This window comes from Sinohyriopsis cumingii, chromosome 7, assembly GCF_028554795.1.
Source record: "Sinohyriopsis cumingii isolate HCF-2022 chromosome 7, ASM2855479v2, whole genome shotgun sequence".
In the NCBI taxonomy this organism is placed as follows: Eukaryota; Metazoa; Mollusca; class Bivalvia; order Unionida; family Unionidae; genus Sinohyriopsis; species Sinohyriopsis cumingii.
The window spans coordinates 8677632-8796397 of NC_142967.1; the positions used below are offsets into that span (position 1 = coordinate 8677632).

At 36.0% G+C, this 118766-nt stretch overlaps 1 protein-coding gene and 2 long non-coding RNA genes across 3 annotated transcripts; 2 read left to right on the forward strand and 1 right to left on the reverse strand.

The window, feature by feature from the left end:
- Positions 1-12394: 12394 nt before the first annotated feature.
- Positions 12395-14110, forward strand: LOC149794710 (uncharacterized). The gene is made up of 3 exons (XR_016422182.1): positions 12395-12712; positions 12998-13226; positions 13486-14110. It is a non-coding gene; the product is annotated as an uncharacterized LOC149794710 (long non-coding RNA).
- On the reverse strand, positions 13965-16253 carry LOC149794711 (uncharacterized). The gene is made up of 2 exons (XR_016422183.1): positions 15939-16253; positions 13965-15703 (listed from the first exon to the last, which is right to left on the reverse strand). It is a non-coding gene; the product is annotated as an uncharacterized LOC149794711 (long non-coding RNA).
- Positions 16254-16486: 233 nt separating this feature from the next.
- Positions 16487-98107, forward strand: LOC149794712 (antiviral innate immune response receptor RIG-I-like). Its single transcript, XM_089964330.1, has 18 exons — positions 16487-16585; positions 21204-21990; positions 22517-22810; positions 25706-25954; positions 27265-27582; positions 27869-28219; positions 30827-31207; positions 31511-31618; positions 54735-54892; positions 55445-55626; positions 60161-60359; positions 61149-61311; positions 66962-67057; positions 68037-68206; positions 76489-76627; positions 80633-80878; positions 84831-84998; positions 94201-98107. The coding sequence occupies exons 2-18, from the start codon at positions 21396-21398 to the stop codon at positions 94836-94838; spliced, it is 4455 nt and encodes a 1484-aa protein (XP_089820456.1). The 5' UTR covers positions 16487-16585; positions 21204-21395; the 3' UTR covers positions 94839-98107.
- The last annotated feature ends 20659 nt before the right edge of the window (positions 98108-118766 follow it).

Sequence of the window (118766 nt, forward strand, 5' to 3'; positions counted from 1 at the left end):
TGATACCATAGATAAATTCTTCGGTACTCCACGCGCCATTGACATGAAACTCGTTGATATCAAAAGTAACCTAGACACGATCAAACAAACACAGCAAGACGTCGTAGCGGGAATTCCTGAGATTATCAATAAAACCAGTCTGATTAAAATTCCAGCTGAAATAACTCCCGGGCATATCACAAACATCGTATGCACGGTATCATCGGGATTTGCAACATGGTCGCAGAAAAATAATACTATCAAATATACCGCAACAGTCACTGGCGTGTACAGGTTGTCCGTGTTCAATGCTGCAAAATTTGAAATATTTACAACGTTTCCATGGCGTCATTCCACCGACAGGTTTTCCGGGGTTGTATCTGTTGTATTAAATAGCGGAACCGAAGAAATATTTATTCTGGAAGCAGATGATAAGAAATTAACCGCAACATCCTTCTGGTGGTGTTTGGAATTTGTAGCTGAAACACCTCAATTGGTTACTGCATAAAAATATATATGGACGGTGCACAATACAGATACAATCAAGCGCGTGAATGGCAGGCGGCGCTAAAAGATCAAGTTGATCAATATACAGTAAAAGTAAAAAAATATCGACGACGATTGGTTATCGTTGATGTGATTGTTTATTCAGTATCCGCTGTTGTTGCTGGAACCGGTGTAATATTATCAGCGTTGACAACGATGGCACCAGTAGCTGTAACTATTTGTATTTCAGCAGCAACAACGATTGCAGGTGTGCTTAATATCATCACAAAAAAAATATGTACTTGTACGAACGAAAAATTATCCGATTACAAAATAAAATTACATACAGCGACGGTAGCATACTCGAAATTATCCTCGTTGTTATCAGCGAGTCTCAGTGATGGAATTATATCTGATTTCGAATTTTCAATGATAACCAAAATATACGACGAAGGTATTAAAGATACAAGTATCAATAATGACAGAATTACTCCAGCAGATCGTGACCAACACAACTCCGCCAAAGATAACGATGATCTCGGTAAGTTCAATTAATCCTGAATTTAGTGTTAATTTTCCCACTGCAATTCCAGTAAAAGAAATAGCACTAGCACAATTACGAGTATATTACAGCTGGCCAAATATCAGATCAAAATCATTTAATGGTACACCAGCAAATAATTCGCTCGTATTTGCTAACAACAACAAACCCGATGAAACACCTGACTGGGTTGTTGTTGGAATACCAACCGGCAGTTACGAGATTGAAGAGATCAGTGAGGAATTTGCGCGTAGAATAAAATCAATAACGGGAAAAGAATCAAAAATATCAATTAATGTTCATGAACCCACCCTGTCCTCGACGATTGAAATAAACTCGCCTGATTATGCTGTTGATATTTATCAATCCACGATAAGATCCGTACTAGGTTGGCCTGAAATATCACCACCGATAACACCGATACCACCAGAACCGAAAAAGTCTGATTATGTCACGGATAGACAATCATATCATGAAATTAATCCATCATACGGGGAAAAACTACGTATTATAAAAAATAAATCAATGCTTCACATTTTTTCCTTCTTCGGTGAAATTGAGGCATGGATTTTTAAAAATCCGGGGGAAACAGGACGTTTTAAGGGTTTTTATCGAGATGAGATTATTAAATATTTTCAGGAAATCAATCAAGAGTGTAAAAAACAACTAGATCAACTAAATCAATATTTTAACGAACATATTTTTGACGTATCAGCGTCATCGCGTGAAAAAGTCATCACGCGTGTGGAAATATTAAATCAGCTTATATCAGATATGGAATATATTAATAACCGAATAGTTCAGGCGATGCTTAGTCTTTTAGAATCACCTAAAAATCCTGATGCATATAAATGGTTAGAAAAATATAAATTAACAGAAGCCGATGTACCAAATTATAAATTTCCCGGGTATAGTGTAACCGAGTTAAGAAAATCTATCAATGATGTCATTGATGAGTTTTTTCCTAAAATACTCGATGCATGGAGAAAATTAATTCTACCAGCAGCTGTTCTTAGACATGATAATGATCCACACGGCGGCGGAAGACACGTATCTCCGGGGATCGTTAATATAACACCGACGGTCGCGGTCAATCTGGTTTGTGACGTAATCGATGGCAGCTATCAAATAGATCTCGGAAGATCAAATCAGGCTCAACAAGGATACATCCTGTACACGTTCACACCACAAGTTCCCCCTGGAAGTTTAATCGTGCAAGAACCAACTAATCCCGTGTATTTGCGGTGTCACAATAATATGTTAACACGAATCAATTTTAAACTCACAGACCACCTTAATCGCTTAATTGACATACGTGAAGAAGAGCTTGTAATAAATCTGTATGTAAAGTCGTAAGACTTTTGTCGTAAGACTTTTATCGTAAGACTTTTATCGTAGATCTTTATGTAATGGAGGGTTTACCAACTCACCCATCAGAGTTATAAATAAATAAATAATAATTCAGAAATAAAATAATAATTCAGAAATAAATAATTTGTAAAATTAAGAAATTTGTACAATTTTATGTTTTTCATGGGGTAAATGGTACTCAAATTAAGAAATTTGTACAATTTTGTAAATTTGATGGGGTAAATGGTAGTCAAAATTAAGAAATTTGTACAATTTTATGCTTTTGATGGGGTAAATGGTAGTCAAAATTAAGAAATTTGTACAATTTTGTTAAATTTCAGTAAAAATAAATAAATTAATTCAGAAATAAATAAATAATAATTCAGAAATAAAATAATAATTCAGAAATAAATAATTTGTAAAATTAAGAAATTTGTACAATTTTATGTTTTTGATGGGGTAAATGGTAGTCAAAATTAAGAAATTTGTACAATTTTATGCTTTGATGGGGTAAATGGTAGTCAAAATTAAGAAATTTGTACAATTTTATGCTTTTGATGGGGTAAATGGTAGTCAAAATTAAGAAATTTGTACAATTTTGTTAAATTTCAGTAAAAAAAAAACAAATTAATGCAGTAAATAAATAAAATTAATTTATAATAAATAAAATTTATTAGGAACAATTTGACAAAGTTAGAATTTTCTTGATTTTGACTACCAATACACGTGGTCAGCGTTGACATGGACCCCAGTTACCAAAACTTTCATTTTCATTATCACCAGTAACGAAGTTACCCTGGATCGTTTCACCAGTAACGAAGTTACCCTGGATCGTTTCACCAGTAACGAAGTTACTCTGGATCGTTTCACGATCTAACATAATTTTTCTTAATAGTCTTATGCGAGTACTAATCGTTTTCTTTGCCTCATACTCGTGGGATAATAACGATTTAATTCTTTCTATGGCGGTAGAGAGAGGAACGAACTCCTTTTACATGATCATCTTCTACGGTAGCTAGCGACTGAAACATTGCCGCCTGAATCCGTTTCATGAGCCTGTATTCAGATGATAGTGTGTGTGTCCCCTTGGTTTTACGTTCTTGTAAAATCTCAAAATCAGAAACTATTTTTTCAGGATTTAGTTCATCAGATATATTAATTCCATCTTTTTTCAATTTTTTAATAGCAACAATTACATCATTGATATTTTCATGGTTCATTATATAATATATACATCTTTAAAATAAAAAAAATATCCCTAGAACACATATCGAGTGTTTAGCGAGTTCGTCGTGATGTTTCAGGGACAGCACAACCAAGAACTCGTAGCTTGCCACCGCAATCTACCAAGTTCATTAGGCAAATATTCCCTCTACGAGAGCCCCTAACCCGCCAAACAACGGTCTAGAGGCCCAAGAGGGAGGACGGCACAATCCTCATTAAACTCATAGCTTGCCACCGCAATCTACCAAGTTTAGAGGATATACACGTAACATATAACTAACTAAGGACGGCACAAGGACAGCACAATCCTCATTAAACTCGTAGCTTGCCACCGCAATCTACCAAGTTTAGAGGATATACACATAACATATAACTAACTAAGGACGGCACAATCCTCATTAAACTCGTAGCTTGCCACCGCAATCTACCAAGTTTAGAGGATATACACATAACATATATACAATGAAATGGATATATACAATGAATGAAGAGCCCCTATCGAGTGTATTAGCGAGTTCAGATTATGCATGGACAGTACAAACATATAACTAACTAAGGACAGTACAAACATATACGCTCAGCAAAAACCCACCCACAATAATTAATCCAGTGGATGATACGAAAATATGTATCACCCACAAGTCAATATTGTGGGTGGGAATTTTGCTGAGCGGGGGGGGGGGTTTGCGGTTCCCCCCCCCACTATTATAAAAATCGCAATTATGCGTACACCACCGACAAATTGTCAGCCATGGGGGTTTGATCCTGGACCGCGAGCGTCACAGTCCAATACCATACTGATTGAGCTATCAAACCTTGTTACGAACATATGTTTTGGAAGTTAATATATAGTTAGCTATATAGCTAAGGAACCAATATTTACACTAAACAGCGGTTTCTGAATAATAACAGTTTCTGTATTTATAACAGTTTCTGAATAATAACAGTTTCTGTATTTATAACAGCGTTTTTCCTAAGCAGACTGAGAATCAATAATAACAGTTTCTGAATATAAAACAGAGGTTTTCCTAAGCAGACTGAGAATCAATAATAACAGTGGCATGAACACACACCTGCAGATCGATTACCATGACAACGGTTTCTGTTCTACACACAGCTTCCTACGGATCAATAACATTGTCATGATCTCTCGTAATGTTGTATGATGGGGAAATATTTAAAAACCATAAATAATACTTCTACGAGTAATTAATTACGGTGTAATTAATTACGATGTAATTAGTTAAACTGACTAATTACGATCATAAAAAATCAAAAATCTACGAAGAAAACTATATATTACAAAGTAATCTCCCTTTTATATAATCAAAAATTCAGTAGTGTATGGAGGACCTACTGTGACATAAATTAAAAAAATTAATTCAATGTGGTGATGATAGTTAATAATGTGGTGATGATAGTTATTGATACTGAAATGTAATTTTCTGCTTATATTTTTTCGAGAAAGTAGATCTGGTTATATTTTCTGCGACGTATTTTACCACACGCGAGTTAATATCAAAATATGTCGCAGCCGCGTTCATAGACTGAAATATAATTTCTTTGCCAGTTTCTATGTTTGTAGAAATTACCGCCCTCTTTCCGATTGTCTTACATCTTCCTGTATTACCACGTGTATTATTCTCGCTGTATGTGACAACACGAAGGTTGGATAAATTATTGTTTTGAGTATCCCCGTCAATATGATCAATAACAAGACCGTCATTGATCATCCCATTATGACATTCATACGTAAATCTATGACATAGATAATGTTTCTTTCCCCCCTCGCATGTGAACCTTAGATAACCATGATTATTAATACAACCAACTGGTTTTTTTAACCTACAGTGTCTGATGATACCATTAATATTTGATTCATAGTTTGTTATGACAGGATGTGGGACAAATATATTTTGCTCCATTATAATAATATTATACGTTTAAATCATTGTTTGTCTGAAATCTTGATATATAATCCCTCACGGATTTTATAGCGTTTTCACCGCTATTATTTTTTTTGTCATAATATCTTTTAAGTTCTCTGAACCGTTTTCCGCCGCACTTTCCACATAATTCTGTTTTTCCTCGCACTCCAATACCACACCGTAGACATGGTATTGGTCCTAGACTTCCTCGTCGTTTGTTTTGTGAGTGTATCCAACAAAATTCCTTTCTACAGGATTTGTTGCATCGATTTACTGAGCCGATCATCAACCATCTACATTGAGACATTGTATACATATATATATATAATTTTCTTTATTTAAATATTTGTTTTAATTATATGAACGAGTTTGAGAGATTATCCCAAACTAGGCCTGTTAAATATAAATTCAACCTTGACAGATTATCTTCTGACTTGCCAGTGCGAGATTTGGTTGATCCGAAAAATAAAAGTTTGATCTCGAAAATTCACGACGCCAAGAAAGAATTTTACACGGATGGTGCATCTCATACATGGTCAACGTTCAAGATTATACGCACTGACGGAGTCAAGGACGCTGTCACGGACGCCACAATGAACGACAAGCGAGCGGCAACTATCATTAACTACATCGCTGAATACGAGGGCAATCAAAAATATTTCTTCAGAGTAAAATTTATTGTATTAACAGAAACAGGTAGTTGGATTATCCGTGATAAATATGATCCTGTCCTTGGCAATAATAAAACTATCATATTAAGTAAAAATTCCAGACCGGGTCTACTGACGGGTATTGACAAACCGTATTATGAACGAGCGTATCCTGTAACAGCGGTTATTTATGGAATCTATGAGATAAATAAAAAACCCAACGTTGATAAACTAGCGCCGATGAAATTTTCAAGGTTAAATTGTGTAGCCGAACGAGTAATAGAACACTTTACAAACGCGATGCGTGGAAATGGATCAACTGATTTAAGGCGTGAAAAAATAAACTCGTGGGCTGATTCAGTTAAGGATACCGGTGCTACAATAAAAGATGTTGCTGAGTTAGGAAAAATATTAAAATTTCCAATAACTGTGGCGACAATAACGGGAGAAGTAATGTACCAGTCGAAATATAAATCGAAAGGAGCTCCAATAAATATTATCGATCACAACGCGCACGCATGGACTAACGCAGTAACAATATTTCCACGTGATCGAACTGTTAGATTTTATCCCACAGATATGGGGGCAGATATGTTTGATTTTATCAACGAAATAAGTAAAACCGATCCTGTATCGGTATGGTTATTTAAAAGTAATGAAGAAGGTGAATTTGATCAGTTTGTCAAACCGAACGGTGAAATATATCGCACAGAATCCCTCCATGACGAGATGAAAAATCTTGCGACGTTTTTACAGTGCAAGCACGCGGAAAATACTGACAAATTACTAACTAATTGTTTTACCGTTCCATCTGTTGTGGCTCATTTCGCCAGAGAACGAAATTCATGGAAACCAACACGATTTGATTTACTCGAGGACGTACGCGCAAGTTGCGTCGAATATGGACATGGCGGATTATGGAATACCAAATATAATTACAATGATGTTATTTCGGTTGATATGGTTGCATGTTATCCAGGAAGTTTTCTGGGATACGGAGATTGTTCTGTGTACTTTGAAAGATTTGGTCACCCAACAAACGAGATGACGCGAGTGGCAATTAATGGACCATTACCTGATTTTGATCTGACTGGATTCGCCTGTATTGAGTCATTCGAGCTTAACGAAAATCTTCACAAGATTTGTTATGTTTGGTTTGGTAGACATTTTTGTGAAAAACGTTGGGCACCTATAGTTTTGTTACGATATATGCTAGATTGTATGATACTGACATCGTTGGTGGTCAGTGAGGCAATTATATCATATCATGCACAGACCAAAGTTTGGTTGCCCATGTCAGATTCTGAAGTTATTAGCGAGTTTAAGGATGATATTCCTAATACACTCAAAACCGCAAAAGATCTCGGTAGAAAAATTATAGTTAAATTTACTCAAGGTGGTGCATATGATTATAAAAGACATCACGCACGATTAATTCTGGATGATGCCGAGTACGATTTTATAATCGCTGATACAACAGCGAAAAATATATTTGTAAATCGAGAAAGTGTTTATTTATCCGACGGAACAAAATTAGGTACGATCGTTAGTTACATAAATGACGTCTCCCCGCAATATACTCATCTAAGATCTTCCATGTTGGCTTATGTTTCTATAAATTTATTATCGATGATTAATAGATTTCCTGAGACCGCAGTCAGAGTCGCAACAGATTCGTTTTATATTTCAAGTAAATATTTAGAACCTGTTATGAAATTTACAAGTAATGATGAACGATGGGGTTCGTGGAGAATAAAAAAGGAACTATTACACAATTACACAGAATCAGCAGATGTTCCAATGAGAGATTTTTATCGTAGGGGTAATAAAATATCAGAAATGTCGAAAGCACCATCGTTGAGTGATCCAATAACCAGATATAAGACAGTATATCTCAATGGACCTGGTGGATGCGGCAAAACAACTCGAACGATTAATGTTTTTAGAAATTCAGATATAATCGTGCTGACACCCACACATAGACTTGCACGTGAGATGAAACAGCGGCAAGTACAATCGTGTACTTATCATAGTTTCTTTCGGTGACGCGGAGATACATGGACTCCTGAACGGATGGGAGAAAAATATATAACTAAAATAATTATTTGGGATGAGATATGCACGGTGTCATTGGATACATTAAAAACGTTTCTTGATTGGTTGTTGACGAAAAATACCGCTATAATAATGTGTGGCGATCATGGTCAACCGCCGCCTTTTGTTGGACCATCTCCATATGATTGGTTAAAAAATTTCGTTGATTATTACGAAGAAATAGATGATGATCATAGAGCTCTTGATGCAAATTTGAAGGAGTTTAAAAAATTAATCAGATTACAATCAAACAAAATTCAGTGTGAAATAATACGTGGAGTGATCTCAGAGACCTCAATGAGTGATTTTTTGAATTTATGGAGACCCACCGATTTGATCGTAGCAAGTAGAAAAATAATCAGAGACGCTTTACAACAGCAGTTATTTCAGCTGCATAAAGAAAAACACTCAGAACTACCCGTACCGTTGTGTTATAGACCATCAGATACACGAAAACAGAATATTAATGTTGATATTCCAGGACCCTTGACAGAGTCAAGGAAACAGAATCTCGTATTAAATGATATTGTCGCCGTTGATATCAGTGTGGTTGAAGATGCAATACACGCTGACAAATCTCCATGGGTGTTGGGATACGCTATGACAATCCACTCGTCTCAGGGATTAACTATTTCTGACACACGAGTCTGGATTGTAGACGATCGCATCGAGTGGTCAAATTTAGTTTATTTGGCGGTATCGAGGGTCAGAAATATATCTCAATTACGTAGAATTATAATTCCTGAAATCGTTGATAAATTTAACATCATCGATGATGATATAATAAGAAAAAAATTAATCGGATACAAACAATCTGATAAAAAAAATAAACGTGACTTTGATCTTGATGTTGAATTTATTATTGAGTTAAAACAGCAGCAGAATAATCATTGCACCAGTTGTAATTGTATAATGTTATGGCGATATTCGAGTAATGATTCAAGACAATTTACCGTAGATAGAAAAGATAATAGTCGCGGTCATACACGAGAAAATACCATGTTAACCTGTCTTGAGTGTAATCGACGTCGGGGTGCTGGCACCCTTAGCGCTAGTGCTAGTTAAGTGATCGAAATCACTGAAGTGATCGCGGTGGTAGTTGTGTATCCGCGGGAATTATTTGTAGTTGTTCACGTGTAAATCCACGTTGAGGAGCGGCCGAATCTAATCTGTAGATTGCAGGTCTGGAAACGCCTACATTTCTTCCAGTGGATCTTGTCACGGTAGATATTTTGTGTGTGGTAACACTCCAAATAGGATCAGTCGCTCTCGCTTTACCACCTTCAAGTTCACCAGGCTCATATAAATATCTGACTGTGACATCACCTAATATTTTTTGTTTTCCAGCATCTTTTCGTTGTGTTGGTATATTTTTTTTTGTGACCGCGCTAATGGGTTTCATGTTGGTTGTTCGTGTGATCTCATTATTTAATGCAGCTATCACGCCTGGTAATCTTGCAACCCATTCGCGAGATCTTTTATCTTGAATAAATTCCCTCGCGTATTGATATCCAAATAACCGCTCAGCAAGTGTTCGATTAAATCGCTCAACAATTGCTTGATCACGATGAATCGCAGTATGTCCTCGTCGTATTTTGGTATTATGTTGTTTCATCAGCCATGATACTGGACCAAGAAATTCCTTACCAGGATCAACCTGTAGTAGCTGTGGCCATCGTAGACCACCTCGTGGTCCACCACCTCGTTGATAAATTCGTTCAAACGCATCGGCTACTTCAGATGATGTTTTCGCTGATAGCGGCTCTGCTTCTTTATATCTACTTGCAACATCAACTACGGTTAGCGCGTACTTGTACGTTTTTCCACGCACAGTATCATGCGGTAAAAACAGAATATCAGCTTGATGAACATCATTAGGAACACTGACATCAAAATACGCGTACTGAATTTGTTTAGGACGTGGTAGATAAATTTGCCATATTGCTTGTTTGGATAACCACGTTTTAGCAGTAGAATGTTTAACCGCCGCTGCATCAGCGAGTTTACCAATTGCTGCTTTGCCTCTCCAGTATCCTCTCGGTGAATAATAAATTGATTCCATTATTAATTACCAGCCCCAATCGCTAATTTACCTTTCATCGAGGATCTTACTAACCAATCAGCTAATGATTCTCTAATATTTTTATTTTTTATAGAATTTAATGAATGAATTAATTTTACATCTGCAATATGCCTATCTTGTAGATTTTGACTTTTATAAGCTACATCATGAGCATGACAAGCTCGATCAATAGCGTTTATTGGTTCCTCGCCTGGTTTTGGTTGATCTTGATTATCGAGCCTGATATCGAGTCGAGTACCAGGACCGCAATAATTATATCCTGGTAGATGTTTTTCCCCACTGTATTTAGCCCATGGAGTACCTGGAAACTTTGACATCAAATTAGCAATATCACCACCGCGCCTATTAGGTAAAAACGAAAATTTCTTTCTACCGCATATAGAACATTTTCCACCGTACGCTATTTTTTTTATTTTTTGTTATAACTGTGGCTAAATCAGTAGTTGGAGTTTTAACTCTACAGCGTAAACAATATAAATTCATGTTATAATATATATGGATATAATTGATTTCTCAGCAACTCGGCAGCGAGAACCTGTTAAGCATCATCCTGCGCTACCGAACTCCATCAGAATGATTATCATAGGACCATCTGGATCGGGTAAGACGCAATTATTACTTAATCTGATAATGAGATGGTTGAAATGGGATAAATTATATTTAGTAGCACCATCCGTTGATGATCAACGATGTTATGATGTACTTAAAGATTTCAATGAAAACGCACGATTACTGGATGAAGATAATGATGTTATAGAGTTTATAACCGATATTGATGAAGCACCATCCGTAGATTCCATAGACGGATTTATTAATAATTTAGTTGTATACGACGATGTGATGCTAGATAAACAATCAAATCCAGCCAGAATATTTTCCCGAGGTAGACACAAAAATACAGACGTGATCTATGTTACTCAACGATATACACAAATTCCGAAGGTGATCAGAGACAACTGCAACATTTTAGTTGTGTTTAATGGCGTAGACACACACACGTTGCGAAATATTCATCAAACTTGGTGTGGTGGTGACATGGATATAATTAAATTCAAAAATTTCTTCTCACGAGCGCAAGCTACTCCGCATGGATTTATAACAATAAATTTACATGATCCAAGAACAAGATATCGTGTGGGTATTGATAAAATATTTGGGTAACAGGGGTGATGATAAAATTAAATTGAATTAAACAGATATCATTAATATAATGAACAACTCTGCGTGGTTACGTCAAGGAACCACTAACAATTGTAATAAAAAATGCCGTGGAGAATATTGCAAGAAACATAATTATCTTATAAAGAAAAATCCTCATGCTGGTCCACGAAGTTGTGTTGGATGTAACAACGGCGTTAGAGGATTATATCAGATTTGTAAAAATTGCGGTGGAGATCGATACAGAAGTTTGATGATATATTATAAACACAGAAAGAACATAAATCCAAAAATAGAAAAACCACCATCAGAACTTGAATATTACTTGAAACATAGAACAAATTCCGAAGATTCAGATGAAGATGAAACAGATGAGGAAAAACGACAGCGAGAACGCGTTGAAAAATATTCATCAAACTTGGTATGATGGTAAATTAATAGCAGCAGAGAGGGTACCTACCAACGTTGGTCGTCAAAAAAATAAACAAGAATAAATAAACACGTAGAGTACTTTATTTTTTCAGATACTATTTCGAACTGAGGTTTTATTAGTACAATCGTCCATTACAGAAATAAAACATCTCAAGGAAAAGTTCATTTGTAAAATCTTGACCTTTCTACGAGATGATTTATTTGTTTGTTTTATTTGTTTTGTCGGAATTCTATGGTCTGTTCACCCTCTCTGCTGCTCATTTTTATGCAACTATTATACCTTAAACCTTTTGTTTTTCTTTTTGGTACGTAAATAAAGCAAAGTAGATAAAAATATAATGCACATAAAATGGTCATTCCTAACACAAACACGATATAGCATGATTAAAACAATATAGCATACACATATGATACACACATTAGGTTAATCCTTGGTCAAGATCACTGGAATTTAGGGACCATTCGCAGTCGGACTGACGTCATCGAGTCACGTGCTCAACATAGCAACTCGTCCGCCATATTTGTTTGGGGGACACGTTTGTGAAAGATCGAAATTCGAAGAATTCAGTTATTATATTAGATTAATTGTTAAATTTAATTGAAATGTCTTACCAATATCAAGACAATTTGGCTTTGGACACACAACAGAGGTACTTGGTAAAACTGAAGTTGATTGCAATGGATATTTGTCCTTATAAGGTGCCCGCTGATACCTGGATCAATGACCCGAAACAATGGCCAGCTACTGAATACCACGATGTTTATAACTACCTGATTAAACATCCACGTAAGTATTTATTTTATTTGACGGGTGAATTAACGTATTTCTTTGAATGTAAATAATAATATTACTAAATGTTGCAAATAACGGTAAACTACAATAAACTGATGCTTGTAAATAGTGAATAGTGGTGCTTGTAAATACCATGTTGACAAAGCTAGTAGTGTATTAATTTGTAGAATAGAAAGAAGGTATTGTCTATGTATCTTTTACATTTTCATTTAATAGATTCAACTAATTGTTTTTACATAATTATTCAAATTTAAAACAACTTATCATTTTCATTTACAGGTATTTATTCTGCTGAGGCAATGGAGAACTAGAGGTCTCTAGAGGCACACATTTTTTTTGTGTCAGGGTGGGTTCAGACTGTTTTCCACATGAAGACTGACAGTGGACATTATGTTTTGAAAGCTGATGTGAAGCCTTCTTGGAGAGTGACTGAAGAACCCCACCACCCATGGGTTGCATTAAAAAAATCAGGACCTGTTATTGCAGCACATTGTAACTGTATGGCTGGGTAAGTACATGTAACTTAGTTACCATGACATAAATTTAGACAATAAGGACACTGTCACCTACTCAAACCATTTCTTTTCATTGTATACTGGAAAATCTGGGATAAACGCTGAACTCTGTAAACAGCCCAATAAATTTAAAGAAAGAATCTAAATCTGTAACCTTATAGTTATACATATGCATATTTTAAGACTATAGTTGCACCAAATTAAGTATATTATATCATAATGTTAACAAAACATTTTATTGCTTTATTATAGGTTAGGAGAGACTTGTTCCCACATTGGTGCATTACTGTTTAAAATAGAAACTGCAGTGCGACTGGGATATACATCGAGCACCTGCACAGACCGCCCATGTGAATGGAATGCATGTTTTGTGAAGAAAGTAGAACCAAAAAAAACATAGCCGAGATACAATTTTATAAGACTGCTGCCAAAGAGGCGCTAAAAAGATCTAAGAAAAAGATGAGAAAGATGTCAGAACCAGCAACCGCTGAAGAGCAGAATCGATTTCTGAAAGCACTGGCTAGTTTGGATGAACCTTGTGTTGGTTTGAGTGCCTTTAAAGAGTACAGTGGTCGGTTTGTTTCTCTTGGACCTGAGCCAACATCTAGTAAGTTGTCACCATCCTTCCGAAGCTTTTATTTGGCAAAAAATGAGAAAATTGAAGGCGTCGATTTAAACAAGATGTGTGATTCAATTTATGGAAATTGGCAAAAAAATGAAACAGACAACAATTTACTATTAAGTTTGTTTAATAACAATGAACAAATTTATGATGCATGTAAATACGGTCAGCTGTGTACAAAAATAACAACTCATGAGGCATTTCTTTTCATTTTGTCAATGAATTTCAATGTATTCAATGTGATTAATGTATTGACATAATAAAACAGCTTAATGTAGTAATTTACATATATGAGTGTGTTTATTGATAAAAATATTGCATTAAAATACATTTCTGTAATATTTGTGTCACAGTATACATGTACATGTAAATAATTATTGTCATGGATTATGTTTAAATTTCTTTTATAATGTATTTGACATGTCATCATGAAATGCAACAATTGAAATAAAAATCTCAAACATATATTCTGTGATCCGGTTTACTCTTTAAACACAATCCCAGTCCACAAATTAGTTAGGGCATCACACACCTTTATTATTTTGTCACAACTCTATAACACCGATTCAACGCTTTCATCTTTAATGCTTTTGACACATCTGATTGGTAAAGTCCCTTTCAATACAGTAAATCTATTTTTCATCAATCCGATCACACGTTCTCTGCCTCCCCATGCATTAGATATGTAACTGATGGACCCAAGAGGTGTACAATAAATAAAACTTTTAACTGTGCAGTGTTTCTTGTATGAACTATAACATTGTGCCCTTGCCAATAAATTTTTGGGTGCTTCAATGAATATTTCAAAACAATCTATTATTGAAGTCAGACGAGGAAATCTGGATTTGAACACTGGCGGTATTGTGCTGAATATTGTCTCTCTATCAGTCCCCTTGATCATGAATCCAATTTTTGCATGCATGAGATCAATCCATTTCCAGAAGCAGTCAATTGTTGTTGATTTGAGACACATTATGATGTAGTTTCACAAGTGTTAAAAACAGTTGTTCCTTTAGTGGCAGGCTGGCTTTATTTGACCATTTACTGGTAATACATGTACTTAAAAAAGTAAACAGCTGTAAAATTATACCCCAGCTAATGCCAGTCATCATCTGGCAGGCATCATTGTTTCCCTCTACAGAAGCTGATGAAAGAGAGGTAGCACTAATCATATGTTCCAGACTTGATGTTTTCTGTAAGGCATCATTTCTTTCTTTTCTGAGAGTTTCGATTTCCATATACAGCATTTATCTCTCAGATTTTTCCAATGGTTGTTTCATTGGCATCAATTGTGGTGCAGTTGAAATTGACTCAACTTCAGGTGACTTTGTTTCCAGGTGTTGTGATTCCTGTGTCACTGTCATCTGAAGTAACAAGATGGTATATCCATTTGTTTGTTAACATCCATTAACTTCAACTTCTTCGTTGCCTGACATGGTTCAGCCAATTTCACTGTTAAAAGAAGCATATATATATATATTACTTATGGGAACGTTATGAACTTTCACAAATCTCAATATTTATTGATCAAATTGTTCATCTTGATTAATTTAAAGTTATACAATATACAAACTTGTACCAATGTTTTGTAAATTTGTGTGCACATTTTATACAAATCTCTCTCTCTCTCTCTCTCTCTCTCTCTCTCTCTCTCTCTATATATATATATATATATATATATATATATATATATATGAGAGAGAGAGAGAGAGAGATACCTGCACCACTTGATATCTTTGCAGCCCGTTTAAAGCGGTCAACCTTTACTTTTGACATTTCTGTCTCACCATCTTGTCTACTTGTGGTGCTTGGAAATATGGAGGGCACATAATCTGGATGTGTTGAGACCTGAAAAATTAGAACGGAAAACTTATTTCAGATGTAGAATGTTCTTCTGCACTATCAAGACATTTATTGCTGAAACTCCACTTTAGTGTTGTGAACGGGTACTTAGTGAAACGAAATTGACATCAGGGTGCGGTAGAACACGTTATATTATAAAAAATTTAATTCCATTTCTCATCATTTACAGTAAATCAGATAACGGTTTAAATGAAGGGATATAAATTAGCATAATACTTACCAGGAATGAAATGTGCTGAACAAACGTAACAGTGTCCGCATCTTGGAGACCAGCGTTTATTTTTATTAATATTGCCGTCAGGATTTAGCTTTGCTCTGCTGATTGCATGTAACCATCTTCTCTTCGTGAGGATTGATTGGGTATGATATAAAACTTTTGAGCCTGATTTTTCCTCTTGTTGGAATGACAACCTGGTGCACAACAGCTCTTAGGAATTTTACAATGGATTGTGATTACTTGTTTTCCCCCAAACAAATATGGCGGCCGCGTTGTGATGAATGTCACGTGACAATTCCCCGGATGTCCTACTGCAAGAATAAAAACCAGCCACAATACCTAGTCTTTGAGGAAGGAAGTATATGTCAAGGAAATATACCGGGAAGGAATACAAAGGGACCCGCTCCAGGGACCTTGTGAGTACGACCCACCATAAAATAATAAAATGCAAATAACAAAGAGAAACTCCTGAACAAGAATATTAAAACTATTTGCGCTAGCGCAAGGATGTTTGTGATGAGGGGTGAATGGGTCTTGTTATGCACTGTAAACGAAGCAATATGGACCATCGGGGGCCATCACAAATGTCTGCGAGCAGAATGAGAAAGGCATGGTTGATGCGGGCCACGGTCCATTTTGGGGCTGCACAAGTGGGTGACTTGCTTGGTTCTAGTCCTACATATAAGACATAGCACATGTTGATTTTGTTTACGTGCCAAAACATAAATATCAGCGTCAGGTCTTACATGTAGGACTAGCATGGTTACTGTGCACAGGCACTTGATTCTGTGGAAACTAACGTGCACACTCACCATATAACAACAACTCGATTCTGTGGAAACTAATGCGTATACTCACCATATAACACCATATGTTACAGAGGCGTAGCTTGGGGGGGCAGGGGGGTACATATGTCCCCGGGCGCCAAGGTACAGGGGCGCCAAAATGAGGCTTACAACGTTACATTATAATAAGTAAACAAGGGTAATATTCAAAAATGTGATTAAACGGGGAGGGGGCTGGGGCGCCAATTTTATAGTTCGTCCCGGGCGCAAAATATCATAGCTACGCCTCTGATATGTTATATGGTGAGTGTGCACATTAGTTTCCACAGAATCAAGTGCCTGTGTTCCTGTGTTATGGCGGTCTCAGCTCCCAAATGGATTGTTTTTTGGTTTGATGGTGACAAGGAACAAATCAACACCACTTCCAACTACCTTCTCTCCAGTCGACCTTCCAGACATGTTTGAAAATTTCTTCCGTGACAAAGTACAAAGCATTAGAGATAATCTTGACACCACAATTTCAATTGACTCGTCATCACCATACAGTTGGGATACAGAATTTGAGCGACAACCATTAGCAGCATTTGAACCTGTCTCTATGGATTTCGTATGTACGATCCTGATGAAGAGATGTGAACTTGATCCAATTCCAACATCACTGCTGCTTGAGTGCTTGGATCCAGTATTGCCTTCACTAACTGATGTTATTAATACCTCTCTCTCATCCGGGGAATTGCCATCATTTTTCAAAACTGCCATTGTAAAGCCTCTGCTGAAGAAACCAACACTAGACCATAACGATTTAAAGAACTACCGCCCAGTTTCTAATCTCCCATTCATATATAAAATCTTAGAAAAGGTTGTTCTATTCCAGCTTGTATATCATCTAAATTCAAACAGTCTTTTTAGCAATGTACAATCTGCATATTGCACTTGCCACAGTACTGAAACTACTCTTCTAAAAGTAGTTAATGACATTCTTTCTGCATTGGATAGCGGAAAGATTAGAGTCCTCACCCTCCTTGATTTGTCTGCAGCATTTGACATAATAGACCATGATATATTACTTCACTGTCTCCAGCATGTATCTGACATTCATGATACAGCCTTACTGCGGTTCAAGTCCTACTTGGTCAACAGGACACAAATTGTATCTGCAAATGGAATACACTCCAGTCCAGTTGATCTATGTTGTGGTGTTCCACATGGGTCTGTTCTTGGACCTGTTCTCTTCATTCTGTACACTCAGTCGCTCTCAAGTGTCATAGATCATCATCCATTGCCTCACCAATTAATTGCCCCTAGTGGCTGAGTGTTCTAAAGTGCTCTCCATTACGGATCACTGCCATCTCACCTCTGTCTGCGTGGGTTCAAGCATAGGATTTGGCCAATGTGGGTATGTGAGAAAGCTTGCCAGTAGCTTCTTGTGGGTCGGTGGTTCTTTCCAGGGTTTTCCCGGGTTCTTCCTCCGCCATTAATACTGGCCGCCATGCATAGCCTATCGTGTGCTGAGAAATGGCGTTAAACCCCACAACAACAACAACAACTCACCAATTGTACGCTGATGACACCCAAATATACAAATCTAGCCACCCAACTGAAGTTGATGCTACCATCCAAGGTGCAGAGAGGTGCATTTCTGATGTGAAATCATGAATGACATGTAACAAGCTGCAGATGAATGATGATAAAACTGAGGCCATTCTGATCACAACACAAAGACTTTCTCATTCACATCCTTTACCTCAAACAATAAATGTCAGCAACACCAACATTAAATTCACACAATCAGTATGAAACCTAGGTGTTACTCTGGACAGTACTCTCACATTGCACCAACATGTCATGAACATATGCAAGGCTGCATATCTTGAGCTGAGACACATCAGCTCCATTCGCAGATATCTTTCAGTAGATGCCACTAAAACACTTGTGTGTTCATTAGTACTTTCAAGACTAGACTATTGTAACTCAGTTCTGTCTGGTTCATCTCAATATCTACTCCAGAAACTTAAAAAAGTTGAAAACACAGCTGCTCGGATCATACTTAGAGTACCACGATCAGAGCACACCTCCCTGCTGCTCTGTACCCTACACTGGCTATCCATTCGATCCAGAATCAAACACAAAATTTGTTCTCTGTGCTACGTTTCACTGTTGGACTCTAGTCCAACATACCTATCCGATCTCACCCATGTGTACACACCAGCCAGATACTTATGCTCCTCTTCTGACAATCGTATACTCATTATTCCCACTATGAAAACAAAGTCATATGGACAGCATTCTTTTGCATACCAGGGCCCAGCAAGATGGAATGAATTGCCCACTGAACTTGGACACAAAGACACAGTGATCACATTCAAGAGGGCTCTCAAAACTCACTTATTTCGACTGCAAGAACAAACTTAAAGACCTAATAATGTTTCCTACCTAAAATACTCTCAGCATGTTTTTTATTTTTTAATGTTTTTCTAATTTCATGGTGTTTGTTTTTGTAATAATATTATTATGTTTTTTATCTTATAGGTGTTGTCTAATGTTGTAAAACGCTTAGAGCTTCTAAATATTAGGTGCTATACAAAGTCCTCATTATTATTATTACAAATTTACATTCAGGTCTGAATTTAAACTATGTAGTTTATCATATACTGTGTTAAAGTATTTTTGTAAATAACCTTATGCATGTTAGATCATATGAACATATTATTTTCAATGCAGTTGTCACTTATGTGGCCTGCATCAACAAATCGTTTTTCAGTGTTATTCGTTATGCTCAAATTCTTACTTTCCCCCTTAGTATTGTTATCCTCTCACACATGCTTCATCACAAATACTTTATTTCTTCAAAATTCTTTTTGAGTTGTTACAGAAAAACAAACACCTACACTATGGGGGATACAGAAACTCGTTAAGCCTTTACAACTTTCTGATGGCTGGGGGAGGGGGGACTTGAAAGGCTGATAGCTTAACATAGCTAAGGGACGGAGAATTGCCCACAAATAAAACAGTATACCCCTCACATGCTAGCACATATTTGTTTTCATAACTTTACATCTGGACTCGCTGGCTTGAAATCCAATCCTAGTTTGATTTAGAAATAATTTGTTTTAAATAAATTCTACTATCGACTTGTTTTTATAAATTTACAAGTTGGCCATAAATCCCACACATATGCCACTAATGTATTAAGTGTGAATGGTCCTCAATATCAGACAATGAAAACTTTTTTCTACAATTTAATGATTTATAACAGCTCTCTCAAGTTTCCATTTTGTTTCAAATGAAGACTACATTTATTGCGAAGATGCAAGGTAAAATGGCAAATAACAGGTAATTTTCATGTGCGCTGAATTTGGTGAGTTTTACTATAAAATGGTAAATTTTCAATTTATACTCGAACAATTGTGGATCATATGAGGTCACACTGAGCAGGTAGGTGTTTGCTCTGTGATGGATTAAATGCAGTAAATTTCTAAAGAATGAAGAATGATGGTCTTTATTGGTAAGTGTTAGAGAAAATCCATTTAAGTCATGATGAGCCATCCATATGTAGCAGTCAATCACATCTTGTTCGATACACCAAGTGACAAGTTTGTGGTAATTCAAAGAAAGTTTTGAACTATTGCAGTATGAGGCATACATTTGAACCAGACCATAACATTCTTGAAATGTGATAAATATGTCAAAGAATTATTTGAATATTGAGTAGTCTAATAATCTTTTGGAAATGTAAACAGTGAAGCGAAATGCAGCCAAGAGAATTCAATTATAACAGTGGAATGTAAACTGACTAAAATAGTATTATGTGTAATTGCTAAGTAAGATTAAGTATCATGTTCAATAAAAAAATATACCATAGGAATTTGGAAGTAAATAACACATTCCTATCATCAATACATGATGGTGGTTAGCTTATTATTATCGTTTCTGATTTGATTCTGGTTAGGACATTTCCATTGTTCTGATATTATCTGATCATTTTCCAACACAAGCTTATTGTAGCTATTGGGCTTATTTTTAGAGCATAACTAAAATGCTTATAGTTGTTGAACAGGGGATTGATATAACAATATATTTAACATAATTTTGTGTTGTGGATATAAATTAAACCCCATCAGCTTACGGATGAGGTCATAAGGAGACCTTCATTAACATCTCCTCCTTCGTCTACAAAATTTACCAAAATATGATACTTAAGTGAAAGATAGGGATTAATTCCCTCATACCTTTTCTTATTTCCATATATCTTTTTATTTTAAATGACATCGGTGTAAAAATCACAGAAAAAATAGCTTCTTTGGTTTACTTATGGGTACATTTATTTTAGTTAAGTTTATTCAATAACTCTGCCATTTTCTATAACATGAATTGATACACTTGTCAAAAGGAAAAAAAAAACCAACCAACAAACCCTCTCCCAAAAGACACTGAAAATGCAGTCTTCTCTAAAATTAAAACGAATTTTCTTTTCTTCTTTCAGGCGGATGGTTCATTCTCTAAGGATTCCAATCAATGTTACATCAGAAATGATCCATAAAGTATTGTCGATGACAAAGTGAATGAATAAATGATTTAATTTCAATATGGGAAGTGACAAAGCACTGTGGAAACTATGCAACAGACAACCTCAGTAAGATTGTTTATGTGCTACATAAAAAACTGAGCATTTCAAATGGAAGCACCAACTATCTTGCATGAAGAAACTAATTATGCGCGACTAAACCTTGCCATTAGAACAACATGTGCTATTTGTTTAGGGGATGTGCTTTTAAAGAATGTACCCAGAGGATTTACAGATATCTATCATGCTGTCTCAGGCAAGAGAAATCAGTTAAAAAAACAAATGACTATCCAACAATTTTCTCAGCTCTTTCCGTCCAATTCACCATGCTCTGCCTTCAAGGTCATGGACTGTGACATACCTTTGCTTTACAGCCTTATTCGGAATGTAAGTTCTGTTACACCTCCCATTACAGGATGGGGAAAGCCAGTGACAGATCAGCCACGAGATAGTTCTGTTGGAGCCAATGTGGAAAGACTGCGTGATCGTAGAAACCACATAATCCATTTACAAGAGCCCAAAGTTTCAAATCATGATTTCAGTAAATTATGGGAAGAGGTAAGGCACTCCATAGTTGATATTGAAGTTGTCTTAGGAGGATATGAACATCAAAAGAAGTTAGAAAGTTTGAAGACAGCCGATATGGATCCAGGCTTTGTCAACAGAGAAATAAGCAATGTCAAGAGAGTGGTACAAGAAATTCAAGGTAAATAAGTTTCTTAAGGAAATGTCCTTGACAAAATTGTTTCCTGCTTTCGATAGGTTCCCAAATGTAATAATCTTTGTTTTGGATTTCATTAAAATATCATTTGATTGAATATATTCAAAATCTTTGTTCCTTTTCTTGGCGGGATTTTTCAGGTTCCACTCTAATACAAGTTGGACCTCTATATGGGATTGAAATCTGGAATGAGTTGATCATATGTGAAAACAAATTTAGTGTAAGGATGCAATACAGAAAGGAAAATAAAGAGATAATTCTTCTACATGTACGTATGTATGTATATCTATATATATATATATATATATATATATATATATATATATATATATATATATATATATGAATACATCAGATATACATGGCCCAATATCTAAATCTGACTTTTACAGATCTATCTAATGGGTTTTTGTGCATTTTAATTGATATTTTGTAGACATTTTAATTAACATTTGTGCATCTAAATTGCTTTATAAATGTATAGTACTTTAATGCCTTTCTTTTACCCTAGAAAAACAGAATCAGAACCAAGACTATATCTTGGAAATTCGACAAGATCAAGTGGCACACGGTTCAAGTCTGAATAACATAGCAAGGATGCAGAATGAGCATGATGACATTCTAGATATGTTAAAAGCAGGACAGGGCAATAATGTTACAGCGCTATGCAATATCCAGGCATTACTTAACGATAATCAAGTTGCTTCGGAAGAAATAAAGAAACAAATTGCCTTTCATTCACAAAGCCTCGAACAAGGTATAGAAAGGCTTGAGATAAAACTCAACCAAGTTCTTGATTGTCAAGGTAAATAAATTACAATTTATTCAATTAAAAGAAAAGAAATGGAAGAAACATTTAAGATTAATGGCCACAAGCTTGAGAATGTGTATCAGGGTTTGAAACTAACATCTCACTGGTTCAGTTGTTTTTATTAAAGAATGCAAAATATTATCTGAGCATTTATTTACTCCATTTCTTAATATTGTGAATATATATATATATATATACAGGGATGGTTCTGGCTTTTAAAAAGCTGTCGCCAAAAAAATCGCCAACCTCAATATTTTGTCGCCAATTTTCAAAAAGTGTCGCCAGAACAAGTAGTGAATATTTTTTGAAGTGTTAATTTAGTCTATTAATGTAACACGCAATGAAAATTACAAAAGATGGGTTAGTTAGTACTGTAATTACAATAAGCATTAACAAAATGTTACAAAGTGTTATATGAAGATCCGTTGCGATTTTAGTGCTGCCAACTTGTTGAATGCAGTTTCAAAGTCTAATTTTTCACATCTGTACATGCTGATTCTCATTAAATTCTCGAGAGATGAAATGCAAAGTTTATTTCTGATGTCAGTTTTTATGAGGTTCATCTTACTGAATCCACGTTCACAGTCTACAGTGCTGACAGGTGACACCAGTAGTCTCTCGGCAGCCCCCCCCCTCCCCCTTATGGCTAGCTTCACAAAGCTTGAAGTGAATTGCTTCCTAAATCCCAAGAATGATCACTGAATGCTGTATAAATTTTCTCGACAAGCAAAGATCTCCATTCCCACAAATGAAACTTACACAAGTCAACACCTGGCAATATTGGACCATATATATAAGCATAAATTCACACCCAATTTAGGGATTCTTTCACTCCTGTATTTTGAGAAATAAATAATTATTATTAATTATGCAAAACTGTTTTTTTCTTGCTATTTCTTGTTGCGGAGTTTAAGTCTCTGCAGCCATAACAAGGATTGATGGCAAAAGGAAAAGATCAATGAGTAAAATGCTGCACTGTCGACAGATATAATTGTGATTGAGATTTTTTCCATATGCTTTGTAATTATACGCAGTAGTCGGTACTTCAAAGGTTATCAGTTTTCTATGAAGGTTCAGCAAAACTATTGTATTGGTATATGTAAAAAAAAACAAAAAAAAAAAACAACAGAAGGACATTCAATTAATTGTATCTGTTCTATTCGCGTCTTCAGAAGTCGGTCAGTTGTAGGTATAGTTTGGTAGCATGATTGACTGTATCACAGCATACAGTACTCAGCCCAGATGTCAGCATAAGCAGATTATGATGTAACAATGCACTCTAAAGATGGGGTTGTCAATACGAACAAAGGATCATTTGTGTAACAGATTGATTCCAATGCATTGCTTAGTCAAGTTTGTGGCTTCCTTTCATTCTCCCTTTTAATTTATCCAGTCCAAATCCATGATTGTATGTACAAATTAAATAACCAAAAAGTCTGTCGCCAAAAAAATCGCCAGATGGGATACTTTTGTCGCCAATAAGGAAAAAAAATCGCAATTTGCGACACTGGCGAAGCCCAGGACGATCCCTGATATATATATATATATATATATATACACACACACACACACACACACAAATAACACAGCTTTTAAAGTGTTGGTTTAAAGCATATTGATATACCAATACTATTGATATATCAAATTGTGATCCGCCCATGGCACAATAATAAGCATACATAAACATTCTTGGAACTGTGTGCTGTTGGGTCAGTTCGTATAGTACAATGATGAATTTCTACTCTTTAGTCAATAGTGACGTATGAAAATAATGACAAAAAGTATAAAAAATCCCTGTTAAAACCATCTTTCATGTATAAATCAAAAGTTTAATTTATATTGATTTAATCAATGTGAATAAAAATAGAAACTCAAAAATGAAAACATTCAACTTATCAATATGAATAGGCACAGCAAGACAGAACTACATTTTGTAGAGGACACACTCTGCAGGGATGCAAGTTCATTCATTCAGTCAATACACATTTGCCTCTTGTGAATATACCTCCATTCAAATAGCAAATATGTGTATTTGTATGTGATATAATTAAAATATATGTATAGTATGTATGCTGTATCAATGATATACCACTCGTATACATTTTTTATTAAAAGGAAACTCTGCAAGCCTTGTGTCCTTTTAATGAAAAATGTATGCATCTCTTGGTATATCATTGATACGGCATATATACTATACATACATACATACGTACATACATACATACATACATACATACAAAGATATATATATATATATATATATATATATATATATATATATATATATATATATATATATATATATATATATATATATAGATATATATATATATATGTACTAAAAGGTGAAGAGAACATTTTTTTTATTGCATTGATATGAAACTTGTCAGAATTGTTTTCTGTCTGGAATTAATACTTTGTCTGCTAAAGATCATGGTATGGTGAATTAATGAAAATGTCAGAAATAAACACTATCATTGTCCTGAATATGTATATTCGATTTATTAAAATATGATAGTATGAAATATTGACAGGTTTATATATATTATTAATCTTAAGCTAATAGTGTTAAAAAAGTATTTGCTCACTCTTAGCTCATTACCATGGCAGTTGAAAATATTAGTCCATATAATTCTCTTATACAGTGGTTACATACATTAAATTACATGATTTCTTGTTCAGTGTATACTTTTATTATGGAAGGACAAAATTATCAACACCTTAATAATTTAACTATATGGTTTTTATATGGTTCCAGGATTAATATACTAAAAAACTTGTACAAATAAAGTAACTACTACGACCTACATATCTGATAATGTATATTTTAATAAGTATAATTTGGTAATTCTGTTTCCATTCATATCTCTAATAACACTTATTATGCAGGTAAAGAACAGCTGAAAGATCGAAAGATTGAGACTCATGATGATCATAAGGAAAAAGAAGTGAGTACTCCTAATAAAGTTTTATATGAACTGCAAAACACAAATGGAAATCAAAGAGAGTGTCTGGAGGAATCAACAATATACCAAGTCTGTAAGGGACAGACCGTGATTATACAAGATTCCATTCAAAGCCAGGATTCAAGTGAAAATACATTAGTCACTGACGATACCCAACCACACAAGACAATTGGTAAGTCTTTGCAAGCTGTGTACTCAGACTGGATAAAGAAAGGTCTCAGACTGCATCTCAATATATAAAGATTTTATTTAGTAACAATGATATTTAGATATATACTTCTATTAGTATGGGCCGGTCTTGGGGGAAATCTAAAGCATGATATAAAGAAATGTCCGTAGATTCAAAATTATAGGCCGGTATAGGGACTAGGGGAATGGTAATGTACCAGTCCTGACAATTACTGATCAACACCCATATGTACAGTTCAGTATCCATAGTTACTGACCAACATAGTCTTACTCATCAACACCCAACCTACTCACCAGCAGCCAACATTTACATTACTAACAGGTAGGGGGGTAAGGAGAAAAGGGGCAGGAATGCTGACACGCAAACATACTATAATGTGTATATACTATGACCTAAGAAATGCAAAGAAGATAGTGTGTGTGACTGTGATTTGGATTTTTAATGCAGCTTTTAACAATTTTTCAGTTATATTGCTACGATGTCTGCAGTGTGGCAGTTTATAGTGATGTCTAGCACTGGGGCATCATGCTGCAGACATGTGGCACAATGCCCCACCCAGTCACATTATCCTGACACCAGGCTGACCAGTCCTAACACTGATCTCTTAATGCTGAGCGCCAGGCGAGGCAGCTGTTAGTGCCATTTTTATAAGTCTTTGGTATGACTCAGCCGGGGATTGAACCCACAGCCTCCCGCATCCGAGGCGGGTACTCTAACCACTAGGCCACCGGAGCGGTGAAAGAAGAGAGAGAGGTCGTGAAGTTTTGTAATGAAAATAAAACAGTCAACAAATGCAAACATAGCCAGGCACATATAACATAAAACTGAGATTTTGCTACTTAAAATTAAACCATATAGGCGGGCAGAATAGAAAGAAGGCTTGTAGTGTATGTAAGAGGTATTTAAAAATATGTACACACATATGGACTTTGTAGTATTATTCTATAGGATGAGATAGAGAGAAGAGAAAATGCATAGGTACAAACATCTACTTTACAATAAACAGCTAAAGAAGGATAGGAAATGGAACAAATAGTTTGCACACTCCAGATCATTCATAGCAGAAATATAGTCATAAAGATGTGCTTATATAAATACTCTAAAGGCCCGAATTACCTTTCATGTTTGCCATGTAAATATTTTAATGAGTACTTCCATGTTCTTTGTCTACTTGTTCATTATATACATATATCTTGCTCAAATAATTTCTTTCTTTTCTTAAGATTGTGCAGAAATGTTCTCAACATATGGTATTTTCATTATAATAAGATTTTGAATTACCTTTCTTGCAGAAAAATCGGCTTTCCCAAATTGTACAGTCGAAGAAATCGTCATGGTTTGGCCATCTGTTGAAGCGTTACTTTTAGATGACCTATGTCCAAAATTAGTGATTAGTTTCTTTGAGAAAGAGAATGTATTTTCTAAGCATGAATGTGACGTGATTCGTCAAATGGCAGGAAGAAGACCTATGACGAAAGAACTCTTAAACAGAATGAAGGACAGACTACCCCAATCATTTGTTGCTCTATTCCATGCTCTGAATGAAACAGATCAACAAGACATAAGTAAAGAATTGAAATATATCATCGAAAGAGGGCCAGTAAAAGAAGGTGAGATATTAGGTTTGTATATTCATCTTCATAATTAATGTATCACTCCAAAAGTTACATCTTGGAGCTTACAGAAGGTTAATACAGTAATAGCGAATAATAAAGACATAAATTATCTACCTTGCACTAAATATCTTATTTTTACAAATATATATATATATTGGTTTTTGTTCAAGAATTTGCCATATAGGTAACTTAATTGATATTATGGTAATAATGTGGTTAAACATTCTTGGAAATTGAAAACGATTTTATTATTTTTAGTTAGAATCATGTACTTTTTCAGCACCCGTGTCCAACAGTCATTGTTTTACTGTGAAGGCAAAGGTGATGCAACATGGACAGACCCTTCAAACAGTAGAGATTGAAGTTAATACACATGTCAACAAAAAAGTGCTGATCTCGTTGCCCTTAACATTTGAACTTGTGGGTTCTGAAATGGGCAGTGTTATAATTCATCTTCGAGCGAGCGGCAGAAATTCATATGACACAATGGTAGCTTTCTGCAAACATGGAGGAATGAACAACTTTATATTGAGTTTGCTAAAGGAAAAAGAAGTTTTCAACTCTCTCCCGGCAGGTGAAATATCTATAGAGATCCAAGTGCGTCAAGATGAAGAGGACTTAAATTACGAAGGTACAGAGGAACAAAGGAAATAATTAAGACATTGGGGTTTTATTTTTTCAAGAGTTATTTATTGTTAGTAAATGATAGTGGATAAGGTGTTATTCTGTTCATGTCATGCATGACGTCGCACAATAAGACAGATTGAGTCTCTACGAAATATGTGAGGACCAGATGATAGTTGTTGTATTTATATAAACGAATTGAATTTCTCACCCATGCAACAGAGAAATCTAGCTGTTTTGCTAACCTTACTTTTCTTATCTCAGTCTAGTCATCTGTTTAATTTGAATCATTGGAATGAATTAGTCTGGATCAGTTATAGTCGTGACCTATGTTAGTCAGAACAAGTGTAAAACTCAAAGAAAACAAAAGGAAACATAGTGTTCATTATACCCTTGAATATTATGGACATTCATATTTACACATATGATATTGAGTAGTCTGGGAATACCTTTATAACTACAATATACAAATTTGTGCTGATGTTATATATACTCATTTATTCAGCTTTACTCCTGCATCATCACAGCATGTCTTACAGCAAGCTGCAATTAACCAATAACTTAAACTACTAACACCACAGCAAATGACAAGGCTTCTGTTTTTGCAATCTGTAATACAGGACTACATTATTTTCCACATCTTCACTATGCATCTTTAAAATGCTGCCATTTCATACAAACTTCATTTTTGAATGATTGTATCCAGAATGTGAATGTGTCATCATGCGTATCACAAGAATTCCAGTGTCTAAACTAAATTATTCAAGATTTCAAATGTGACCTCCCTTTTATAAGTATGTTGCAGTAATGGTGGGTTGAGGCTAGTTTTGCACACAAACCCAACATTCACGTGACTTAACGCTTAGACAAAGTCAATAGACCACAGATGGATTGACTAGTAATGACCACCAGAGGGCAGCACAATATGGGAATTAGAACATTACATTCTAAGAACAGACGTGTTAATTGATCATGATGACTGTAGATACAATAGAGCTTTGGTGAATCTTACATTTTATTTATTTACATAAAAATGAGTTTTGTGGTATAAAGGAAAATTAAAAATACTTTTCCCTTGTTTTGTAAATAAACTTGTTGTTACTTCCTTGGGTTATGGTCTTCATCCTTCGATGTAAAACATGGAATATGATGTTCTTGACTCTGCCCGTCAGATGTTCATTTTCACTCTATGGCTTTCAAGACTTTCATTGTTATGGATAAGCCTCATTATTATACGGTATTTTGTACTTTGTTGGAAGTAAAATCTTCAGGAACAAAGTCGCAGCCAATATTTTAGTTTTCATTCACACTTTCATCTCCATTTGCGATTAAGAGGTGAAACTTTTCATTCTTAAGGTATGTTGGGTATGACAGTGGGAATCCTATTTTCAAAGTCAAGGTCACAGCTCAGTAGTTTGCTACACACTTTCCCTTGTGTTCTATGACTTTAGCGCTATTTGAGATAAGCAATGCAATTTTATATCCTCTTTAGAAGCCTTGTATACTTATACATTATCACTTTAAATTTTGGAGCATGACAAATTAGGGTTCTTATTTTTACATCAAAGGTCACTGCTCATTTTCATCACACTTACCTCTTTGATCTGGAACAATTTTGCAATTTGAGATTAAAGAATATATCCCAGTGTTCTTATACATCATCACTAAAATGTTTGCCAAGTGCCACATTATAGTTCTGTCTTTAAGTTCATTGTCAAGGTCATGCATCATTTTGTTTTAGTTTCCCTTCTATTATGTAATGTTAATTCATTTTGGCATTAAAGGGGAAAATATTTATATACATATTTTATCATCATTCAAACGTGCGTTCTTAACCACACTGGGGTTTCTATCCTCAAAGGCAATGTCACAGTTCAGTACTGTACAATTTACATACTTTCTTGTCCACCTCAAGGTAGATTAGTTCTTAGCTAATTGTGTTGCCATCTTTAAATAAGGTCATTGTTATTATTATTATTATTATTATTATTATAACTTTAGAGTTGTTTCAATTGAAATAATGCATCTTGGTGTAATATGTTGACTTCTCCTTTACTTTGTCATTTCTGCCGTATAATTTTGAGTGCTGTGGGATGAAAAAGCAAAGTGCGATGTAACTATGTATTATCCCAAGAAGGTGTGTTATGTACCACATTGTGGGGCCTATTTTCAAGGTCAGTTTCACATGTAAATACTTATGGTTTCCGTAACATTTTCCATTCTGCTTTGTAATTTACAAGTTGTTTTAGATAAAAAGACTAAAATGTGCTAACTTATTATCACTATGAGATGAGAGCATTTCACATGTGTTTTTGCCTCAGCGTCAATGGTTTTTTTTCTTTACCTCATCAAGCTCTTTGAGGTACTGTGGTTTCGGTTCTCGCATATTGTACTCAAAGTTATTTGCCTTTTTATTTTACATTTAGATTCGCCTTTACTTCTTTTTCCCTTTGCAATTAAAGAGCTATTAAACCTAGATACCGTTACTTTCCATATCAGTGAAATAACTTTACAGCACTATCTTAATGAGAACAGCACGATTTCATTTTTGTGAACTTCACTGCAGCAGGGAACAAATATTCACCGAATTTGCTTGTTTTATTTACCTCTCCAGCTAAAGAGTTTGAAGGGTGGAAGAAAGTAAGGACAACTGAAAATGAATGTTCCCTTTCTTGCCCGGCAATTGATGCTGCAGACAAGTCACATGTCATCAAAGAGAACTTGCTTCTTCAATACGAATGTGTGGCAGATGAGATTGACCCATTGCAATTTGCAGAAACATTTGTAAACAGGGGAATTCTGGATGAAAGTTTCTTCAAGGACCTAAAACAATACAGACGAGGACAACGGGCAGTTTTATTTTTAAATGAAGTGTTAGAGAAAGGAAAGGAAGCCCTTTATGCACTTACAGAGGGCTTGAAAGATATGGGATGTGAGGATCTTGTCGCCAAACTTTGTTTTGCGAACAGAAGGTCAAAACAACAATGGAACAAAGGTAAATATTTTGTCATCAGAGAGGTCATATATTATTACCAATTTTCCAAACATTTTCCAAACACTTTATATCTGATGTTCGCAGATAGCAGATTAGGAAAATCATGTAACTTGCATATTCCAAAAGTCTTTGTATAGCATTGAACTTATTTTTAAGGATGTCATGCATATTAAAACCTTTTTTGTTTACTTACCTAAAGAGTGCTCAGTAATACAGTAATATCTGTGAAAATGCACATTATATATATATATATATATATATATATATATATATATATATATATATATATACTTGTCATTCCAGGTAACTTAGATCTGGTTAAAGTTGAACTTGAAGTTCCTGATAAACACTTTGGGGAGGATTCGATGTGGTCTTGTCGCTTGAAATGTGCAGTTGAAAAGAACATATATGGTATATATGAATTTGATGTTACATCATACAAATTTTACGGAAGTATTCAAATCTCATTACAAGTGAAATACAGAAGAGTGGTATGTCAGTCTAAGTTATATTTCTTCTAATCCGGTTGTGATGTGGTTAACTAGTTGGTAGCTATTGCGCTATCTGCTTGATCTTGAAAAGTAGTGTAACCATAAATTATGTCTTGGATATTTCATTGTTTATGTAATGCGATAAATAAAAATAGCCATAATAACTCTAGAAAGAACTACGAAAGAAATAGTACTAAATGTAGGCGTGTGAGTGAGTAAAGAGCAAAATGAATACAATATTTAACTGAAAATGTGATGGCTGTAACCAGATGATGAATTCATTTGCGTGTTTTTGTACTTTTGGAGTCTTCATGGTTTAAGCAGCATGTTTCAGTGTTCTAAGGCAGTGTATCCAGTAAGTTTTCTTTTCTTTCCTGGTTTAGGAACATGAGTTCAGATTGTGAGCGAATGAAGTTAGAGTTACATGACTTAAAGTGTGGCCTGGAGAAGAGAAATGTTCTTCAACTGAACGTTTGTCCAGGGTCTTTGTGATACAGTCAGATATGCTCATTTAGTGGGGTTTTTTTTCTGACACACTTTACATTAAAAAATAGTTAAATAGTTCCGCCCTTTAGTTTCAGGTCTTAAAATAGTCTTCATTTGTAATATTTTGTGGGTTCTCTTTTCAGACCCATCAAAAGGGTAGTGATTGCTTATGTATGCGATTTTCTTGAAACAAAATCGGGCTTCTTTTTGTCACACATCATATATAATGTTGCTTGATATTGTATTTTCAGTATGTTACTACTGTCCATATGCTGAATATGCCATATAGTACATCATTGACCTACCCACCTTTTGCATGCCAAGGCCTTGACACTTGTTTTCTTCTTCTCTATCCTGCACAACAGTATTTAAATTTACTTTGATTAGTACAGTAAAAACTGCTATGAGCGACCACCTGTCATTTCTGACCACAATCGTAATGCATGGATCGGTTTTATTATATAAATGCTCTGTTATGAGTGACCACCTGCTGAATGCGACCAGCGACCATGATGTCTTGACAAAATGTGCATTTTGACACTGCTATGAATGACCGCATCACAAAAACGAGGATAAACTCCACTTACCTTTATTTAATCCCCGTAAAAACAAATGCTCATACCATTCTAAATTTTAAAAAAATATTGAAAAACATATGATGGCTACCAATATGAGTATTTTTTTTATAGCTATGCCTATATAGTTTTTGTCGTAAACCAGACTAAAGTATCTGTAGAGTGTTTCCTAGTCTGGTTACCTGCTTCGTATACTCCCTGCATTGTTCTCCGCTATTCATATAGGTGTGAGCGATGCAGGGAGCATAAAAAGCAGGAAACCAGACTAATTATTCCTGCACTTAGCCTGCTTCCTGACCTTATTGTAGGACCCGGCATCCCTATAAATGACCATATGGCAAGAACAGACAGACACCACTGACCTATATGTAATCAATTGTTACAACGACCACTTGATTAGTAATGATTGTTCTGATAAAAAAAAACACAACATAAAATTAATATTAATAAAAGGATTGTTGTTATGGTGATAAATGCTACAGTCTGTAAACCAGGCTAATGTACACTGTACTCTTTAAAGGCACTTAAACTAACACAAGTCTCATTCAAACTAGCCAGTGATTGAAGAAATTGATTCTGCTCTTCATCGGTTGCTGGTTCTGGCACCATTTTTTATCTTTTTCTTAGACTTTTTTAGGGTCTCTTTTGCAGCAGTCTTGTAAAATTTTATCTCAGCTATTTATTTTGGTTCTACTTTCTTCACAAAACATGCATTCCACTCACATGGTCGGTCAGTGCAGGTGCTCGATGTATAACCCAGTTGCACTGCAGCTTCTATTTTAAACAGTTATGCACTGATGTGGGAACAAGTCTCTCCTAACCTATAATAAAGCAATAAAATGTTTTGTTAAAATGATGAAATAATGTACCTAATCTGGTGCAACTATAGTCTTAAAATATAAATATGTATTACTTTAAGCTACAGAGTTAGATTCTTTCTTTTAATTTATTGGGCTGTTTAATGATTTCAGCGATTTTCCCAGGTTTTCCAGTATACAATGAAAAGAAATGGTTTGTGTAGGTGACAGTGTGCTTATTGTCTAAATTTATAATGTCATAGTTACCCAGCCATACAGTTACAATGTACTGCAATAATAGGTCCTGATTTTTTTAATGCAACCCATGGGTAGTGGGGTTCTTCAGTCACTCTCCAAGAGTGCTTCACATCAGCTTTCAAAACATAATGTCCACTGTCAGTCTTCATGTGGAAAACAGTCTGAACCCAGCCTGACACAAAAAAAATGTGCCTCTGTAGAGACCTATAGTTCTCCAGCCTCTGCAGAATAAATACCTGTAAAGGAAAATGATAAGTTGTTTTAAATTTCAATATTTATGTAACAACAATTAGTTGAATCTATTAAAAGAAAATGTAAAAGATACATAGACAATATTTTCTTTTTATTCTGCAATTTCTTACACTACTAGCTTTGTCAACATGGGAATTACAAGCATCAGTTTATTGTAATTTACCATTATTTGCAACATTTAAGAATATTGTTATTTACATTCATCTAAACACGTTAATTCACATGTCAAATAAAATAAATACTTACGTGGATGTTTAATCAGGTAGTTATAAAAACATCGTGGTATTCAGTAGCTGGCCATTGTTTCGGGTCATTGATCCAGGTATCAGCAGGCACCTTATAAAAACAAATATCCATTGCAATCAACTTCAGTTTTACTGAGTGCTTCTGTTGTGTGTCCAAAGCCAAATTGTCATGATGTTGGTAAGACATTTCAATTAAATTTCACAATTAATCTAATATAATAACTGTATTCTTCAAATTTCCAATCTTTCACAAGCGCGTCCCCCAAACAAATATGGCAGATGAGTTGTTATGTTGAACACGTGACTCGATGACATCAGCCCGACTGCAAGAATTGCCATTGCAGTGCCAAAGTTGATGTAGTGGTCACGTGTTTGTCTATAGAGATAATCCTTCTTGCCGTGGGTGAATAAGGTCATTGTCTATTAAACCAGCAAGAGAGAATCGTTTGCGGGATTCGATTGATAGTGTTCAAGATGTGTGTTGTATTCTTCCCCCTCCCCCGATATTAAGTGATTACATCCCAATCACAAAGCTGTTGTTTATTCAAGTTGGTGTGACTGGGTTACACACTTTGCTTTTAGAGTTAATCCCTGTATGTCATCTTTGAATGAAGCTGTTGACTTTTATCTCTGAGTAAATGGTTCTGTTTCTGGATGAGATAACTGGTTTTATTTCACTAATTGTTAGATATGCAATGCACATGTATAAATTTTTCATATTTTCCCACAACCCAGTGAAAACCATCTTTACATTAGATATTACGATTGAGCACTAATAATTTTAATACCTAGAACCTTAATAACAATGGATGAACCTCCACCTAAAAAGTGACAAATTTTAAGGCCGGATAAAATAATTATTGTAACTGAAAGAAGTGAAAAAAGCAGACCACTAACAAAAAAGCAGTTTAAAAGTCAGTAAAACAAATTTAGGTTGTTATAAATGAAAACGAGTAATTCAGAAACAATTTCATATGCTAAAATATGTGATCTTCAGATGTAAATGTGATTCTGTGTTTAATGATAGAAGTATATCTTTATTGCTATTTAATTTAGTTTTTAGATGAATGCATACAATAGTTTAGAAATAACTATTAATAAGGAATAGAATATATGTGCAGTGATTGTGGTTATTCTTCTTGAAATTGTTCTGAAAATGGACCTTGAAAACTGGTCTTTTTGTACAAATCTGCTATGAGAGACCACCTGTCTTGGGAGATCACTCTTTGTTGGCAGACGGGGCGGTCTCTCATAACAGGTTTTACTGTATCACTCTAATTTAGCTTCTCCCAGTTTATACATAATATGTACTACATTATCTCTCAGTCATTATTTTATCACTTTTCACTTGCTGTTTTACATTTTTTGTCAAATTTCCTAAATATGTTACTAGAAAATTTATCTGGCACATTACCATAAACGTTATACATAGTGGGACACTGGCAGAAGTTTCTTCAATTTGTGTTGGAAAACTCTTTTAACAGTACCACTGTTATCATGATTACATAAAATGACAAGAACAGCACATTCTGCCAATATTGTGACCCATTCATGAGATTCTCTTATTAAACAGATTATGTTTTAAGTATTGTCATATGTTGTATCAACTTGAAAAGCAAGCCAGCCGAGAAATATTGAGACGAGCTAAGTTTGTTCATGTAACATAGATGCGGTAACTACATTAAAATGATACACTGGCATAAGCTAACAACATACATTAATCCATTCATTAATATTATGTATAAACATCCATTGTCCATGATGTTTTCCTTGACATACACTCGGAATATTTCACTTGCAGTGGGACCTTCATGTAACAGTTATTCTAGCCAAATATACATGAATTTTGTTATACTTAAATGTTGTAGAAAGATATTTATCTGCTGTAACAGTTCCTCTTTTGCACTACCTAATGCCCTTTAATTTGCACTACCTAATGTCCTTTAATTTGCACTACCTACTGCCCTTTAATTTGCACTAATGTCCTTTAATTTGCACTACCTAATGCCCTTTAATTTGCACTACCTAATGTCCTTTAATTTGCACTACCTAATGTCCTTTAATTTGCACTACCTAATGTCCTTTAATTTGTACTACCTAATGCCCTTTAATTTGCACTAATGTCCTTTAATTTGCACTACCTAATGCCCTTTAATTTGCACTAATGCCCTTTAATTTGCACTACCTAATGCCCTTTAATTTGCACTACCTAATGCCCTTTAATTTGCACTAATGTCCTTTAATTTGCACTACCTAATGTCCTTTAATTTGCACTACCTAATGCCCTTTAATTTGCACTAATGTCCTTTAATTTGCACTACCTAATGCCCTTTAATTTGCACTACCTAATGCCCTTTAATTTGCACTAATGTCCTTTAATTTGCACTGCCTAATGTCCTTTAATTTGCACTACCTAATGCCCTTTAATTTGCACTACCTAATGTCCTTTAATTTGCACTACCTAATGCCCTTTAATTTGCACTACCTAATGTCCTTTGATTTGCACTAATGTCCTTTAATTTGCACTACCTAATGCCCTTTAATTTGCACTACCTAATGCCCTTTAATTTGCACTAATGTCCTTTAATTTGCACTACCTAATGCCCTTTAATTTGCACTACCTAATGCCCTTTAATTTGCACTAATGTCCTTTAATTTGCACTACCTAATGCCCTTTAATTTGCACTACCTGATGTCCTTTAATTTGCACTACCTAATGTCCTTTAATTTGCACTACCTAATGCCCTTTAATTCCCTTTAATTTGCACTAATGTCCTTTAATTTGCACTACCTAATGCCCTTTAATTTGCACTACCTAATGTCCTTTAATTTGCACTACCTAATGTCCTTTAATTTGCACTAATGTCCTTTAATTTGCACTACCTAATGTCCTTTAATTTGCACTAATGTCCTTTAATTTGCACTACCTAATCCCCTTTAATTTGCACTACCTAATGCCCTTTAATTTTGTATAATGACTATGCTAAGTAAGATGAATGATATGTTACCTTGTTTATGTTACGAGCTTTGCAACATACACGTTGGTTGATAATATCAACTTTAAGAGTTGATCGTATTGTTGTATCAAAGTGACATTACTCTCCTCTAAATGCTTCGTTTGTTTGAATATAAGTTTATGCAGTGTTACGACGTTAGAACTATGTAAAAAGAAAAAGCAAAAAAGGACACATGATACAAGTTTTGTGTAATTTAAAATATAAATTTATTTTTCCTTAAATACATAATTAAAAAATTAAAAAATAACTTACATTGGATAATGAATACTTAAATATTCTAAAAGATCTATCAATTCCAATTGACCCAATTAACCTAAATATATTCCAAAGGTATTCAGAATGAAAACTCTGATATCTTTAGGTATCAACACCACAAAAGAATCATATTCTTTTTAAATACAAATGTCCTTGAATGTTTCACAGTAAATCCAACATAAATTTCGATCCAGTTGCCCTTGAATGTTTGGCAATAAAACCATACAGCTTTTTAAAAGTATTAATGTCTTTGAACAAACTGTACAGCACTGTAGTTCCAGCGAGTGATATTAAATTAAAAAAATTAAGCTACTCAGTGTATCTCTTCCGAGTCCAGTGGTAATGTCAAGAATGAGAGTTTCTGTGTAAAATTCCTTTTATATATGAAAATAATATCATACAATACAATATGAAGCTTTAAAATGAATCATTATTATTTTGAAATACTACAGTAAACAAATCAGCTGTTCCCATCAAACCAATGAGAAATTAAATCAGGATCCTTTGCAGAAAAACACATGACCTCCATTTTGAGAAAACTTCTTTTCGGATCATGTAATGTTATTTTGACCTGAATACATATGAATTGATGTATGTACTTCAGGACTTATCTTTAAGTGGTAAGTAAAATGTTTAGAATACTAGCATTACAAATCTTATTAACTAAATGACATATATACACATACATATATATATATATATTTCTTTATTTTGGTTGAACAAATCTAAATGCTATAGTTGATATGGAGTTTGTTCTGATTTCAGCTAGAAATTTGCTAACAACTGTGTTATGTAAATTTAAAATCTGAATATCAACTTTTTATATTCTCTTAGTATGTCTGCAGAAACAGTAACAACTACGAAACTAAATAATGTGTGTGATACATGGAAAAAGCCCATCATTTGGGCTGAATCGGCCAGTATTCCTTCCCAATTCCTGTAAAAGAAGTCCAAGAAATATATATTGAATCAACTTAACCAGATGATATCAGAATTGGAATGCCCTTGAATAATGTCCAGTCAGTAAAAACATCTGGTATCAGCCATGAAGATCTACAGCCTATAATTGAAAGTATCAAGTCAATAAGTACATTTGATTATCCACAAATAAAGCTCTGCAGCCCATAAGTGAGAATATTCAGTCAGTGATGGTTGGATTTGATGACATGGAAATAAACATATTAGATCTGGACAAATGAATATGAGAAATAGATCATCTTTTAAAGCCATTAAATAAGCTCATAATACTTGCAATGAAATCTGAATGCTGTATTGTAAAAGTCAAAGTATTGTATAGAACAACAGTATGAATAAGAAGGCCAATTACCGATGGCAGACAACATTGTAAATAAAATCCGGGAAGAAATGGAGTTTGAATAGCCAGCTAACAGTCAGGTTGGTGTACCAATTATATTTTGTGGTGTGTAATGTGTGATAAATAATACTGGCGAGCAATGATTACAATCGTGACAATGGTAAAAATGGCCGCCATGGTATGACTCTTAACCAGCTCCTGAAACATTTGGAAATACAGCTGTACAGAAGAAAATATACTAGTTCTAAGTGCTACCAGCAACTAATTTAGGCAGTGCATAAAGTGTCAGGGTAACTCAGTAAGCTCAGTCTGTGGATATAAGTACAGATTTGCATGTTTGCATATTCAGACAAAAGAACAGTAAAACAAATATGGCCACTTCTTCACTGTCTCAGTGGATCTACTCATATTTCAAATCAGATTCATCAGATTCATTTTCAGGATTTACCCAAGATGATCTCTTAAATGATACAAAGAATATGGACACACTCAATACTGAAGAGAAATATTCACTAGAAATATAAGATTCAACGTACCAAGATTGTGTAACACCAAAATCTAACATGGCTGACTCCTCCTCTTCAGTTCCAAGCTTTCTTAAAATCCAACATAATATACAGAGTATAACAATCACAGCTGACTCCAACAAAATTCCAACAATCAAGAAATTCTTGGATGAGAATCTACACTTCCAGCAGGGACACTCACATAATGGACTGGTATATAAATCCATGGATACAGATTCTGCCACAGTAACTCTATACATAACAAATGGTAAACTTCATGTACAAGGGCCAGGCTACACAGAATGGATAAATTATTTTATCAACACTTGTCAGCAAATGGTAGACAACACAAGATTGAAATCAATTACCTGTCAGTCAAGGGCTTCAGCACCCATCCCTGAAGCCCACAGATCTCCAAATCCAGTTAACAGTAACACAGCTTTACATGAAATAAGCCAGATTGCTATCAATGTGGAGGAAACTCCAGGACCCCAGTTTATGATAGGTGCAACAAATTCCTTTAAGTTCCATGGAACCCATAACCAGACTTGTACCTCCATACAGTGCTTAGTAGAGATAGGTATTCTCAAGGCCCAAGTAGAAAGGTTAGAACAGGAACTCTCTGCACTAAAATCAAAGAGTCTACACAGTGTTCAAATGTATAAACCAGGTGCAACAAAAGTGTGCCAGAACACCAAGACAACACAGTACACAAACGTGTCAAAGGAACAGAATACAAGAGCATGTCAGGGCCCTCAGACCATACCAAAACCAGCTATTAGAAAAAAATCATTATACACACAAACAGATGCAACCAAACCAATTAAACAAGACAAGTCTCTTCGACAGGTATTAGATGTGTTGATCTAGAGACTATTGGGGTAGATATTATCTGGATCGAAGCAACCCTTGCCCAATCAAAGCCACTACTCTTATGTTCAGTTTACAGGCCACCTAGTTCCACAGCTGATTGGATTGATAGATTTGAGGTTCAAATTCAAAAAGCATTACTAAAGGAAGATTTAGAAATTATCATATTAGGTGATTTTAACATTGACTACATGAAAACTCCCTCCACCATTAACATGGATAAGTAACTTTGAAACTTACGACTTTATTCGATTAATTAACACCCCAGCTAGAGTAACAGAGGAAAGTGCTACTATCATTGATCATGTCTGTACTAATAAACCTAAAAACATAAGTGAAATTGATGTGCCAGTGTATGCACTGAGTGACCACTACCCAGTCTGTATAACTAGACATGTTCCGAAATCATCTAAAAATGGCCAACACATTGAAATACAATACAGGGACTTCAAACAGTTTGATGAGGAAATGTTCTTAAGTGATTTAGTTTGCAAACCCTTCCAATCAGTCCACAATACAGCTGATGTCAACACTGCCTTAGACAAATGGTATCGGATGTTCAATGCAGCCTTAGACAACCATGCCCCAATTAAAACAAAAAGGGTTAAAGACCAAATTACACCCAAGTGGATTACCCCTGAGATCAATGAGGCTAGGCACTTAAGAGATAATTTCCACAAGAAAAAAGACATGAAAAGCTATAGAAAGTGGAGGAATAAAACTAAGCACCTGATAGATAAGGCAAAGGAGAACTACTATAAACAGGCTATTAATGAAAGTAAGAGTACCAAAACATTGTGGAAGCATCTAAAAGAGCAACGTGTATCATAAATTTAAGTATAATGAGTGGTAATTTTCCAGAAACATTGAAATGTGCAAAGGTTACACCTATCTTTAAGAAGGAGAAAAAGAGGATCCAGGAAATTACAGACCAATATCAATTCTACCTGTATTGTCAAAACTGTTTGAAAAGCATGTAGCCATTCAGGTCTATACATTTTTTGAAACATACTCTCTATTTCGTAAAGCGTAATCAGGATATAGAAAGTACCACTTGTGCCAAACAGAACTTATCAGATTAATTGATCTTTGGCTGAAGGAAATGGGTAATGGACATATGACTGGGATTGTTTTCCTTGACTTCAAGAAAGCCTTTGATCTTCTTGATCATGAAATTCTGCAGCAAAACTGTTACAGGTTTGACAATCCTTCTTTAAACTGGTTTAGATCATACCGAAACCAAAGGTCTCAGCAAGTAAGCATTGGCAATATTAGCTCTCAAACTCGCACTATTCATTCAGGAGTCCCTCAAGGCTCAGTTTTGGGCCCTCTCCTCCTCCTTATCTGTATCAATGATCTACCATTAAATAATGAATCCACGAATACAGATTTGTTTGCAGATGATGCAATCTTGTATACATGTAGTTCTGATACTGAAGTTATCCAAAGATTAAACTCAGACCTTATTAGAGTCCAAAACTGGGCACAACAAAATAGGATGGTAATTAATGAAGGTAAAACAAAATGTATGATTTTGGGGACATCAAAAAAGCTACACAAGTCAGGGAACCCAAAACTATCTCTTGCAATAAATAATCATCCATTAGAAAATGTCAAACATGAAAGGCTTGTAGGTGTGTCTGTAGATAATAATTTATTATGGAATGACCATATTGATAAGCTTTGTAAAACACTGTCATCCAAAATTGCCCATCTCAGCAGAATCAAGATATATTTACCAATGGAAACTTGCAATCAATAGTACAAGTCATATATTCTTCCAACAATGGATTATTGTTCTAATGTATGGGGAAACTGTGCTAAATCTGAGCTTGACAGGATTTATAAACTTCAGAAACGAGCAGCACATATAATTTTAGATGCATCTGTTGATCATCCCTCAAAAGCATTATTTACAGAACTCAAATGGTTGACAATATATGACAGGATAGATTTTCACAAGGCAGTTCTTTTATATAAATGTCTACATGGAACTGCACCAGAGTATCTTCAAGACTTATTCAGGCCTTTTTCAACACAATACCAGTTGAGATCAATATCACATGGAAACCGTCTAGCACCAAAACCATGAACAGAGCAATTTAAAAAGATATTTCAATACTCTGGTATAGTTCTGTGGAATAAGCTTCCACTACATGTAAAATCTGCTGAAAATATTAAAGTATTTAAGAAAAGATATCATGAGCATGCATGTGTTTCTAATAGATAAAGGAATTTAGTATTTTAATACTAAACATGTTAAAATAAACACTAATTATTGCTATCTTCATATAATGTGCATTGTTATACTCTCCTTAAGAGGGCCTCAAGGGAGAATAGTCCTTGACTAATGAGTCACCCTCTATAAATAAAGCATTATTATTATTATTATTATTATTATTATGCAGTACATAGTTATTGCTATGATTCAGTACTGTATGCATGCAGTGCATAGTTATTGATATGATTCTGTACTGTATGTATGCAGGGCATAGTTATATGTATGATTCAGTACTGTATGTATGCAGGGCATAGTTATATGTATGATTCAGTACTGTATGTATGCAGTGCATAGTTATTGCTATGATTCTGTACTGTATGTATGCAGGGCATAGTTATATGTATGATTCAGTACTGTATGTATGCAGGGCTTAGTTATTGATATGATTTAGTACTTTATGTATGCAGGGCATAGTTATATGTATGATTCAGTATTGTATGTATGCAGGGCATAGTTATTGATATGATTTAGTACTTTATGTATGCAGGGCATAGTTATTGGTATGATTCTGTACTGTATATATGCAGGGCATAGTTATTGGTATGATTCAGTACTGTATATATGCAGGGCATAGTTATTGGTATGATTCTGTACTGTATATATGCAGGGCATAGTTATTGGTATGATTCAGTACTGTATATATGCAGGGCATAGTTATTGGTATGATTCAGTACTGTATGTATGCAGAGCATAGTTATTGGTATGATTCAGTACTGTATATATGCAGGGCATAGTTATTGGTATGATTCAGTACTGTATGTATGCAGGGCATAGTTATTGGTATGATTCAGTACTGTATATATGCAGGGCATAGTTATTGGTATGATTCTGTACTGTATATATGCAGGGCATAGTTATTGGTATGATTCAGTACTGTATGTATGCAGGACATAGTTATTGGTATGATTCAGTACTGTATGTATGCAGGGCATAGTTATTGGTATGATTCAGTACTGTATATATGCAGGGCATAGTTATTGGTATGATTCAGTACTGTATGTATGCAGGGCATAGTTATTGGTATGATTCAGTACTGTATATATGCAGGGCATAGTTATTGGTATGATTCTGTACTGTATATATGCAGGGCATAGTTATTGGTATGATTCAGTACTGTATGTATGCAGGCATAGTTATTGATATGATTCAGTACTGAATGTATGCAGGGCCCAGTTATTACTATGATTCAGTACTGTATGTATGCAGGGCATAGTTATTGGTATGATTCTGTACTGTATATATGCAGGGCATAGTTATTGGTATGATTCAGTACTGTATGTATGCAGGACATAGTTATTGGTATGATTCAGTACTGTATGTATGCAGGACATAGTTATTGGTATGATTCTGTACTGTATATATGCAGGGCATAGTTATTGGTATGATTCAGTACTGTATGTATGCAGGGCCCAGTTATTACTATGATTCAGTACTGTATGTATGCAGGGCATAGTTATTGGTATGATTCTGTACTGTATATATGCAGGGCATAGTTATTGGTATGATTCAGTACTGTATGTATGCAGGGCCTAGTTATTACTATGATTCAGTACTGTATATATGCAGGGCATAGTTATTGGTATGATTCAGTTCTGTATGTATACAGGGCATAGTTATTGGTATGATTCAGTACTGTATGTATGCAGGACATAGTTATTGGTATGATTCAGTACTGTATGTATGCAGGACCTAGTTATTGGTATGATTCAGTTCTGTATGTATGCAGGGCATAGTTATTGGTATGATTCTGTACTGTATGTATGCAGGGCTCAGTTATTACTATGATTCAGTACTTTATGCAGGGTATGATTCAGTACTGTATGTATGCAGGGCATAGTTATTGGTATGATTCAGTACTGTATGTATGCAGGACATAGTTATTGGTATGATTCAGTAATGTATGTATGCAGGACATAGTTATTGGTATGATTCAGTACTGTATGTATGCAGGGCATAGTTATTGGTATGATTCAGTAGTGTATGTATGCAGGGCATAGTTATTGATATGATTCATTACTTTGTGCATGCAGGGCATAGTTATTGGTATGATTCAGTACTGTATGTATGCAGGACATAGTTATTGGTATGATTCAGTACTGTATGTATGCAGGACATAGTTATTGGTATGATTCAGTACTGTATGTATGCAGGACATAGTTATTGGTATGATTCAGTAATGTATGTATGCAGGGCATAGTTATTGGTATGATTCAGTACTGTATGTATGCAGGACATAGTTATTGGTATGATTCAGTACTGTATGTATGCAGGGCATAGTTATTGGTATGATTCAGTACTGTATGTATGCAGGACATAGTTATTGGTATGATTCAGTAATGTATATATGCAGGGCATAGTTATTGGTATGATTCAGTACTGTATGTATGCAGGACATAGTTATTGGTATGATTCAGTAATGTATGTATGCAGGACATAGTTATTGGTATGATTCAGTACTGTATGTATGCAGGGCATAGTTATTGGTATGATTCAGTAGTGTATGTATGCAGGGCATAGTTATTGATATGATTCATTACTTTGTGCATGCAGGGCATAGTTATTGGTATGATTCAGTACTGTATGTATGCAGGACATAGTTATTGGTATGATTCAGTACTGTATGTATGCAGGGCATAGTTATTGGTATGATTCAGTACTGTATGTATGCAGGACATAGTTATTGGTATGATTCAGTAATGTATGTATGCAGGGCATAGTTATTGGTATGATTCAGTACTGTATGTATGCAGGACATAGTTATTGGTATGATTAAGTACTGTATGTATGCAGGGCATAGTTATTGGTATGATTCAGTACTGTATGTATGCAGGACATAGTTATTGGTATGATTCAGTACTGTATGTATGCAGGACATAGTTATTGGTATGATTGAGTACTGTATGTATGCAGGGCATAGTTATTGGTATGATTCAGTACTGTATGTATACAGGGCGTAGTTATATGTATGATTCAGTACTGTATGTATGCAGGACATAGTTATTGGTAGGATTCAGTAGTGTATGTATGCAGGGCATAGTTATTGGTAGGATTCAGTACTGTATATATGCAGGGCATAGTTATTGGTAGGATTCAGTACTGTATGTATGCAGGGCATAGTTATTGGTAGGATTCAGTAGTGTATGTATGCAGGGCATAGTTATTGGTATGATTGAGTACTGTATGTATGTAGGGCATAGTTATTGGTAGGATTCAGTACTGTATGTATGCAGGACATAGTTATTGGTACGATTCAGTAATGTATATATGCAGGGCATAGTTATTGGTATGATTCAGTACTGTATGTATGCAGGGCATAGTTATTGGTATGATTCAGTACTGTATGTATGCAGGGCGTAGTTATATGTATGATTCAGTACTGTATGTATGCAGGACATAGTTATTGGTAGGATTCAGTAGTGTATGTATGCAGGGCATAGTTATTGGTAGGATTCAGTACTGTATGTATGCAGGGCGTAGTTATATGTATGATTCAGTACTGTATGTATGCAGGACATAGTTATTGGTATGATTGAGTACTGTATGTATGCAGGGCATAGTTATTGGTATGATTCAGTACTGTATATATGCAGGGCATAGTTATTGGTATGATTCAGTACTGTATATATGCAGGGCATAGTTATTGGTAGGATTCAGTAGTGTATGTATGCAGGGCATAGTTATTGGTATGATTGAGTACTGTATGTATGTAGGGCATAGTTATTGGTAGGATTCAGTACTGTATGTATGCAGGACATAGTTATTGGTAGGATTCAGTAGTGTATGTATGCAGGGCATAGTTATTGGTAGGATTCAGTACTGTATGTATGCAGGGCGTAGTTATATGTATGATTCAGTACTGTATGTATGCAGGACATAGTTATTGGTATGATTGAGTACTGTATGTATGCAGGGCATAGTTATTGGTATGATTCAGTACTGTATATATGCAGGGCATAGTTATTGGTAGGATTCAGTACTGTATGTATGCAGGGCATAGTTATTGGTAGGATTCAGTAGTGTATGTATGCAGGGCATAGTTATTGGTATGATTGAGTACTGTATGTATGCAGGGCATAGTTATTGGTAGGATTCAGTACTGTATGTATGCAGGACATAGTTATTGGTACGATTCAGTAATGTATATATGCAGGGCATAGTTATTGGTACGATTCAGTACTGTATGTATGCAGGGCATAGTTATTGGTACGATTCAGTACTGTATGTATGCAGGGCATAGTTATTGGTATGACTCAGTACTGTATGTATGCAGGGCATAGTTATTGGTAGGATTCAGTAGTGTATGTATGCAGGGCATAGTTATTGGTAGGATTCAGTACTGTATGTATGCAGGGCATAGTTATTGGTAGGATTCAGTACTGTATGTATGCAGGGCATAGTTATTGGTATGATTCAGTACTGTATGTATGCAGGACATAGTTATTGGTATGATTCAGTAATGTATGTATGCAGGGCATAGTTATTGGTATGATTCAGTACTGTATGTATGCAGGACATAGTTATTGGTATGATTGAGTACTGTATGTATGCAGGGCATAGTTATTGGTATGATTCAGTACTGTATGTATGCAGGGCATAGTTATTGGTATGATTCAGTACTGTATGTATGCAGGGCATAGTTATTGGTATGATTCAGTACTGTATGTATGCAGGGCATAGTTATTGGTATGATTCAGTACTGTATGTATGCAGGACATAGTTATTGGTAGGATTCAGTACTGTATGTATGCAGGGCATAGTTATTGGTAGGATTCAGTAGTGTATGTATGCAGGGCATAGTTATTGGTAGGATTCAGTACTGTATGTATGCAGGGCATAGTTATTGGTAGGATTCAGTACTGTATGTATGCAGGGCATAGTTATTGGTATGATTCAGTACTGTATGTATGCAGGACATAGTTATTGGTATGATTCAGTAATGTATGTATGCAGGGCATAGTTATTGGTATGATTCAGTACTGTATGTATGCAGGACATAGTTATTGGTATGATTCAGTACTGTATGTATGCAGGGCATAGTTATTGGTATGATTCAGTACTGTATGTATGCAGGACATAGTTATTGGTAGGATGCAGTAGTGTATGTATGCAGGGCATAGTTATTGGTATGATTGAGTACTGTATGTATGCAGGGCATAGTTATTGGTATGATTCAGTACTGTATATATGCAGGACATAGTTATTGGTATGATTCAGTTCTGTATGTATGCAGGACATAGTTATTGGTATGATTCAGTACTGTATGTATGCAGGGCACAGTTATTGGTATGATTCAGTTCTGTATGTATACAGGGCATAGTTATTGGTATGATTCAGTACTGTATGTATGCAGGGCATAGTTATTGGTATGATTCAGTACTGTATGTATGCAGGGCGTAGTTATATGTATGATTCAGTACTGTATGTATGCAGGGCATAGTTATTGGTATGATTCAGTACATTGTGCATGCAGGGCATAGTTATTGGTAGGATTCAGTAGTGTATGTATGCAGGGCATAGTTATTGGTAGGATTCAGTACTGTATGTATGCAGGGCATAGTTATTGGTAGGATTCAGGCATAGTTATTGGTATGATTCAGTACTGTATGTATGCAGGGCATAGTTATTGGTATGATTCAGTACTGTATGTATGCAGGACATAGTTATTGGTATGATTCAGTAATGTATGTATGCAGGGCATAGTTATTGGTATGATTCAGTACTGTATGTATGCAGGACATAGTTATTGGTATGATTCAGTACTGTATGTATGCAGGGCATAGTTATTGGTATGATTCAGTACTGTATGTATGCAGGACATAGTTATTGGTATGATTCAGTACTGTATGTATGCAGGACATAGTTATTGGTATGATTGAGTACTGTATGTATGCAGGGCATAGTTATTGGTATGATTCAGTACTGTATGTATGCAGGGCGTAGTTATATGTATGATTCAGTACTGTATGTATGCAGGACATAGTTATTGGTAGGATTCAGTAGTGTATGTATGCAGGGCATAGTTATTGGTAGGATTCAGTACTGTATGTATGCAGGGCGTAGTTATATGTATGATTCAGTACTGTATGTATGCAGGACATAGTTATTGGTATGATTGAGTACTGTATGTATGCAGGGCATAGTTATTGGTATGATTCAGTACTGTATATATGCAGGGCATAGTTATTGGTATGATTCAGTACTGTATATATGCAGGGCATAGTTATTGGTAGGATTCAGTAGTGTATGTATGCAGGGCATAGTTATTGGTATGATTGAGTACTGTATGTATGTAGGGCATAGTTATTGGTATGATTCAGTACTGTATGTATGCAGGACATAGTTATTGGTAGGATTCAGTAGTGTATGTATGCAGGGCATAGTTATTGGTAGGATTCAGTACTGTATGTATGCAGGGCGTAGTTATATGTATGATTCAGTACTGTATGTATGCAGGACATAGTTATTGGTATGATTGAGTACTGTATGTATGCAGGGCATAGTTATTGGTATGATTCAGTACTGTATATATGCAGGGCATAGTTATTGGTAGGATTCAGTACTGTATGTATGCAGGGCATAGTTATTGGTAGGATTCAGTAGTGTATGTATGCAGGGCATAGTTATTGGTATGATTGAGTACTGTATGTATGTAGGGCATAGTTATTGGTAGGATTCAGTACTGTATGTATGCAGGACATAGTTATTGGTACGATTCAGTAATGTATATATGCAGGGCATAGTTATTGGTAAGATTCAGTACTGTATGTATGCAGGGCATAGTTATTGGAATGATTCAGTACTGTATGTATGCAGGGCATAGTTATTGGTATGATTCAGTACTGTATGTATGCAGGGCATAGTTATTGGTAGGATTCAGTAGTGTATGTATGCAGGGCATAGTTATTGGTAGGATTCAGTACTGTATGTATGCAGGGCATAGTTATTGGTAGGATTCAGTACTGTATGTATGCAGGGCATAGTTATTGGTATGATTCAGTACTGTATGTATGCAGGGCATAGTTATTGGTATGATTCAGTACTGTATGTATGCAGGACATAGTTATTGGTATGATTGAGTACTGTATGTATGCAGGGCATAGTTATTGGTATGATTCAGTACTGTATGTATGCAGGGCATAGTTATTGGTATGATTCAGTACTGTATGTATGCAGGGCATAGTTATTGGTATGATTCAGTACTGTATGTATGCAGGACATAGTTATTGGTATGATTCAGTACTGTATGTATGCAGGGCATAGTTATTGGTAGGATTCAGTAGTGTATGTATGCAGGGCATAGTTATTGGTAGGATTCAGTAGTGTATGTATGCAGGGCATAGTTATTGGTAGGATTCAGTACTGTATGTATGCAGGGCATAGTTATTGGTATGATTCAGTACTGTATGTATGCAGGACATAGTTATTGGTATGATTCAGTAATGTATGTATGCAGGGCATAGTTATTGGTATGATTCAGTACTGTATGTATGCAGGACATAGTTATTGGTATGATTCAGTACTGTATGTATGCAGGGCATAGTTATTGGTATGATTCAGTACTGTATGTATGCAGGACATAGTTATTGGTAGGATTCAGTAGTGTATGTATGCAGGGCATAGTTATTGGTATGATTGAGTACTGTATGTATGCAGGGCATAGTTATTGGTATGATTCAGTACTGTATATATGCAGGACATAGTTATTGGTATGATTCAGTTCTGTATGTATGCAGGACATAGTTATTGGTATGATTCAGTACTGTATGTATGCAGGGCAGAGTTATTGGTATGATTCAGTTCTGTATGTATACAGGGCATAGTTATTGGTATGATTCAGTACTGTATGTATGCAGGGCATAGTTATTGGTATGATTCAGTACTGTATGTATGCAGGGCGTAGTTATATGTATGATTCAGTACTGTATGTATGCAGGGCATAGTTATTGGTATGATTCAGTACATTGTGCATGCAGGGCATAGTTATTGGTAGGATTCAGTAGTGTATGTATGCAGGGCATAGTTATTGGTAGGATTCAGTACTGTATGTATGCAGGGCATAGTTATTGGTAGGATTCAGGCATAGTTATTGGTAGGATTCAGTACTGTATGTATGCAGGGCATAGTTATTGGTATGATTCAGTACTGTATGTATGCAGGGCATAGTTATTGGTATGATTGAGTACTGTATGTATGCAGGGCATAGTTATTGGTGTGATTCAGTACTGTATGTATGCAGGACATAGTTATTGGTATGATTCAGTACTGTATGTATGCAGGGCATAGTTATTGGTATGATTCAGTACTGTATATATGCAGGGCATAGTTATTGGCATGATTCAGTACTATATGTATGCAGGGCATAGTTATTGGTAGGATTCAGTACTGTATGTATGCAGGACATAGTTATTGGTATGATTCAGTAATGTATGTATGCAGGGCATAGTTATTGGTATGATTCAGTACTGTATGTATGCAGGGCATAGTTATTGGTAGGATTCAGTACTGTATGTATGCAGGGCATAGTTATTGGTATGATTCAGTGCTGTATGTATGCAGGACATAGTTATTGGTAGGATTCAGTAGTGTATGTATGCAGGGCATAGTTATTGGTAGGATTCAGTACTGTATGTATGCAGGGCATAGTTATTGGTATGATTCAGTACTGTATGTATGCAGGACATAGTTATTGGTAGGATTCAGTAGTGTATGTGTGCAGGGCATAGTTATTGGTATGATTCAGTACTGTATGTATGCAGGGCATAGTTATTGGTATGATTCAGTACTGTATGTATGCAGGGCATAGTTATTGGTATGATTCAGTACTGTATGTATGCAGGGCGTAGTTATATGTATGATTCAGTACTGTATGTATGCAGGACATAGTTATTGGTATGATTCAGTACTGTATGTATGCAGGGCATAGTTATTGGTATGATTCAGTACTGTATGTATGCAGGGCGTAGTTATATGTATGATTCAGTACTGTATGTATGCAGGACAAAGTTATTGGTATGATTCAGTACTGTATGTATGCAGGACATAGTTATAGTTATTGGTATGATTCAGTACTGTATGTATGCAGGACATAGTTATTGGTATGATTCAGTACTGTATGTATGCAGGGCATAGTTATTGGTATGATTCAGTACTGTATGTATGCAGGGCATAGTTATTGGTAGGATTCAGTACTGTATGTATGCAGGGCATAGTTATTGGTAGGATTCAGTACTGTATGTATGCAGGGCATAGTTATTGGTAGGATTCAGTACTGTATGTATGCAGGGCATAGTTATTGGTAGGATTCAGTAGTGTATGTATGCAGGGCATAGTTATTGGTAGGATTCAGTACTGTATGTATGCAGGGCATAGTTATTGGTAGGATTCAGTACTGTATGTATGCAGGGCATAGTTATTGGTATGATTCAGTACTGTATGTATGCAGGACATAGTTATTGGTAGGATTCAGTAATGTATGTATGCAGGGCATAGTTATTGGTATGATTCAGTACTGTATGTATGCAGGACATAGTTATTGGTATGATTCAGTACTGTATGTATGCAGGGCATAGTTATTGGTATGATTGAGTACTGTATGTATGCAGGGCATAGTTATTGGTATGATTCAGTACTGTATGTATGCAGGACATAGTTATTGGTATGATTCAGTACTGTATGTATGCAGGGCATGGTTATTGGTATGATTCAGTACTGTATGTATGCAGGACATAGTTATTGGTAGGATTCAGTAGTGTATGTATGCAGGACATAGTTATTGGTATGATTCAGTTCTGTATGTATACAGGGCATAGTTATTGGTATGATTCAGTACTGTATGTATGCAGGGCATAGTTATTGGTATGATTCAGTACTGTATGTATGCAGGGCGTAGTTATATGTATGATTCAGTACTGTATGTATGCAGGGCATAGTTATTGGTATGATTCAGTACATTGTGCATGCAGGGCATAGTTATTGGTAGGATTCAGTAGTGTATGTATGCAGGGCATAGTTATTGGTAGGATTCAGTAGTGTATGTATGCAGGGCATAGTTATTGGTAGGATTCAGTACTGTATGTATGCAGGGCATAGTTATTGGTATGATTCAGTACTGTATGTATGCAGGACATAGTTATTGGTATGATTCAGTAATGTATGTATGCAGGGCATAGTTATTGGTATGATTCAGTACTGTATGTATGCAGGACATAGTTATTGGTAGGATTCAGTACTGTATGTATGCAGGACATAGTTATTGGTAGGATTCAGTAGTGTATGTATGCAGGGCATAGTTATTGGTATGATTCAGTAGTGTATGTATGCAGGGCATAGTTATTGGTAGGATTCAGTACTGTATGTATGCAGGGCATAGTTATTGGTATGATTCAGTACTGTATGTATGCAGGGCATAGTTATTGGTATGATTCAGTACTGTATGTATGCAGGGCATAGTTATTGGTAGGATTCAGTAGTGTATGTATGCAGGGCATAGTTATTGGTAGGATTCAGTACTGTATGTATGCAGGGCATAGTTATTGGTAGGATTCAGTACTGTATGTATGCAGGGCATAGTTATTGGTATGATTCAGTACTGTATGTATGCAGGACATAATTATTGGTATGATTCAGTAATGTATGTATGCAGGGCATAGTTATTGGTATGATTCAGTACTGTATGTATGCACGACATAGTTATTGGTATGATTCAGTACTGTATGTATGCAGGACATAGTTATTGGTATGATTCAGTACTGTATGTATGCAGGGCGTAGTTATATGTATGATTCAGTACTGTATGTATGCAGGACAAAGTTATTGGTATGATTCAGTACTGTATGTATGCAGGGCATAGTTATTGGTATGATTCAGTACTATATGTATGCAGGGCATAGTTATTGGTATGATTCAGTACTATTATGTATGCAGGACAAAGTTATTGGTATGATTCAGTACTATATGTATGCAGGGCATGGTTATTGGTATGATTCAGTACTGTATGTATACAGGACATAGATATTGGTATGATTCAGAAGCATGTAACCTGACACTTAAAACATGTATATTGTGCAGAAGAAATTGTTTCATATTACCATCTCAATGAATTGCTTCTATACAACTTTGAGATATAATTTACTGTTTAAAAAATATCACAGTCAAGCATCCATAATTGTTTCACTGGATCAGATTGTGTCCACATGCCACTATACAACTTTGGGATATAATTTACTGTATAAACAATGTCACTGTCAAGCATATGTAGCACTTTTAACATGTATACCAGCTCTTGTAAGTAAAGAAAATTAACATCATTGAATTTTGTTTCCAAATGGCAACTCTTTACTGATTATAATTCTTCTAAGGCTATGTTATTTCTATTATAATTCTTCCAAGGCTATGTTATTTCTATTATAATTCTTCCAAGGCCATGCTATTTCTATTTCACATTTCCTCATTAAAATTGTTGAAACACAAAAGAATGCAACATTTAACAAAGTTTCATTTGGTTTTTTTTGTCTGATAAATTGATTTGATCAGGAGATGCATTTGATATCAGTATAGAATGCCTTAAATCATCTACACATTGGCCATTTTGTTTACATTAGAAATGGTTCTGCCTGCCTTGCTTTAGGAAAGATCAATGATAACAAAAGTTTGTCCTGGCCATTACTTTAGCTAAAGGAATGACAATGGACAAGTCCAACAATACTTCTCTCAAATTTTTAAGTTGAACCAATCAGAAGGAACTTAATATTTTAGAGGTTGAACCAGTTAGAAAGAATGAACATTTTGATATTGAACCAGCAAGAAAGAATATAACATTTGCAATTTGAACCAATAAAAAAATTTAACATTCACAATTTGAAACAGTCAGAAAGAACTTTCCAGATATGTTAGAAAGAATGTTTACTAGAAATGTAATAACAACCAGTAATAATGGTTGCATATTATTTTAGCTTTCCATTCATTATGTTGAATCTGCAAGTAAATGCTTTTACTGGACACTTGAAATCTACTTGCAGATTTTTCTCAATTTTATTAAAAGCAAAAATTGTCTGATGGTATCAAAATATTCCTGTAAAAGTAGGCATTCTTTTTAAAAATTATTACAACAGTATCTACTTGAATATGCCAATGATTTCTTTGATACAAGCAAATATTCCTTACATACATTCATTCTTCAGAAGACATTGACTCAGAAAATATTGAAATGGAAGATGGGGCTATTTCACTCAGAAACTACCAGGAAGAGTTGGCAAGACCTGCCCTGAGGGGGACAGACGTCATTATAGTTGCTCCCACTGGATCAGGAAAAACCAGGGTTGCCCTCAGAATCATGCAGGTTTGTATTAACTCTACCTCACTTGCCAGTAGACCGAATGGAAAGATAAATATTGAATAGAAGAGTTGATTTCTTGCTGCTTTCATTTGTGCATGAAATTCACTGTGCAGATGCATGAAATATATGATTGTTTGAAAATGTTTAAATCAGTAATTCCAGTTGTTGTAATTAAATTGAAATCTTTGCACACCTATGTAGGGATTGAAAATTTTCTATAGATTTCTAAGGCAAACTTTAAATAGACACTAATATCAGCCTTATGAGGGGCAGATGTCAATAATAACCAGTGTTTGTGTCAAAACTTTCAATGGCAATTTCATATTAGCTGTGCAGATCAGTGTCTCATGTTATTTCACAAAAATGATACAAAAGTATGCTAGAAGTTTTTGAAATTGATTGAAATTGGCTAGAGCAGTTATGGTATTAGTCCCTATCTTGTATAATATCCAAATCATACTTACTGCTTCTTTAATACCAGGGATTGTACATGCACATTTTGCAGAATCTTGCTTACGATCTTTACATCTTTCTTTCTTTTAAATCTTTTTCCAGAGACACATGGAGCTAAAACGAGGTCGTGAGATTTCCAAGATCATATTCCTGGTAAACCAGGTGGCACTGGCAAATCAACAGGGAGAAGCTTGTAAAAAGCATTTGCCTTCATACCAAACTCAGGTGATCAGTGGAGAAGCCCAGAGGAACCAGAAGGGCTCCCTTAAGGACTTCATTGACAAGTATGCTAATTTTCTGTGGAGATTCATAACTATGGATATATTTATGTATAGTAATTTCTCTTGCTGGTTTTGCTCTTTACAGTATTAGATCTGAAAGGCACAGTTTCTGTGTACACACTTTAATTATAAATAAGGCGATGTTGTCATTTGATATTAGTTAATAGTTTTGGGGGTACATAATAATAGGCAAACTGAATTTAGAAGATAAATTGAACCTAGGAGAGTCACAGAGAGGTATTTTTCAGAAAAGCTTGTATGTGTCACTAGACATACTTGCAAACTGACTGAAAATGGTCAAAACATGAAATTCAGTAGAGGAATTTAATCAGTTTGATGCTTACGGTTTCTTCTTGAAATACGTTACCCAATTATAACTCCTTTGGAGAACTACTACTACCTTGCAAATCCAGCCCTCCCAGATACTATTTTTAGGTAAAGGGTGCTAAAAGTTGGCAGCCAACTTATGTGGCAGTCAGGCAGAGTGATCTCTTCTTAGGTATAAGACTTGGCACCAAAGCCTAAAAATACCTCATTTACTACTTGTGCTAAGAAGCATGCTCTTGTCATGAGTTACCTCGCAAAAGGCAGAATCTGCATGGAAGATATATTGGAGTAGTTTTTGGTGTAGTATTTTCATCAATACATGGATGAGATACCAATACATATTGGAGTAGTTTTTGGAGTAGTATTGTCATCAGTACATGGATGAGATACCAATACATATTGGAGTAGTTTTTGGGGTAGTATTGTCATCAATACATGGATGAGATACCAATACATATTGGAGTAGTTTTTGGGGTAGTATTGTCATCAATACATGGATGAGATACCAATACATATTGGAGTAGTTTTTGGGGTAGTATTGTCATCAGTACATGGATGAGATACCAATACATATTGGAGTAGTTTTTGGGGTAGTGTTGTCATCAATACATGGATGAGATACCAATACATATTGGAGTAGTATTGTCATCAGTACATGGATGAGATACCAATACATATTGGAGTAGTTTTTGGGGTAGTGTTGTCATCAATACATGGATGAGATACCAATACATATTGGAGTAGTTTTTGGAGTAGTATTGTCATCAATACATGGATGAGATACCAATACATATTGGAGTAGTTTTTGGGTTAGTGTTGTCATCAATACATGGATGAGATACCAATACATATTGGAGTAGTTTTTGGGGTAGTATTGTCATCAGTACATGGATGAGATACCAATACATATTGGAGTAGTTTTTGGGTTAGAGTTGTCATCAATACATGGATGAGATACCAATACATATTGGAGTAGTTTTTGGGGTAGTATTGTCATCAGTACATGGATGAGATACCAATACATATTGGAGTAGTTTTTGGGGTAGTATTGTCATCAATACATGGATGAGATACCAATACATATTGGAGTAGTTTTTTGGTGTAGTGTTGTCATCAATACATGGATGAGATACCAATACATATTGGAGTAGTTTTTTGGTGTAGTGTTGTCATCAATACATGGATGAGATACCAATACATTTTGGAGTAGTTTTTGGGGGTAGTATTGTCATCAATACATGGATGAGATACCAATACATATTGGAGTAGTATTGTCATCAGTACATGGATGAGATACCAATACATATTGGAGTAGTTTTTTGGGGTAGTATTGTCATCAGTACATGGATGAGATACCAATACATATTGGAGTAGTTTTTAGGGTAGTATTGTCATCAGTACATGGATGAGATATCAATACATATTGGAGTAGTTTTTGGGGTAGTATTGTCATCAATACATGGATGAGATACCAATACATATTGGAGTAGTTTTTGGGGTAGTATTGTCATCAATACATGGATGAGATACCAATACATATTGGAGTAGTTTTTGGGGTAGTACAGTAAAATCTGTCGTGAGCGACCTCTGCTATGAGCGACCACCTGTCATTTCCGACCACAATCGAAGGAATGGTCCCTCCATCCCTTGGTTCTGCCTCCGATCTGTAACTGATGGGACTGACTGTTGGTGGGCCTATTTGTGACAAGGTGGAATACCAGACTCTTAACCTTTGTCCCTCCTGTCGTGGACCCAAAAGCTTGGGCAGTCATTGCCCTATCATTGGATTGGACCAACCTGAATGCATACAACTACCCTCCAACACCTCTGATTCCAAAAGTGATACAGAAAGCAAGGGAATCAGCCTGTTGCCTCATCCTTATCACACCACTCTGATGGGGGAAGTCGTGGATCAGTGACCTCATCAATATTGCATCAGATTCCCCATGGAAATTTTTTGTTTTCCTTCATCTACTCAAACAACCACAATGGCAGTTGTTTCATCCCTGCCCTGTCTGGAGCTCCTGAACCTGCATGTCTGGATCATATCAAACAGGTCATCAGGCATAAACAATTCTTGCAACCAGTCATTGAGAATCACTCTGGCGCAACTGCCCTCCATTCTTAAAAGACACGTAGACAAATGGCACATTTTAATTCAGTGGTGTGCAAGGTAGCATAACCTGCTTCTCCAGGCATCTATATTACAGATAGCTAATTTCCTCCTCTGGCTCTTTGGAGAGAGAAAGTTAGTACTGAGTATGATCAAAGGTTACTGCTCCATGATTGTTGACATCTTTCATCATCATGGGAGAGAGGATATGAGACAAACCCAGGACTTATCCAGCCTACTCGCCACCTTTGTGTATACACAGCCAAATTCGTTAACCCTATGCTGAAAGTGAAACCAATCTTCGGTATTAACCTGCCTGAACAAGACACCTTTTTGAACCAGTTTCAAGGGCATCACTTGCACTCCTTTTCCTACAAGGCCAGCTTCCTCACAGTGTTTAGCAACAGCAGGCAGAATTCGCAAAATATGTTCCCTATCAGCAGACCTGAATTACATGCAAGTTCTGACAAGATGAGCCAGTCTTACTCATGACAGCAACCTCTTTCATCACCTAGAACCATCTGCCTTTGACATGTAACCAAACTTGTGTCATGAACTGTCTGTTTCATATGGACATATCAACTGAAGGCCACCTACAAGACCCAGTCCGGGCTTTCATGTGGTACCTTAATAGAACAAAGGCATTGTGTTGATGGAAATCATGCCTATTTCTACTTCTCACAAAATGACAGGAGGAAAACAGACTATCTCGTCCTGGAGTAAAGGGGTTATTTGCTCAGCACATAGGGAAATGACTTCAGCTCAGTGAACTTATTATGTATTTCAGCTCACAAGGTTCAAGCAGTTGCCACCAAACTAGCATCAGAATGGAACTGTTTGCAAACTGACATCATTCAGGTTATGGGATGGAGATTGGAGCCCACTTTCTCCAGCTTTTATCTCCAGGATATGTCATCCCAGAGGGACCAGTTCAGTCTGGTAGGACCTATATCCACAGCTCAACAGTAGTACCTATATCCACAGTTCAGTCTGGTAGGACCTATATCCACAGTTCAGTCTGGTAGTACCTATATCCACAGCTCAACAGTAGTACCTATATCCACAGCTCAACAGTAGTACCTATATCCACAGCTCAACAATAGTACCTATGTCCACAGCTCAACAGTAGTACCTATATCCACAGCTCAACAGTAGTACCTATATCCAAGCTCAACAATAGTACCTATGTCCACAGCTCAACAGTAGTACCTATATCCACAGCTCAACAGTAGTACCTATATCCACAGATCAGTCTGGTAGTACCTATATCCACATATCAGTCTAGTAATACCTATATCCACAGATCAGTCTGGTAGTACCTATATCCACAGTTCAGTCAGGTAGTACCTATATCCACAGCTCAACAGTAGTACCTATATCCACAGCTCAACATGTCACCCTTCCAGGTCTATCAACAGTTTAAGATGCAGCTTCACAACTTCTAATGGATTTGCTTCTGGCAAATTTTTCCCAATTTGAAGCCGCACCCCCGACAGATGGAGTCCCCTCAAGTCAGGTTACCTAGAAGCTGTCTCAAATACCTTAGTGGACTGGAGATGGGATATCCGGGGTAGGGGGATGTACCTCCCTCCATTTCTTATCTAATCTCCTAAGGTATAATGATTAGGTAATGTATTTGAAGAAGAAACCAATTTTTCCTTGTAAAATAATTTTTTTTAGAGAATACTTAACCAATCATAATACACATACACTTCCCAGCCTCCCCACAGTTACATCCATAGAGCGTGCCTTCCTCTCCAGTAGAAACTGATGTATTCTTTGACACTGCCGCCAAGTCTTATATGTAAGGGGATATCATTCTGCCCAACCGCCACATAGGTCAACAGACAACCTTCAGCTAAAAGTAGCATCTGGGAGGGCTGGATTTGCCAGGTAGTAGCAGTTCTCCCAAGGAATTATGATTGGGTAAATATTCTCAAAGAAACATATTTTAGCAGGAAAAATTGGTTTTCCCATAATAATACTATTAATTCAACTTCCTGAGCTGGAAATTGATCCTTACCGTCATCATCGTGTTATTAAATTTTATTTCTCCTTTTTAGATTTCTGAACAGCAACTAATTTTTTCCATTTCAGACGAGATATCCTGGTTGTTACTGCCCAGGTTCTGCTAGATGCTCTGGTAAACAAGGAAATAGAAAGTATTACACGGTTTTCACTGTTAATTTTTGATGAATGCCACCATTGTCATGCGAAGCATACATTCAATCAAATCATGAGCTACTATATGGACATCAAGCTGTCCGAATCAGCTGATAAAACCTCACTGCCACAGGTAAACTTTTTAACCATATATAGATTGAATGCTGTATCACTGATATACCACACAATGTTCACATTTTTCACTAAGAGGAAGCAAGGCTTGCTGATTTACATGACATACAAACATACACTGTAAATAAATCCCAATGCCAGCAGTATTGGTATATCAAATTGTATTGTACCAACACTTCAAAAGCCATGTTATTTTTCATATATATATAAAGAACAAAAGACAAAGCAAACAGTTAACACTGACAGAGAGAAAAGGAAACCCCATTGGTTACTCCCAACTCCCCAGACAAAAAGTACTTATTGCAATTTCTCAAAAGCTGCTTAGCAGATGGATGTGCTTATTAGTTTGATCTTGAAATTTTGATGAAATTTAGATGCCAAAATTGTATTCCATTTCAAATGCAAAAATATTTTCTTCCTGTGCACATAAATAAATATGTAATCACATATACTCAAGAAATTTTGCAATGCGGTATTTCAGAATATTAATAAATTATCTGCATGATATATTTACATTTATGATTGATTTTATTTTTTGTTTACATTATCAACAAATCATGGATGGTAAATGTAGTATGTGTCTGTCATTTGGAAAATACACAAAATACGTCCCAGAATTTTCCTTTTGCTATACAATCTTCAGTAAGATAAATTGATAGACAGACAGATAGGTGGTGCATATATGGCTAGGTAGATTTGAGTTCAAACTTTTACTGAAGATATGAAATCGATGGAAGTTTTGAAAATTGGTCATCATTACTGAAGGCATATTATTTTGATTTCATGCTAGATTGTTGGTTTGACGGCTTCCGTGGGTGTTGGGAAGGCCCGAAACATGGACAAAGCCAAATTACACATCAAGAAACTAATGGCAAACTTGGATGCACAGGAGATCAGCACTGTTTGTCAAAATATTGGGGAGCTTAGTGAATATGTCTGTGTCCCAACAGAAGGTCTGTAACTCACAACATCATTAATCATTCTTCTTGCATGTTTCAAATTTTATAACTTTTTGCTTAAAGGTGATTTAAAGGGGACAAATTAAATTATACTTTTAAAAATACCTCAATTTAATTTTATGTCACATGTAAATCAGCAACTTTTATATGGGTTTAAAATTTGCTGGTTTTGATTCCAGAAAGTAGCATATTCATTCCAGCACAGTCTCCGTATTTTTTCAAAATTTGCATTATCATCCTTGCCACTGTTCTTGCTCTGTGTACTTAAAAATGAGTTTTTTAGTCAATTTCATGATGTTAAAGCTCGCCATGATAGGCAAACACCAAGAATGTTATAAACAATATCCCCATCATATGTGTATACATATTAGAAGGGTTGTCTCCATTTCTCCGCATTAGAAGCTCAGTTTAGAGGGGCATTGTCTCACAGATATGACCATGCTGAATAAAGTTTATCTTAGATTTCTTTTGTAGGCTTATATAGCCCATAGAGTTTTGTGGTAATAAGACCTTACTCTACCACCACCATTGGATTCAAGGCTGCAAAATAGGCTCAGTACACCCTTTTCCATGTGATACCAATCTGGTGGCCTAGTGGTTAGAGCGTCTGCCTCGGATGCGGAAGGTCATGGGTTTGATCACCAGCTGAGTCATACCAAAGACTTACAAAAATGGTACTAACAGCTGCCTTGCTTGGCACTCAGCATTAAGATGTTAGTGTTAGGACTGGTCGGCCTGGTGTCAGGATAATGTGACAGGGTGGGACATCATGCTACATGTCTGCGGCATGATGCCCCAGTACTAGACATCACTATAAACTGCCACACTGCAGACATTGTAGCAATATGACTGAAACATTGTTAAAGCTACATTAAAAATCCAAATCACACACACACACAGACACACACACACACACACAACACACACACACACACACACACACACACACCATTCCATGTGACTAATGGAGACAGGGTCATGGTGGTTCATTAGTTGGCATGCCAGACTCGTTATTGAATCCTGCCATTGGACCAGCCCAGATCAGCTTATATGGTGTGTCCTTTGGCGAACCACTTTTTTTAAGTCGCCTCCAAAAAGCCAACTTGTATTTCGGTGCTGTAAAATGCCAAACCAATCAGACAAAAATGGTTCTTGCAAGAAAATTAATCAGACATGCATTGTTTCCCTGAAAACCTATCAGTCCTGGGTGGTGTTTCCACATAAAACACATCCGACATGTAACGTGGTTCCAAGAAAATAGGCATGTACTAGACAGGTTTCAGCCACTGCTTCCTTCCCATGCAATTATGCCACATTGTCTTCGGGCCTTTTGGGTTTATGATATGATCCAATTGTCTTTAGGCCATTTGGGTTTATGATCTCATTGTGTTTAGGCCATTGGATTTATGGTATCTGATTGTTTTAGGCCATTTGGGTTTATGATATGATAACACTGTCTTTAAGCCATTGGATTTATAGTATGGTTACATTGTCTTTAGGCCATTTGGGTTTATGGTATGATCCAATTGTCTTTAGGCCATTTGGGTTTATGATCTCATTGTGTTTAGGCCATTTGGATTTATGATATCTGATTGTTTTAGGCCATTTGGGTTTATGATATGATCACATCAGTGTTTCCCTTTATGCACATTTGTGCGTCAGGGACTCACGCTGGAGAAAATTGACGCACACATTTTGTTACCGTGCGTTTTTTTTTTATGCAAAGGATTTTCATAATATGATCAGGATTTATTTAATACCCAATGCATTGGATGATGGATGGCATTGTATATACTTCGCGTATAGGCATTGACTGGTTCCTCACTTTGTTTGCTCCCTGCCTTGCTCTCCTCTATTCGTATAGCAAAGAGCAACACAGGGAACATAAAAATCAATGAACCAGACTAGTATAGGCAATGTTATGACAGAGTAGCTTCCCCTAATCTTGTGAGCTTCTCGCGATTTTCATCGAGCTCAGCAAGCTGTTCTAGATATTTAACATCAAGGATAGTTGCACTAGAAAGTGATCGCCAGATTAAAACGTCATGTACTAAAAAGCATTAGCGAAGAAAGTGAAAGAAGCAGAACACAAAAGAGTAACCGTGGATCTAACTTTAATGAAAAATTGAGAAAATTATTCCCTTGACTGGAATATTCATTATGATTACCGGTGTGACTTCTGATCGCGTGATTTCAAAGAATGCAAAAGTGAATAATCCTTTTGTGACAGAATTTTAGAGTTTTTAAAAATAGGCCCTCGTTTGCCATAAGATATCTGGAGAACACATTATAACGTAAGATATTATTTCACAACATAGAAATCAGTAAACTTGCAGAGACAAATGCATTATTTGGATTACAAAGTCAGCGGGTCATTACAGATTTGGTTGCATTTTAACTATTACTGCAATAAAAGAAAGATCTTAAAGTTCAAGTGTAACTTATTAGAAAGAAGATGAATCAGTATCCTCCTTGATATTTGGATAAATGTGTTCTAGGACGAAGTACGATGAAACCTATGATAGTACACATTTGATTAAAGGCAGAGAGAGAGAGAGAGAGAGAGAGAGTAGTGCAAGTTGCAATATCCTATTTCAAGCTGAAAAAGTATGAGTCGTATGAAAATGTGTCAGTACATTTTTGACCCCCACATTTTTTATTTGACCCCCAGTTTTGACATCAAAGGGTTTTTTGTACCCTCAATTTTACACCCCTGGGGAATACACTGGATCACACTGTCTTTAGGCCATTTGGATTGATAGTATGGTTACATTGTCTTTAGGCCATTTGGGTTTATGGTATATATGTTCACATGGTCTTTAGGCCATTTGGATATATGGTATCATCACATTGTCTTTAGGCCATTTTGTTTTATGATATGATCACGTTGTCTTTAGGCCATTTGGGTCTGTATTATGATCCAATTGTCTTTAGGCCATTTGGGTTTATAGTATGGTTATATTGTCTTTAGGCCATTTGGGTTTATGGTATGATCACATTGTCTTTAGGCCATTTGGATTTATGGTATGATCACATTGTCTTTAGGCCATTTGGGTTTATGGTATTATTACATTGTCTTTAGGCCAGTTGGGTTTATGATATGATCCAATTGTCTTTTTGCCATTTGGGTTTTTATATTAATGGTTATGTTGTCCTTAGGACATTTGGATTTATGGTATGATCACATTGTCTTTAGGCCATTTGTGTTTATAGTATGGATACTGTCTTTAGGCCATTTGGGTTTATGGTATGAACACATTGTCTTTAGGCCATTTGTGTTTATAGTATGGATACTGTCTTTAGGCCATTTGGGTTTATGGTATGATCACATTGTCTTTAGGCCATTTGGGTTTTTATATTAGTGGTTATGTTGTCCTTAGGACATTTGGATTTATGATATGATCCAGTTGTCTTTGGCCCATTTGGGTTTATGATATGATGACAGTGCCATTATGATATGATCACATTGTCTTTAGGCCATTAGGGTTTATGATTTGGTCACATTGTCTTTAGCCCATTTGGGTTTATGATATGACGACAATGCCATTATGATATGATGACATTATCTTTAGGCCATTTGGGTTTATGATTTGGTCACATTGTTTTTAGGCCATTTGGGTTTATGATATGATGACAATGCCATTATGATATGATCACATTGTCTTTAGGCCATTAGGGTTTATGATTTGGTCACATTGTCTTTAGCCCATTTGGGTTTATGATTTGATGACAATGCTATTATGATATGATCACATTGTCTTTAGGCCATTGGAATTATGAAATGATCCAGTTGTCTTTAAGCCATTAGGGTTTATGATTTGGTCACATTGTCTTTAGGCCATTTGGGTTTATAATTTTGTCACATTGTATTTAGTCTATTTGGGTTGATAGTAGGGTCACATTGTCTTTAGGTCATTTGGGTTTATGATACAATCATTTTGTCTTTATTCCGTTAGGGTTTATGATATGATCACATTGTCTTTTGGTCATTTGGGTTTATGATACGATCATTTTGTCTTTATTCCGTTAGGGTTTATGATATGATGACAATTCCATTATGATATGATCACATTGTCTTTAGGTCATTTGGGTTTATGATACGATCCAATCGTCTTTAGGCCATTTGGGTTTATGATACAATCATTTTGTCTTTATTCCATTAGACTTTATGATATGAAGACAATGCCATTATGATATGATCACATTGTCTTTAGGCCATTTGGGTTTATATGATCCAATTGTCTTTAGGCCATTTGGGTTTATGGTATGGTCCTGCCTTTGTTGCCCATAATGTTGAGCATATAGTTCATTGTCTGTTCATGAGCAATTGCTTGTTTTTACTTGGCATATGTATGTATTATGACACAAACTTTGACAGCATATAATACACACATAGTTGACAACACTAAACTGTTAAATGTGATGCGCTTGCATCTGATTGGCTGGTTCTGTTCTGTATTATACACAAATGTTACAGCCAACATGCTGTTATGTGGACATAAGATTGTTTCATAAGTTTAATTATGAGTGGCATATATGGATATTTATGAGATGATCAAGAATCTGTTTTGCTGAGGTTGTTTTCATCCCATTTGTCAAGTTTCTAACAAACTTTAAATTTGATACATATTTAGAGACTTACATTGTTAGCAGATTTTCATTTTAATGAGTAAATTTGGTAGGTGATCGTTTCTGCATTGGGCTTTACTTCTAAATTCTCAAATTTAACATCAGAGCATATTAAGGTGGTTTTCTGGAATTAGATTGACTTGACTTGTTTCTATACCAGACACCATATTGCTGAACAAATTTTGATCAAACTTGGTACAGAGGCAATATCGTCAAGGTCTCAGAGAAGTTTGGTAAGGAGTAACAGCAGCAAATATGACTGAATTGACCTCATGTTTTATTTGGATTGGTTTGCTAACACTTTATGGACTCGTATTATTAAGATTTAAAATGGGTTTTAACATGTTTGGTCATCAAGCATTTGAATGGTTAGTTTTTTTTCATTCTTAGGACTGTATCAGGTTGAGTGTTTTAATCGCAAAATAAGTTTTTTTTAAACATTTCAAATTCTTAAACACGTATGTTGCAGATTTGTAACTTATTGGATGGTATATTTACTAAACTTGTAAAGGTCATAATGATTCAAACCCTGATTGAATTTTTTACTTTGATCAGTTTATTTAAAACAGTCACAATTACAAGATGGTCCTAATACCAGCATTTAAAGATAAATAAGTTTGCTTAGTTACATGGTCAACTGCTGTAACACAATTTAGGTGAGCAGTATCAGACCCACCATGTCTCTTTTACTTGCCATGAATCGTTGACATCTAAATTATATCAGCTTTGCTTTACCCCTAGTATTTTCCATGAATCATTGACATCTAAATTATATCAGCCTTGCTTTACCCCTAGTATTTACCATGAATCATTGACATCTAAATTATATCAGCCTTGCTTTACCCCTAGTATTTGCCACGAATCATTGACATCTAAATTATATCAGCTTTGCTTTACCCCTAGTATTTTCCATGAATCATTGACATCTAAATTATATGAGCTTTGCTTTACCCCTAGGATTTGCCATGAATCATTGATAACCAAATTACATCAGGTTTTTATTTTAAACAATTAGAGACCAGAACCGTGCCAAAAAGACAGAATGATGAGTTTGGGGAGACCATTCTTAGTGCAATGAACACAATAGAGGAGCATGTGATGCATTGTGAACGTAAGTAGAATATTTCAGCATTATACCATGGTTAGTGTTATACTCACTGTTGACTTGTGATGTCATTCAACCTCAAAGCCCATTAGTGATAACTGACATCAGTGCCTCATGATCACTTTCGATAAATTCAGAGTTATGCATTTGTCGATAGAATTTGCTAGAAGCATATCACTTGAATACTTGGGAATTATTATATGCTCATTTTTTTCTCCGTTAACTTTACATTGTCAGAATCGTTCAATATTACCTGATACTGAACTTGTGTGCAAATACACATACTGCATTCACATACATAAAGGAACTACTTTATATTGTAAACAAACAATGGATGCAGACGCCAGCACTTTTGATTTGTAAACAAATCACATACACTCGCGTAAGAGGCACTTTGCATTTTGGTTGTTTAAATTTGTTCTGAATGAACTAAAAACAGTTGTTTTGTGGACTGCCACATAACAGATGCATTGGCACATTCCGCGTTAACTTTGTTGATACAATATTTCGGATTTAGGCTAGCTACAGTATACAACAGATGCAAGAAAGGGTCCTTACAAATAACATACAAGTGACAAGTCATATACTGTCTTCTTTAGCTGGTGTTAAGAATGGCAAAAAAATATACTTACATTTTTACATCCTGAATTTCCTCAAAATGTACTTTCTTAGTTCTGCAAATCCGAATTACATAAGCCATGTCATATGTTCTCAGTCTTGATCACACATTTCAAAGTTGTACTGTAATTTCGAAAATAAGTGCAATTAGTAATAATTTATCCTTTTTTAAGTTGGCATATACCTAGGCCAGATTTTATCTGCTGTCCATTTCTGCTTATATTTTGATTAATTTAGCCATATACAGATGGTATGGCCAAAAAAGGACCAGAATGTTGCAGTAAGATGGAAAAGCCATACGAAATTGACTTAATGCATCATGAAGCAGTAACCTTGTCAGTTATGTAAAAAAAAGCTTATCTTTTAGTTTTGCAAAAACTGGACAATCCAGATCAATACAAGGCAGTGCTAAAAGCTCCAGCCCAAAAGGGAAGTGACCAGTACACACAGTGGGCCAGCAAACTCTGGAAAGAGACAGCAAAAGTAAGGGATGCAGATGTGCGACGATTTATCAACCCCTGCAGTAATCACCTTCAGGTAGAGCCATACAAAAATCTCATAACTCCAAACCTTGTGTGTTGCATACAGTAAATCAATGTTATCCAGATGCTTGTTATCCAGATTACTCAATCGTATGGACTGCTACTGATTTCTTTAAAGTTTTTACTCACTTACATGTACCTATAAATAAAACCAGTATGCAGACCTGTAACAGTTAAAGAAATTAATTGGACACCAAGTACATTTTTAAAGCCAACAGAATGTAAAAATATTGAAGCTGAAATATGAACTAAGAAATGTTTTACACATAATGAAGTAATTTAAAAAATGACATTTTAATTACCGTATTTATCATTTGGATTAACTGGAGGTGTTATTAACAGTAAAAACAACTGACACACATGATCTCAAAGTGTGATATGCCTGAACACTCAGTGTAGACAGTTTACAGGATTCTCAGCAAAGTAGATTAAAACATGAGTTATAAAATGTTTGACTATATATGAGGGGTATCATCTTGTGTACTCATTTCCGGCATTAAAGGTAAGACTGGGTTGATACTTATGTGTGATAAATCATTGTTCATGTCCAAAGTGCAAGTTCACAAGTTCATATCATCTCAGTTTTATTCAGTCACAAATTTCTTTAGTAACCTCCTTTTGGATGTAGTCAGTTCACTGTTCACACCTAAAGCATCAATACAGATACTGAGGGAGTTGCAGTATTGAGCACTGAAGAATTTGTAAGGGAATATGGATTATCTGTTAGAAAATATGGATTATCTGTTAGATTCTCCTAGCTGAGATAATATGAATAGAGATATATCATTTTGGTGATACATTCTGTTGTCAAAAACAATCTTTATGTTATGAAACCTTCTGAATATTAGAACTCGCTCCAGTCGTCAGTTTGTACAAGTTAAAATAATCTGGGCCATGGTGGCGATGACTAATACCTGTTGGACTTTATTCAGTTTTGTTAATACCTCATATCCATTCAGCCAGTGATATCTTCCACAGTTCATGAACTTGCTTATTGTTACAGAAATTATAGTAATTATGCCATTTATGGCAAGTCAGTGTTAAAGTAATAATACCATGTATGGCCATTCCGTGTCAAAGTAATAATACTGTATATGGCCACTCAGTGTTAAAGTAATAATACTGTATATGGCCACTCAGTGTTAAAGTAATAATACTGTATATGGCCATTCCGTGTCAAAGTAATAATACTGTATATGGCCATTCCGTGTCAAAGTAATAATACTGTATATGGCCATTCCGTGTCAAAGTAATAATACTGTATATGGCCACTCCGTGTCAAAGTAATAATACTGTATATGGCCATTCCGTGTCAAAGTAATAATACTGTATATGGCCACTCAGTGTTAAAGTAATAATACTGTATATGGCCATTCCGTGTCAAAGTAATAATACTGTATATGGCCACTCAGTGTTAAAGTAATAATACTGTATATGGCCACTCAGTGTTAAAGTAATAATACTGTATATGGCCACTCAGTGTCAAAGTAATAATACTGTATATGGCCATTCCGTGTCAAAGTAATAATACTGTATATGGCCACTCAGTGTTAAAGTAATAATACTGTATATGGCCATTCCGTGTCAAAGTAATAATACTGTATATGGCCACTCAGTGTTAAAGTAATAATACTGTATATGGCCACTCAGTGTTAAAGTAATAATACTGTATATGGCCATTCCGTGTCAAAGTAATAATACTGTATATGGCCATTCCGTGTCAAAGTAATAATACTGTATATGGCCACTCAGTGTTAAAGTAATAATACTGTATATGGCCATTCCGTGTCAAAGTAATAATACTGTATATGGCCATTCCGTGTCAAAGTAATAATACTGTATATGGCCATTCCGTGTCAAAGTAATAATACTGTATATGGCCACTCCGTGTCAAAGTAATAATACTGTATATGGCCACTCCGTGTCAAAGTAATAATACTGTATATGGCCACTCCGTGTCAAAGTAATAATACTGTATATGGCCACTCCGTGTCAAAGTAATAATACTGTATATGGCCACTCAGTGTTAAAGTAATTATACTGTATATGGCCACTCCATGTCAAAGTAATAATACTGTATATGGCCACTCCGTGTCAAAGTAATAATACTGTATATGGCCACTCCGTGTCAGAGTAATAATACTGTATATGGCCACTCTGTGTCAAAGTAATAATACTGTATATGGCCACTCCGTGTCAAAGTAATAATACTGTATATGGCCACTCCGTGTCAAAGTAATAATACTGTATATGGCCACTCAGTGTTAAAGTAACTATACTGTATATGGCCACTCAGTGTTAAAGTAATTATAGCAATTATGACCAGTCATTGTTAAAGTAATTACCAAGTTACTGATAATCAAGAATCTAAGACAACCCAGTTTATTAGTAAACAAGGATATAAAAACAACCCAATTTATTGAAAATAAAGGATCTAAGACAAGCCAGCTTATTGGTAATCAAGGATATAAAACGACCCAATTTATTGATAATCAAGGATCTAAGACAACCCAATTTATTGATAATAAAGGATATAAAACAACCCAGTTTATTGGTAATCAAGGATATAAAGCAACCCAATTTATTGATAATCAAGGATATAAAACAACCCAATTTATTGATAATCAAGGATCTAAGACAATCCAATTTATTGGTAATCTAGGATATAAAACAGCCCAGTTTATTGGTAATCAGGGATATAAAACAACCCAATTTATTGGTAATAAAGGATATAAAACAACCCAATTTATTGGTAATCAAAGATATAAAACAACCAATTTATTGGTAATCAAGATATGAAACAACTCAGTTTATTGGTAATCAAAGATATAAAACAACCCAATTTATTGGTAATCAAGGATATAAAACAACCCAGTTTATTGGTAATCAAAGATATAAAACAACCCAATTTATTGTTAATAAAGGATATAAAACAACCCAATTTACTGGTAATCAAGGATATAAAACAAACCAGTTTATTGGTAATCAAAGATATAAAACACCCCAATTTATTGGTAATCAAGATATGAAACAAACCAGTTTATTGGTAATCAAAGGTATAAAACAACCCAATTTATTGGTAATCAAGGATCTAAGACAACCCAATTTATTGGTAATCAAGATATGAAACAACCCAGTTTATTGGTAATCAAAGATATAAAACAACCCAATTTATTGGTAATAGAGGATCTAAGACAACCCATTTTATTGGTAATAAAGGATATAAAACAGTCCAATTTATTCGTAATCAAGGTTATAAAACAACTCAATTTACTGGCAATCAAGGATATAAAACAACCTAGTTTATTGGTAATCAAGGATATAAAACAGCACAATTTATTGGTAATCAAAGATCTACGACAACCCATTTTATTGGTAATGAAGGATATAAAACAGCCCAGTTTATTGGTAATTAAGGATATAAAACAGCCCAGTTAATTGGTAATTAAGGATATAAAACAGCCCAATTTACAGGTAATCAAAGATCTAAGACAACCCATTTTATTGGTAATGAAGGATATAAAACAGCCCAGTTTATTGGTAATTAAGAATATAAAACAGCCTAGTTTATTGGTAATGAAGGATCTAAGACAACCCAATTTATTGGTAATCATGGATATAAAACAATGCAATTTATTGATAATAAAGGATATAAAACAACCCAATTTATTGGTAATCAAAGATCTATGACAACCCATTCTATTGGTAATGAAGGATATAAAACAACCCAATTTATTGATAATCAAGGATCTAAGAAAACCCAGCTTATTAGTAATCAAGGATATAAAAACAACCCAATTTATTGATAATCAATGATCTAAGAGAACCCAATTTATTGATAATCAAGGATATAAAACAACCCAATTTATTGAAAATAAAGGATCTAAGACAACCCAGCTTATTGGTAATCAAGGATATAAAGCAACCCACTTTACTGCTAATCAAGGATTTAAGACAACCCAATTTATTGGTAATCAAGGATATAAAACAACCCAATTTATTGGTAATCAAGGATCTAAGACAATCCAATTTATTGGTAATCAAGGGTATAAGACAACCCAATTTATTGGTAATCAAGATATGAAACAACCCAGTTTATTGGTAATCAAAGATATAAAATAACCCAATTTATTGGCAATAAAGGATATAAAACAACCCAATTTATTAGTAATCAAGGATCTAAGACAACCCAATTTATTGGTAATCAAGGATATAAAACAACCCAATTTATTGGTAATCAAGATATGAAATAACCCAGTTTATTGGTAATCAAAGATATAAAACAACCCAATTTATTGGTAATAAAGGATATAAAACAACCCAGTTTATTGGTAATCAAGGATATAAAACAACCCAGTTTATTGGTAATCAAAGATATAAAACAACCCAATTTATTGGTAATCAAGATATGAAACAACCCAGTTTATTGGTAATCAAAGATATAAAACAACCCAATTTATTGGTAATCAAGGATCTAAGACAACCCAATTTATTGGTAATCAAGATATGAAACAACCCAGTTTATTGGTAATCAAAGATATAAAACAACCCAATTTATTGGTAATAGAGGATCTAAGACAACCCAATTTATTGGTAATAAAGGATATAAAACAATACAATTTATTCGTAATCAATGATATAAAACAACTCAATTTACTGGCAATCAAGGATATAAAACAACCTAGTTTATTGGTAATCAAGGATATAAAACAGCCCAATTTACAGGTAATCAAAGATCTAAGACAACCCATTTTATTGGTAATGAAGGATATAAAACAGCCCAGTTTATTGGTAATTAAGGATATAAAACAGCTTAGTTTATTGGTAATGAAGGATCTAAGACAACCCCATTTATTGGTAATCATGGATATAAAACAATGCAATTTATTGATAATAAAGGATATAAAACAACCCAATTTATTGGTAATCAAAGATCTATGACAACCCATTCTATTGGTAATGAAGGATGTAAAACAACCCAGTTTATTGGTAATCAAGGATCTAAGACAACCCAATTTATTGATAATCAAGGATCTAAGACAACCCAGCTTATTAGTAATCAAGGATATAAAAACAACCCAATTTATTGATAATCAATGATCTAAGAGAACCCAATTTATTGATAATCAAGGATATAAAAACAACCCAATTTATTGAAAATAAAGGATCTAAGACAACCCAGCTTATTGGTAATCAAGGATATAAAGCAGCCCAATTTACTGCTAATCAAGGATCTAAGACAACCCAATTTATTGGTAATCTAGGATATAAAACAGCCCAGTTTATTGGTAATCAAGGATATAAAACAACCCAATTTATTGGTAATAAAGGATATAAAACAACCCAATTTATTGGTAATCAAAGATATAAAACAACCCAATTTATTGGTAATCAAGATATGAAACAAACCAGTTTATTGGTAATCAAAGATATAAAACAACCGAATTAATTGGTAATAAAGGATATAAAACAACCCAATTTATTGGTAATCAAGGATATAAAACAGCCCAGTTTATTGGTAATCAAAGATATAACACAACCCAATTTATTGGTAATCAAGATATGAAACAACCCAGTTGATTAGTAATCAAAAGATATAAAACAACCCAATTTATTGGTAATAAAGGATATAAAACAACCCAATTTATTGGTAATCAAGATATGAAACAACCCATTTTATTGGTAATCAAAGATATAAAACAACCCAATTTATTGGTAATAAAGATATGAAACAACCCAGTTTATTGGTAATCAAGGATATAAAAACGACCCAATTTATTGGTAATAAAGGATATAAAACAACCCAATTTATTGGTAATCAAGATATGAAACAACCCAGTTTATTGGTAATCAAAGATATAAAACAACCCAATTTATTGGTAATAAAGGATATAAAACAACCCAGTTTATTGGTAATCAAGGATATAAAACAACCCAGTTTATTGGTAATCAAAGATATAAAACAACCCAATTTATTGGTAATAAAGGATATAAAACAGTCCAATTTATTCGTAATCAAGGATATAAAACAACTCAATTTACTGGCAATCAAGGATATAAAACAACCTAGTTTATTGGTAATCAAGGATATAAAACAGCCCAATTTACAGGTAATCAAAGATCTAAGACAACCCATTGTTTTGGTAATGAATGATATAAAACAGCCTAGTTTATTGGTAATTAAAGATATAAAACAGCCTAGTTTATTGGTAATCAAGGATATAAAACAACCGAATTTACAGGTAATCAAAGATCTAGGACAACCCATTTTATTGGTAATGAAGGATATAAAACAGCCCAGTTTATTGGTAATTAAGGATATAAAACAGCCTAGTTTATTGGTAATGAAGGATCTAAGGCAACCCAATTTATTGGTAATCATGGATATAAAACAATGCAATTTATTGATAATAAAGGATATAAAATAACCCAATTTATTGGTAATCAAAGATCTATGACAACCCATTCTATTGGTAATGAAGGATATAAAACAACCCAATTTATTGATAATCAAGGATCTAAGAAAACCCAGCTTATTAGTAATCAAGGATATAAAAACAACCCAATTTATTGATAATCAATGATCTAAGAGAACCCAATTTATTGATAATCAAGGATATAAAACAACCCAATTTATTGAAAATAAAGGATCTAAGACAACCCAGCTTATTGGTAATCAAGGATATAAAGCAACCCACTTTACTGCTAATCAAGGATTTAAGACAACCCAATTTATTGGTAATCAAGGATATAAAACAACCCAATTTATTGGTAATCAAGGATCTAAGACAACCCAATTTATTGGTAATCAAGGATATAAGACAACCCAGTTTATTGGTAATCAAGGATATAAAACAACCCAATTTATTGGTAATCAAAGATCTAAGACAACCCATTCTATTGGTAATAAAAGATATAAAAAACCTAGCTTATTGGTAATCAAAGATCTAAGATGACCCAGTGAATTGGTAATCAAAGATCTAAGACAAGCCAGTTTATTGCTGATCAAAGATCTAAGACAAGCCAGTTTATTGCTAATTAAGGATATCAAGCATCCCAATTTATTGGCAATCAAGGATACAAGACAACCCAATTTATTAATAATAAAGGAGATAAAAGAAAACAATTTATTGGTAATCAAGGATATAAAAGAACCCAGTTTATTGTTATTCAAGGATATAAGACAACCCAGTTTATTGTTATTCAAGGATATAAGACAACCCAGTTTATTGTTATTCAAGGTTATAAGACAACCCAGTTTATCTGGATCATCTCTGACTGGCATTGAACTTGCTTTGTGATTTGATACATGATCATGGTAATGGATATAATTTTATCAAGTATTCAGGACAAATTATTTATTTCATTGGTTTATTCCTGAGACCACTTCCAGACATGAATATTATGATCCCAGTCATATCCAAACTATTTTCAGACATGTAGCAGACACTTTATTTTATTCCTTTGTCTTGAAGAGAATGACATGATGGGCTTTTTTTGATGAGATACATTTTTACCCAAGAAATCAAATTGTTTTTTTTCCTAATTTGTGTGATGCAGTTTATACCTCTTAACTTTTGCATCTCAAGTACATTAAAATACAAGAACAATACCCAATTTACAAATTTTATTTCTTCAAGCCCAAATAAAAGTTTTTTTCTAAAACTCAACATCTGATTTATGCATTTTATTGTCAATCAGAATTTAGTCACTATGGGCATGTCCAGCATATATGTCCAAAAATACAGTATTTTATAAGTTTACTTGAGTATTTTAGCAAGAAATTAAGTGTTTGGATTAAAATGGAATCTAGCAGAAAAATTCTATAAATTATGCTTCTTTGTGCACAGTTTTGATGGAATAACTATTAAGGATACAATGAGATTGACTGGTTGGTATTGACTGGTTGGTAAACTATTTAGTTGACCATGTTATTGTGGACATATTTGTATGTACCACTGCATGGTTCTCTGTCCAGAATGATGATTACTGTTTTAAGTATTTCTTGTTTAATAAAAGTTTAAGTTGGTAGCTTAGTGTATATACAGGCAATATTTTTTTCAGTTATCTGACTTTTCTGATATGTTATATAACATGACAGCGTCATGTTATAAGGGGGTTTCACTGTACACAGTAAGACCGCATTTCAAACCTTGGACCCAAAATTCATTAAATGTTTAAATTAAGGATATGCATTTTGTTTATTTAAACCAATACTATGAATAATGTTACAAACAGTACTATTAACAATGACATCTTTTCTTCTTAAAATTTCAGATCTACAACGACACCCTAATTATCTACAATGATGCCCGAACCAGGGATGCTATAGACTATCTGAAACAAGAGATGGCATCATGGAAACAAAGTGCTATTTTGGATAAAAATGAGCAAGATCTTTTGGACCTTTATGAAAGTAAGTATAAAACTTGGACCATCGCTATGCACATGTTTGTTTATCAGTGATAATTTCTAAGTCACATGGCCTTGATGCCAAGGGAGCTTTTGGTATGTCAGTTTGTTATCCATTATGCAACATTCATGCATCAGCAGGTGCTATTTTCAGTTATGTAACATACATGCATCAGCAGGTGCTATTTTCAGTTATGCAAAATACATGCATCAGCAGGTGATATATTCAGTTATGTAACATAAATGCATCAGCAGGTGCTATTTTCAGTTATGCAAAATACATGCATCAGCAGGTGATATATTCAGTTATGTAACATACATGCATCAGCAGGTACTATATTCAGTTATACAACATACATGCATCAGCAGGTGCTATTTTCAGTTATGCAAAATACATGCATCAGCAGGTGATATATTCAGTTATGTAACATACATGCATCAGCAGGTGCTATATTCAGTTATGCAAAATACATGCATCAGCAGGTGATATATTCAGTTATGTAACATACATGCATCAGCAGGTGCTATTTTCAGTTAAGCAAAATACATGCATCAGCAGGTGATATATTCAGTTATGTAACATAGATGCAACAACAGGTGCTACTTTTAACTTCTGCTTAAAACCCACCAGACCAATTTCAACCAAACATGGCAGGAAACATCCTGAAATGAAAGCCTTTTAAGTTTATACAGATGATGCCTATTGACCATCAAATATGGCCATTGTTACTTAAAGTAGGTGAACTTTCAAAGTACTGTTGTCAAAAATGACTCAAAAGAATTTGACCAGATGTGTCAAGAAAACCATCCTGGAATAAAGAGTTGTTGTGTACAGATGCCAGTCTGCCGTAGAACAGCCCAATGATACTGCAAGGTAGCGCATGTAGCTAATCATGCAGAATCAACTGTTTGTCAAACGATTTAAAATTAACAGTTTACAAGAACTCGCATAATGAATCCTGTACTCCACAAAGAGAAATCTACAATGCATGAAATCTGGTCTTGATTTGCTCAGTATAGGGTTGTCTGCTTTAATTTTGATCACCAAGTTGATCATGTGTTTGCATGTCCAGAGACCTTTTCCGCACTTTGCAACTTTACATAAATGGAAATCCAGTTGTATGTTGATTGTTTTACTGGAACTTCTGTCTTGGTTCAGGTTATTGAACATGTCATTGGTAACTTGCAGACTGTTAATATTTTGGATGCATGTTAAGGGACCACTGATAAAATGGAACCAGTCTAAAATATTTCAGAATCAGCGTCATCTAGCATTCAGACTGCATGTCATGAATCTTGAAAGAATCAGATAAAAACATTTCAGTCAGGTTTCAGAGGTTTGGTCATGTTAAAGCTAGACAAAAATGCTCATGTACATCCTTCTCCAAACTACAGACTAAGAGAAGGGTTTCTTTGCACAGACCAATATTCTCGCTACAGTCAGAAACATATTAGCTTAGAAAATATCAATATAATAATGCTAGTACATCTACTGGGTGGTTCATATTAACTTAGAAAATATCAGTATAATAATGCTAGTACATCTACTGTGTGGTTCATATTAACTTAGAAAATATCAATAGAATAATGCTAATACATCTACTGGGTGGTTCATTTTAACCTTGAAAATATCAAGAGAATCATCAGGGTTCATAATGATTTGAAGTACTTGAATTTTCAACTGCTGGATGAAAAGTGCTTAGTTTTTGAAAATCCTCTTGAAAAGTTCTTATTTCTAGTGTCAGTGGGAAAAAGTGCTTCAAAGGAACAAAAATACTTAAAAGTGCTTGAATGTTTAAAGAAAAATTTTTAAACAAAAAGTTTTAAAAACAACCTCATTGGAAAAATATGCTGACTTTTAATAATATGGTTTGTCAATAAGGAAAGGGAGACTACTCACTCTTTCTGGCGTAGCAGCGTTGTGGGAATGGCAATATGGCAGCTCTCTCTTTCTTATCTTGCATCACATGGTCTTTTGAAGAAAAGCATATTATGGAAGAGACAGACTGATTTCTAAATGAAAATGCCACTGGGTTAATGTGTTTTTAATTTTAAATCAATAGGCTGCTATAATTGGGTTAAGGAGACCCAGGACAGAAATAAAGTTTTATGTAGTTGGTGCAGCAAAGTTACAGACATTGGGGCTAATGGTAAATGTCTTTAAAAGCAGAAAAGACACTACACCAGTGCTAATAGAACAGGAGCGGAGGAGCTTGGAATTTATGAAGATCTTTGCAAGATGCTAAGATCAAAGAACTGAATAGAAATTGAGTACTGTGGAAGAACTTGTAAATAAACTTTCTGTTAGTTTGACTTTCTATTTATTGAACCTATGTTAGCAAACTTTATTGGGAAAGGAAAATGCAGTTACATGAGCCACAAGTCAGTCTGAAGGTTTTACTTGAAAATCAGTAGAAAGTCCTTGAAAAGTCATTGAATTTTATCATAATTTACTTGTGTGCACCCTGAAAGTCAAGGAAAACAATTGTAAGGTGGACACTTTATTATTATAAGTGAATACATGTTACTGTGCATATTCTTTTAGTCACCAGTCATTCAGAGACAGCATTGTAGCATCTGGAATGCAAGGCTTAGATGCAGATATAATCATTTTATTCTTATTTCATTGTTATTTGTTAATTATTCATCCAGTCATATTCACTACCATTTTTCTTTTATCTCAGACTTCTGTCATCATAGAGAATAGAGCTGAGTTCAGGAGGAAATCGGTTACAGCACCATGCAAACCTTTAATGTTCTGTAACATTTAGTGTGAATATTTGTTTGGTTACATTCATGCTATGTGAAATTTTGTTAACATGGGAATTTAGACTACAAACTTATATATTACTCTTGAATTAGCACATGATTTAAATTTAAATCTCACTGGCGTAGAATTTGAACTGTTAACAGTTTATAACATATTATTATTGACTTAGATAGGAATAAGAGGAGCAAGCAGCATCATATCAGATATTTGTCCTGAAGCAAGTTATAAAACTACCTTGACAAAGATGGCAAGATGAAAAGGATTGTGAGAATGAAAAGTCGAGATCATTAATTATGTTCCTTGGAACTAAAAACCTATGTGCATGACCCACTAAATAAAGATATTAGAGGGGCAACTGATTGGTGGGAACAAATTTATTAGAAATACCACATAATTACTTGGTTCATGCAATCATGAGATGTTTACCATGAAAATGAAAAATGTAGCATTATCCGTGTATGATAAGATAGTGACAACATAAATATATTACCTTACAGACACATGTATATATTTCACTGAAAAGTAAGTGTGTACACTGCATTGAAAAAGAAATCCAAATCTCATTAAATGTTTGTTTTTATATTTAGTTTCAAGGTATCTATAGTTTTTACTGTCAATTTGGCCTGGATATCATGGTTTTCTAAAACACAGTTTCCTTTGCTTTCTTTGTCCTTGCTGTAAAAGAAAAAAATGTGTATTCTCTCTCTAATATTTTATTAGAGTTTTTCTTTACTCATGCTACTGTTTCAAAGTATCTACCACTGATAGCTAGTTTGGTTTGGTTATTTGTGTTCTTTTCTACATTGTTTGTAGTATCACATCCAACAGTAAGAAAGTATTGCTTGCTCAGTAAATGTCAAACAATTGCTCAAACCACTTGTCAATTCTAATTCATTGCATCATGTATATGAATTTTGTTTTTATTTCGTAACCTTTGATTGAAATTTGATAAGATCTAAGGTTTCATTGTCATCTTATTCTGGCAAATGCTAAGGAATTATGGCCGATGTTCAACTTAGAACATCATATAAATAGCACACATGGTTAAAATGTGATGAAAAGCCAGCTGGACAGTTTGCTTCATGGTGCATTGTTTACAGCATTTATATTTTTAAGGAGAGATAGGATGAGATTATATAGGCCTAGTTGCAGTTAAAATTTAATGAACATTCTACATAAAACTACCACAGTTCCCAGGGTTTGAAATTTTGACCTCATATGCTAGAATTTCTTTTTCAGAAAACATGAGAACTGATTTTGTTCAGCGTGTTCAGGATTATCCCAATCCAAAACTAGAGGCCTTGCGTGACATGATCATTGAAGGTTTTAAAGACAAACCAGCAGAGGAGTCTCGAGGGATTATCTTTGTCAAGACAAGAAACCTAGCAAAGGCTATTACAGCATGGCTAAAGGACACCCTGCCCTTGAAACATCTGAATCCAATTGAATTTGTGGGATCCAATAACACTGGATCAGGAAAAGATGGTACATTTATTTTTAAAGCATGTCATACTAGAAACATAGAAAGTGTAAAGCATATAAAAAAAAAACAGTGTCAGAGTTGGAGAAAAAAAATGAAAAACAGGAAAGTATACACTTCACTTACACATTCAAGTGCAATAACTAATATTTTATATTTTCCTACCATTTACCTTGAGGCTGCCATTTCACATTGACTGAAGAGAGATTCTATGCATAAACAAGTTTACTTATGTCAGAAAGGAACCTGATTTGACAAGTTACTTTACAAAGCAATATCATTTCCATCAGCTTAGACATAGTACATGATTCTAAACAGCAGCACTGAGTATAAATACGACATACTGTCACTTACAAACTAAGAATAGTTGAACAAAAAAGATGCTGCTCATGACAACTAGAAATGTTTATATTGGTTGGCGAATGGTGAAAACTAGTAAAACTGTAGAAAACTTTGTTATTTTGTTGCAAAAGACATGAATGCTATTTCTTTCTTATTTGTTTATTTTCAGGAGAAAATAATAATAAAATTTTTTGTAATATCACATCTCATTAGGGTGTTTGGGGGTGGGGATATTTTCACATGATTTTTAAATGTTATTATTTGTGCTAGTGTCACATTGCTTCATTGTAAAGAATATCTGAAGAAGTTTTTGTCAGATTTTCTTTAACTCAAATGGTTGCTTTCATGTTAGCAGAGCTATTTGTATTGAAAGTCCTCAATTCCCAGATATTTTGTTTTTCGGTCCTTGACTTCAACATTGAAAATCTTACAAACAGGACCTTGGAGTCCTTAACGCATTGAATAGTGTTTTTTGTAACGTTGAATCCATGTTCAAGGTCATTAGACAATCTTCCACTTACACTGTAAATGGAACAAATGCAGCCTCTTATTACAAAATTTGATGTAAAATATCTCCGATACCATTAAGGTTTTGGTGATCTAAGCAATGCTTGCGGGAAATATGTAGACCTAAAAAAAGCTACATAATATGTAATATATTCCTTGTGTGTAATGTATGAAACTTGATCCTGAAGTAGCAAAAGCCTTCCGGGCAATGATTGGTGGGAAATTTGCACCGGTCACCATCCTCGATGCTGACAATACCAACATGGACATGTTGATTACCACCTTCAATACAGCAACAACCAAAACAGCTAGGGAGATCCTTAGTAGACATCGCCCAGTCAAGAAGCCCTGGGTCACAGCTGAGATCCTGAACCTGTGTGACAAGAGGAGGGAGATGAAGAAGAAAAAGAACAATAGAGAAGAGGCAGAGCAATACAAGGCATTCAATTGGGAAATTAAGAAAAGCATGAAAAAAGCAAAAGAGAACTGGATAAAAGAACAATCCAAGGACATTGAGGGAAACTTGTAAAGGAATAACAACAGGATAGCATGCCAATTGGTCCAAGTTCTAACAAGCACAAAACAATGGTGGGTTACCTCCTTACAGGACAAAGCCGGAAACTGCCTTACAGAAGAAAATTATATTCTGGAAAGATGGACAGAGTACTGCTCAGAACTTTCCAACCACTGAGCCACAATAGATCCAGAGGTACTGAACATCCCTCCAGCAACTAACAACCACAACCACCCTATCCTACATGAAGAAGTAGAAGCCGCAGTGTGATTGCTGAAAAAGAGGAAGTCAGCAGGAGTGGACACAACCCAGCAGAATTGATCCAAGCTAGGGAAGAAGCAATGATTAGCACCCTCACAGACATCTGCAACAAGATCTGGCAAACAGGACTATGGCCATCGCCATGGACCCAATCACTGATCATCACCCTACCCAAGAAAGACAACTTGCAACAGTGTCAAAACCACCGTACAATCAGTCTTATAAGCCATCGAGGCAAAGTCATGTTGAGGATACTGCTGAACAGACTAAAGCCACAGGCTCAAAATATCATTGCCAGGGAGCAGGCAGTTTTCAGGTCAGGGTGCAGCACAACAGAGCAGATCTTCAGCCTCAGGATGTTGTGTGAGAAGTACCTCCAACACCAGCAAGATCTGTACCAAGTCTTCGTGGATTTCAAGAAAGCATTTGACAGGGTAGGGCATGCAGCCTTGAGGGCAACTATGAGACTGTACAACATCAACGACAACCCTATCACAGTAATAGAGCACCTCTATGACAAGGACACCAGTGCAGTATACTTCAACGGCAGCATAGGGGACTGGTTCAGAACAACAGTCGGAGTCAGACAAGGCTGTCTGCTCTCTCCCATACTATTAAAAATCTTTTTGGAAAGAATCATGGATGACGCACTTGAAAAGCATGAAGGGACGGTCAGGATCAGAGGCAGAACAGTCACCAACTTACGTTTTGCCAACAACATTGATGGATTAGCAGGAAATGAGCAAGAATTAGCTAACTTAGTAGAGGGCCTTGACAAAACCTCTGCAGCCTATAGCATGGAAACAGTGCAGAGAAGACCAAAATGATGACCAACAACACCAAGGGCATCAGCACTGACATCAGGGTCCAAGGTTCGAATCTAGAAACAGTCCACAGCTTCAAGTATCTGGGGGCAGCTGTAACAGATGAAGGATCGAGGCCTGAAGTACATTGATGGATTAGCAGGAAATGAGCAAGAATTAGCTAACTTAGTAGAGGGCCTTGACAAAACCTCTGCAGCCTATGGCATGGAAACAGTGCAGAGAAGACCAAAATGATGACCAACAACACCAAGGGCATCAGCACTGACATCAGGGTCCAAGGTTCGAATCTAGAAACAGTCCACAGCTTCAAGTATCTGGGGGCAACTGTAACAGGTGAAGGATCGAGGCCTGAAGTACTCTCCAGGATTGCACAGACAACAGCAGCGCTGACAAAACTAAAGCCCATTTGGAATGACAAGAACATTGCACTCAGTTCAAAGGTCAGACCGATGCAGTCAATGGTGATCTCCACATTTCTCTACATCTGCGAATCACTGACCATAAGAGCTGACTGAGAGAATAGGATACAGGCCACAGAGATGAGATGTTTCTGAAAGATCCTTGGCGTCACATACAAAGACCATATCACCAATGAATAAATACAGCAAAGGATAAGACAAGCCATTGGGCCTCATGATGACCTCCTGATCACAGTGAAAAAATGTAAACTGCAGTGGTATGGGCATGTGTCACGATCATCAGGACAATCCTGCATCGCACTATATACAAGGAAGAAGAAAGAGAGGCAGGCAGAGAAAGAGGTGGGAAGATAACATTCAAGAGTGGACAGGCTTGACATTGAGCGACTCACTGAGAAAGACGGAAGATTGAGAGGAATGGAGGAAGCTGGTTGTTCGGTCTTGTGCAGTGCCCCAGTGGTCTAACAGCCTATGGGACTGTTGATGATGAATGTATTCTAAAACTTGATGAAATAACCATGGAAATATTCTACCATCTGGTATGTCTTGAAGAATTCTTGGAACCATAAAGTATTTGAAGTATTATACAAGCCATACCAGTTTTGATTATCATAGTCACACTCTCAGTGTCACAACTTTGAATTTTACAATGCCATGGGGTTAAAGCATATACATATTTCAAGTCATATAAATAAACTTCACAAACTCACATGAAAATACTTTAAGAGGATTTTGTGGACTTGCACAATATATGTGACCATAATTAGTAATTATTTCCAGGTACGTCACTTCAAAAATGTTTTCTGAAATTCATGATCCTCACTTGGTGTATATGCTGTACAGTGTACAGCATTTGTAACAAACCACAGAGCGAGTCCTGTAACTTATATCATGACCTTCTATAATGGGTGACATTAACATTTCTGTTTGATTTCCAAAAAAGCAGCCACCATTTTTTTCTTAAATCAGTTTCATCGCCATTCTCTTACACATCATGGGGTCTAAATATATTTTTTTTATATTTGGAAAATTGTAAAGCATGCCATTTCTGCTACCTATAGCCTTTATACTTCTGTGTAATTTTTTTCAGCAATGACTAAGGTAGAGCAAGTGGATGCATTGAAATTTTTCCGTGATGGTCGACATAAACTGATAGTGGCTACTTCCGTTGCAGAGGAGGGTTTGGACATCAGTCAGTGTAACCTTGTCATACGCTATGACCATGTCACCAATGAGATCGCCATGGTTCAGTCCAGAGGTTTGTTAATAGCTGTCACTTAAAATTAAACTTACATGATGGGCACTTAAAATTGGTCTTACGTGATATTTTAGCTTTATTACATAGTAACTGTATGTCACATCTTTGGTTTATTTTTGCCTTCACCTTGACAATAGGGCATATGGTGTTATTCTTCTCCATTTGTAAATCTGTCACGTCTTTGTCATGTCTCTATCATGTTTCTGTCACGTCTTGGTCATGTTTTGTTGGAATGTAATTAAAATCAAAATCTGGTCAAAATTCATCTACGTACATATACTTCAAAAGGTCACTGAAATACAAGTTTGCAACCCAACAATCACTGACTTAATCCCAAGGTAAATTATGTCTGTTTCTCAAATTTTCTCTCAAAAATGTGGATATGTTCATTGTCAGATCTTTGTCATCTTCATTCAAAATCAATTATCTACTGGCAAATGAAAATAAATCGAGTAAATAATTGGACAACTTCATGGTCTAGGACAGGTTTTATAATATGTAAGTTCTGCACATATTTAATGAGATGATCTGATTGGCATGCATGTTAGCTGTCTGGAGACTGTATTTTATGATCTGATTGGCATGCATGTTAGCTGTCTGGAGACTGTATTTTATGATCTGATTGGCATGCATGTTAGCTGTCTGGAGACTATTTTATGATCTGATTGGCATGCATGCTAGCTGTCTAGAGACTGTATTTTAGGATCTGATTGGCATGCATGTTAGCTGTCTAGAGACTGTATTTTATGATCTGATTTTGATAAAACTTAGTCAATAGGTCATCTGGTTGCAATCTTATTAATGAGAAGGTTTTGGCTTATTCCAATAAAGCCCCCCATATCTATCACATTTAAAGTTTGCTAGGATGGGCACATATTTTTGTATGCATTTATCTTTGCATTTAGAAATTTGCATATGTAAAGAAAGATAAGAAAATTTTACATTGTCATTTCATTTATAATACTGATTGTACAAAGTTCTCGCTTGTATTTGTCAAGTAAATAGAATTTGTGAAATTTTGGCCAAGGGCCCACCCACTGTTCTAAGAGACTGTGGATGATATGAATGAGCTTTAGAATATTTTATATTAATGTACAACATTTGTAGCAATGTTTTCAACTACCTTGCTAATGTGTTACTTGTCATTGCTTTAAAAGTGTCTGCATAGGACAGACTCTTTCCTGAGGACAATGAGAGATTTTTAAGCAAAACCTCTTCCCTTCTTGGAAGTTTCAAGTAAAGTAAATAAATAAAACCGAATATCCTAGTTTGCTATATACATATCTTAAATATTCATGGCCATCAATGTTAATGGACTCTGTAGCTGTGAAAATGGCCATCAATGTTAATGGACTCTGTAGTTATGAAAATGACCGTCAATGTTAATGGACTCTGTAGCTATGAAAATGGCCATCAGTGTTAATGGACTCTAGCTATGAAAATGGCCATCAATGTTAATGGACTCTGTAGCTATGAAAATGGCCATCAGTGTTAATGGACTCTGTAGCTATGAAATGCAGACCTTGTTTGAAGTGGGTTTGTAATGAAAAAACCTATCATAAACCTAATAAGTAAAACATGGTTCAGAGCACCAGGTCAGGCCTAGTAATTGTAGAGTTTGTAGAGCACCAGGTCAGGCCTAATAATTGTAGAGTTTGTAGAGCACCAGGTCAGGCCTAGTAATTGTAGAGTTTGTAACAGCATAGACTTGTACGTATTAGGACCAGGTCAGGCCTAGTAATTGTAGAGTTTGTAGAGCACCAGGTCAGGCCTAGTAATTGTAGAGTTTGTAGAGCACCAGGTCAGGCCTAGTAATTGTAGAGTTTGTAGAGCACCAAGTCAGGCCTAGTAATTGTAGAGTTTGTAGAGCACCAGGTCAGACCTAGTAATTGTAGAGTTTGTAGAGCACCAGGTCAGGCCTAGTAATTGTAGAGTTTGTAACAGCATAGACTTGTACATATTAGCACCAGGTCAGGCCTAGTAATTGTAGAGTTTGTAGAGCACCAGGTCAGGCCTAGTATTGTAGAGTTTGTAGAGCACCAGGTCAGGCCTAGTAATTGTAGAGTTTGTAGAGCACCAAGTCAGGCCTAGTAATTGTAGAGTTTGTAGAGCACCAGGTCAGGCCTAGTAATTGTAGAATTTGTAGAGCACCAGGTCAGGCCTAGTAATTGTAGAGTTTGTAACAGCATAGACTTGTACATATTAGCATCAGGTCAGGCCTAGTAATTGTAGAGTTTGTAACAGCATAGACTTGTACATGTGGTTCAGAGCACCAGGTCAGGAATAGTAATTGTAGAGTTTGTAGAGCACCAGATCAGGCCTAGTAATGGTAGAGTTTGTAACAGCATAGACTTGTACATATTAGCACCAGGTCAGGCCTAGTAATTGTAGAGTTTGTAGAGCACCAGGTCAGGCCTAGTAATTGTAGAGTTTGTAGAGCACCAGGTCAGGCCTAGTAATTGTAGAGTTTGTAACAGCATAGACTTGTACATATTAGCACCAGGTCAGGCCTAGTAATTGTAGAGTTTGTAACAGCATAGACTTGTACATGTGGTTCAGAGCACCAGGTCAGGAATAGTAATTGTAGAGTTTCTAGAGCACCAGATCAGGCCTAGTAATTGTAGAGTTTGTAACAGCATAGACTTGTACATATTAGCACCAGGTCAGGCCTAGTAATTGTAGAGTTTGTAACAGCATAGACTTGTACATGTGGTTCAGAGCACCAGGTCAGGAATAGTAATTGTAGAGTTTGTAGAGCACCAGATCAGGCCTAGTAATGGTAGAGTTTGTAACAGCATAGACTTGTACATATTAGCACCAGGTCAGGCCTAGTAATTGTAGAGTTTGTAACAGCATAGACTTGTACATATTAGCACCAGGTCAGGCCTAGTAATTGTAGAGTTTGTAGAGCACCAGGTCAGGAATAGTAATTGTAGAGTTTGTAGAGCACCAAGTCAGGCCTAGTAATTGTAGAGTTTGTAGAGCACCAGGTCAGACCTAGTAACTGTAGAGTTTGTAACAGCATAGACTTGTACATATTAGCACCAGGTCAGGCCTAGTAATTGTAGAGTTTGTAGAGCACCAGGTCAGGCCTAGTAATTGTAGAGTTTGTAACAGCATAGACTTGTACATATTAGCACCAGGTCAGGCCTAGTAATTGTAGAGTTTGTAACAGCATAGACTTGTACATATTAGCACCAGGTCAGGCCTAGTAATTGTAGAGTTTGTAGAGCACCAGGTCAGGAATAGTAATTGTAGAGTTTGTAGAGCACCATGTCAGGCCTAGTAATTGTAGAGTCTGTAGAGCACCAGGTCAGGCCTAGTAATTGTAGAGTTTGTAGAGCACCAGGTCAGGCCTAGTAATGGTAGAATTTGTAACAGCATAGACTTGTACATATTAGCACCAGGTCAGGCCTAGTAATTGTAGAGTTTGTAGAGCACCAGGTCAGGCCTAGTAATTGTAGAGTTTGTAGAGCACCAGGTCAGGCCTAGTAATTGTAGAGTTTGTAACAGCATAGACTTGTACATGTGGTTCAGAGCACCAGGTCAGGAATAGTAATTGTAGAGTTTGTAGAGCACCAGGTCAGGCCTAGTAATTGTAGAGTTTGTAACAGCATAGACTTGTACATATTAGCACCAGGTCAGGCCTAGTAATTCTAGAGTTTGTAGAGCACCAAGTCAGGCCTAGTAATTGTAGAGTTTGTAGAGCACCAGGTCAGGCCTAGTAATTGTAGAGTTTGTAACAGCATAGACTTGTACATATTAGCATCAGGTCAGGCCTAGTAATTGTAGAGTTTGTAACAGCATAGACTTGTACATGTGGTTCAGAGCACCAGGTCAGGAATAGTAATTGTAGAGTTTGTAGAGCACCAGATCAGGCCTAGTAATGGTAGAGTTTGTAACAGCATAGACTTGTACATATTGGCACCAGGTCAGGCCTAGTAATTGTAGAGTTTGTAACAGCATAGACTTGTACATGTGGTTCAGAGCACCAGGTCAGGAATAGTAATTGTAGAGTTTGTAGAGCACCAGATCAGGCCTAGTAATGGTAGAGTTTGTAACAGCATAGACTTGTACATATTAGCACCAGGTCAGGCCTAGTAATTGTAGAGTTTGTAACAGCATAGACTTGTACATATTAGCACCAGGTCAGGCCTAGTAATTGTAGAGTTTGTAGAGCACCAGATCAGGCCTAATAATGGTAGAGTTTGTATCAGCATAGACTTGTACATATTAGCACCAGGTCAGGCCTAGTAATTGTAGAGTTTGTAACAGCATAGACTTGTACATGTGGTTCAGAGCACCAGGTCAGGAATAGTAATTGTAGAGTTTGTAGAGCACCAGATCAGGCCTAGTAATGGTAGAGTTTGTAACAGCATAGACTTGTACATATTAGCACCAGGTCAGGCCTAGTAATTGTAGAGTTTGTAACAGCATAGACTTGTACATGTGGTTCAGAGCACCAGGTCAGGAATAGTAATTGTAGAGTTTGTAGAGCACCAGATCAGGCCTAGTAATGGTAGAGTTTGTAACAGCATAGACTTGTACATATTAGCACCAGGTCAGGCCTAGTAATTGTAGAGTTTGTAACAGCATAGACTTGTACATGTGGTTCAGAGCACCAGGTCAGGAATAGTAATTGTAGAGTTTGTAGAGCACCAGATCAGGCCTAGTAATGGTAGAGTTTCTAACAGCATAGACTTGTACATATTAGCACCAGGTCAGGCCTAGTAATTGTAGAGTTTGTAACAGCATAGACTTGTACATATTAGCACCAGGTCAGGCCTAGTAATGGTAGAGTTTGTAACAGCATAGACTTGTACATGTGGTTCAGAGCACCAGGTCAGGCCTGGTAATTGTAGAGTTTGTAGAGCACCAGGTCAGGCCTAGTAATTGTAGAGTTTGTAACAGCATAGACTTGTACATATTAGCACCAGGTCAGGCCTAGTAATTGTAGAGTTTGTAACAGCATAGACTTGTACATATTAGCACCAGGTCAGGCCTAGTAATTGTAGAGTTTGTAACAGCATAGACTTGTACATATTAGCACCAGGTCAGGCCTAGTAATTGTAGAGTTTGTAGAGCACCAGGTCAGGCCTAGTAATTGTAGAGTTTGTAACAGCATAGACTTGTACATATTAGCACCAGGTCAGGCCTAGTAATTGTAGAGTTTGTAGAGCACCAGGTCAGGCCTAGTAATTGTAGAGTTTGTAGAGCACCAGGTCAGGCCTAGTAATTGTAGAGTTTGTAGAGCACCAGGTCAGGCCTAGTAATTGTAGAGTTTGTAACAGCATAGACTTGTACATATTAGCACCAGGTCAGGCCTAGTAATTGTAGAGTTTGTAACAGCATAGACTTGTACATGTGGTTCAGAGCACCAGGTCAGGAATAGTAATTGTAGAGTTTGTAGAGCACCAGGTCAGGCCTAGTAATTGTAGAGTTTGTAACAGCATAGACTTGTACGTATTTGCAACACTGTATGATTTAATAAGGGATACAAGACAGTTCCAATATGCCACAGCTATTACTTCTGATGCATTGTGGGATTGTTTTTGCCAACAGAACCCCTGCTCCATGCAAATTCATGCTCCTTTTTTGTGCCTTTTCCCTTGGAACTGCAGATGAGCTTAGTAGCTTTGACCCTAAGTCTTCTTCTTTAAAGGTTTGTCATGAAACAATCACTCCTGTCAGCTTCAGTTCCTGGTGTAAAAGGTAATCTGGCAGGAATATCAACAATACAGACCATGATTTACTGAAAAAATGTTATTAAACCCACAAAACAATACAATTAAACATCCACTCAGTAGATGTTGACAATTCTAAGAGAAAAAACCTGTACAAGTGTTGTCTACTCCAGGTAAATAGATGGCTGAAATATATGCACATCTTTTAATACACCACTATCAAATAGATTTAGAGAGATCAACCATTTCCCTGGACTGAGTAACAGTGTTAATTTCCCTGGACTGAGTAACAGTGTTAATTTCCCTGGACTGAGTAACAGTGTTAATTTCCCTGGACTGAGTAACAGTGTTAATTTATGAGAATGCATGTGTATTGCCTCATTAGAATATCAGTATGTTTATTCTGTACCAGATAATGGAGTGAATGCAAGGTATGGATGAAAGATGGTAAGGAGTTCTAGATAGTTCATAACTGGATCCTTCAACTGGCTAATATCATCAATAGATTGTCTTGAGAAACAACTCACCACTCCTTTTTGGATGCTTCTATCTCAGTAAGAAAGTCAACTGTTCTTGGTGAAAGTTTTTAATGTTAATTTTATTTTTAATCAACATTTTGCCTCTGCCATATTTTATCAAACATGTTTATATGTGCAACAAGATCCTGGTACTATTCAGGTCCAAGGAATTTACTTTTATTCTTTCTAAACTTTGTCCAGAGGTATCATGTAGTAAACCAATAAAAGATGCTGTATGGTAGGAATGAAGGTCTTGATTGACATCTGATTGGCATGTAGATACATGTATCTTGAATTTTTTAAAATTAATTTTACTTCTGTAAGTTTTGGCTTTGAATTGTTGTGAATCTGTGAGAAATCCAAAGATAGAATTACCGGAGACAGAATAAGTTGAGACTTTTTGTACCTAAGCAGAAAACCCAGATATAACTTTACTAGCTTAAGATTTGTATTTTTTTTAGCATAAATTGGGGAATATGTTCATTTTGATGATGTCATCAAGGTAGTAGGAGCTACAAATACCCTGTTGTCTGAACCATAAATACAGTGCTTTCAAACTTTTGGTAATGACCTTTGTGCACTGGAACCCCAATGTTAAATAATATAACCTGTGATGTATCAGTGTATTATGTTCCATTGTGGTATTTTTATGTATATTTTCATATATTGGAAGGTTGAATTATGCATATCTTAATCAATGGATATGAAAAACATTAATTTTCAGTAATTAGTTTAAAACCGGTGTTAAAAACCATTGTGTTTAAAATCACAAAGTCATTCAAAGTCTTGCAGTTTATGACCAGTCTGAATTCACAATTATGTTTTGCTACAATGAATAGATCTGATATATACTCTCCCATATTATGTGAACAAGGTAATATAGTTCATTTCCATAATGTTTTATCTCCTTTAATTTTGTAATGTTTTATTTACTTTAATTGATATCAGAATCTTTTGTTCATCAGAAACTTTGTTGCATTTTGGTGTTTTTTAGTTTGAATTTGTCTGATAGCAGATATTGACCATTGCCATGCCTCAAAATATTTACATACTAATATTGTATGCTCATTTTTTTCTCTTTTAACTTTACATTGTCTGAATCATGCAATATTTTACAATATTGAACTCGTGTGCACTTAATATTAAACTCACAAGAATAAAGGAACTGCTTTCTATTTGTAAACAAACAATGGACGCATACACCAGTTATGTGCGCATTAATAATGTTGTTGTGTAATGATGAATCTGTGGTAACCGTTGAGTATTTAGTTTGGAATACGGCATACATTCAGTTACTCTATTTCTTGTAGTGTATTTTTGTTTATATAATTAAGCCTTAGGTAGAATAAGAAAATCAGCATATAATAAAAAGGTTACTGCATTTGTATGGGAAAATATGAACTCATTTTTAAGTTTGACTGTGAGCATAAATTCAGCTTTAACACACCATTCTATGTCACAAAGTTCTTAGCAGCAGCATATTCCATTTTTAAAATAGCCCCCAGATTGATGTGCTAATATTGGGGTTCCATTGCAACTTGGGTCATGTTTGCATCAATGATGATCACTGTCATGTGTAGAAATAACTTTATCAGAACAATTTATATAAAACGGGTTTCATTCAGTATTTCAGCCTGACCTACTTTTGAAGCAACTCAAAAATAAGTGTTGGATTTCAGGAAAATTTGTCAGGTACAGCAATGAATGTTTTCCTCACTAATGTCAAATGTTGTATCCTTTCCATGTCGCAGGTATCACTTGTTACAACAGCATGGATGTCACGTTTTTCTGGGGCTAATAATGCATGCAACGATTGCTACATTCTCAGGGTTCAGTTTATTAAATTCAGCAAAGTTCAGTCTTTAGGGCTTTTTTCCATTTCCCAAGCCAGCCTTGCTAAATGACAATCTGTAGACAACATTATGCCTGAAAGAGTTATCTGCCTTTACAAGTGTGGTTGTCATTGTCGGCAGCCATAAACCCAATTGTGTATAGACATTGCCATGTATAAATTGACCTGATCAGCAGTCATAGGACAGCTGCTATATTAAAAGTATTAGTAATATAATAAACAGCAAATATCAGCAATATTGCAGTAATGCACAGCAAATTTGTTATATATTTGAAATAAAAACAAAACAAAATATCAACCATGCTGTTTAAAATCTATTTACCCTGTTGTTATCACAAAGTGAAAAAAAAAATTACTCATGGAGGGTGAAATTGCTTTCATATCATCTGTGTCACATGATTTTTTTCTCCTTAAAGTGCATTGCTGAAGAAAGTGTCTGGATGAAAATGCTAATTTATGTATGTGAAGCTAAAGGATTATGAAAAATAATTGGATTCAGCTTAGAACTGTAATTATCTCACTGCAGGACAAAAATCTGGGTTGAATGCTTTGTCAAGTTTAAAAGTTTTTTTATTGGGGTTGGTTAGAAATTTTTTTTTCCAGCATAAGGAAGGGCAAGATTGTTCTTTAGTAAAATCCCCTTCTCACCCTCCCCAAATCAAATGGTGCTTCCTGTGTATAGTTTTGTACATTATATGAGGCTGTGTAGGATGTATAACAATGTAATAATAGATTTTAAAGTGACTTGTATCAGGTCTGTCACATGGGATGTATAACAATGTAATAATAGATTTTAAAGTGACTTGTATCAGGTCTGTCACATGGGATGTATAACAATGTAATAATAGATTTTAAAGTGACTTGTGTCAGGTCTGTCCCATGGGATGTATAACAGTGTAATAATAGATTTTAAAGTGACTTGTGTCAGGTCTGTCACATGGGATGTATCACAGTGTAATAATAGATTTTAAAGTGACTTGTATCAGGTCTGTCCCATGGGATGTATAACAATGTAATAATAGATTTTAAAGTGACTTGTATCAGGTCTGTCACATGGGATGTATAACAATGTAATAATAGATTTTTAAGTGACTTGTATCAGGTCTGTCACATGGGAAGCTCATAATATTTTGTTTTCTTCTATCCAGGCAGAGGAAGGGCCCAGAACAGCCAGTACTTTGTCTTGGCTGAGGAAGGCAAGGGAATTGCAGAGAAAGAGGAGCTGAATATGATCAGGGAAATTATGATGCATAAGGCTATTGTAGAGTTACAAGACGATATTGCTAGAGATCCACAAAAGGTCAGAAATGAGCTAAAAAAATATCAGGCAGAGGAACAACTGGATCGAAAATTGGAGGCTCATAAACGGAAGGGCCGGCTTATGAGAACGGGTGAATTTGAATTACGATGTATCAGATGTGATGAGTATATTTGCATGTCTTCTGATGTCAGAAAGGTCCAGAATGCACACCATGTTGTTGTACTGGACGATTTTGAAGAAAGAGTCAGAATTACTAAAACAGGAAGTCGCAAGGTTATTGATGAAACCATTCAGTTTGTTGGAAGACTGAACTGTAGGAAATGTGGAAATGACATGGGAACTGTGAGTATTCACCGAGGCTTGGACTTTCCAGTTCTCAAGATATCCAGCTTTCTCATTGTCGACACAAATGGTCGACAAAACACATGTAAGCAATGGAATAAGGCTCCTTTTGAGGCCCTACCCCTCACAACTAGTGATTTGAATATTTTGCTTGATAAAAGGGTGGAAAGCAATATTGATTAGATTTTGTGCATAGAAGCCATATCCACAGTCAAGGCACTACATACAGTTGTACTCCATATACACAGTCAAGGCACTACATACAGTTGTACTCCATAAACACAGTCAAGGCACTACATACAGTTGTACTCCATATCCACAGTCAAGGCACTACATACAGTTGTACTCCATAAACACAGTCAAGGCACTACATACAATTGTACTCCATAAACACAGTCAAGGCACTACATACAGTTGTACTCCATAAACACAGTCAAGGCACTACATACAGTTGTACTCCATAAATACAGTCAAGGCACTACATACAAATGTACTCCATATACACAGTCAAGGCACTACATACAATTGTACTCCATGTCCACATCAAGGCAGTACATACAATTGTACTCCATATACACAGTCAAGGCACTACATACAATTGTACTCCATGTCCACAGTCAAGGCATTACATACAATTGTACTCCATATGTACAGTCATTGCACTACATACAGTTGTACTCCATATCCACAGTCAAGGCGCTACATACAGTTGTATTCCATATCCATTCAAGGCATTACATACAATTGTACTCCATGTCCACAGTCGAGGCACTAGATACATTTGTACTCCATATCCGCAGTCACGGCGCTACATACAGTTGTACTCCATATCCAGCCAAGGTGCTACATACAGCTGTACTCCATATCCACAGTCAAGGCATTATGTACAATTGTACTCCATATCCACAGTCAAGGCACTGCATACAATTGTACTCCATATCCAGTCAAGGCACTACATATAATTTTACTCCATGTCCACAGTCAAGGCACTACATACATTTGTACTCCATATCCACAGTCAAGGCACTACATACATTTGTACTCCATATCCACAGTCAAGGCACTACATACAATTGTACTCCATATCCACAGTCAAGGTACTACATACAATTGTACTCCATATCCACAGTCAAGGCATTACATACAGTTGTACTCCATATCCACAGTCAAGGCATTACATACAGTTGTACTCCATATACACAGTCAAGACACTACATACAATTGTACTCCATATCCACAGTCAAGGCACTACATATAATTGTACTCCATGTCCACAGTCAAGGCACTACATATAATTGTACTCCATGTCCACAGTCAAGGCATTACATACAATTGTACTCCATATCCACAGTCAAGGCATTACATACAGTTGTACTCCATATCCAGTCAAAGTACTACATACATTTGTACTCCATATACACAGTCAAGGCACTACATACAGTTGTACTCCTTATCCTCAGTCAAGGCACTACATACAATTGTATTCCATATCCAGTCAAGGCAGTACATAAAATTGTACTCCATGTCCACAGTCAAGGCATTACATACAATTGTACTCCATATCCACAGTCAAGGCACTACATACAGTTGTACTCCATATCCACAGTCAAGGTACTACATACAGTTGTACTCCATGTCCACAGTCAAGGCACTGCATACAATTGTACTCCATATCCACAGTCAAGGCACTACATACAATTATACTCCATATCCACAGTCAAGGCACTACATACAATTGTACTCCATATCCAGTTAAGGCACTACATACAATTGTACTCCATATCCACAGTCAAGGCACTACATACAATTGTACTCCATATCCATAGCCAAGGCACTACATATAACTGAACTTACCATCTGATTTTATATCCAGTTCAGTAGGTTAGAGTTTATATTTACAGGTCTGATTTATTTGGTGTCTTTTCATTGATAAGACTATTAAGGAGATGACACATTTGGTGAAATTAACCTCCTTTAAGACAAAGTACCGGAAGCTGTGCTACTTATACCATACTTTAGAGCTTTCCTTGACGTTATCATTTGGGCTACCATCTCATCTTTGTTTATTCTCAGCTTTGTTGATATATCTTTTATAAAATTGCCATTGCATTATTGATTCATTATGTCTTAACTTTGGCAGTTTTGAATAATGTTTAAATCTAGATATCATTTTCTGTATTGGATCAATGGTATGGTTTCATGCTTGTGAACTGATTACATATTCCTCTTTCAAAAAAATTATTCCATGACATGCTCTTCCATTTCACACACCACTGATGCATCCTGCTTTCCTGGAAACATCAGGCTTTTTAGGTGTGCTTTTAAATGGAACATATATTTTTGAAATGGTAATTTTTGAATATACTGATTTCCCAAATTATGTTGTTGTAACTGTTAGAGGACATTTTAAAGCTATGATTCCCAAATGTAAAACACTGTCTTTTTGGATGAAATCATTAAGTGTTTTGATTGAAATTTGTTATTTCATAAACTCTGTGACAAACTATCATAAAATCGTACAGAGGTGGCATTGCAGTGATTGGTAAAGATGAACACGTCAGACCACTCTGCCACTGTTACATTTTCTACACTACGGAGATTGTAGGCACTGTTGATTGATTCCTGATGTATATATTTTCTTTTTATCTGAATATTGCTGATTTATCAGTAGAAAAAATATGAACATTGCTGATTTACCAGTATGGATAAATATGTACCTTATATATTCATAGAAAGTTATAATGTTATTTTTATGTATATCTATAGATTGGATGCTAGGTCTTTTCATGTAAAAAGAATGCAAATAGATTGTAATATTTGTCTGACTCTAAGCATGCTGTGCTATCTATATATGGCTTAGTGTATTTATTTGGTAGGTTTATTTATTTCATTCCAATATTTGATTGTTATGTTTTGCAGCTTGTATATATGTTTGAAAACTTTTGTCTTTTAATTAGCTAGAAATATACGTACATAATTGCATGGAGACATATCTGAAGGCTTTATTGTTTGTATAACAACCTGGTTTGAAGTTCAGAATGATTTGTCTTTTAATAAAGTTTTGATAATCTGCCATTTTACTTGTAAATTAATGAATTCTTTTTTCATGTCTTCTTTTTTGCCTCCATTTCTTACTTATTTTTTTTTTTTTTCTTCTTCCAAGAATTACAGTTTTTGTCCACCATGGATTGGCACCCTAATGATACATCTGTCTAGCTGAACATTTGCAAACTATATTTTTATTTGAATCGAGACATGCTGCCCCAAGAATCAGGATGTATATAAATTGAGATTGCCTACTTTCTGTGTCTGTGCTGTAGATTGAATTGAAATATACACTGTTTGTGAATGATCTTGTAATATGGGCACATTTTGCAATGAAGGTTCGCTGCTTTGCTGCAATTTAGTAAAGATTTCTTAAAATTGCGCAATAAATAGAATCTGCTGTTTGATTCATTGTCTTAAAATTATTTTCTCTTCCACACCCGAAGGAATTATATTCCATTGTTTGATTATGATAGATAATACTATGTGATTTTTAAAACATGAATTAACAAATATCCAACAGTGTCAAGTGGTAGTGTAGATATCAAACACATCTTAATATAATCTGTGCTTGGAAAGAACATTTTATGTTTAGGAAATATTTTGGAACTTATTGATGCCTTTGGCCACTGGCAGACTAGCCCATATGGCAATCTGACCAAGGGCAGATGGGCCATGGTTTTATTCATAGTATTTGATAGGGAAGGCTGCAGTGGATTGCCGTGAGGATGGGCTGCCTGATCTAAGGTCAAATCCAAAGTTTGGGTCAGTTCATCACTGCCTTGAGTAATGTATGAACAAGTTTTATTGAAAATTGTATTGTGAGAATGTGCAGTAGCCATCATTGAAAGCATCTTGTTGGAAAATAAGAGTAATTTTATGGGGAAGTTATTGTTTTATGGTTCAGAACACAGTTTGAAAAAGCCAATCCATCAAAATTAGCATCTCAGAAAATATCCAGAGTTTGGAACTTGAATGGGATTTATGTTTTACAAGTTCAGTAAAATGAAGGAAAAAAATATACAAAAACCATCAGTCATGTTGGTGTTATTCAATGAGTAATAGTCATATGAACATACAAGAAAAAAAAGGAATATTAGCATTGAAAAGCATGGCTTTTTATGACATCTTCTATCATTATGTAAACGCCAAGGCAGTTTTTTAGCATATCAATCATTAATATTTATCATATTTAAAATTCCCTAAAAATAAAGAGGATCTAGGAGCCAAATAATTTGGATTTGATTTGTTTTTATTAAGATGTGTCACTTACCTAGGTCCCATGTGGTGACCTCCCTTGTAATTACAAGACCACATAAATAAATACTAGAAAGCCCCAATACCACTGCCTAAAATGTTGACAGCCATGATGATATTTTATGGAGCATTGATTGGTAATAATAGATTGAAATGTAGAAAGAACAGAGAGAGAATGCCATCAGCTGATAGACATTACGTCTATCTATATTACACGTGTTCATTTTCATGATTATAGATTGAAATTGTCATTTAGTAAATAACATTCAATACTAATTTTCCTTATATTTGTTGTTGTTGTTGTTGTTGTGGGGTTTAACGCCATTTTTCAGCACGATAGGCTATACATGGCGGCCAGTATTAATGGTGGAGGAAGAACCCGGAAAACCCCGGAAAGAACCACCGACCCACGAGAAGCTACTGGCAAGCTTTCTCACATGCCCACATTGGCTGAATCTTAGACTCGAACCGCCGCAGACAGAGGTGAGATGGCAGTGATCCGTAACGAAGAGCGCTTTAGACCACTCGGCCACTCGGGGCCCCCCCTTATATTTGTAGGTTTGCATTCTAAAATGAGCTTATTCTAATAAATACTTTCATAGTTTCAAAGATTGTGAGATGTACTTTTATTGATATTAACATGTTGATGTCAGTTCAGGTCATTCGTTTTCTGGAAAAACCAGACTGACCTAATTCCTGAGTGAATAGCTGCTAAAGTACTTGATCTTGTTGACAGTGATTTAAAAAGGATTTAGTTGAGCTATTTTCAGCTTTCTGTATTACCTATTAGTTTTTAATATGAGGCATAATTGATTGAAAATTATTTATTCCCAGCAATTCTAAAAATTCAAAACTACCTGGGATTTATAGAAGTTTGATTCACTGCCGAAAAACATATGCATACATCAAAGAATGCAATCTAGCTTGTCTCTAGGTGTGTGCTACAGAAATTTGGAATGTATCAAAGGCCAGATCACACATGTAAGATTAAATGGGTATGTTTTGAATTATCCTTTATGTTGTGTTACCTTGTCCTCAGAAGGATCATGTTCAGGGATCTGATGCCATTAACTTTCCACGTGTTATGAACCTAATAACATCAGTGCATCTTGACATAAACATGAGCTGTCATCAAAATTTGGTCAGCGTGTCATACTTTCCAAGATTCGTTTAACACTGCCTAATAATAATTGTGCACAATATAAAATATATATGGAAATTATTTTTGTACCAAAGAACATGTTACTGTTTCTAGAAATGCAGAATATGATTTTTGTTAATGGCTTCAATGTTTTTTTGAAAAACCACATGGAAGAATACTATTGCTACCAAAGTTTAACAAAAACAATGAAAATCTGTAATTTGGAGCTGGGATGCATGCATTAATTATGTTTCTATTGCTCTCGGACAAATAAAATATTTTAACAATGGGATTCAAAGCAAAGAGATGAATTTAAAATAGCAAATGAATCTGTCATTTAGAAACTTTTACAGGTCTATATTGGCATCATAATAGAAAGAAGAGATGCAATAAATATATAAGTAAATAATTCATATTGTGCATTCACCTGTCATTAAAAAGTAAAATCAATAACATTAAAAATGAAAAGTGCTGATATTTCATTGATGAATGAAATGAGAAATGTAATTTTCAGTTAATATTGTTTGACAAGGATCTCTTTATCTCAAATTGGGCTAGATATTCATCTGCCAAACAATTTCCGGTTTGGGAAGAATCACTGTGATTACCTTTGAGTCTCTTTCAGAGAGTAGAAGTTATTCAGGTTGCATTGGAAGGAGACGAGGTTGTTCCTATTGTCATCATAGAATTTGAAATCCTGTTGCATGGTTCCAAGTACAAAGAGATACTTAAGACAAGTCAGGTATCATTTGTGGAACAATTGTATCAGTTTTCTTTTCTGTTACTACAGATGTCTCCATGTAACAATTCTAATATGGCAGATACAACAGTATGAAAATCCATCATTCCGTGAACAATTGGAATTTTTAAACAAAACAAAGCATGCTTTTAACAAAAATAACCATTGCAAGAAAAACACTATTCTGTATTAACCCTTTAGATACTACTGCTGTGTCAATTTGTCATCTGTCAACAACTACTCAACCCCACTGCTTTTTATCTGCACTTTCAATAATGATTGCTCCCCACTATATAGTCATCTGTCAACAACTACTCAACCCCACTGCTTGTTATCTGCACTTTCAATAATGATTGCTCCCCACTAATGCAAATATGTCCAGGTTTACTCAAAATCCCATTACCATATATGCATACATGACTGCTATGTTAAAAGAATGTTGATTGCTTTAGAGTACAGAAGTTTAGATATTTTTGATTATCATAACCAATGAGAAGACTGTTTACTTTACTTTTTTTATAGAAGTTTGTAACATGATAGAAAAATTTTAGATACAAAGGCCTTTTTTGCGCTTGAAGAGACAAGTATTAGCAGTAAACAAAGATGTATTCCAGTTAAAACATTATGAATTTAAAGGGTTTAATGCAAGCAATATAGAATTTTATTTACAGATCAAGCTTAGAAATTGGATCAGATATTGGTGTTAGTTCAGTTTTTTGTGATTTTGAATCAGACAACTTGAAGGCTATAGCTCCACTTGCACAATGGAGAGGTGACATCTTAATGGTCGAGACCAATCATTTTGATTTTGATGAAGGTTCATAGACCACTAAGCAACAAGAAAGATTTATTCCTTAAGTTTTTCTTGAATGTCTAATGGAAAAGCTTATTAAAGAAATTAACACTTATGCCATGACAATGGGGGACCAAATGCAGGACGAAAATGTGGGCATTTTTTTTATATACATTGTCATGAGCATCATGAAGATGTGGGGATTTTTGAGGCTATACATTGTCATGAACATCATGGAAATACCCAGATATTATATTGCCTGGATGACATCTTAGGATCCCAGGAATACCTTTAATTGCATGTGATGTTTGAAAAAATATGCAAATATTCACATGCCAAGGACAAACAACCCACCCAGAGGCACACAACAGGATTTGCCACATATGACCTTTGTATGACTGTCTTGGAGAAATGCCAGGAAATTTATCACCCTCCCAAAAATCAGTTGATGAAGGCATGGTGACTTATAAAGACAGACATTCATTTAAGCAATACCTGCCAGAAAAACACCAAATGTTTAGCCTGTCTCCAAACTGGTTAAGTGCATGAATTTCAGATGTTAGAAAACCAGACTGATAGAGAGGCAGAGTGCCAGAAAAAGGATTAGGAACATGAGTCGTAACAGATCTTACTAGAAAAATTGAGAACAACGATATTTGTATGGATAATTTCTTTTTAAATCTCCAACTGTTTAAAAACACATTGTACGGTCTGAGGAAATAGGAATTTTAATGCCAACCTTTAAAAAGATCAGTAATTTAAAAAGTGAATGTGTAATGAAAACTGCTTAAACAGAAGCTTGTCTTTGTTGCCTGGATAGAAATAAATTATCCATATTTGTTTTAATAATATGGGCCACACAAAGTTTCCAATGCATTTGAGAAGAATAAAAGGGGTCACAAATAGAATTAAAATGTGCAATTATTGCAGATAATTATTCTAAAGACAAAGGGTGGTTGCATGTTTCCTTGTGTGTGGATATTGTAGACCAAAATTTAATGCAATACAGTTCTTTCCATAAAGTAATGCAAATGGTGAAGTACCTTTTGGGGTTTCTGATGGACACATCAATATGCAATACTGTGATATGTATGAACAAGTCACCAAATCAGCAGATGAAAACAAAGTCCAGAAAAGAATTAAAATGAATTCAGTTTGAATTTAGGATGAAACTTGGCAAAATAGATAGTTGCTCGCTTCCAGGAAAAGAAAAGCACTTATGTTGACACTGAGGGTCTAATGCACTGGCCAGTGCAGTTCCAGAAAATGGAGATAAAGCACATCTGTACAGGAAGGGGAAAGACATGAAGTTTTCATTGGATGCAAACAGTGCCAAGTACATTTATGTTTAGCAATGACTGTTTTGACAGGTACCACTTTTGACTTTGTAATAGAGAATGTGGATTTAATTGATATTTTGTAAGTTAATATACAATTATTAGATTTTTTTATAGCATTCATGACAATTTACATGACTGGAATATTTATTTTGTATGATGGGACATAATAGTATGTCAATATATAAATATATGATAACAGACAATACACAAGGGGGGCCCCAAGTGGCTGAGTTGTCTAAAGCGCTCTCCATTATGGATCACTGCCATCTCACCTCTGTATGCATGGGTTCGAGTCTCGAATTCAGCCAATGTGGGTATGTGAGAAAGCTTGCCAGTAGCTTCTCGTGGGTCAGTGGTTCTTTCCGGGGTTTTCCCGGGTTCTTTCTGCACCATTAATACTGGCTGCCATGTATAGCCTATTGTGTGCAGAAAAATGGCCTTAAATCCTATAACAACAACAACAATACACAAGGTAAGTTGTTTTTTTTCCAGTGAAATCAAAGAACAAATAGTAAAACATTGAAAATCACTGTAACCATGTTTTTACTATTTTATTTATTGGCATTGTTTTGTGTATTTCATATTGGTCCTTCAGTATACCTTAAAAATGTGGATAAAAGCAGTTGTAAAAAGCTGTTTGTTACATGCGCCCACCTGCCTGGAGTGTACTTTGTATTCCTTTGTGTGACCTTTGGAATATCAATGCAATTATAAGGACAAGGGCACACTTCCCTGTTACTGGAAGAGGGGTTTCCACAAGGGTTCCAGGCATTTCATGATATAAGGAAGTCACCAGCTCATGTAAGGAAGGGGTCTCTGGCTGTTTCTGGGGTGAAAGTCATGCATACCCACCCACCAGGATGGGATCTCTGACACTTGATAGTAAGTTACCATTCTCCATGAGGGATGGATCCTCAGCACTTCTTGGTGGATAGAAGTTGCCATCACACAGTGGCAAGTCCCATAATTTTGATGCAAGAAAATGATGGCTTCCCTCTTACTCATTTAGACCTGTTTATATACTGAGGGCATCTGGTTTATTGGGCTCGAGTTCACCAAATAGACGCTATCCCATTATGTCTCATCATTTTAGCAGTCACTGCCCAGTGACTGGGTACAGTTGGGTATAGGGCAACAAGCACTAGGCACTCTATTCTGGTTACCTGGTAACCCTAGCAATGGGTAATGCATCCAGTACTAGTCACTGGTTATCTGTTACCAGGTGCCAACCACTGGTCACGGTGTATGGCAATTAGCAAAGGTCTGCCAGCATATGTCAAAAATTACTGAACAGCAGGGTCTAAGCACTGGGATTAGGCACGTAACACTAATTACACTGTACCTGACTGGGCTTCAGGTCTTGACCACCAGTATAAGGAGAGGAATCAGATGGATACCTACTTTATTTACGTTACCTTAGAATCCCTAACGGGCTTCAGGCTTTGTTCACTTGTCTTGAGAAAGATATCTGGTCTTCTGCTTGTGTTCACACCCTGTACAACATGGAGTTTCCAGCTACCTCATGATGAGTTGGCAATGACTCTTCCTTCCCCGACACATAGGATAGGCTTTCGGTGGATGCAAATGAGTTCCTAAGTGGCCTTGTTCTGTTGGAAACTTCTCTATTTTTCTTCTTTGGTGTCTCCTTCTTTCTCCCACTTTATTGTCCAGATGATGCAGAATGAAGTTTGAACCTTTGACAAGGCAGTAAACAAAGTTTCAACCAGATTTGTTTTTCCACTTTCTAAAACTGACATTATGTACCTTCCTCTCCCAATGATGTTAAGGGAGTTTATTTAGAAGTTGTCCTGATGTCAAGATAGCAGAAGTGTGGTCAGTCCCTCCTTCAATAATTCATTCCGATTTCCACCTCCAATTACAGGCTCCATTCAACCATTGGTGCCGTAAGCCCTCCACCATTTATTCAGATGCTTCCTAGATTAGGATATCTAGGTGAACTTGTACCCTGTCTCCTTTATGTTCCTCCAAGCTTAAGAACGTGAGGTTCGTACACTTGACACCATACGTTTCCATGCCGGTCTTTGTTTAAATTTCACTGCCTCCTCATTTACACGATTAGGCTGCCGAAGAGCCTGAGGTGGAATGCCACTGACTCCTACCCTTCATAAAGGAAAGAGGCAGTCGGCCCTGGTGAGTCGTACCCCCTACAGCTAGGTGTCTCTTGCTGACGTCCAAGAACCATGTGGTGGTTTAAGCTACTAGACGAGGTCACAAAATACCCCATACGTTGCCCTCAACAAAGGCATCGTGGAGAGGGTAAACGTATGGGCCTGAAACATTGAGCGTGGTATAAATAAATTCCAGCCTGGCGACCTTACTTCCCATACCTCGCAAGCAAAAAATCAACAAAAATGCTGAATGCATCCGATCCACGACGGCCTCCTCTGCTGACATTGGAGTTGAACATGACGTATGGTTGAGTACCAAAATGTAGTAGAGAAACTGAACATTTACTATGACACTTCTCCACCCCAGTCTCCTCCCAAACCTCCAATTCACACGACCAACTGCAAAGTACATGGTACAAGACGAAGACGAAAGCGGCGTTGACATAAAGGATGTCTACTGAAATAGATGCAATTTGCATCCAAGGACAACGTTGTCAAGCGTACAGAGCTTGAGACCACTGATGGCTTACCTAGCACTTTCCACGCCAATATCGTCTTGTTTGATTAGCTGAGCCGGTTTAACCACGGCTACAAGAACATTTCAACGACAATCGACTCCAATAGCATGCATATTTATGCCGAGCCTCAATTCTCAATAACTTTTACGGTGTATTAAAAATATACGCAGTCTCAATTAGCAATGAATATAACATTTTTACTAGTTTAGAGATCATAACCTGAATCTTGTCGTATCTGCAGAGTCTTCCATAACTGCCATCAGTGGCAGACTGTTCCACTGGGATATTGTCCTAGGTCAGAAAGGACCTTTATATGAACCTTTGCTAGATCGGACGTTTCGAAAGGTTTCGTCATATTTCATCCGGCCCTGGTGCATATATTTATCAAACTTTTAGTGTGATAGATGTCAGTCTTGTGCGTAGCGGCCGTTGTTCAAGAGCTTGTCAGCTAAGTATACTAGCATGTATCATTTCGGTTACTGACCTTTTCTTTTGATACATACGTAATATGTAGCATGTTTTTTTATATTTTCAAATTTGATACGGCTAGGTTGATGTAGGTGTCATATGTTACTACTCTATTCTAATTAAGGTCTTATGAGCGTTTGATGTACTCTTGCTTTGGTTTTCATTTATTTAATGATTTATTTTATATCCCTTATGTGTTTGCCACATTTAAGATCTGACGGTATCGTTGATACTAGTATTTGAATCGACTTTGATAAGACTACCGTAATAAAGTTTGCCCTTGTAATGCTTACCCAGACGCGGTATAGCTACGGTAGGCTGCGTCACATACTAAATTTACAGAAACCGTCGATGTGATATTGACAATCCCCGGCGACACATGACTACCTCTACTTGTTGGATCGTTGTTATGTTGGAGAATACTTGGAGGGGGTTGTAACTTTCCCCATGCAGCATAGATCTTTGGAAAATATTCGTCAATTATGTCATCGCTATCCTTTCTCATTTTATCGATATCCATCCCAGCTAGTCTTAACGTACTCAGTTGGTCTTCGTGATTTTATAATGATCAAGAAATAACTTTTTATAATTGGGTTCATTACGAGCTGTTCTGATAATTATTCCCGTTAAAACTAAGGCATCTGCGTTCACACGGTTAAGATGTAATATTGTACTAATTGTAATATTGTACTAATAAATTTTTGTACTAATAAATTTTTGGTTAAGATCATTATTCGGATATTCAATCACATACTGCTCAAATAGCGCACGTAGATTACGTTGTGTATTTTCCTGTACTTTCGCAAACGCGCTGGTGATTTCTTCTATTTGAGGAACTGATGTGCTACCATCTAGAATTGACCATATGGGAAAAGTCTATCGTACTCTGGTTCTCTCACAAAACTAAATGCTTTCAGTGAATATTCAGATCGCGTTGGTTGTGGTGGTCCAGTAGAAATCGGTGCTGCCAACGGCCATCCCAACACGGTTCTGATCGACGACCTATATTTGTCAACGGCGTAATTTGGTGCCGCAGAATCTCCGCTTATATTTCAATGGCGACTCTCAGCGTTGGCTTGTGTACCTTGATAGCGATCTTTGATTCTTTTCCGGTTATTGATTCGATTCTACGTTTTGTTTGATTTGATATGATCCTGTTGGGATGGTAACGACTTCCCAGACTGGGACTTGCCCACCAGTTGCATTAGCGGCAGTTTTATGCGAGAATACCAGTGAATTGTTAGCGTCTAATCTACTAAATGATTTTTCTCTCGTATTTGGCTAACTAAAATAAAGTCGAAATTGTGCCATTGGGATTTTAATTGACTGACCATTCAGCGCTTTTATCGGAGTTTGAAAACCAATATCGAGTTCCGACTGTGTTGACATTGCTGATATTGTGGTCGGCGTTGGCGTTGTGTTAGGGATGATCTGTTCCATTCGTGTGGTTATTTCCACGGTGATTATTATCTATACGGCGGACTCTAAATGTTGCGTTGGGAACGGTGTGTTGGCGTTCTTGTAATAACGATGATAAATATCAATAATTGCATAAAATTCATTGTCTGACATTGTACTCGTGTTTAACCCCCCTGACAGTATCGATGATATATTTATGCACGCATATGTCGCAGCGTAGGTTATTTCTGTGTGCTCGTGCAATTTTTTTTTTACTGGTACGTGTATATATTTTTCGCGATAATATTGAGTATGCCAGAAACACCGACAACAACAACGCCATTTCCAACCACAGGCGGTATCACGTGCGTCAGTGATAACTTTCCGATTAACGTCGTTGTTTCAGCGACCAGCGTGGAAACATCGTGTACGATGATTCGTCTGCGATATATTTTTGGTGAATCTTGTGCTCGTCGATGATTTCTTCCAGCGATACATTCCACGCACACGCTTGGTTATACCGAAATGATTGTGTACGGATTCATTATGGTTTATACTCAGGATAAATTGGATTGTGACTTGCTGGCACAAACCAAAAAGAAACAATAGCAGAAAAAGAAGGGATAATATGAATTAAAGTGTATGCAGTGTATTGATTTCAATTGCATGTCTTCTGACATTCTCAAAATCCAAAATGCACACAATGTTGTCATTGATCCAACACTCAGAGATAGGATCGTTTTCACCAAAAATCTGTTGCCAACATTTCAAGATGACAAAATACAATTTAAAGGCAAATTTATTTGTAAATGTCATGGGGATTTTGGTCAAATTTGTACATACAGGCATCAAGAGTACCCTGTGATGTGGAGTGTCCAGAGTGTCTAGAGTGGACAGTGTGGTCGGAGTAGTCGGACTGATCGGAGTGACCCATGCATTCTGAGTTATCGGTGTGACCGGGGTCGACGTGGTACTGGCCGTAAAGCCAACCAAAGGAATTTAACCGTAGCAACTGTGAAGCTGAACTGTAGCAGTCGTGGAGCTGAAATAAAGTGTGCTGATGACGGAGTGTATCTCCTTGCATATAATCTATTAGCCGTAGGCTAATTTTGGGTTGGTAAAACCCATTGTATATCTATCCCTTTTTGTTTGCATAATTTCACTATCTGAGTGAATTCATTTTACTACATGAGTAAAACTCTACATTGTTTACTAGTTGAGTAAATCATATCCATCTCTTCATTGTGAAATCACTGTGAATCATTCACCCCATGACTTTTGTATCTCGTAAAGTAATTTATTTGCATTTTCCATTATTAAGTCCGTGCATTCTTATGTTAATTAATCCAATATCTACATTATATACACGAATACATTATTCATAATTAAAAGTTCATTCAAGTTATTCAGTATTAAACATTGTATTCAAATCATCGTCAAAAATGTTCAAAAAATATATTTCTTAAATATGCGATATGAAATTATCTGCTTGCCTGAGTAAAATGAAATTACAACTGTTATTCGGCAGTGCAAACTGTAGGAACTGCTATTATACAGTGGAAATATATAAAAGACTGCTATTCAACAGCTTGGTGAGCTATTAGAAATTTAAATAGTTTCTATTCAGAACGAGGATATGTTACTTTGAGATCAATTATTAATTTCATTAACTTTTCAGTGAATTGAAATATCTGCAAATTCTTTTTTAAAACCAAGCATGAAAACAAGAAAATTACCGTAAAGAATAAATAATAAGGGAGAAGGGTTGATCATTCAATTCAAACTAATTAATAAATTGGACCAAAAATTATTCTGGAGTTTTTCATTCCCAAAAATCTCCAGAGTTTTACTTATAATTTCTTCCTGAAAAATTGTTACATTAATTTACAAAATAATTTCCATCTTATAATGAGAAACAATTCGTTTTTCAACAACCTACGGCTATTTGTCAGCCATTTTAGAACACCAAAAACAGAAATCTCAATTCGAGACCCTTATTGATATCTTACTTGTACAGAGCTCAGATTGCTATAGGGTAGCGTTCAGCAGGTTTTATAGTAGCGTTTGGGAACAAAACAGTCACTATCTCTATATTGATAAAAATTCCCTCTTCCAGTGCAAGAGAAACACGTGTCATATTCTCAAAAAGAAAGATTCTTTATTTCCCATTATACAATCTTTCACAACGTAAAATACTTGATTCTTATTCTTCAATATTCAGTCTAATGAAAGAGGATAACACTGTGTGACACAATTTTTGTTCCTGGGTAGTAAGTGTTATTTTGTAATTGCTTATGCCTAAAACGTGAAAATGGCTATTATTCCCCACAAACGTTGCTTTTGTGGCCAGGACAGTGATATTTTGAAATGTACCTATTTCCAAAGAGAAAACGGGCGAATCTTTTCTTTCACATAAAGTCAGAAGAAAAAAACATGAATCAAAATTAACATGTATTTGTACTAAAGTAATACAAAAATGACCACAAAAGATTTAGAAGTTAGTTTTTTGAGATTTACAATTATACTATAATTCACTTTCATGAATGAGCCCCCAAATGTAGCCTCCCATCATGTTCTCGTTATACTGTCCATGGTAGCGGCGTTCAAAGTCCAGTATATCCGGTTGGAGCGATTGCCTTGCTCCTCTGAGTTAGCTCTCATTGTTTTCCTTGAATTTATCAAGATGAGCATCAAGGATATGGACTTTGAGGGACATCCTGCAGCCAGCCCATTGTACCTTAGTTCTTTACCAGAGTCTCAACCAGCTTCACATAGTTTTCGGCCTTTTGATTGCACAGGAAGCTCCAAGCCACTGTGACAAAGATGTTCCAAGCCGCTTTATCCTTGCCAGTGAGCTTCTTGGGGAATTCATTGCACTCCAGGATCTTCTTTATCTGTGGTCTGACGATGACACCGCCTTTGACCTTTGCCTCAGACAGCTTAGGGAAGAAGTCTTGAAGATACTTGAAGGCTGCAGACTCCTTATCTAGAGCTCAGACAAATTGTTTCATAAGGCCCGATTTGACGTGTAGTGGTGCCATCAGCACCTTCCGGGGGTCCACCAGTGGCTCTCACTTGGTGTTGTACCTCTCCACAGAGAACTCGGTCCGCTGTAGCCAGTCCCGCCTGTGGTAGTGTACCTTTGGTGTCCCTGCTGTCCCAAAGGCAAATATAGCAGGGAAACTTGGTAAAACAGTCATGGGGACCCATCAGGAATGCCACCATTTTGAAGTCTCTGATGACCTCAATGCCGTACTCATCATACTTCAAGGCGTCCAGCAAGGTTTTGATGTTGTTGTAATCTTCTTTGAGGTGCACCGAGTGAGCCAGGGGAAGAGACGGGTACTTGTTCCCATTATGGAGCAGTACTGCTTTGAGGCTCCTGGATGAGTTGTTAATGAAGATTCGCCACTCATTCTGGTTACAGGCGATAGCCCTAAACAGACTGGTCACATTGTGGCAGAAGCAGAGCCCATCTTGACGGGTGAAGAAGCCGGGAAAAGCTTGCGGACACTTCATCTGATCTGCAACTTGCACACTTTCATCCAACAAATTCCACTGCTTAAGCTTAGACGTCAAAAGCTCCGCATTCGACTTGGTGAGACCAAGATCTCTGATCAAGTCGTTGAGGTCGTTTTGGTTGGGGTAGTATGGGGTTGTCTCCTCAGCTCCACCTCTGAAATTGTCACCTGGATCTACAACGTCTTCCTCACTCTCTGACTTGCTGCTCTCTTCTAAAGACGGATGCCCTCTCTACGGAGGAGTGGGAACGCGGAGCTTAGGGCAGTGTGGCACCGGGGCGATGGATGAAAGAAGGTCCGGATATGTGATAGCAGGTGCATTCTTGACAGTCCGACGTTTGGAAGGGTCCACTATGTAAAAGTAGAAGTCGCTTGAGTAGTCAGTGGGTTCCCGCCAAGTTCTTGGGATAGCGAACTTCATGGCTCTCTTTTCCCCTCTGTACCATCATACAAAAATACATTTATTTCACCCATAACTAATGTGTAATAGATTCTCGCAACATTTTGTCATATATATAATATATTGTTTTAATAACATTGAAAATTGTAAAACATTTTAAAATTAAAACCTTTAAATTTTTAAAAAATTTAAACAAATTTTATAACAAAATTCCGAGGCACAATTGTCCATCTTACCTTCCAGAGTTTTTTGTTGTTGTTGTTGCAGTGCTCGCAGGTGAAAAGAGGTGCCCAAGGTTTGATTTGATCCCCGACAGACATACCGAAATATGCCTTGTAGGGCTCACACATCTTAGCAGATGCTTCCACAGAGTACTTTTTCGATCTTGTCTTGATAAACTGGCCGCAGACCTAGCAAAATGCGTCTGCCGGATGCTTGCAGCCTCTTGATGAAACATGCAGATATCTATCCACCTAGGCAGCTGGAACTAAACTGTACTGGTGGGATTAAGGCCCTTGCATTTATATTACTATTTATATTACTGGAAAGTTTTAAAAAGTTTTAAAAGATACTCCAAGTTTACTCAGCACTGAATCTATCTGGAATATTCTGCAAAATAGGTAAATTTCAAAATAGCACTGTCCTAGTGATAAAAGCAAAGTTTGTGGGGAATAGTAGCCATTTTCTATACTTTTGAGGCATAATCAATTAGGAAATAACACTTGCTACCTAGGAACAAAAAAATTGTTACACGGTGTAATTCATCTACGATATTATTTTGTCTACAAAGTACGCTGGCTTAAACTTCTCTTGTCCGTGGACATACGTAACATGTAATATTGACCAATGCAAAAAGAGAGTAGAGCGCACTTACATGTACAGCATGGTGGACATTGCTTACAGTGCGAGTTAATGCGATCTACTATTAGTGAAATCGACATGTTTTATTTACGGAAAATGCATGCAGATAAATAAATAATAAATTACATATATGGCCCTAGTGATATTCCCCATCTATGACTTAGTGAAGTGTACCGTCTATCGGCCACTTAACATAACGCATAGCGTGGACAATGGCGAATCATCAGAAACATTCCTAGACACCAGTGGAGTCACGTTAGTGTACGTGGTTGCTCCAGGCGTCTTCTCTATTATGTTTTCTTCAATGCTTGCACATGCCTTCTGTAACCATGACACTTGGCATGACATCAGATACCGAATTTATGTCAAACTCTTCAATTTTCAGAGACTATGTGCAGAAATGAAATTACAGTAAGTGATTGTTCGGGATTTCCCATTTGCGCCGACCATTTCCTGAATACCAATATGGACCATTTCTCTTCTGCTTGTGACAATTTTGGTTTCAACCTGTTCCAAGATGGCTCAGGTGAAGCACCGACCTAAACCAGGAGAGCCTTACATAGAGCTTATCTCTAGAGTGAATGGTCAAACCATCGAAGCAGTAGACAAGTTCACCTACTTCGGCAGTTAGCTATCACATGCAGTCAGCAACGATGATGACACCAATGTAACAATATCTAAACCAAACGTAGACGTGGGCAGATTTCCCACAAACGAGTGGAAACACGGAGATACAGTGTGACCCCACTATAACACGGTAGTTGGGAGCCATAAAACCCGACGTGTTATAGACCGAACCATGTTATATGCAACCAGGTTAGTTAGCTGCAGACAGTGATGCATGTATCCAAAAAATGCGGGTGCAAAAATACGAGCTTCATTGGCACAGTTATCATCTTAAAACGATGTATATTAATTGAGAATATGCCTGTAATGAAAACAGAGAAGGCATACATAATATTTTACTTTATTCAGAGAATCAAGCATTGGTACATATACGTGTATACTGTTTATATATACATGTCTAATGTATAGTATGAATAGAGTATGAACACTGTGTATTCACCGCGAATCTCATCATATACATTGACTCCACAATACAAGAAATTCTATCGAAAATATGCACACACAGATTTAAAATATTCAATAATTTTATCACAGGTCATTAAGGTCTGAATTCAGTGGAAAAAATAGCACAATCATGTAATGAATGATGAAGCACATTAATTTTAAGTACATGCCGATTCGGTAAAAGTTAGTTTGTGTTTTAATCCGCCGTTGGTAGCGTTCTTAAGCATAAACTTTTTTCCAGTGAAAAGGAAACTTTTACGGCACAATAAACGTGTTCCAGCCAAGTTGGAAAATGAAACAATCTCTCAGATTCCATGCTTTTAATTATGTTTGGTACTGTCTTCCTTTGAAGAAAGGTTCTTTCTGTTTATTGAAGGTTGTAGTCGGCTTTCTTTGATGAAGGTTGCATGAGTTATTTATCCCTATTAATTCATCAACCTTTGTGTCAACTATCCGTGAGATACATCTGCGTATTGCATTATTCAATGCCCAGTCAGTAGGGCCACCGGAAAAGCGCTCAGAAATAGTTAATTTTATCAACGACCAGAATATTGACGTCTTTTTCCTGACAGAAACATGGCTAAAAACATCAGACGATGAGCCCAAGTGTGCGGATCTAACACCCACTGGTTACTCCATCAAGTCGTTCCCCCGTAATTCTCGCGGAGGTGGAATTGCTGTCATCAAAAACAACTCCATGATAAAACGTCTTAACCACACCACAACATTCAATGTCGATTCACATCGTTTGAACTAGTCCTAACCACACTCACACTGGAGCAAAGGTCAGTCCATTTTTTTCTGCCTATACCGCCCTCCGCCTAGTAGAAAAAACAAGCTGGCTGACTCTCTCCTTTTGGAGCAGTTTCCGAATCTCCTGGACTATGGAAATTCGATAGGTGGCAACCTGATTATTCTTGGAGATTTCAACTTTCACTTTGACTGTCCCGGAAACCCCAATACATCAAACCTCATAGATTCCATTAACGTTTTCAACCTCAAACAGTCAGTTAACCAACCCACCCATAAACATGGTCACATTGTAGACTGGATTCTTCAAAGACCTGATGATAACATTCTACGGTCCTCCCTGGTATCCCATGACCTTGCATCAGATCACCTCTGCATTATGTGCCATCTTTACGTATCAGTCCCTAACCCTCCACCTTTATCTGCTACTAAGAGAAACCTCCGTATGATAAATAGAGCCAAACTAATGCACGACATCCAAGCTAACCTAACAACTTGCTTACCTGCTACCGCAGAACAACTCGATAACTGCCTGCGTTCATTGCTTGACAAACATGCCCCAGCTACCAAGTGCAGAGTATCAGTTCAGATGTGTTCTCCATGGTATAGCAGTGTTAGGGACCAGCTTCGCACTGCTAAAAGAGACCCCCGTAAAGCTGAGAGGCTTTGGCTTTCCACCAGACTCACTATTCATAAGTAAATCTATGAAGCCGCTAAGAAGAATGTCACAAATATAGTCCATGCAGCGAAATCAGCCCACTTCACTACTAAGATCATGCAAAGTTGCAGCTGCAAAGAGTTCTTCGAGATTACTAACAAGCTAATGTCAAGCAACAAATCTACACCACTGCCAACTACCTTCTCTCCAGTCAACCTTCCGACATGTTTGCAAATTTCTTCCGTGACAAAGTACAAACCATTAGAGATAAGCTTGACACCACAATTTCAATTGATTCGTCGTCACCATACAGTTGGGATACAGAATTTGAGCGGTAACCATTAGCAGCATTTGAACCTGTCTCTATGGATTTCGTACGTACATCCTGATGAAGAGTGTACCAAAGTCATGTGAACTTGATCCAATTCCAACATCACTGCTGCTTGAGTGCTTAGATCCAGTATTGTCTTCACTAAATGATGTTATTAATACCTCTCTCTCATCCGGGGAATTCCCATCTGTTTTCAAAACTGCCATTGTAAAGCCTCTGCTGAAGAACCCAACACTAGACCATAACGATTTAAAGAACTACCGCCAAGTTTCTAATCTCCCATTCATATCAAAAATCTTAGAAAAGGTTGTTCTATCCCAGCTTGTATCTCATCTAAATTCAAAGTCTTTTTAGCAATGTACAATCTGCATATCGCTCTTGCCACAGTACTGAAACTACTCTTCTAAAAGTAATTAATGACAGTCTCTCTGCGTTGGATAGCGGAAAGATTACAGTCCTCACCCTCCTTGATATGTCTGCAGCATTTGACACAGTAGACCATGATATATTACTTCACCGTCTCCAGCATGTATTTGGCATTCATGATACAGCCTCACTGTGGTTCAAGTCCTACTTGGTCAACAGGACACAAATTGTATCTGCAAATGGAATACACTCCTGCCCAGTTGATCTATGTTGTGGTGTTCCACAGGGGTCAGTTCTTGGACCTGTTCTCTTCATTCTGTACACTCAGTCACTCTCAAGTGTCATCGATCATCATCCAGTGTCTCACCAATTGTACGCTGATGACACCCAAATATACAAATCTAGCCACCCAACTGAAGTTGATGCTACCATCCAAGGTGTAGAGAGGTGCATTTCTGATGTGAAATCATATATGACATGCAACAAGCTGCAGATGAATGATGATAAAACTGAGGCCATTCTGATCACAACACAAAGACTTTCTCATTCACATCCTTTACCTCAAACAATAAATATCAGTAACACCAACATTAAATTAATACAGTCAGTACGATACCTAGGTGTTACTCTGGACAGTACTCTCACATTGCACCAACATGTCATGAACATATGCAAGGCTGCATATCTTGAGCTGAGACGCATCAGCTCAATTCGCAAATATCTTTCAGTTGATGCCACTAAAACACTTGTGTGTTCATTAGTACTTTCAAGACTGGACTATTGTAAAGCAATTCTGTCTGGTTCAACTCAGATTCTACTCCAGAAACTGCAAATTACATCTGCTCGGATCATACGTAGAGTACCACGATCAGAGCACAGCTCCCCGCTGCCCTGTACCCTACCCTGGTTAACCATTCGATCCAGAATCAAACACAAAATTTGTTCTCTGTACTATGTTTCACTGACAGACTCCAGTCCAACATACCCATCCGACCTCACCTATTTGTACACACCAGCAAGATACTTACACTCCTCTTCTGACAATGGTATACTCGTTATTCCCACTATGAAAACGAAGTCATATGGACAGCGTTCTTTGGCATACCAAGGCCCAGCAACGTGGAATGAAATGCCCACTGAACTTAGACACAAAGACACAGTGATCCCATTCAAGAGTGCTCTTAAAACTCACTTATTTTGACTGCAAGAACAAACTTAAAGACCTAATGTTTCCTACCTTAAATATTTTTAGCATGTTTTTATGTTTTCTAATTTCATGGTGTTTGTTTTTTGTAATCATATCATTATATATGTTTTTTTATCTTATAGGTGTTGTCTAATGTTGTAAAGCGCTTAGAGCTTCTAAAGAATAAGCGCTTTACAAAGTCCTCATTATTATTAATTTTATTATTATGTGCAGCACAAAGTTTTTTTCGTGTACACCAATGGGACATACTTCACACAGAATAGTGCTTCCTCCCTTTATAATTCTCTCAGGGTGTATCATTTTTTGCTGACATGTTGTTGACCACAGTGTGTTGTCTTCCCCATGTGAAGCCACTTAAAGTTACCCTGATTTTTTTCCCAATCATACTGACTAAAATTATAATCTTTATAATTAATTTCACGTAAACGTGATAAGAAGCCATTGTAGAAAAACAAAATACACGATGACAAACAAGCTCGTGTTGGATTTGTTTGGGGCGGGGGGGGGGGTATCTGATATGATCACATTTTCATGACCCGCCATTTTGTCTTTACCCCCACCCCCGCTGCGCCCATGGAGAGTAAAAAATAGAAGACCAAGGTTCCCCTCCCTAATGCTCTCTGGAAACGCTTAAAAAGCAGGAGCTACCAGGGGCTACGTCCCTGAGCTACCACTGGGGTTCAGTCGCAAAAATCTTTAGTCTACTTGTTTACGCCCTGTTAACTCCACTCTTCTCTTACACAATACTAAACAATCATGTAACTTGAAACATTATCACTAATATGGTGAAAAATTACAAGGGACCGACGCGGAAGGAGGGGAAGGGGTAGGGAAGCTTGGAATGTTTGAACAAAAATACTTCCGGTCTTCAAATACGTTTGAAAATTATATTGTTCCTCTGATTTATTGAAAACTACAGATGTACTATTCTTTCTATAAGTTAAAACATAAATTATCTTGAGGTAACAGAAGAAAAAATAACCCGACTCAGAAAATCACACACACACACACATACACACACACACCAACGCGCCAAACATTCGTGGAAGAAATCAATTCTTTCAACTGTTCTTAACAACTTTTATTTGCAAGACATATCAGAGATGGCATCAAGGGTCATGCGAGTTTCTAGCTCTTAACGAGTTAATTTCTTGGAACTAGTGTAGTTTCCCATATAGTTGAGCAATAGTCCATCATTGTCATATGGTAAGTATTGCTAAATAATACAGAGTTCTCAGCTGTTTCGAGGATAATTCATAGTTTTGCTAAGCAACAAAATGTACACTGCACAAGACCTTATGCGATTGTCGGTGTGTTTCAACCACTGCAGACATCAACAGTCATACTTGCGAGCTTTCTATGCTTCACATTTTCAAGTGCACACTAGGGAGATGTAATACTGGGAAATCTTCTCCAGCTTAGCATCCATCAACGGACACTTTATTTTGCATTCATCTTATTTTATTTAGTTGTGCACACTGCTTGATTTACATAAAACTCAACTTGGTTTGCTTTCCAGCGTATCTAAATTGCTTTTTAATACAGGCAAATTGTTAGCACATGTTAAAACAAAGGAAATGGGGAGAATGTGTTCTAATTAAAATTTTCTAATATAAAGATGCAACATTATTGTACAAAAAAAATAATCCCAAAAAACCCCAACAACAACAACACAAAAAAATCACATAAAAAACACAGAGGGTGCACTCATAACATTTACAGAAGTAACATGCCAGTATCTTCCAGATTACATTTGACTAACACCAGTGTGATATAACTTCAGGGTAGTGTATGATTGATTGGTATAATTTGGGTTATACGGTATAAAGCTTGGCCTTAGTTCAGATGTGCATTTATCAAAAACTGCTAGCTCCGCTTGGTAATTTTTACTTCCAGGATTTCAAAGATAAATTGTAAGAAAAAGCCGATAACCTTTTGTACCATTTATAAAGTTTGTAATTCATTCATTGCATTTTCAGAAGATGGTATTGTCTAGTCTGGCAAAATTCCATTTTTCTATTTTAATATAACTGTTAAAAAATAGTGTGATGTAGGCTAATCCATACTGATATTTCAAGCACATGGATTCGGTTATATTGATTTGCTGTGGCTTAGATC

Coding starts and splice junctions, on each gene's coding strand:
- LOC149794712 (XM_089964330.1), top strand. CDS start 21,396: ATGGAAGCACCAACTATCTTGCATGAAGAAACTAATTATGCGCGACTA. Junction 54,893..55,444: donor TTGCCCTCAGAATCATGCAG/GTTTGTATTAAC, acceptor ATCTTTTTCCAG/AGACACATGGAGCTAAAACG. Junction 60,360..61,148: donor ATAAAACCTCACTGCCACAG/GTAAACTTTTTA, acceptor ATTTCATGCTAG/ATTGTTGGTTTGACGGCTTC.